Genomic DNA, 144,179 nt, shown 5'->3' on the forward strand with positions numbered 1-144,179 from the left:
TTATGCTGTCGGATCAATTATTTTGTTATTTCATTGATTTACGCTATTTTTGTGGTTTTATTGCAATTTTATCCATTCATTATTGTTCCTTATGTATCTTTAGTATAGTTTTGCTGTTTGGTGCTTTGGTATAGAAATATTTATTTTACTTAGTTTGATTTGCCAGAATATTTACTTTTCAAAAATATATAGTTTTCTGGGGGTCTTTTTACAGTTTTGGGGTCTTACGGCACATAACGCACAGTTGGGGCTCTCTTTTCTGCAGCTTAGTTGGCTAGCGTGAAAATTCATATGCATGTTTTTCATTTGGGGTCCGTACACGCCACATACTTTGGTAAGTTTATGCATATTGGGCATCAAACGATTCAGTAGACCTCTGATGTCCATATTTAGGGTGATTTTTCTTTATACATAAAACATTGTTTGCGATAAATGCAGCAAACTGCAACAATTTTAGGCGATTTTCAGAAATGTTGTAAAAACCTCTACGTTTAGAAAAGCTTTGCAGTTTGGTAGTTTGGTGTAGAAAGACGTCTTTATCTTTGTTGGATTCGTCAGAATGTGTACTTTCCAAAAATATATGGTTTTGGGGGGTCTTTGCTGTTAGGAGGGTCTTGAAGCACATAATATGAAGTCAAGGGTCTACGTTCACAGAAGGCGAATCGGCAGTGGAGAAAAATCATATGCACTATTTTTATTTGGGGTCCGCGCATGCCAGCTGCCTTTGTATATCAATGCATATTGGGCATCAAACGGTTCAGTAGACCCTTGGCATCGGTATTTATGGTGTTTTACAATTGAATGTAAGAAATTGGGTGAGATAAATGCGGCCAATTGCAATATTTTTAAGCAATTTTCAGAAATGTAAAAACTGTTGCTTTTATCGCCAAATTTAGGAAAGGCTTGCCACTTGGTACCTTGGAGTACAAAGACATGCATGCCCAATTTGGATTCACGGGAATGTGTACTTTCCGAAAATATATGGTTTTCTGAGGTGAACTTACTTTTTTCTACCTTTACTCCCCCAAAAACTATGTAAATGTGTTGATTTTGCAGTACCTGAAATGACAGACCATATGGGGGTCTTCCTTTTGGGGCCCCTATATGCCACATGCTTGGGTACACCTATACATATTGGGTATCAAACTGTTCAGAGGACCCTAGGCTTTCATATTTGGGGTGATATCTCTTGATACCTAGAAGTATGTGGGTAATACAACGCTGCAGGGTAGAAATTGAGGTGATTTTTGGAAATGTCACCAAAATCACCAAATTTAGGAATGGTGGGACTTCCGGGGGGCGGACCCAAAGATGGCCACATTGTAGCTGAGCTCCCGCATCGGGAAATAAAAATCCTGAGCCATTGCCTTTGACGAGCGCAAAGAGTAACAGAACTACTCTACTAGGCAAAGGGATAGTGAGGGGAAAGGAAGAAAACATCTCCTGGCTCTTCCCTCCATTGCAACCCCTGGGACAAGCTGCACGACACTGCAGCACAAGGCCAGGAGGGTAGGCCTATTGGCAGAGATACGCAGCCGGACAGTAAAACCTTACCCGACACAGCCCACAGTTGCTGCGGAGACGATCCGACAGCAGGGATTCGTACCTGCACGGGACCGACACACGCCGCAGCCATACGGCAAAGAAAGAAGTCCCGACTCTGCGCCACTCAAACATCACGTGTCGCCATCGACAACTCACCGCACTAGATCTGCCGTGGACCCGGATCGGAGCCTCCTGTCATCATTGCCGAACGATCGGTAAGTGGAACACCACCCGACATAGGCCTGACTACCCCAAGGGAGCTCCGGCCACGGGAGAACGGCGCATCACAGGGCCTAACAGCCACCCCCAGACCCAACCACAAAAAGGCCTGACAATATTGCCGACCATTCAGTAAGTGGAACACCACCTGACACAGGCCACACTACCCCAAAGGGGCTCCGGTCACGGGAGGACGGCGTGCATAGGGCCTAACAACCACCACCACGCCCTACTGCTCAAACCCCTAGGCCCAACCTCTACAAGGCCTACTATACAATACTATATTAACCAGTACCTGAACGACTGGTCATAACGTTTGAAACGGCCACTGCTACTCCCCATGGCCATCCATTATATCGGCTGACAGTGCTATCTGAGAACATTATAACTTCCAGACCTAAGCTTGGGCACTATAGGCCACAATACCTGGTATCCGGATTGGATACCCAGATAACCAAGTAAGGACTTTACCTAGACATCAATACACAAGGGTGTCTTACCAAACCAATGATGCTGTAACCTATGCGACCATAGCATACACCCCAAACTTACAGAGGCGACGCAAGACACATCTGTGCTGATGTAATCATATACTACGATCACCTCTCCTCTGCCTTATCACAGGAAACTAATAACCCAAGCAAAAGAAAGACAAACTACAGGTGACAAACCTACCTCAGCTAAAGACAATATCACAAACTATATAAAACAACTCTCCACGATTCTAGTAGTAAAACATGGATAAATATCTGGGTCACTCAGCATCCAAGTCACAACGTCAACTAAATGCTAAAGTCAAAGGGAAAAAAAGTACACAGGACTGTGATGCACAAGAATCGGAATCAGAATCTTCAAACCCACCTATGTCACCACAAATCCAAATACAAGATCTGACGCAACTGCTAGGACCCCTACGAGTCCAAAAACTAGCAGGTATCAAAGAATCTATCGCAGAGGTACTCCAACAGCTAACCAACCAGTCACAAAGACCAAACGAGGCTGAACAACGGATAAGTACCCTAGAAGATGAACTAGATAAAACACAGAAAACAGTAGATACACAGCAACAGGAAATCATTATTCTGGCTGAAAAAGTAGATGATCTAGAAAACAGGAGCAGACGAAATAATCTCAGGGTAATAGGTATCCCAGAATCGGTCAAGGGACCTGACCTCGAACTATTGCTGACCAAACAAATTCCAACTTTACTCAACATGAATGACTCCCAATCTAACTTCATAATAGAAGATTCCACCGAATTGGCCCTCCACCTACCACAGCCGAAGCCAGACCGAGACAAGTCATCTTCAAATTGCTCAATTACACTGATAAAGTCAACATACTGACAGTCTACAGGAAAACAAAATCTCTGCACTATGAAAACAATCACATACTACTTTTTCAAGACTTCTCAGCCTCAGTGACGTCGAAACGAAAGGAATTCTCACCAGTTTGTACGAATCTCTTCGCTTCAGGATTTCGTTTTTCTCGACTGTTTCCTGCACGGCTAAAGATCATGGATAAAGACACCGGCAAACCTACATTTTTCGACAACCCTAAACAAGCCATGGCATACTATAAAGAAAAGACATCAGGAACCTGAACATTCTTGACCCTATCTTGTTGCTATTTTACATAGCTTACCCTGCTCCTTGCATCCCTTCGTTCAATGATTCCTAACTGTTGGAAATTGAAGCAGATCTTGAACATTAGTTATTAGAGTTTCGACACTCTGCTTTCTACACTGCCTCAACTGAACTCACCCACTCAAGGCAGAGAGAGAAGTGACTTACATTTTCCTACATTTATTATTCTTTTTTCTTTCCTTCCTCCTACCCCACCACTTTTTCCCCAGAACACCGACTACCCTCCCCTTTAATTTTTCTTTTCTCACATATTTGTTTTATTCCATTTTCTTATTGTAATGTTGATATTTATGTTGTTGAATGCAGCTCTAATATTTAAGTATGTACCAAAACTGACTCAAATAAGACTAAGGCTCTCTAAACCCCATTTTCGGAAGTATTGGTCTGCTTGCTGGGACAGACTTAACTTCCACAACTTCCAACCCCTTACTGCAACCCACCCCAGACAGGGTGTAGGTTAATCAACCCAACTGCTCATATCATGACTAGTCCCTTAACAGATAAATTTAGTAACGATCTCCAGATACTCTCCTGGAATGTGGGTGGGCTAAACTCCCCAATAAAAAGGAGAAAAAGCCCAAATAATTCTCCTACAAGAAACCCACTGGCGTAGAAAAGACAACCAAACGTTAAGAGACAAATGGTTACAATTGGTAGTAGACGCCCCTTATAAAACTAAATCGAGAGGGGTGGCCATACTTATCAGTAAAAATCTCCAATGTGAAGTCTTGAAAACGTATAAAGACCGCAATGGCAGATATGTGATGATGAACCTTGACATCCACGGCACTGTCTACACTATCGTAAATAGTTACGCACCAGATGCTGATAACAAATGTTTTTTTACAGATTTGTTACTACGATTGAACTCCTGGGGGGCCTCGAACATTATACTAGGCGGTGATGCCAACGTGGTTTGGGATGATTCCATAGACAAATCAGGTAAACCTACTACACATTCACGAACCAGAGCAAAACCATTACATAATCTATGTGATGTTCTACAACTATATGATACATACAGCCACTTAAATCCAATAACAATAGACTTCACTTTTTACTCAGGTGTACACAATATACACTCAAGAATTGACTATATCTTCCTATAACAAACGTTGCTTCCAACTTTATCCAGTCAAAATAGGCAATATAGATATTTCTGACCACGCCCCCATCTCAGCAACAATCAAATTAAAGGTACCACAGGCCAAATCCTACAATTGGAGATTCCCGACCTATCTAGCAGCCAATGAGGACTTTCAATTATTCTTAAAAACTAGCTGGGCGAATTACATAGATGATAACATTGACCACTGGGATAATCCACAGTTATTATGGGCGGCGGCTAAACCAGTATTGAGGGGACAGATAATCTCATACTTAATCAAACAAAGGAAGAGTTATGATGTGAAATACAATACCCTACAAAAACAACTTACCAAACATTACACAGATTTTAAAAGGAACAATACACAGGAAGACAAAAATAAATACAAAGAGACAAAACAACTTTTTGACACTTTATTATCAGAAAAAGCATACAAAACTCTTAGCCATACGATGAACACCTTTTACATATATGGGAATAAATCAGGCAAACTCTTAGCACAATTAATCAAACGTCGTAATCGACACACGTTTATCCCAAAAATAAAGACATCAGATGGATGGACACATGATCCTAAACAAATTACGAACACACTAACAGAATATTTCAAGAACTTTTATGACAACACCACAGATGATCCACATGACGGTTTGCAATTCCTTAAGAGAAGCCAATTTGACTAAATTAACGGCTCAAGACAGAGAAATTCTGGACGAACCTATAACAGAAAAAAAAATATTAGACACAATTAAACAATTAAAAAATGGGAAGTCACCAGGACCGGATGGTCTAACCGCAGAATTTTATAAACAATTGTCCACTGATATAACACCAACTTTAATCACACTATACAATGATACATTGAAGGGTGAACCTCTGTGGCATGAAGCAAATGTAGCTAGAATAATATTAATCCCTAAAGAAAATAAAGACCTGACCGACCCAGCCTCATATAGGCCAATATCACTTTTAAATCAAGACATAAAAATCCTGACTAATATCATGGCAGATAGACTACAAAGAATATTACCCCATATACTTACCGAACATCAAGTAGGCTTCCTTAAAAACAGACATCCAGTTCAAGCACTTGAAAATTATAGCAGCTGTCTATTATAGTAACCTAGAAAAAAGAAACCAGTGCATGTTAATAAACTTAGATGCAGACAAAGCTTTTGATAGAATATCACATGCACACCTCCGACGTATATTGAAATTCCAACATTTTGGCTTAAATATATTTAACCTATATAAAAATCTATATTCTGCTCCTACAACATTCTGACTGTAAATAAACTAAACACTGATATATTCCTAATCAAAAGAGGAACGCGTCAAGGATGTCGCCTCTTTTCTTTAATATCGCCATCGACCCACTAATAAAACATATAATCCAAACCACAACATTAAAGGGTATACAAATAGGACAAACAAACTTGAAAGTCACAGCTTTCGCAGATGACATCTTTTTATTCCTCGGTCAACCAAAAACTGACATACCTAGTATTACATATCATACAGAGATTCGGGAAAATTGCAGGGTTCCAAATAAATTTAAACAAATCAGAAGCACTTCAACTTCACCACTCGGAACCTACAGACTGGCTTCCACACTTCCCCTTTAAAAAAAACACATAAAATACCTAGGAATCATAATTCCATCACACCATAAACATCTATATGCGCTAAACATAAGGAAAACAATAGACGAAATACAACGAGAAACACAACAATGGAAACACATAAACCTTACCTTTATGGGTAGAATACATTTAATTAAAATGATAATTTTCCCTAAGCTTTTGTACCCAATACAAATGCTACCATACTACATCAAACCTACTGATATCAAACAAATTAATCATATATTCCGAACTTTTATCTGGAACAGGAAACGCTCCAAGATCAGCTTATTCAAATTGGAACAACCTAAAGCTCAAGGGGGAGTTAACCTCCCCAACATTAAAGAATATAACACCGCAACACTTTTGTGATATGCAGGAAACTGGCTCCTCAATAAAATAAATAAGCAACACCGTCAATAGATCAATACTTAAGCAAAGATTACTCCCTTAATTACCTATTACACATGCCACTTACAGACACCCCACAAGACATACGTCACAACCCTCTATTCACAGACACTTGCAAAGCATGGCACACGACTAGGAAAAAACAGGGTTAGCCACCATACATATCTCCATATTTAACCTGGATAGGAAACAAACAATTCCCAATAGGCATACGAAACCCAATACTTTTACAATGGCGTAATAATGGACTTTACACCCTCAAAGATTTACTAGATGGTGACTAATCACTACTCACTCAAAAACAACTCACAGAAAAATACCCGTTTACCACTCCACACATATTTCTGAGGCTACAACTCATCCATTTTGCCACCCCCACTATAACCCAATTATCAGATAAAGACAAAGATGACCCACTACACAAACTATGGAAAAACGCTACTACCAAACAATAAACATCACAATTATACCAGACTATACGAACAGTAATAAATTCAGAAGATGAAGATCAAAAACATCCCCGGAGTAACAAAATCAGATATTTTAAAGCTCCACATAAAAATAATGAAACTACTCCCGGCAAGCAGATATCAAGAGATGGCTCTCCAAATACTACATAACTCTTACCTTACTCCAATTAGAAGACATAAAATGGGAAATCTCTCCTCTGATAGCTGCCTACGCTGCCACTCACCAAGAGCAGATTTAATACACAACCTTTGGTCATGTTCGATACTACAAACTTTTTTGGCAAGAAGTAGCCACATATGGCGAACAGATGGTCGGGAAACCTATCCAATCACAAATTGAATGGGCATTATTCAGCTGCACCACAAATTATACCCAACTATTAAAATTAGAGAAAACCGTGATAGGCAGACTTGCTGCAGCAGCTAGGAAAATGATATTACAACAATGGTTGAATCTGGACTCCCCATCCATATTGATGGTCAAACAAAAACGACACCACTTATTCCATATGGATTGGTTGGAAGCAATAACCAAAAAAGAACACAACAAAATTCTTTAATGCCTGGATACCGTATATAATGACACTCCCACAACATACCAGATGTCTCACGGTATACACGTTCAGACAAACAACATGGTATGACGAAGAAACACTTAGAGAACACCCACTTGTAGTGGAAGCATCCCAATACCTCGACAACTGGCAACGTGAACAACTACTGGTTTTCACAACCCCCAGGAGTCATCAGACTACTGGCAATCTATCCATTGAGTCCTACATAATACTATTTAATATATTATGAGCTGTATGTTTTGTAATGTACTTATATGTTATTGAAAACTCATTATTGAAAATTGTTGAACTTACGCCATGCTTACTCTTACTATTCATAGCACTGCAAACTGAAAACAATTTTTATAAACGTTATAAATAAATAAAAACACGTTTGAAAAAAAAAATTTGTAGTACAAAGACATGCATACCCAATTTAGATTCGTGGCAATGTCTACTTTCTGAAAATATATGGTTTTCTGGGGTGAACTTACTTTTTTCTACATTTGCCCCCCTCAAAACGATGTAAATGTGTTGATTTTGCAGTAACTGAAATGACAGACCATATGGGGGTTTTCCATTTGGGGCCCCTATATGACACGTGCTTGGGTACACCTATATATATATTGGGCATCAAACTGTTCACAGGACCCTAAGCTTTCATATTTAGGGTGATTTATCTTGATACCTAAAAGTATGTGGGAAATACAATGCTGCAGGGTAGACATTTTTAAGTGATTTTTGGAAATGTCACCAAAATCACCAAATCTAGGAATGGTTTGCGGCTTGGTTCTTTGGAGTACAAAGACATGCATACCCAATTTAGATTCGTGGGAATATGTACTTTCCGAAAATATATGGTTTTCTTGGGTGAACTTACTTTTTTCTACTTTTGCCCCCCCCCCCAAACGATGTAAATGTGTTGATTTTGCAGTACTTAAAATGACAGACCATATGGGGGTCTTTTATTGGGGCCCCTATATGCCACGTGCTTGGGTACACCTATACATATTGGGCATCAAACTGTTCAGTGAACCCCAGGCTTTCATATTTGGGGTGTTTTACATCGATACCTAATGATGTGTGGGAGATATGTTGCTGTAGAGTGGAAGCTTTGAGGTCATTTTTCAAAAAATTCACCAATTTCTATGAAACATTATAACTTTAGGAAACAATTGCAACTTGTTAGTTTGGAGTACAAATATATTTTTACCCATTTTTGATTCACCAGAATCTGTTCTTTCTAATAATGGGTAGTTTTCTAGGGTAAACCTACTGTTAGCGGAATGTTTGGCCTTGAAATCAAAAGTATGCCGTATGGGGAGCGGTGCTTTGGAAATTTGGTTGTGTACTGCTTGTAGATTTTGAGCTATACAAGTTAGAAATCTCCATAAAACTGTATATATTTGGTATTGCCGCGTTCAGGAGATATAGACCTATCTAAATTGGCTGTGTTCTTGTACATAAAATAAATGATGTTTCTGATATATGTGATTGTTCTTCGTGAAACATGATTTTTTTCATTTTATTAGACACTTAGAAGCCTATATTTCTTTTTACAGAAGTAGAATTACACCAAAATTCTTGCATATTGTGAAAGTTCAGGTTGTCCTGAAAAAAACAAAATATTGTTTTCCTGGGTAAACTAAAAGACCACCCCAGGAAAGGCCCTTAAAGTGAAAGAGTGCAAAATATCTAAAAACTGCTTGGCAGTAGATGTTCGCCTCTAGGACAAAACGGTTGGCAGGGAAAGGGTTAAAGGCATTAACTGAATCAGCCATGATAACATCACCCAGCAGTGCATTCCACAACCTCACTGTCCTGACTGTAAAGAACCCCCTACGTTGCGTCAAATGAAAGTTATTTTCTTCTAGTCTGAAGGGGTGGCCTCTGGTACTTTGATCCTCTTTATGGGTAAAAAGGTCCCCTGCTATTTGTCTATAATGTCCTCTAATGTAGTTGTAAAGTGTAATCATGTCCCCTCACAAGCGCCTTTTTTTCCAGAGAAAACAACCCCAACCTAGACAGTCTACCCTCATAATTTAGGTCTTCCACACCTTTTTTTTTCCACACCACACCACAAATTTAGGCAGAGCTTATTTGGATACTATGGATATACAGTCCCTACACTTCCATTCCACAACACGAGAGAATGACATATGTGGAAAAAGCCTTACTTGAGGCTAATACCTCACATTATATAGTTTACATTCCACTCCCCCCCCAGCATCAAGGGGCACAGTGAATCCACCCACCCAGCATCAAATGGACAGTAAATCCTATCCTCCCAGCATCAAGGAGCACAGTAGAGAACACATGCCAAGCATCAAGAGGCACAGTGGATCTCATCTACCAAGCATTAAAAGGCACATTGAAAGCCATCTACCAAGCATCAAGAGGCACAGTGGATCCCACCTGCCAAATACAGTGGCACAGCGTACCCGCCAAACATAAGTGACACAGTGAAACCCTCACCCCCAGCATCCCTGGCACAGTGTATACCCCCTCAGCATCAAGCAACACTGTGGATCCACCCCTAACATAGAATCAAGGGGTACAGTGAAACCCCCCCAGCACCAAGTGAAAATTCCAACCCAACTGGCATCCCTGTCAGAATCAGAAGGTACAGCAAATCCCTCCATCAAGTGGCACAGTGTATCCCCCACAGTGTTGCCACTTGGCAGCTATTTGACCGACCTAGCCAGTAGTTCACCAGCTAAGGCCGGCACTGGTATAACAAAATCACCGGCAATGTACGTTCTGGTAAACTGGAACTGCCCTGTAAATCCCTCCCTTCTCTTACCCCCCTCCACTGTCTATTTCCCCTTCTACTCACACTCTCCCATTTCCCCACCCAGTCTGTACATTTTTATTTTATGTTTTCCAGCCCCCTGCACCTTCCTTCCAGCCAGCCCACCTGTTTTCCTGTCCCATAGGCCACAGCCCCAACCCTGTGTAATGTCACAGATTGCCCCCAACTGAAGGCTGGTGTAAGTTAAAAAAAAGGTGGCAACACTAGCATCAAGGGCACAGCATTGTATGGCACAGTGAAAATCCCATACCTCCCAACTGTCCCTTTTTCAGAGGGACAGTCCCTCTTTTGACAGCTGAAACCGCAGTCCCTCATTTGTACTGGAAAGTCCCTCTTTTCTCTGCACTGAACAGCCAGAAAAAGAAACAAAGTTTCTCACTTAATTGGCTTTTAGCAGAGAGCCCAGAACAGCTAACAGGTGCAAATAAGATACTTTGTAACAATTTTGAGACACAAAAACACAGTTTAGATAAGGAGAAATATTTCAAACTTTCATAACCTGCCAAATTTTGTAAAACAAACATGGTAATTAGGGGGTGTGGCCACATAAAGGGGTGTGGTCAAAAAATTGCTGCGCTACGTGCGGAAAATTTTTTTTCGTCCCTCTTTTTACTTCCAAAATGTTGGGAGGTATGAAATCCCACCCCCACTATCAACTGGCATCCCAGTTAGCATCAAGTGGCACAGTAAATCCTCGCCAACATCAAGTGGCACAGTGGCTCTCTAACCAATATCAACTGGCATCAGCATCAAGTGGCACAGAGTAGGTCCTCCCAGCATCAAGTGGCACCGACACCACAGCCAAAACAGAATAAAAGGGGCATAGTGTCTTTTCTTATCATCAAACAGCATTTAGAATCCACCCCAAAAACAAATGGCACACTTGTCAGCATCATGTGGCACAGTAAATCCCTCCCCCCTAAATCAATTTTTCATAAAAAGATGAACAATCACAACTCCCCAGTATAAACAATCACAGTGTCCTTCGCAGCATCAAGTTGTACAGTAAATCCAAACAACCCATGACCATTCAAGGCGGGTCGCAGTAAATCCCACCCTCCCGCAGCAAGTGGCAGCGAATTGTCACAGTGCCCTCTGCATCTATTTCCCTGACTCGCAGACAAGATATCACATGCTAGGGTCAATGCACTACCGCTACCACCCAGAAATATTGGCTTTGTAGATCTGAGCGGTGGGGGGGAAGAAAATTGCGCGCCATCTTTACTCGTCACTTCCTTCTAGGGAAGCGGAAGTAGCGTTAAAGAGTGGCTTTATTCGTCAGTTCTTGTTCTAATACAGAAGTGATCTGTGGCAATTCGTGTTGTGGAGAGCTGGTTTGTTTGCCGTGCATTGACAGTTTCGCGTTTCTGCTGCTATTCCATACGTTACTGAAGCATTTTTCGTTTTCTTGTACTTTTTCAGCATCAGCATGTACGATGCAGAGGAAGGTAAGGGAGCTGCACGTTGTCTGACTCCGTAACCGTGAAAATGGTTTTCTTCAAACTACTAGTGTTTCCCCCCGGCGTGTGAATCAAATAATCGTATGCTAGATGTTACCATCCTTCCAGGCAAAGCATTTGGTACCGCTTCTTTACCAACCCAAAACCCAGGAATGCCATTGCTTGTGGTATTTTATATAAACATGTTTAAAGGAACAGTAACACCAAAAAAATAGTGTCCTAATGAAAATAAAGTGCCCTTCTGTGCTGCACTGTTAAAATTGTTGTGTTTGCTTCAGAAACAGAACTATAGTTTATATAAACACGATTCGATGCAGCAAAGGGGGCAGCCATTCAAAGTTGAAAAAGGAGAAAAGGCACAGGATACAAAGCAGATAACGGATACGTTTTTTCCATATATTTTCTGCTATCTATTATGTGTCCTGTGCTTGAATGACTGCCCCTATGGCTACACAGCAGCTTGTCTATATAAACTATAGTTGTTTTTCTGAAGCAAACACACCAGTTATGCCTGTGCAGATCAACTCTATAGTCTATTGTCTTTCCTTTAGAACACTTATTTTTTGGTGTTACTGTTCCTTTACGTTTTTCAGCACAGTTTAGACATTGTTGCTGAAGTTCTGGGTATAATGCAGGTGCCAGGCATCCTCTAGTCAACTCGACAAACCCAGCAGCAGTTACAGCAGCCCTGTTACAGTAATGAGAGCCATGCCTTAAAATTTGTCCACAGCAGTCAAATATCTTTAATATTGTTAGGACATCTTTTTATTGTCACTGACACTTCACATTCTAAATTGCATTTGCCACTGTTGAGAAGCAAAGTTTAGGGGATGTCGCAAGTCATTAAAACATCGGCATATAATTGGGTTATCTGTAATAGAAGCTGATGCTGCAGAGCTAATTATTAATACATTATGTATAGTTCCATGTAAAATGAATATGCATAAATCACTTAGCAGATTTATACATACACTGTATATTGTAAGAGCATAAATCCGGTCATTGCTCCACAAAAATAAATATCTTTATTTAGCAAACACCCTTTTGCAAATTATTTCAGTTTAGTATATGAACTCTGTTCCTTTAGACATTCACACAACTTGAATACAATTTGTCATCCCCTGCTAAAACACCCATAATATACCAACAGGGCATCCTCTCTTTTAATTTAAACCACTACAGCAATGTATCAACTTAATTAACATAAGTAATTTTGAAACTTAAATCTTAGAAAAAGAATATTACTGTTTGAAAACTTTGTTTTTGGCAGGGGACCCATCCGGTTAGGTGTTTTTAAAAGGGATGGTGTAAAAGTTGTATTTCAATATACCGTAAATGTATTTGTGTCTTTGCTAGATATGCAATATGATGAAGACGATGATGAAATCACTCCAGATTTGTGGCAGGAGGCATGCTGGATTGTTATTAGGTAAGACTATTTAGTTTGTATTTTGCTCTCCTTTTTTTTGTTAATCTGGTGCACCAAGCATTCTTATTTTACCCTGCACTGGAATATTACCCTGCGCTGGTAAATGGTTTGCAGAAATCCTACTACTTTATAGCCGAGAAGGCTGCATTAGGGAAAAAATGAACATGTTTAGACTGCAGATAACCATTAAACTCTATAGAATACAATAGTTGTAGTTTGTGGCAAAAATGCAATGTTTGTCTTGGCCTATTGTGAAAATATTTATTTTATCTACCTTTTCTAAATGAGCTGAATAGCAAGCAGCAAAATAACATTGATCCATTGTTGAGTCCATCAAATTATGGCCCTTCCTACTTAAAGTATAACTAACCCCCCCCCCCAAACAATGCAATTCTCTATAAAAAGATATTGCATTTTCAAAAATAAGGCCACTCTCTGGGATTGTTCAATTCGCTGTGCACACAAACATACCACACACAAACATACCACACTTGCTTCCACACTTCTTCCTGTTACAGTTAGAGCTGTAGTGCTGGTCAGGTGATCTCTGAGGCAGCACACAGACCATCACGAAATGGTTGCTCAAGGCAAGAGATGTAAAAGGGCAATATTTACTTAAATATATATTCCAGTTTGGTGACATTCTTTAATATGCCACTTCTTTTGCTTACATATTCATTTTGGGGTATAGTTTTCCTTTAAAGGGTATGTAAAGGAAAAAAATAAAATCCCATTTTTACTTTCTTTAATGAAAAATAAATCTATCTCCTATATACTAAATTGAAAAATGTGTACAATTTTTATGATAGACCTGACTGTATGCAGTGAAATTCCCCATCTTTTTACTTGCTCTGACAACTGCAGATAGAAAGCTGCTCCCTACCTGCTCTGCAGGGAAACTATCATACTTTCAAACGGCGGGGGGCCCTTCTCACTAATACTTTCTAAAAACCCCACCTTACTTCCCAGAACACGAGCAGCTTTGTTTGTTTCCCTGTAGAGCAGCCAGCGACTGTGTAGAGATTTGTATCCACAGACCCAGTGCATTCTGATTATTAATTAGTCTTGCTGTATCGGCTTCTGTGGCAGATATTATTTGACATGTGCTGTGTTGATCATTTATGATGATCCCTAAGCTTAACCTCCCAACTGAAGCCCAGACCACACTGAGCATGGTCTTGGTCTTGCAAAGATGTTTAACAAAGTTACAAGATGACAGCCCCCTGCGGCCAACTTTGAAAACATTAATCATTTGTTTAATTAGGCTTCTGGTGCAGTAAGTTTATGTTTAGTATACAAAATACAGCATTTCTAGCATTATTCTATTTTAGACTTTAGTTCCCCTTTAAGGATTTAAGAAATGAGGCTACGGGAGTGTCTCCTGCCACAAGCCAAGGCGAGAACCTTGCCTCAGAAAGCACTGTGCAGGGGCAGCAAAATCATCCCCTGATAATTCAAAGAGCCTTAATTCTCCAGTGTGAATGTGATTTTGCTCTTGGTAATGCAGCCTCTCCTTATTCCTGTTAGAGAGCAAAAAATTTAAGCATGGGGGGGTCATCAGGAAGATAGCTTCAGAGTCCTGCCATAGTTGCCTCTAAAAAATTGTTACATTAATATTGTCTTGGTAGTTGAGAGCACCTGTTGGCAAAAATGTTACCCCCAACCACACTCCAGTTGGGGGGGGTAGCAGTATTTTTTTTTTTTTGTCTTAAATTACCCCCAGCCAGTGCTAGGAGGGAGCTCCTGGTGCGAGAGGCCATTTCGTACATATCACATGCGCACAGTGCGCTCAGGACGTGGTGTGCATAATGAGCACCTCACGGCATTTGCTCCCCAACATGGCCGTTTATACCGGGAGCTCCCTCCTGGTGCGGGTGACCTAGCGCTAGTAGGGGAGGGGCAGGTTTTACCCCCCAACCAGATTGTGGGCTCTATAGCCCGCACCATTGGATGGGGATAATATTTTGTTAGGTACCCTTTAAAGGAGAAGGAAAGCTAAGGAGGCATGTTATTGCCAATAGATTAGCTGCAATAGTGCAAATAGAATGCTATATTTATTCTGTAGAATGTTTTACCATACCTAAGTAGAAAGCTCTCGAAGATCTCTCTGTTTGTTTAGGAAAGCAGCTGTCATATAAGCTTGGTGTGACATCACTTCTTGCCTGAGTCTCTCCCTGCTCACTTATAGCTCTGGGCTCAGATTACAACAGAGAAGGTAGGGGGTTAAGAGGCGCAAACTGAGCATGTTCACGCCCGGGGCAAGGAGGTTTAAGCTGAAGGCAGGAAGTCTGATACAGAAGCCCATGTGTACACAATAGAAGTAAAGACATGCAGTGTTTCTATTGACAGAGGACACAGAGCAGCACTAGTTTGATAGTTCACTGGTATATTTAGGTGGATCTTTCTGATAAGGCTTACTTAGTTTTAACCGTTCCGTCTGCACAGAATCTTTTTAAAATACTGATGGGATTAAATAGTAAACGGGTAGATTTTATAACACTGAAGATTAAGATACATTTTGATTGGACTGGTTGGGGTAAGTAAAAGAAAAAAACATTTTACACAGCTCTTCTCTTGAAAAGTTAAGCCTCAGGAAAAACCTGCTTACGTGTTGGGACTCATTGTGCAATCCAGTAAGAACAGTAGCCTTCACATCTTTTCTTGTACTGGAATATCAGCCAGTGTTCATCTGTAGGTTCATGCTAAATGTTGTTGCCTAATCGTACAAATGTTGTTTGTTTTCCATCATAAATTTGTAAGGTTGTTTTTTTTTTTGTTTCTTTTTTAAAGCTCTTATTTTGATGAAAAAGGTTTAGTACGACAACAGCTTGATTCCTTTGATGAGTTTATACAGATGTCCGTGCAGAGGATTGTGGAAGATGCCCCACCTATAGATCTTCAAGCTGAAGCTCAACATACGACAGGAGAAGTAGAAGAGCCTGTGAGTTCTTGCATGCATGTAAAATGCAGATTTCTTTAATTGTACAGTGGAATATATACATACATAGTTTCTATACGATTGAACAACCTACTTCTAAATATTTATCCCAAAGCTCCTGTTTTCTGACAGTTGTATATTCTATAAAAGGGAGTCTGTCCTCCAAGTCCATGTGTTGGTTTTACTTATGATGCAAACCAAACCCATTAAAGTTGGCTTACCAGGAGTTTATATTATCAATACTCCATCTTGCTTTTGCATGTGTCTCCATTTTGTAACCACTTCAACTCGAGCACCAGCAATGTGCAACAATAATTTTTCACAAAGTAAGAATGTATGTACTCAAACTGATGAAAAAATCTTCCTAATTTTAATCCCTCTCTCTAAACTTTTTTTACAGTCATGCCAATTTTGATTTTTCCAGCATATAGATACTTAATACATTTCAAAATTATGATATTTGACATGCTTGAGATCTTTGAGTTTTTGTAATTTGAATCTCAGTACCTTGTCCAAAAAAAAAAAAACATTAAATAAACCCAGTAGGATCATCCACCAATATGGATCTGCACAAATGCTCAAGTACAAGCTACTGTTTTATTATTAGAGAGAAACATTGAATATTGATATGATTTTAAATATTTTGAATTATCTGCTTAAAATGGAAACTATGGGGAAAGTCCTTCCTGTAATTTGGAGCTTTGTGATATGGTTTCCAGGTAAGGGATTATTCTTAAAGGGGTGGTTCACCTTTACAGAACAGTAACACGAAAAAAGTTTACAGAAACAAAAATATAATGTACTGTTGCATACACTGGTATGAATGATGTGTTTGCTTCAGAAACTACTATAGTTTATATAAACAAGCTTCGGTGTAGCCATGAGGTCAGCCATTCAAAGCTGAAAAATGAGAAAAGGCAGGATGCACAGAAGATCAGAGATGAGCTCTATAGCAGTGATCGCCAACCAGTGGCTCGTGAGCAACATGTTTCTCACAAACCCCTTGGATGTTCCCAGTGGCCTTAAAGGGGTTGTTCACCTTCAATGTACAAATCTTATGAAACCACTAACAATGCTCTCAATGTGTTAGAAAAACCATTTTCCATAACAAAAAGTAAAAATGCCATTGTAAAAGCTAATTTTTATACCTATTAACTCAGTCCTTCTCCTGTCTCTCTGACCAGTTTTCTGAAGTGATGGGAGTGGCCTATTTTGAACCTGACACACCAAGAACTTCCTATATGATGACATCATCATGCCCAGGCTTTGCCCTTACTTGTTTCCTATTGGATGTTGATACTGCCCTCCTCATAGTAATTTATTGGGTGCTTGTGAACTGTAACCGGTCACATAATTTGAATGGTCATTGGTTGATTACTCAATTGTAATGGCAGAGGTAAACAGACGCAGCATATAAACAAACCTGCCTTGGAACAAACAATCACACAGCCATGCAGACAAATACTTGTTCTCCCAATTCTGGCAAGACTAAAACTGAATGGCGTGCCAAAGGGGTGCACCTTTTCTGGGAATAAATACTGGCGTTTCTATATTTTTATCTTTTAATACCTTTGGCATTAAGCATAATGTCAGTTATTTACAAAATTGCAACAAAAACCAGCACTGACTTGCTTAGAAACGTATGTAACTTACACATCTAGCAGTGACAGTAGGGCTGCCACCTCACCCTTTTAAAACCAAACACATATGAAATCCACAGCCTGCATGGCTAATTATCAACTCATTTAGATGCTGCAGACTGAACTGATTTCTGTGCAGCCATGTATCATGCATCTAAATTAATTGCTAATTAGCCATGCAGGCTGTGGATTTCATATGTGTATGGTTTTAAAAGGGTGAGGTGGAAACCCGAAGTGATTTTGTGCGCTCTCCGGGGGGGGGCGGTAATTTACCTCGGAAAACGATACCTTTTTTAAGTGTTTAAGTGTTCCACTTCTGGAACAAGATTTAGAGCTCTAAATACCAAAAAATTAAAAAGTTATATTTTTCATGATATAGGGATCTATACCAGAAAAATATTTTACTTTATGCACAAAAATTCAACTCATTTGGAAAGCCTCAAGCTCATACAAATAGTCAGCTGCTGAATAATGATTTTTTATGAGGTAAATACACAAAATAATACATGCCCCCCCCCCCCAAATAATATATTTCTGGAAAGTACAAGTGTCATCTCCCATAGTATCCATTTTAAAAATGATTTCTTTTTTCTCTGTAATAATAAAATAGTCACTTGTACTTGAGCCCAACTAAGATATAATTAATCCTTATTGGAAGCAAAACCAGCCTATTGGGTTTATTTAATGTTTACATGATTTTCTAGTAGACTTAAGGTATGAAGATCCAAATTATGGAAAGATCCATTATCCGTAAAACTCCAGGTCCCAAGCACCTCGATCCCCCCCATCTGCACAGACTCCCCCTCCCTCTCACAAACTTGTAACAGTTTCTCTTCAGTACCTGAATGCTGCTCAAATTCCCCAGCACAGGAAGCAGTGGCAGATTGACAGCAGACATAGCCAATAGGAGTAAAGTTAGCTGCCAGTACAATGTGTGATGTCATATAAGGAAGAGGAAGTGAACACTGTAGTGGTTTTGGGGGTCAGTGACCCCCTCCCAGCACAGGGTCTGTGTGGAACTGAAGGATTAGTACAGGGACACTTCTGAGGTGAATATCTCTTGAACTGTACTTTTTCTGTTAACTATTTCTATTTTCTATGAAAAGTTTGTTCTATTAATGTGAACTGTTAGATTTGTCATTTTGTTACAAAGGTGAACAACCCCTTTAAAGCAGGTGCTTAATTTTGAAATCCTGTTTTGGAGGCATAAAAACCAGGAATACTGCCATAACAGAGTTTTTCATGCTTGCGTTGCTCCCAAACTCTTTCTACATCTGAATGTGGCTCCCTGGTTAACAAAATAAAGGTTGGGGGGGTGGTGCTCTGCTCTGTAGTATGCAATGGTATTCTTGAGAACGTATCTGTTATCTACTGTATATCCTGTGCTTGAATGAATGCCCCCATGGCTACACAGCAGCATGTTTACAGTATATAAACTATCATAGAGTATCTGAAGCAAGCACACCAGTTTTACCATTGCAGGGCAACAGTACGTTATATTGTCATCCCTTTAAAAAACATGAATTTTTTTGGTGTTACTTTAAGTAAACTTTTAGTATATTATAGAATGACTAACATTCTAAGAAACCTTTCAATTGGCCTTTGTTTATTTTTCTTTTTCACAGTTCAGTTCAAATCAATGCAAGGTTGCTAAGATAATTTGGATCCTAGCAATTTTGCTACTGCTGAGTAAAAAGCTAAATAACTTAAATACAAATAATAAATTAAACCAATTACAAATTCTCAGAATAACACTACATCATACTAAAAGTTAATATAAAGATGCACAACCCCTTTAAAGGGGACATTTCATATAACCTTCATATTCAGATATATTACTCATCCTTCCTCAAAACATGTAATGATGCAGAAAGAAAAACATTTTGAAAGCATTTTACCTCCTAGAACTGTCATTATATCAGAGCTGCAGAGAGAACCTCTCTGCTCGGTGTCTAGGCTGAAATGAAGAGTGGGAGTGTCTGTTCATTCTCTCACAGGAAGTGGTCACAGCACTGACTGACAGGCTGAACTCTGAAGCTGTAGCAGCCAATCCCCTCCCCTCCCACCCTCTGTCCTGTGTGTCCCAGCCTGCACATAACTGTCTTATGCTGCTGCCTGATCATTCACTTATAACTATATATCTTACATATTCAACATAAATCAAAACGTGAAGGTTAATACAAACTGTAATAGTAATATTTTCTTTTATTTAAAGTACAACAGTATTGTCCTGTGTTCCACAGCAAATAGACCAGTCACACATGTACCTGCCCAGCTGGACATAATCTATAGTCCATAATATATTGTTATACACTGTGCAACTCTCTGCCTCTATTACATTATACACTTATACAAACAGTGTACATTAGTATTTACTGCTATGATATTGCAGAACAGCAGCTGTAGGTTTGTTTCCCTTCATATTGATATATGATCAGGTGCAGGGAGTTGCAAGGGAGTAAATGCAGCTGTTCTGGAACAATTTGATCAGGTGCAGGGAGTTGCAAGGTAAAATGCAGCTTTTCCGGGACAATTTATAATCGTGTAGGGAGTTGCAAGGGGAAATGCAGCTGTTCTGGAACAATTTATGACCAGGCGCAGTGAGTTGCAAGGTAAAATGCAGCTGTTCTGGGACAATTTATAATCAGGTGCAGGGAGTTGCAAGGGGAAATGCAGCTGTTGTGGAACAATTTATAATCAGGTGCAGGGAGTTGCAGGGTAAAAGGCAGCTATTCTGAAACAATTTATAATCGGGTGCAGGGAGTTGCAAGGTAAAATGCAGCTATTCTGGAACAATTTATGACCAGGTGCAGGGAGTTGCAAGGGGATATGCAGCTGTTCTGGAACAATTTATGGCCAGGTGCAGGGAGTTGCAAGGTAAAATGCAGCTGTTCTGAAACAATTTATGACCAGGTGCAGGGAGTTGCAAGGGGAATGCAGCTGTTGTGGAACAGTTTATGACAGGTGCAGGGAGTTGCAAGGTAAAATGCAGCTGTTCTGAGAATTTATAATCAGGTACAGGGAGTTGCAAGGGGAAATGCAGCTGTTGTGGTACAACTTATAATCAGGTGCAGGGAGTTGCAAGGTAAAATGCAGCTGTTCTGAGAATTTATAATCAGGTACAGGGAGTTGCAAGGGGAAATGCAGCTGTTGTGGTACAATTTATAATCGGGTGCAGGGAGTTGCAGGGTAAAAAACAAACAGGGCAGAGAGGGGGTTAAATAAATAGGACAGAGAGGGAGAAAAAGGAGAAGTTCAGGGAAGGGAAAACCAGGAGTAAGGGTTAACAGAAGGCTGCAGGGAAGGACTGAGAGAGACTTCACAGACACACCCACTCCTCCCTCATTGGCTGCTGCTCTATAGCTTATACAGAAAGAGCCATAGGCTGCAGCTCAGGTACTGAAGAGTCTGAGACAGGAAGTTGCAAAGGGGAGGGCTGAGAACAGTTTTCAAGCAAATAGACGTTTTTTGATGCAAAAGGTATTAAAATAAAAACACTTTCTTCTATTTTACATTATTTAAAATGGTTTGATGCATTGTAAAAATTTATGCTATATGTCCCCTTTAATAGATAATGATCTAACAAATATGCACCATTTACGTGTTGTAGTCCATTGTGTGACGTAAAATTAACATAAATGTAGACTTTGTATGTGAAAAATTAAGTACAGACATACAAATATTACTAGCTTAGATTCTTAAAATTAATTAAAATTAATTAAAATTTCTAGTTTGAATGAGCTCTCTTGGACCTTTTGATGGAAATGTCGGAGTCTCGAAAGGCATTTAAAAACAAACATTCATTCCACTGCGCGCAAGATAACATACAAGTGGAAGGATTTCAATCAACTGCCAAAAATCCCAGGTCAAGGCCATTCCATTGGGTAAAGGCCAGGGGTCAGCAACCTTTACTATCAAAAGAGCCATTTTGTCCCCTCTTCCACTAAAGAAAAATAGTCTGGAGCCGCAAAACATAAAACAGATTATAAACTTTTAAAAGTTTTAACCTTTTTTTCAATTTTAACTGTTACAACAACAGAATACAACAAACAAAAGTGTGTATGTGTAGGCCTACTTTGAAATAAATTAGCCCTATTAAATGCTAGTGTTCTCATCTGTTTAATGTAAATTCTGTTTCTGAAGTTCAATGCTGATCTTCCCTCTATTGTCTTGAGTTTGTAACCGCGGTAAGGACCATGATGAATCATCTTGCTGCGGCTCGGGTTTGCCTGTCACTCCTGGGACGTCTATATAGCCCTTGCACCTGCTGGCGGCTTCCTGAGTGTGCGACTGCGGTAAGCTAACCATTAACTTATCCCGGTCACACACTCGAGCAGACGCCAGCAGGTGCGAGGGCTGTATAGCCGGCCGCAGGAAGCAGGATGAAGAGCAGCATGAGGCTCCGGAGCCTCAGGTTGCCTACCCCTGCTATAGGCTCTTTGCTAGAGAAGTGCTGATACTGAGTGATGGCAGTGCAGCTGTTCTGAGGAAGAGAATGGTTAGAATGTTGTAGAAGACATTAAAGGAATAATCTTATTATGATTTAATAGGTTTTAACCTATAGTTGTTAAACATTGCTTTCTAAACGAATGGCTGTTGGTCTTAGTAAAGTTGTTTGTACATGGATATGAAACTGGCTACAGGATGGGGTACAGAGGATGGTTGTTAATCGTACATTCTCTACTTGGAGTAAGGTTCTTACTGGGGACCCACAGTGTTCTGTATTGGGTCCACTTTTATTTAACTCTTGGTTTAGGGGTATTGTACATAATGTATCAGTGTTTGCAGATAATGCAGAATTATGCAGCCCAGTTAACTCTATCCAGGGTGTGGCATCAGAATCTTGACAAACTGGCAATATGCATGGCTGGCTGGGAATTAGAATTATGCAAGCAAATTACACCCTTAATGAGACTGCACTAGGAAAATCCATAATGGAAAAGGACCTTGGAGTCCTTGTAAATAATATAATTGGACGTAGCAAGCAATGCCAGTCAGCTGCATGGGCCAAGAAGATCTTGAGCTGTAATAAAAGGGGAAAGATTCAATGGAGTGGCTTATTCTTCCACTTTACAGAGCTGCATGGGCCAAGAAGATCTTGAGCTGTAATAAAAGGGGAAAGATTCAATGGAGTGGCTTATTCTTCCACTTTACAGAGCGTTGGTAAGATTCAGTCTAGAAAATGCCTTACAGTTTTAGGGGCATTTTTACTAACATTGGAGATAAATATCTGGAGATTTCTGGAGATGTGCCCATAGCAACCAATCAGATCTTTGATTTTGTTTTCTAACTTATAGATGGCTGTTTAAATCTAATTGCTGATTGGTTGCCATGAGCAACATCAACCTAAATCTCCAATGTAGTTATCTCCAATGTTAGTAAACGTGTGTTGGTCTCCAGTGCATAAATAAGAGATTGGAGAGGGTCCAGAGAAGTGCAACTAAGCTGGTAAAAGGTATGGAAAATCTCCGCTATAAGGAAAGACTGGCCACATTGGGGTTGTTTCCACACATGAAGCCTAATGTGTAATGCTTAGTAAGGTGGACAAAAATAGTTCACCATTCAAATGCTGATACTAGCTGCAGAATCTGCCCCTCTAGAATAAAACTAAGTTTGTGATCAGTTTACCCCCTTTCTATTTATTCCTATTGGATTTTAGGCATAGATCAATGGTCATAGTTAACCATTTAATAAATATGATTTTTAAAATCCCAAAGGAGTGAATATACAGTGGGTAGTTTTTCTGTAATCTCACATTTTGATAATTCTGCCCCTAAAGCTGGCATTACTCACTCATTTGGCAAGGTGGGTGATATCTGGCTGATCTGATCATGGGCCCTATTCATTCCTATTGTATTTTAGGCATAGATCAATGGTCAGAGTTAACCATTTAATAAATATGATTTTTAAAATCCCAAAGGAGTGAATAGACAGTGGGTAGTTTTTCTGTAATCTCACATTTTGATAATTCTTCCCCTAAAGCTGGCATTACTCATTCATTTGGCGAGGTGGGCGATATCTGGCTGATCTGATCATGGGCCCTAGGGTCCAATGATTGGATCTAAATTACAGGAAAACAGGAGGTAGTGAATGAGGACAGCATCAGCCAATTGATGCGGCCCTCTCCAATGGGATTATTAAACCTGTCCTATTGATATCTGTCTGATTTTTTGGGCACATATTGATCATAGAAGCCCATCGGAGGGCCCCTACATGGGCCAATAAGCTGTATAATGGGAAGATAACCAGATAACCGCTCCCTAACGCCTGCATACGCCTGCATAAGGTAGATATGAGAACAGCACTTAATAGTAAAAATGCGAGTCACCCAAGTTGTGACTCCTTCAGTTACATTGAGTAGGAGAAACAAAATTTTATCTGAGTAGCTCCATTGTGAAGTGCTGGCTCTTTCTGAAAGCACAGGATCAGGCACAATGACCTGAGATAGCTGTCTACACACTTGCATTACAGGTAAAAATAAATACACTTGTTGGCTCAGGACTTAAATTTTATATACAGAGACTACGCCATAAAAATATTGTTGGAAACTTCTGTTTTTTTTCCTTTGTGTATTGCAATGCCAATATTAATTTGCCAACCTGCAAAATGTTTTCTTGTAAATTGTGTGTATTGATTTCACAGATAATTGTTGCTTATTGATGTATTTATTTTGCAGCCTAGGTACCTGTTAAAATTTGAACAGATTTATTTATCTAAGCCTACACATTGGGAAAGAGATGGTGCACCCTCACCAATGATGCCAAATGAAGCAAGGTTAAGAAATCTAACGTAAGTTTTTTTTTTTTTTGTTTTTTTTTCAGACACACACCCATACACTTATATAACATAAGGACAATGCAAATGCAAAATGTATCCCTAAAACTATACCAATAAAATTTGTTGCTGTTAGTTTACAAGATACTTACAAAGTTTAATTTCAACAACCACAACTTCCCATATGAATAGTGTTCATAAGTTTAACAGCACAGTAGTGTTAAAAAAAAAAAGTAAATCATAAACTAATACACTAATATGCCATACATAGGATTAAGCATATCCCCAAATAAGCATATCCTTATCTTCAAATTAGTTAATTTATTCAAAATGTCCATCCCATGCAGAAATCTCTATAACCAAGATAAACCCATTATGTAGCTCAATAGTTAACAATTCTGGCTTTCAGAACACGGGTCCTAGGTTTGATTTAGCCAGGCAAGATTGCAAGCCTGACTCGGGCAGAGACGGATGTCCTTAAAGGACCAGTAACATAAATTTTTTTTTAAAAAAAAGTTTGTTAGTACACATCAAAACAAAAACACCAACACAAATTATAATTTAAAATCACAAAGCTTTTATTAAGAAAGCTAAATAACTTACAGAAACTGCACTTCCTGTCCTGTACAGAAACGGCAAAAAGGCGACCATCCATCCTGCTGTGCTCGATTTCTCCTCCTGGCTACTCTGCTGACAGCGTATGAATGAGCAACTATTCACTGACAGGCATCGCCTCTCCTCTCCTTCACTGTGCATGGCTTCCCTCCTCCTCGCTGCTCCCCCCAGCCAGATCCCCTGACCAGAATGATTGGCCCGCTTGTCACTTCACAGCCGCACAGTACCTTTATTGCTGCGTATTAACGGTGCGCAGGGGGAAGAGGAGATTGGGTTAACACACTGCCAAAGGGATTACAGAGAAAGCTGCTCAGTCCATTGCCCTCACATTTTTATCCTGACAGTCTATTACGTATAGAGATGGACTGCAGCTCACCGTTAATTGCTTGAATGGTTATCCTGCGGGGTATCCTGTGTCGATCCCCCAATAGAGTCAATCCATAGAAATCCAAGTGCAGGACAAATCCACAGCAGTTTTCTTTGACTGCAAAATCTTTTATTGGGAATGTACAAAACACAACATGTTTCGGGCTAGGCCCTTTATCAAGTGCTAGCCTAGCCCGAAACATGTTGTGTTTTGTACATTCCCAATAAAAGATTTTGCAGTCAAAGAAAACTGCTGTGGATTTGTCCTGCACTTGGATTTCTATGGATTTTTATCCTGACCCCTTGTGTTTCTGGCTTGTGGTGAGCTGAAGTTTAGGAAATACATCGCTACTTCCCTCCCGTCTGTAAACATGCGGCTTCCCAGAAATGGTTATAAAATGTTCTGCTCTGCTCGCAGCTCTGCGGGGGTCTGGCCATGAGAATTGAGAAGGCGAGGGCCCGCTCTCTCAGGCTCGGTGCATTGTAGCAGGGACGGAAAGGGTGGTTGAAGCACAATTAGGAAAAGAGGCTTTTCTATCTAATTCAGTGTGACAAAGTGTAGAGGCGCAGCAAATGTCACGTCAGGTATTGGCAATAGCGTGTGGGAACAAAGCCGCGTGTGGAAGCGTGAAGGTGCTTGAGCTTGTGCATTGGCTTGTGGGTGCACAAATCCCATGCTGCGCCGTGGGTGCCAGTGGTTTCCTCTGTCTTTTTGACAAGCAAAGGGGATGTGGCGCCTCAGGACTTTACTGTTATTGCTATTAACAGAGAGAGAGGCTGTGAAGTGACAAGCGGGCCGATCATCCGTCATTCTGGTCAGGGGATCTGGCTGGGGGGAGCAGCGAGGAGGAGGGAAGCCATGCACAGTGAGGGAGAGGAGAGGCGATGCCTGTCAGTGAATAGTTGCTCCTTCAAACGCTGTCAGCAGAGTAGCGAGGAGGAGAAATCGAGCCCAGCAGGATGGATGGTCGCCTTCTCACCGTTTCTGTACAGGACAGGAAGTGCAGTTTCTGTAAAGTTATTTCTTAATAAAAGCTTTGTGATTTTAAAGTATAATTTGTGTTGGTGTCTTTTGTTTTGATGTGTACTAATGAATTTTTTTTAAAAAAAATTTGTTACTGGTCCTTTAATGCTTAAAGTAACAGTAACACCAAAAAATGTAAGTGTTTTAAAGTAATGAAAATATGTAATGTTGCCCTGCACTGGTAAAACTGATGTTTGCTTCAGAAACACTACTATAGTTCATATAAACAAGCTGCTGTGGAGCAATGGTGGAAATTGAAAAACGACTATATGGCACAGGTTAACTAATGGATAACAGATAACACCATTAGACAGACAGCTTATTTGCTATCTGCTGTGTAACTTGCGCTTTTTCTCCTTTGAATGGCTGCCCCCATTGCTACACAGCAGCTTATTTATATAAACAATAGTAGTGTTTCTTAAGCAAACACCACAGTTTTACCAGTGCAGGGCAACACTGAATTATATTTTATTACTTTAAAACACTTTTATTTTTTGATGTTACTGTTCCTTTAACTACTTTTAATTGCTGGGGATCATGTTCTGCTTTATAAATTGAAGGAACCATCAATGCAACCTAAATATACACTCTCGTGCAAGCTAACAGAATCTGAGAGCATATACATGATCTGGTCCCTGGCTGTGACAGGTCAGCAAATACCCTGGCTTCATAGCGAAACCCCACTAATTTGCCCAATTTCACTAGTAAACTTTTTTTTTTGTGCACACATTTATGAAACAATGCAGACCAAACATCTTGGCCATGACAGGCTGTATATCTCCCTTGTACAATATAAGGGTTTATGTCATAATATGAAGAAAGTGTAGCCCAGTTGGGGTTGTTTACACTGGTTGAGATTGATAACTACAGTATGTATACATTATATAAGGGTACCATATAATACATTCTACTAATGCTTTATTTACAAGTAGGCCCTTACCTCAGACACCAGGGCATCCATTAAGATTAGAGGAGAGGAGGTTCCATCTTAATATTCAGAGTTTTTTACAGTAAGGGCAGTGAATTCTCTCCGACTGAAAAACAAGTTGATCTAGGGACTAGTCTGCCATCTTGGAAGCAGGAAGGATTATTTCCCTCTCTGAGGCAAATTAAAGATGCTTCTGTTGGTGTTTTTTGCCTTTTTCTTGACAAACTAGCAGTTAGGCAGATTTTACATAGACATAAAAGGTTGAAATTAAAGTGATACTGACGCTGAAAAACAACTTTTTAAAATATGAATGTACATTAAAAGTTACCTATAGGTCATGTTGATCGTTTTTTTTTTTGTTTTTTTTTGCTGAGAGGTTTGTTTTTGTACATAATTGTTAGTTGAAGTTTCTAAACCTGACTTGTTTTGCCAACCTGACTGTCCCGTCTCAGCCTGTCAGTTAGAGATTCTAATGCTAAGAGACTCCTGCTGCACAAATATGGCAGCCCCCTCATAGAGGAACATGGGGCATCAGACAGGTAATGTAAAAGCATTGTGCAAATACTTTATGGCAAAGTTATAATTAGCTTTCAAAGGCAATATTATGATAGATTTAATTTCTGTTGTCAGTGGGGCTCATTTATCAACACTGGGCAAATTTGCCCACGGGCAGTTACCTATAGCAACCAATCAGTGATTAGCTTTTTAAAGCCAGCTGTAAGTAGAACATTGAATGCAGCAATCTGATTGGTTGCCATGGGTTATTGCCCATGGGCAAATTTGCCCAGTGTTGATAAATGACCCCCAGTATCTCTTAAGGATGTCTTGTTTCACATTAAGTGTGATATCCATTACCCAGAATTTGATTCAACCAGCTTCAGTGCCATATTACTAAGTGACCCCACATCTCTAATCTAGTTTGTCCAGGTTCCTCTCATTGTCTCCAAACTAGAACAGGTATGGGATCTGTTATCTAGAAACCCATTATCCAGAAAGATGTGAATTATCGAAAGGCCACCCCCCATAGACTGTATTTTTTCCAAATCCAAATTTTTCAAAATTATTTCCCTTTCTCTGTAATAATGAAACAGTGCCTCTTAATTGAACCAAACTAAGATATAATTAATTCTTATTGGGAGCAAAACCAGCCTATTGGGTTTATAGTAGACTAGACTTAAGGTATGGATAGATCTGTTATCAGGAAAACCCCAGGTCCCAAGCGTTCTGGATAACAGGTTCATACCTGTACTGAGCATGGGTTGCCCTATAACCTTTACAGTAATGATAATAACTCCTTGGTGACTTATACTATCTTTATAAATTACAGTTGTTGTACCCAGTTTACATGTTCCGCATTCCTGTAATAGTAATGATCCAGGCATTCAAAGTTGTGCAGAGGAGCTTGCCATCTTGGATTTAAGGTGGCCATAGACATTAAGATTTTTTTTCTTCTCCCTGACTACCAGTTTTAGTGCGATCCAACAAATGTGTCAAATTATTGTGGTTCGTAGGCACCGAATGGCCACAGCCACCTTTAGTTTTAGACATTTTGTGAGTTCCAGTGACTCAGTGCATGCTCAGTTGTTGAGAAGCTAAGAGGACGTCCGAATCTTAATCTAAGCTGATGGGGATCTACGAAGTACTAAGATTCATAAATCTTTAGCTCTCATTCATGAATCTGATAAGGATCCAAAAATCTGAAAGATTCATAAACCTTCATGCTTGACCACATCTGTATGATCCTCTTATATTCCACCGAGTGCCTCCATTTGGTCTTAACACTTTAAAATTTAGCGACAAGTCTAATAAATGCATATTGAACGAATAAGTTAACCTTTTTTCCTATCCCTAAAATTACTCAAAACCGCTCACAGTAGAACATACCTTTCTCCCTGCATTCTCTCTCTCTCCTTCTCTCTCTCATGAAGATTTTGTATTACAAGCAGCCTTCTGTCTCATGGAAAACTCTACTGGTTAATACATATATTAAAATAAATTGTTCACTCCATTTAGCCATTGGCTAAATCCGCCTTTGGAGTAAAGGTACATGTGCTAAAGCTGCCTTGAAATGTATATGTGTTTAGCTTTATTTATACAGCACTATTTTGAATGCAATGTTGTACAGTATAAAGATAAACTACAGAGATTGCAATAAATCCAATAACAAAGATGAAGGAGATCCCTGCCATGTATAGTTTAAAATCTAAATAACCAGAGACTTAATGGGTAAAAATTTCTGTGTGTAAAATGTCTCAGAATTGATGAGCTATGTGTAAAAACACAGCTGTATGGGATAGATAACATTTGTCGTTTAAAAGAAATTATCTTTGATTTTTGCTATTTTTAATGTTGTCTGATGTTGAGCTATGCCTTTTTTTTAAGTCAAGAGAATTCTTTATGCTAATCAATCTGTATCATGGCCACGATGAAACTACTTCAAATAAGTTGCTTTACTGTTTATGTAGAGAACATAACTACTTTTTATTGTACATCTTGCTTTTAAGCATTTCCTGTAACCACCATGCTCACCTTTTTGCATTATTTATTATTATTTAGCAATAATTACTAATGTTTACTTGTTACTTTAGGTATTCTGCCCCTCTTTATGTGGACATAACTAAAACAGTGGTGAAAGAAGGAGAGGAGCAAATTCAAACGCAACATCAGAAAACGTTTATTGGCAAAATACCAATTATGTTACGTTCAACATACTGTTTGCTGAATGGGCTGACTGATCGAGATCTTTGTGAGTTAAATGAATGTCCACTTGATCCAGGAGGCTATTTCATTATAAATGGATCTGAAAAGGTATTTGAACATGTTTGGCTGCACTGATTCAAAAACAGGTTATGGCCTATTTATTTAAAGGGGCAGTATGCCTTCTTCATTCAACATGAGTTGAATGAATAGGGCTTGTGCTGAACATACTTTTTGCATATTGTTTATTTGTATTCTTTTTTTTTTATTGAGGAAAATTTAAGTTTTGGTTATATTGATACACTTGTATCAGATTCAAGTATACCATCAACTATATAATACAAAGAATGTAGATGTGTAAACGTGTAATTAGAATGCTAAGCTGGATACCAGATACCTACACAATCTAACAGCTGCCACAGAATATGTAACTCCAAAATTTTTCAAAAAACACAGATGGTCACACTTCAGTCCAATTTGACACCGTATTTAGATTTTCTTTTGCAGCTTTGTATTTTAGGCTGCAACTGCACCACTGTGATAACTGCCAAGTCTATAGAGTACTTCAATTTTATTTTTGTGTTCTTGCCAATGCTTGTCATCCTTGCAGCACTAGGCCTTTTGTTCTAAGGCTTTGTCAGTCTGCTTATTGAAAATACAAATATGATTACAATGTTCTTATAATTTTTTTCAAGGTTCTTATTGCTCAGGAAAAGATGGCTACAAACACGGTATATGTGTTTGCAAAGAAAGATTCAAAGTATGCTTACACTGCAGAGTGTAGGTCCTGTCTGGAAAATTCTTCAAGACCAACCAGCTCTATATGGGTTAGCATGCTTGCTAGAGGAGGTCAGGTATGTAATGCTGAGTGATTTGATGCATTGTCACTATTGGCGTTTCTCGTGCATATTTCAGTCTTTAAATATGAATAGCTTTCCTGCAGTTTTATGTGTTATGGTATTATCTACCAATGTCCCTTCAGTATTTTATATATTTTTCATGCCATGTATATATAAGGTAAAAATTGTATTTGCTGGAAAAAGGAACCAGAAATTTAGTTTTGCCAGACATCCTGGTGTGCAAAACTACTGGGCAAATAAAGACTGAAAACTTCCTTAACCTAACCATTTCCATATCTAGAACATCAAATTGCTGCAATTAAACAGTAGGACGGGCTTCAACAGAGCATTGTCCTGTGGTGATGGATGTAGTGACGAGGACATTAAGTGGTAGTGTTATAACTAAACTATAATGCTGATGGCAAAGCTGAAATGCTGAGCAGAAGTGGTCTACATGCAGTTGATTATAAGTGATTTATAAATGTTGTTCTGTTTGTCTTTGTTTTACAGGGTGCCAAAAAAAGTGCCATAGGTCAACGCATTGTTGCAACCTTACCTTATATTAAGCAGGAAGTTCCCATCATTATTGTCTTTCGTGCTTTAGGATTTGTGTCTGACAGGGATATACTAGAACATATTATTTATGATTTTGAAGATCCAGAGATGATGGAAATGGTAACTATATATTTAAAAAAATACAAGATATCTTTGCCTGTATTATGTATAGAAGGTAAAGTTGCTGTTCACCTTAAAATTAAGTATAGTGTGTACCAATATGTTAACATTTGCCTTGGTTCTAAAAAAATATTTATGACCGCAAGCTCACAGAAGCTGTGATCTTCAGGGTAGGCTTCCATAAATATATAGAAACCAAATAGTAATACTACTCATATCTTGCGCTAACTAGCATAGAGTCTACCCTATATAATAGAAAATCATAAAAAAATAATAAAAAACATGGACTTTTTTTAGAAATATAAGGATAAGCTTACCGCTTTCCATAAGGGTCCGGGTGCTCATGCTCCAAACCCTCAGCAGGGGGGAAATACATACAAAGACCTAGAAAAAAGAGCTGGCACCATTCAGTCACCCCAAAAATATTGAATTAAGTAGAATCCAGGAGTCTCAAAATATTGATAAAGAAGTACTAAAAGCTTTATTTGCATCTTGTATAAAAAAATAGCCTGACGCATTTCGTGTCCCCACAGGACACTTAATCATAGGTTAATCATAGAGTCTACCCCCATCTGGTATGGCAGCCCCACTGGTTTAGACTATATTCTATTAAAATCTGCAATCATACAAACTAAACCTATAGCTACTGCAACATTTGCTTGTAATAGCAATGCAATATGCTGAAAGAAAATGTAAAGGTGAAATTTCAAGGTTAATGCAGATACTGGTCTGATTCCCCTCTTGGTAGTCAGGAGGGCAGAAACCAGGTGCAATTTTTGTTTCACCTCTCTCTGAATCAACTAGCAGTTAGGCAGGTTTGGGGGGGGATATATATATTTACACAAATGTCATGAATATCTTATAAATTATATCCTTATAAACGGTGAGTTCTGATGTCATTTCTGTCGCATGACTCACTAAAACTTGTGTATTATAATAAAGTACCCCCAGTTTCAAAATATGAGGATATTAGAAGTTACCTCTGAGTTCCATGACCTGTATAAAAATATAAATGTGTGTGTATTGTTTCTGAAATCAGGTTTATATTCACTCTTCCTCTCTTGGTATCTGTTTCTCTTCATTCTGTCTTCATGCAGCAGTTGAATGTCTTCAGATGAATGATCCAATATATCTTATAGGTGGGCTCACTTTCCTAGCAGATGTATTAGAGCTCAATCAAATAACTTATTCCAGTATAAACAAAATAATTGCCTTTGGCACAAATTCTTCATGTAGAGAGACAGGATTTCTAGTGATTTTAATAGTGAGTTTGAATACATCTTCTAGGCAAAAGGAGCCCCCTATAAGATATATTGGATCATTCATCTGACACCCAACTCCTGAATGAATACAGAATGAGGAGAAACAGATGCTGAGAGAGAAAAAGTGAATATAAACTTGATTTCATAAATGGTACAGTATTTTTAATTGATTGTATTTAGGAAAGTTTTATTTCTGTATGCTGAAGCCAATATTCAATTTTCATTTTCACGATAGTTTCGCTTTAATTGTTTTCTACCTGCAGGAAGACACCCTAATTATGTTTCCTGTAAATGTAGCCTTACCCTTACACTAAGATTCCTTACATGGCTCGATATGGTCACTTTAGTAGAGGGGTGTCGGTCAGATGGTTGTACCTCCTGGCATGTATGGAATGACATCACCCCTGAGGGGAGAAGTTATGTAACCGTGCAAGGAAAAAATCTTGTCAACTCTTCAAGGCAGAATAATTTTCATTAAAGTTGTAATTTCAGCATTTAGTGTCATCATTGCTTGTTAATCACTGTTGCACCTTGGGTGCATACTTCTGTTACCATAGGTCAAACCATCGCTTGATGAAGCCTTTGTTATACAGGAACAAAATGTGGCTCTGAATTTTATTGGTTCTAGAGGTGCCAAGCCTGGTGTTACAAAAGAAAAAAGAATCAAATATGCAAAAGAAGTTCTGCAGAAGGAAATGCTTCCGCATGTTGGTGTCAGTGACTTTTGTGAAACAAAAAAAGCGTACTTTCTAGGGTAAGTTTTAGAGCACTTTTTTTTTTTTCCTGCAAAATATGCGTTTTGATGGCAGTTGCATAACTGTAGGGGGAGCTTTTTTTTAGTAGTGGGGTGTTGTTTTCTTTGTAGTGGAGAGCGTTCCTCTTTATAGGTAGTGGGGACTATTAATAAGCAAGTTCTTGGTTCAGGCACAAATTTTCGAATCCTTATGGCTGCAGATTCAGGTGTCTGTGTTACACCTTAAGGTACAATTTTCAGGAAATAGATGAATCAAACAGCTCCAGGCAGTATTTCCCAAATCACCCATGGCAAACAATTCACTAACATGGGTTAATCCCGCCTATCCAGTCACTGGACAGGAAAGTGTTAACGATAGGTTTAAATACTCTGCTCCTCCTAGCAATCCTCGTCATTTTTCCTGTATAGATCACTGCAGGCTGCTAGCTTACTATGCCAGAGTGGGTCTCTCTCTCTCCCTCCCCCTCCCTATGACTCCAAGTGCACCCTATAAGAGTTGTGGTGAGAAGAACCTGTTGGGCAGGGTTGAGTTCTGGAACTGCTGTGGAATTCGCTCCTAATGTGTAAAGAGGAGGGTGAGGCAGACCAGGAAATTAGCCGGTTCAGTTGGATACGGCGACATGTAAGTAGGTGGCATCGTTTGGTTCCACTTGGAGATACGTCCAAAGTGACGCGAGGAAAATGCGCACGAGCAAGACGCTTGCCCAAAATTTCGGACGCGTGTATTTCGGACACGCGGGAAAACGGTGCCCAAATGTGACGCAATAAGAAGGGGCTTGCAGTGTGAACAATACTGGCGATATAGGTGGATGTGACAGTACACCTTTCTGGAAGTTGGGAAGTATTGAACTACATTCTGCTACAGATTGTGAGTGCCTCTCCAAACAATTGTTTGGTGTGATGGTTAGAAGTCTAGCTCATGACATAATATATTACAGGTTGCTATGGATCAGCCTGGTTCTGTAAAAGGATCTCGGGCCAAAGGTCCTAGGTAAGCCTGCTATGGATATATGAATGTAATGAGAGCGAGTAGTTACAGTGGCTGACGGTTGTTTTTTCCGTTTCAGCCTGCATGTGTCAATTGAGTCGCAGAAGGGGGAGCCTACTCTTTCAAGGAAAACGGCTTCAGCTACGGATCCGGTAGTGCCTTCAGACCCTCAGCCTTCGGGAGTTCCACAATTGGAGGCTCTTGTTTAATTTTTCAAACTGTGGTGCAAGGCATGCAAGAGGCTACTGCTTCTACCTCTGGAGTACAGAGGAAAGCTAAAAGGGTTAGAGCGTTGCCATGAGTCTTTATCGGATGTGACAGATGAAATGTTGTATTCTCCTGGGGATATGCATTCAGAGTTCTCAGAGGAAGGAGAAGTAATGTCTGAAGAGGAAATTGCATTTGATCCTACTACAGTAGAGAATCTGGTAAAAGCAATGAGGAAGATGTTATGTCTTTCAGAAGAGCTGCCTAAGTCTATGTCTGCAGACAAGTTTTTTTTTTTCCCATCTGTCTGGAGAAGACAGGTGACTTTTCCAGTGCATGATTCAATTAAAGAGAGCATCAGTTCTGAATGGAAGAGAACAGAAAAGAAGTTTATTATTCAGGGAAAGTTTGCAAAAAAGTATCCAGTGGAAGAATCTTTCTCCAAATTATGGGATAACCCTCCTAGAGTCGATGCTGCAGTAGTAAGATTGGCGAGGAAAACAACTCTGCCGGTTGATGACGAGGCAGCTTTCCGTGATCCGATGGAGAAACGGATTGAAACTAATCTTAACATGGGCAACATGTAGGCCGGCGGTAGCTATGACCTCTACATCAAGGGCCATGAACGTTTGGTTAAATAACCTGGAGGAGGCCATTTTTTTCAAATGTTAACATTTCACGTAAGACTGATCTTTTGTCTGAATTGAAACTAGCGGTGGACTTCATGACAGATACCTTTCTAGATCTGGTACATCTGGCTTCCAGAACAATGGCACTTTCGGTGTTTTCAAGAAGTGCCTTGTGGTTAAAACCTTGGTTGGCAGACTGACATCTATGTCAGTTACCGTTCGAAGGGGATATGTTCTTCGGCGAGAAACTCTATTCCATCATTATGAAGGCTTCTGGAGGCAAGAGCGTATTTTTGCCGCATAAGAAGAGGTTCAGGCGTCAAGGGGGCAGGCCTAGTTCCCCCATGAATAGGTCCTTTTTAGGTTCAAGACAGCCTAGATATGGAAGGACTGCTGGCAGTCAAGCTGGAAGTCCACAAGGGATGAAAGTCGTCCACCCAATAGGAGAAGTTTTACTTTCGGCTCTGCCCATACAGAGAAAAAGCAATGAGATCAAGTCGACTCAGACCAGCAGAGTGGGGGCACGTCTAACATCCTTTTGATCTAGGCCTTGAATATCAGAGATCAATGGGTCCTGAAGTTCACAGAACACAATCTCGCAATGTCTTCAGCTCCTCAGATTCCGGGTTCAGACCAGGTGTTACAGGAGTATGTGGATCAACTCCTGAACTCAGGGGCAGTGGAATGGTTTCCGAAGTCCCAACAGGGCTTAGGATTCTACTCTAAGCTCTTTCTAGTTCGGAAAGCCTAGGGGCCATTCAGACCAGTGCTGGATTTACGTCCTCTGAACCAGTTTGTCAACTGCAGCCTTTTCAAGATGGAATCATTGACGTCCATCCTACAAGCAATTCTGCCACAGTCTCGTGGCTTATAAATCTGGATCTAAAGGATGCATGCTTCCATGTACCAGTTCACAAAGCGCACAGGAAGTTACTTTGCTTTGCCTTCAAATGTCAACATGTCCAGTTTACGTGTCTTCCCTTTGGTCCCCAAGATGGTTCTCGTCACAGTTGTAGCCTTTCTAAGAGTGGAGGGTATTCCTATATTTCATTACCTGGACGACATTCTGTTGGTGGCTGCGTCAAGAGAAGAGGCTCTGGAATTCAAGGACAGAACAATTTTGGTACTCCAACAGTTCAGTTGGGTGATAAATTGGGAGAAGAGCAACCTACTTCCATCATAAAGGATGGTCTTCTTGGGCGCACATTTGGATACTCAAGAAGGAATAGTATCACTTCCAAAGGAGAAAGTATACCATATGTTGAGACAAATAAGACCGTTCAAGGAACATTGAAGAGTCTCGGTAAGGTCATGCATGTCAATTATAGGTCTCATGGCATCCACAATCCAGATGGCAAATTGGGCCAGGTGGCACATGAGAGATCAGCAATTATTCCTGAGAGACAATGCTTCAAGGCAGTTCAAGCTAAATACTCCGCTAGAAGTTTCAGAAGATGCCAAAAACAGTTTAGACTGGTGGCTGGATATAGAAAATCTGGCTCTGGGAATGATTCTTGTAAACCCTCTGTTTGTGGTGATCACAACAAACGCTTCAGAGAGTGGGGTGCAGTATTAGAAGGCCATGGTGTTCAAGGTCATTGGAATCTGCAAGGCTTCTCGTCAAACGTCCTGGAATTACAGGCCATAAAAGAGGCTTTACTGGCTTTTTCAAGATAAATATTACACGGCTGGGTAAAGATTCAATCCAACAATGTCACAGCAGTGACTTATGTACAGAAGCAAGGCGGAGCCAGAAGCGCTTGACTTCTAAGAGAACTGGCTCCAATAATGTCTTGGGCAGAAGGAAACCTGGAGGGTTTGGCAGCCTTACAGGCAATCAGAACACAGAAGCAGGCTTCCTCAGTCGCAACATCTTGCAGCGAAGGTTTGGAAGGCTAGAAGTCTATCTTATGGCCACAAACAAAAATCACAAGTGCAGCAGGTTTTTCTCCAGGACACCATGTCCTCTAGCGGAAGCAGTGGACGCACTCCTCCAGGATTGGAGTAAAATCTTTGGATATGTCTTTCCTCCCTTTCCACTGATTTGGAGGGTGCTGAAAAAGGTGGATACCGAAGGAGCCCTGGTCATAGCCATAATTCCTTATTGGCCGAGACGCCCATGGTTTCCGCTCCATCAGCGTCTGTCGATAGAGCCACCTCTAAGACTGCCTCTTCAGCCGGATCTGTTGTCCCCGGGTCCAGTGTTTTAGGAGGGAGTGAATTCCCTGTCCCTGACGGCATGGAAATTGAGAGGCAGAGGTTTTCAGAATACGGTTTCCAAGGCGAACTTGTAAACTTCCTATTAAAGTCTCGGAAGGCTTCCACCTCTGCTCAATATTACAGAGTCTGGAAGTGTTTTGTGGAATTTGCAGGGGAACACCAATTTAATCCAAAAGTTCCCACAGTCCAACAGGTAGTTGAGTTCCTGTTTGCGGGTTCCAGAAGATACTTCGCATAAGTACACTTCGAGGTCAAGTCTCAGCATTGTCTGCATTGTGTGGCCATTCCTGGGCGGAGGAACCTCTTGTTGGTCGATTTTTTTTAATGCAGTGAAAAGTGTGTCCGTTGACAAAATCCAGGATTCCACCTTGGGATCTTACGATTGTTTTACGGGCTTTGATGTCTTCACCTTTTGAGCCATTAGAAAAAGCCTCGGACTGCCATGCAACATTGAAAGTTCTGTTCCTGGTCGCAGTTACTTCAGCTTGCAGGGTTGGTGAGATATCTGCACTTTCAGCAAGAGAACCGGATACAGTTATCTACCCGGATAAAGTAGTTATGAGACCATCTTTTGATTTCCTTCCAAAAGTAATTTCTCAATTTCATGCCGATTTGGAAGTATCGCTTCCTTCCTTCTGTCCTTCTCCTTAATCTGACAGGGAGCGAGAGTGGCATACTTTAGACTTGAACAGAAGGTTGGCGGAAATCAGATAAATTATTCCTGATCCTGAGAGGCCCTAGGAAGGGTATGGCTCCAGCTAATTCCACGATTGGTCGCTTGATTATCTCCTGCATTGTCCTAGCTTATCAGTTGACAGGCAATGAAATTCCTAAGGACCTCATTCTACTAGAGCCAAGAGGAGTCTGGGCTCCCAGGCTCACTTTATAGTTGCACTAATGGCTCAGCTCAATCTAGTCAGTGGCTGACTCAGGATATGATTCATAAAGCTTTAATAAAAATTAATGTAAACAAGGCTCCAGGGCCCGATGGCATACACCCCCGGGTTCTAAGAGAATTTAGTTCAGTTTTAGACCAGCGCCTATTTCTGATTTTCTCAGATTCACTTTCATCTGGTATGGTGCCTATGGATTGGAGAAAAGCTGATGTTATTCCAATATTTAAAAAGGGATTACGATCTCAGCCTGGCAATTATAGGCCAGTAAACTTGACATCTGTGGTGGGCAAATTATTTGAAGGCTTGTTAAGGGATTAATGATTTAGGGGAGGGTGTTGTAAGTAATGTATCCGTGTTTGCAGATGATACAAAACTATCCAGCCCAATTAATTCCATCCAGGATGTGGCATCCTTGCAACATGATCTTGACAAACTGGCAATCTGGGCAGCTAAGTGGCAAATGAGATTCAATGTTGATAAATGTAAAGTCATGCACCTGGGATGTAAGAATATCCAAGCCACTTATACCCTTAATGGTAATGCACTAGGCAAATCCATTATGGAAAAGGACCTTGGAGTCCTTTTAGATGATAAACTTGGCTGTAGCAAGCAATGCCAGTCAGCAGCATCAAGGTCTTGAGCTGTATTAAAAGGGGCATAGAGTCACGGGAGGAGGGGGTCATTCTTCTGCTGTATAGAGCATTTGTAAGCCCCATCTAGAATATTACGTACAGTTTTGGTCTCCATCACTCAAACAGGACATTATTGTATTAGAGAGGGTACAGAAAAGGGCAACTAAGCTGGTGAAAGGTATGGAAAATCTTAGCTTTGAGGAAAGTGGCCAAATTGGGGATGTTCACGCTGGAGAAGAGGCGCTTAAGGGGTGATGTGATAACTATGTATAAATATATAAGGGGATCATATGATCTCTCTAATGCCTTATTTACCAGTAGGTCTTTCCAGCTGACACAAGGTCACACATTCCGATTATAAGAAAAGTGGTTCCGCCTAAATATTCGGAAGGGGTTTTTTACAGTGAGAGCTGTGAAGATGTGGAATTCTCTCCCTGAATCAGTTGTACAGGCTGATACATTAGATAGCTTTAAGAAGGGGTTGGATGGCTTTTTAGCAAGTGATGGAATACAGGGTTATGGAAGATAGCTCATAGTACAAGTTGGTCGAGGGACTAGTCCGATTGCCATTTTGGAGTCAGGAAGGAATTTTTTCCCCCTCTGAGGCAAATTGGTGAGGCTTCCGATGGGTTTTTTGCCTTCCTCTGGATCAACTGTCAGGCAGAAATAATAGTAATAAAAAATAAAAAAAATGAGGTTGAACTTGATGGACGTGTCTTTTTTTCAACCTTACTTACTATGTTACTTCCTGGGTGGTGGAAGCCAGGGCCCCGCCAGACCTCATCTGCAAGGCTGCTACATGGGCATCTCCCTGTACCTTCGTTAGTCATTATAGACTAAATGTGATTTGGTCTCAAGATGCAAGATTTGGAAGAAAAATTTTGCAATCTGTTTATTCTAAATAAAAAGCTTTGATCAGCAATGGTCCCTCCCTTCTTAAGTTTGGGGAAATCCCGTGTTGGTGAATTGTCTGCCATGGGTGACTTGGGAAATATAGAAATTTTTTCATACTCGTCGTAATTTCTATTTCCAAGTCACTTCCATGGCAGCATTCACCAACTTCCCTCCCTTCTCCTGGAGCTTGTTACTAGACGAGGATTGCTGGGAGGAGCAGAGTATTTAAACCTATTGTTAACACTTTCCTGTCCAGTGACTTGATAGGCGGGATTAACCCATGTTGGTGAATGCTGCCATGGAAATGACTTGGAAATAGAAATTACCGTGAGTATGAAAAATTTCTATATTTTTAAACTGCAATGTGTTTTTAGTAGCAGTGTAGGCACACTACATGTTTCGGGCAAGGCCCTTTATAATGTGTCAGAAGGTAGTGGGGACTACAGGACACTCGCACAGAGGAGAGTGCCCAATAATATAATTTAGGTTACAGTCTTGGTTTCGGTAACATACCAAAAAGAGTTGTAGAAAATACTGCACAGAGGTGTCAAATATTCATAGTTCAATGCATGATCATTGACTTTATATATTGTTTATAATGTGTAAACTAGATTCAGGAGCCTAATATATTTTCTTTATATTTTATGTGGAACAATACTTGCAGTGAATACTGGTGCTTATTTGCAAACCTTGGTATAACCATATTCATTTTGCTCACACTTTTCAAACTTTATTCATTAAAGCATAAATTCATATTGCTCAATGTTATATAGTTGCAATATTTTATGTACAAGCATTTCTTTATAAAAGAACAAACACCTTACACAACTAAATAGCACTTTGGTGCTGGTGATCTGTAGACATTACTAACAATTCTAACATCTGTACTAGTTTTAGCTTGCACATAGTGAATATTTTTTATACCAAATCAGGCATTGACATAAAGAAAAACTGATTCTTAAAGGGGAACTCCACTCAAACATAACTTAAGCTTTTTGAAAAGTAAACATAATTTCAAGCAACTTTGCAATATACATCAATTAAAAAATATGCAGACTTTTCATGATTTGTAATGGTTTGGAATTGTTCCCTAAGCCTAGCCCCCTGCTCTCCTGCTGAGCTGGCTGACTTTGTATCAGCAGCCATCAGTCCTTAGCCTGCATCCTCCAAACCCCACAAAGGAACAGAACATCACAGTGCAGTGCATTGTGGGTTATGTAGTTCATGCATGCTGTCGAGAAGTTGTTACAATTTGTAACATCAATGTTTAGTCCCTCCTTCCCTGCCAGGATTTCAACTTATGCAGAAAGAGAATAACTGTTAAACAGCTGGATTTCAGCATAGAAAATGTCATTTTTTCTTATTCTTTGAAGAAATGGGTAACTGTTCTGGGTATTTTATCGGTTTCTGGGTTATGTGGGCCTCTTTATCAAATTTTGGTTTGGAAGCTGGAGTTCCCCTTTGAGTCGTATCTGTAATTGGTATGTTAAAGCTTCCAGACCGTAAAGATTTCATATTGAATTTACTAAAGCAATATTTTTGATTTTTTTTTTTATCCCATCTTTAAGTCCAGTTGTGAAGCTTTTAATTATTGTGTAAAATTCTGCATCTCAAGACTCCATTCTTGGAAGTGCCCTCTTGCAAGTAGTATAAACAAAATTCCGGTCCTATGATGGAATATAAAGCATGCAATCACTTATGCCCAATTCCACCTAAGAGGTCTAAAATTGATCACTGTGCTTCCATAATACTTGGTGGCCATATAATGGTCTCAAGAGTCACCTAATCCATTAAAGGTATAGATAAACTATTTTGTCATTTTAACACTATGAAGCTTTTTATTGTCTTCAAATTGCATATGTAAGATTTTCTATTTCTTTTAAGATACATGGTTCACAGATTACTTCTGGCAGCACTGGGAAGAAGGGAACTTGATGACAGAGATCACTATGGTAACAAAAGATTGGATCTGGCTGGGCCGTTACTCGCTTTTCTCTTTCGAGGGTAAGAGAATTTATGACCTGTAAATGACGTGAACAACATCAAACATCTATTTGAACATATGCAACCAATGCAGGATCTTGTTTGGGATTTGGCCAAATCCTCTAATTTACATGATTTGGCAGGACGTGGGGGGTATTGACCCCTGCTAGTGTCTTAAAGGCAAACTAAACCCTAAAAGAGTGGCTAAAAATGCCTTATTGTATATACTGAACTTAGTGAACCAGCCTGAAGTTTCAGCTTCTCAATTGCAGCAATGCTCCAGTACTTCAAACTTGTGACAGGGGGGGGTCACCATCTTGGAAAGTGTCTGCAACACTCACATGTTCAGTGGGCTATGAGCAGCTGTTGAGAAGCTAAGCTTACGGGTTGTCAAAAATTATCAAGAAGAAAATGGGGTTGGACTGTAATATAAACTGATGCTACAGGGCAGATTATTAAATTCTGAAGCTAGTTGCACTGCTGCCATGTAGTAATTATCTGTATTAATTACAAATCAGGCTTATATTGTGACATTAATATTCTGTGTACTGTATATTTTAAGTCGGTCCCTAAGCTTAGTAACTGACATCAGCACTGAGCCTGTGCAGTGAATCAGCAGGAAAGAAGATTGGCATCTTTGAAGGCATAGATCTTCCTTGCTAAAGGGTTGTGTTTACCTTGGGCTGGTAAAGAAGCTCAAAACATAATATACAACATTTCTAGCCTACTTCTTTAGTTAAAGAAAAATTATGCCCCCCAAACAATGTACGTCTCTATAAAAAGATATTCATGTGTAAAACCCGGCTTCATTTAAATAAGCCATTTCCATAATATACTTTTCTAGTTATATGTGCCATTGGGTAATCATAAATAGAAAATTGCCATTTTAAAAATTAAGTGCCAGCCTCTGGGATTGTACGATTCACTGTGCACACAAACGTGCCAACAAACAATACTTGTTATGTCACATGAGCCAATTAACACAGAATTCTGTCTTTTGCTTCAACACTTGTTCCTGTTAGTTAGAGCTGTAGTATTTCTGGTCAGCTGATCTGAGGTAGCACACGGACCATCACGAAATGGTGGCTCAAGGTAAGAGGTGTAAAAGGGCAAGATTTACTTTAATATATAGACCAGTTTGGTAAGATTCTTTAATATGCCACTTAATATGATGTAAACTATCTGTTGCTTAAGTGTTCATTTTGGGGGAATAGTTTTCCTTTAAAGGTATACTGTCATGGGAAAAAAACATTTTTCAAAATGAATCAGTTAATAGTGCTGCTCCAGCAGAATTCTTCACTGACATCCATTTCTCAAAAGAGCAAACACATTTTTTTTTATATTCAATTTTGAAATCTGAAATGGGGCTAGACATATTGTCAATTTCCCAGTTGTCCCAGTCATGTGACTTGTGCTCTGATAAACTTCAATCTTTCTTTACTGCTGTACTGCAAGTTGGAGTGATATCACCCCCTCCATTTTCCCCCCCAGCAGCCAAACAATGGGAAGTTATCCAGATAGCAGCTCCCTAACACAAGATAACAGCTGCCTGGTAGATCTAAGAACAGCACTCAATAGTAAAAACCCATGTCTCACTGAGACACATTCAGTTACATTGAGAAGGAAAAACCGCAGCCTGCCAGAAAGCATTTCTCTCCTAAAGTGCAGACACAAGTCACATGACTTGGGGCAGCTGGGAAATTGACAAAATGTCTAGCCCCATGTCAGATCTTAAAACTGAATATAAAAAATTCTGTTTGCTCTTTTGAGAAATGGATTTCAGTGCAGAATTCTGCTGAAGCAGCACCATTAACTGATTCATTTTGAAAAAAATTTTTTTTCCCATGGCAGTATCCCTTTAAGCTTTACTTCTTTAAGTAAAGTGAAGTCTATAGGTGGTGGCCTTCACGTAATTCAGAGCTTTCTGGGCAATGGGTTTCAGGATAATGGATCTTATACCTGTCCTACTATTATTTGTAGTTCATTAGTTTAATTACTGTGAGCCCTGTGGTTTGCGACTAACTTTGATCCATAAATCAGTCAAGGGGTCCTTCTGTCTCTTGGGCCTGATAGCTTTAAGTTTAGGATGTATTTTAATCTTGTAAATACCTGTGGATTTTTAATGTGTTCGGCTAGTGGCATACAGGGCCGTTAATTGGCTTTTCTCTGCCTGCATTTCTATGTTCTGTGTAAGTTTGCCGTCATTATCTACTGTATTTATTGTACCTGATGTGGGACAAATCTTTACAAAATTTGAAAGTGTCTGTCATTAGTGGCTTTAAGTCGTTGCTGTCTGTTGTCTAGCTAGCTGTCTATATGTTCTAAAACTCCAGTTGGAATCAACACTCCTTTTCAGGATAAAAATTAAAGGGGTTGTTCACCTATTGTTTGAGTTAAATTGTAGTGTGATGTAAGGAGTGATATTCTGAGGCAATCTGCAACACTGCCACTATTACATTTTAATACCATCTACCATAAGGACACTGACAAACACCATACTAAACAAACTTAAAGCAGAAGTAATGGTATTATCATTGTGGGGTTAGGTACCCCCAGTTATTTTTAATAGCCTACCTGAGCCCCAGGATCTTCTGTAGGATTTAATTTGTTGGCACCTTATTCTACTTTCTTTCTCTATTTGGCCCTGGTAAAGGTGAGCATGTGCAGTAGAGTGGAAAGCCAAACTAAGCAGAGACTTACTGGACTGTAAAGAGAGCACTCACCCCAACACAGGCAAAACTATTTCAATGTGCAGCCATATTACCAAGACTAGTGACTTGGGACAGATTCAACTCACGAATAAAGACTATACACAATCATTGGGTTTAATTTCTGTTTTCCATCCCATGCAATGTTTACAGAATAACAGAGGTATAAGTTGACTGAGAACAGGATATATATTAAAAAGTCATTTTACCTTTTAGAATGCATGGATAGATATGGAGTATAGCAGAATGCGTTTTGTGGCATCTCGCCACTTCCTCAGAAACAAGCTGTTGGTCCTGTGACTCACAACACAGGATACTTCTAAGATATTAGGAATGTTTCAATCAGTTTTAAGTTGAATCGATTTAAGGCCGATGTGGCTTATGATCATACATAACCATTGGGAACTTATCACTGGAATAGCCAATGCTGTGTTTTACTATTGAGTAGACGTTCTGCCATAACCAGTGCTGGGCATTAAACTCCTTTCAGTATGGCAGCACCCCTGATATGTGACCAGTGAAATGATTGTACATAATCTTATATGACCCACATCTCAGTAGTGCGTGGACTTGTTGGCTTTCCGCAAACTTATAGCATAGTGAAGTCAACTTGCTTCGACTATACTGCTAAAATTGTGATAAACTTTGATCACTCTCTAGAGAAGGATGCTTCAGCATGAATACCATGTGACTGTTTGCTGAATAACTATCACTGACTGTATATGGAGTAATGCTCCACCCCTGTGGATTACTAAATGTATATGGAGTCATTTTTTTCACCAGTTATTACAAAATGTTCCTTTCTCTTGGATTTTTAGACAACCTATTGATTATATTATGATATGAATGCATTTACATCTGGCCCCAAACCAAGATATGGCTACAAGGGACCATATAGTGAGACCGAGGACCATATTTGTGGTATAGCATTCTTTGTGGATAATTTTACTTGGGTTTGAACCATTGGATTAAACACACCGACAAATTCTGATAACATACTTTTGCTGCCATAGTGTGATTTAATGATGCATAATGAGTCTTTTTAGGTCATTGTATGTGTTTGGGTTTCACTTTGACTAAGGCTGGAGACCCAGTCAAAACATTACCCAAAAAAAGCTTAAATGAATTGTTCAGTATAAAAATAAAAACTGTGTAAATACATAGGTGGTGCAAAATTGAAAATGTTGTCAATATAGTTAGTCAAAAATATAATCTATAAAGGCTGGAGTGACCAGTTGTCGAACATAATAGTCCAAACCCAACTTCCTGCTTTGCTGCTCTCTTGGTTTCCATTGATTTGTTACCAGGCAATAACCAATCGGTGACTTGAGGGGGAGGCCACATGGGTCATAACTGTTTGCTTTTTAATCTGTCCCATGTGGCCGCCCTTAAGGTTGCTGATTAACTTGGGGGTTAGAGGGCGGAAAAGCAGGAAGTTGTGTTTTGTTCTGTTGGACATCCATTCATTCTAGCCTAGATTTAGGGGTAAGCAGAAGAGACAAAAATGCACACGGGGGTTTTGTGCCATACAGTTTTTTAATAAGGCAGCAAAAATAAGGCATATTGTATAGTACCCTGATTTGGGTGACTAATCTTTTTAGTCAATTCCTACGTTGATTGATTTTTTATTTTTTAAGGATGTTTAAAAATTTGCTGAAAGAAGTTCGGATTTATGCACAGAAATTTATTGATAGAGGAAAAGATTTTAATCTGGAACTAGCAATTAAGACCAGGATAATTTCTGATGGATTGAAGTACTCTTTAGCCACTGGAAACTGGGGTGACCAAAAGAAAGCACATCAAGCAAGAGCTGGTGTGTCACAGGTATGTTTTGTTTTAGTTTTTTTTGCATTTTTACCCTGCTGTGTTTAAAAGGAAATGGTTATAGTAAAGCAATTAACAGATTTTGCCAAAACATACAATGTTTATTTGTGCAAAGGGTCACGGGCAATAAATCCAGTTTTAGCTGTGAGACGAGATGAAAACCACGATTCAGGAAACAAAGATTTGAGGGGTTTTTTTGGTGTGTATTTACGAATCAAGAACAAATACGCTTGTTAAATAATCAATTCTGCTTCCAGGTGTTAAATCGCCTTACCTTTGCGTCCACTCTTTCTCATTTACGGAGATTAAACTCTCCTATCGGGAGAGATGGAAAACTTGCAAAACCACGTCAATTGCACAACACTCTGTGGGGAATGGTTTGTCCTGCTGAGACTCCAGAGGTATGAATGTATTAAAGCTACACTTTCATTTAAGAGATTTGTGATTTTATAATAGTTGATGGTCACTTAAGGAATCATAGCAGAACAGATTCAACTTTGTCCCTCTGACCACTATGCAGCCCCAGTAATATACACAATTTTTTTTTTTTTTTTTAAAAATGAGAATAGTGGTCATCCCTCATGTAGCATTCTACAGTACCAAGAATGTATTGATGCTTATTAGATGATGATAGCAGTTTCTGTCCAGCAAAATATATGAAGTAGTAACACACAAGTTTTGTTATGGTAAAACATAACTCAAACTGTAAAATCCAATTGTAGTTCTCAGTCCCAGGCATTTCTTGTTAAATTGTAAGAAAACTGTATTTTATCTTGCAGGGCCATGCTGTAGGACTTGTAAAGAATTTGGCGTTGATGGCCTACATTTCTGTTGGGTCTCAGCCATCACCTATTCTAGAGTTTTTAGAAGAATGGAGTATGGAAAACCTTGAAGAGATTTCTCCAGCAGCCATTGCAGAGTATGTCTAGACAAACTGCACTTGTGAAAAAGTTAATAATCTGTTGGTTATTCTCATGGGAGCATGCTCTGCTTTCTTTATGCATTTAAATGCTGTATAGAAACCGTGCTGAAATTTAAGTTTACATATGTGCAAATAGGTGTTTAAAAAAACATTTTTTTTTTTTTAAACCCACAAGCTATCTTCCATGTTCCCACAGCTTCCTAAGTTCTGCTTTGATTTGTATCTTCCTTGGCATCTCTGAAAATTAAAGGGATTCTGTGATGGAAAAACTTATTTTTTTTTTTTTAATAAACACATTTGATAGTGCTGAGCTGAAATACGTTTTTTCAAAAGAACAGATTTTAAAATGAAATCTAAAAAAAAATCTTAGTCCCATATATGTTTCCAAGGTGCCCTCGATAATGTAACTTCTGCTAAACTTCAGTCACTCTTTAATGTTGCACTGCAAGTTGGAGTGATATCGCACTCTCCCAGTAGCCAGTCAACTGAACAATGGGATGCTAACCAGAAAGCAGATCCATGAAGCCTGCATTGCTCACAAAAATGCTCTACTGGTAGAAATGAGAATAGCACTCCGTAGTAAAACTCCAAGTCTGACCACAACTACTTCAGTTACATTGAGTAGGAGAAACAATAGCTTATCTGCTGGCTTTCTTAAAGGGATACTGTCATGGGAAAAACTTTTTTGTTTTCAAAACTCATCAGTTAATAGTGCTGCTCCAGCAGGATTCTGCACCGAAATCCATTTCTCAATAGAGCAAACAGATATTTTTTTTAGATTTCATTTTGAAATCTGACATGGGGCTAGACATATTGTCAATTTCCCAGCTGCCCCCATCACGTGACTTGTGCTCTGATAAATTTCAGTCACTCTTTACTGCTGTACTGCAAGTTGGAGTGATATCACTCCCCAGCAGCCAAACAGAACAATGGGAAGGTAACCAGATAGCAGCTCCATTACATAAGATAACTGCCTGGCAGATCTAAGAACAGCACTCAATAGTAAAATTCAGGTCCCTCTGCGACGCATTCCGTTACATTGAGTAGGAGAAACAGCCTGCCAGCAGTTCCCTCCTAAAGTACTGGCTCTTTCTGAAAGCACATGACCAGGCAAAATGACCTGAGATGGCTGCCTACACACCAATATTACAACTAAAAAAAAAAAAAAAAAATACACTTGCTAGTTCAGTAATGAAATTTTATATTGTAGTGCACCAAACCCCTTATTCATAAAAACCACTACCCTGCATAGCCCCCCCCTTTGCTGGCCCCCAGCCTAGGTGTAAACTCCAGTAATTGCCACTAAGTCTTTACTTACCTCTCTTTGCAGATTCAGCAGAGCTCATGGGCCCCATCTTCAGCGTGTTGGTAATCTTAAGTAAGTAAGCAAGCGCCATATCGGTGCATGCACAGTTGTAGCAATATTCCAGCCCTGAACAACTGCGCATGCACTGAAAGTCACGGAAATAGCCGAAGGGAAGAAAGAATACCCAGAGATTACCGAAGCGCAGGAAGATGGCGCCCATGAGCTCCGTTGAGCTAAATCGGCATTGAGAGGTAAGTAAAGTCTTAGGGGCAATTACCGGAGTTTACACCTAGGCTAGGGGTCAGCAGGGGGGCTATGCAGGGTAGGGGGGTAGGGATTTATATGAATAAGGGGTTTGGTTCTTCTTTAAATGCACAGGATCAGGCCCAATGATCTGAGATGGCTGTCTAAACACCAGTATTACATCTAAAAACATACTTCGTTCACGAATAAAATTGTATACGATAGAGTGAACTATTTGTAATGTAAACAATGTAATTAAGAATAAAAAGTACCACTAAAAATCATGACAGAGCAGCTTTAAAGTGTACTAATCTCTCACCCATAGCAGCTGCTTATATGTAAACCTAGCCTATTATTTTCAGTCTGTATTTTGACAACAGTATAGCAAACAGATTACTCATTGTTCTTCTTGGCACCCCTTCTGGAGGATTCAGCTGGTATAGCGAGACTTATGGCACACAGAGTTTATTTCCAGGTATTTTGCCCATCACTTTTTTAACCAGCTTTCCACCATAGTCTTAAATGGCAATTGCTTGAATGTTTGCTTCCAGGTTGAGTAACAGATTCATTAAAGAAAAATAGAAGTATTTTACTAGGTGCTTAAACCTTTTGGTTCAAGTTTTTTAGAATTGTGCTACATAAAGCACCTTAAACAGCCCTTTGTGCCAATACCCTGTAATGCATGCAATTGATATTGGAACACAATCTAAATGAATACTGATCTACGTAAAAGAAACCATTCTGAAAATCATAAGCTATATGGGTATGGGATCTGTTATTTAGAATACTAGCTACCTGGGTTTTTTTCCGGATAACAGGTCTTTGTTACATATTTAAATTGGGTTGAAAAAAGACAAAGTCCATCAAGTTCAACCCCTCCAAATGAAAACCCAGCAAACATACACACACACCCCTCCCTACTTTTAATTGAATTCTATATACCCATACCTATACTAACTATAGAGCTTAGTATCACAATAGCCTTTGATATTATGTCTGTCCAAAAAATCATCCAAGCCATTCTTAAAGGCATTAACTGAATCAGCCATCACAACATCACCCGGCAGTGCATTCCACTACCTCACTGTCCTGACTGTGAAGAACCCCCTACGTTGCTTCAAATGAAAGTTCTTTTCTTCTAGTCTAAAGGGGTGGCCTCTGGTACGGTGATCCACTTTATGGGTAAAAAGCTCACCTGTTGTTTGTCTATAATGTCCTCTAATGTACTTGTATAGTGTAATCATGTCCCCTCGCAAGTGCCTTTTTTCCAGAGAAAACAACCCCAACCTTGACAGTCTACCCTCATAATAAGTCTTCCATCTTTCTAACCAATTTAGTTGCACGTCTCTGCACTCTCTCCAGCTCATTTATATCCCTCTTAAGGAGTGGCGTCCAAAACTGCACTGCATACTCCAGATGAGGCCTTACCAGGGACCTATAAAGAGGCATAATTATGTTTTCGTCCCTTGAGTTAATGCCCTTTTTTATGAAAGACAGAACTTTATTTGCTTTAGTAGCCACAGAATGACACTGCCCAGAATTAGACAACGTGTTATCTACAAAGACCCCAAGATCATTCTCATTTAAGAAAAACTCCCAACACAATGCCATTTAGTGTCACATGATGAGCTGTCTTTGATGAGTTGCATCATGTCTTGTGCCAATTCCCAATGAGTGCTGTGAGTGGAAGATTTTTTTTTAGAAATTAGCAGTGTATACAGATCAGGGGAGTGTTTGAGCATCTGTATCCCCACCTCCATTGGGAGGTAAAACATTTTTAAACTTACCTGAACATTCCATTGGCTGACATCGGTCATGATTATGCTAGCTTGATAAAAGATGACTATAGGTCTGAAATGCTGCTGTTGCCCAGGTCAGAACCCATGCTTTAATAAAGACTTTCAAGAAGAAATATTCATGTATGGGGCATAACTATGGCTCACTTAATCTTTTGTGATTTACTAAAAATATTTGTTAATTACGTTTGTATTATGTTTTTCTAGTGCCACCAAAATCTTTGTGAACGGTTGCTGGGTTGGAATTCACAAAGATCCAGAACAGCTGATGAACACACTTCGGAAGCTGCGCCGCCAAATGGATATTATTGTTTCTGAGGTAGGTTTATAACTTGCTTATAACTGAAATTTGGCAATGTCTTGTTCTTGGGTAAGTTAGCCCTTAAAGTGCCAGTAGAACTTTGAATTTCAAGTGCCAAATGGGGGTCTTTTTAGTTTACCTAGGAACACTAGAAATATTTTTTTTTTCTAGATTGCCTGAGATTTATTTATTTATTTGCCAGTTTGCAGCATCAAGTGCAAATACGGACTTGAGCCCTATTAAAAGGTGCTTAGATTCACGGGAGCAGGCGTTCATTCTTCCACTTTATAGAGCTTTAAGACCCCATCTAGAATATGCTGTACAGTTTTGGTCTCCAGTGCTCAAACAGGACATTATTGTATTAGAGAGGGTCCAGAGAAGGGCAACTAAGCTGGTAAAATGTATGGAAAATCTTCGCTATGAGAGAAAGACTGGCCAAATTGGGGATGTTCACGCTAGAGAAGATGTGCTTAAGGGGTGCTATGATAACTATGTATTTTTAAATCTGCTTGTGTTTTGGGGTAATTCCACTTCTTTGACAAGATATAGAGCTTGAAATACAGAAAGCTTTTAAAATAGTGATGTATATCAGAAACATTTTATTATCTGTGAAAACACAACTGATTTTAAAACCTCTATGTCTTAAACACCAAAAATAGTTTTGTGGAGACTTCTGATTTTCTTAGATCAGGACACAAACAGATTTAAAAAAAAAAAAAAAAAAAAAATTTGGGCATGAAAGAGAATTTATTTTCTCAAATCCATAAATCATCCTAAAATAAATCAACCAAGTCATATGCGCATCTGAGAATTACTCAGTGGTATATGTTGATTAGAATGTCATGTCGGTAAGCGACAAATTATGAAAATAATGTTAAAATGTTTTATATAAAAGACAAAATCTGAATGCTGTTTAATAGGCATGTTTACAAAATTTGGTCATAGCATTTAATAAATGGCAGGATGTCCAACACATGTGTCTCTAGTTTCATTTTGGATTCATAGCACCACTTTTGTGAATTCCCCTTGAAAGAAAAAGTTTTTTTCTGAATAATAGTATACCTGTAATATTTTTTAAATTATTATTTAAAATGTTTCTTGAAATGAACAAAAATATTTCAGGGTTCTAAGTTTTATGTTACAATTTTTGACCATGTTTTGCATATATTTGTTTATTAAAGGTGTCAATGATTCGAGACATCCGAGAAAGAGAAATTCGTATTTATACTGATGCTGGCCGAATCTGCAGGCCACTGTTAATTGTGGAAAAGCAAAAGCTGCTTCTAAAACGGAGACATATTGATCAGCTCAAAGAGAGAGAATACAATAATTACAGGTAAGGTACAGGTGCTTACTAATTAGGTTTGCTCAGTTATGTCAATATAAACCACAGGCAGTCATCTAACACACTTATACATAGTATTTGTTTAGCTCCATGCATGCCTCTCAATAAATTACCCGAATAAGTGGACAGTTGATTTCTTCATGCACTGCATAGCCCATTGCTCACCAGCAAATGACATCAAAAGGCCCTTCTAAGTACCCTGATTGTTAAAGGAGAACTAAAGCTTAACTAAAGAATCAGGCTACAGATGTTCATTATGTTTTGTGTTTCTGTACCAGCCCAAGGCAACCACAGCCCTTTAGCAGTAAATATCTGTGTCTCCAAAGATGCCCCAGTTACTCCCCATCTTCTGAATTCAGTTTGATGTGGTTTCTGAAAAGCAAGTTGAACTCTAGCTCATTTCAGCTACTTCCTGCTGTAGCATGTAGCCTCCCCCCCCCTTTTCTTTCCAACTATTAGAGTAGACAGAGAGGAGCCTGCTGCAGTGCACATGACATCAGACAAGCAGCAGCCAGTGTGCATGAGCAAATTTTTTTCAAAGCCTGTTCCTATCCTGCTGGTTTCTGTTTCGCTAATGCTCGGCAAACACTTGGAGGACACTCGGGAAGAGATCACTCTGTTATTGGTCTGTAATGTATTGGCCCCTTAATGAATTCTTAAAACAGTTTGATTTACAGAATACTTTTTTTTTTTTTTATGTATTTATTTTTTCCTGTTCATGATATCTGTTAATCATATTACACTCATAAAATAGCTGCTGTGTGTACTTCATTCTGCCTCCACTGTTACTGATCTAGCCAAGAAGCTCTCCGGGCAGCTCCCAGTAGTTTGGAATGTGCCTGGATTTGAACTTAAAGGAGCCTATCTATTAGTGCACATCATGACACAGATTGTGATTATAAATGTAACTGCACATGAAACAGCTGCGATAGTTAAAAATTCCTTACAGGACAACCATGGACACATTCCTAACTACTGCAACCGGTCTCCTTCAGTCTGTGCAGGCAAAAAAGGCACAAGTGATAACAGAGCAGCATGCGAGTCTCCTACATAGTGTGCTCGCATATTACAGTATATGCATGCACCCGGGAAGGGAATGGGGACAAGTGCCTTGCTTCCTCCACTAGACTATGACATAGAGGCAGGCTGCTGCTCTGGGGAATGATTTTAAGTGCAGACTATAAATAAACATATTAAGCTGTGGATTATTACAGTTTAACCCATTCTGTGTTGTACTATAGGGGTCTTTAATAATGTGGGTGAGCGAATATATTTATTTCAAGGTTTACATCTCCTTTAAAGGGATTGTTCAGTGTAAAAATAAAAACTGGGTAAATTGATAGGCTGTGCAAAATAAAAAAATGTTTCTAATATAGTTAGTTAGCCAAAAATGTAATGTATAAAAGGCTGGAGTTACTGGATGTGTAATATAACTAGAACACTACTTACTGCTTTTCAGCTCTCTTGGTTTACATTGACTGGTTACCAAGCAGTAACCAATCAGAGACTTGAGGGGGGGGGGGCACATGGGTCATATCTGTTGCTTTTGAATCTGAGCTGAATGCTGAGGATCAATTGCAAACTCACTGAACAGAAATGTACCATGTGGCCCCCGTTCAAGTCGCTGACTAACTCAGAGTTATAGAGTTGAAAAGCAGGAAGTTGGATTATGTCTGTTTTATTAGACATCTGTTCACTCCAGTCTTTATAGATTACATTTTTGGCTAACTAACTATATTAGAAACATTTTTTATTTTGCACAGCCTATCTATTTACACAGTTTTTATTTTCACTTGGAACTGTTCCTTTAAATTATGAGATCCCAACCTACCAAACGTGTAGTGGCACCTAGTGGTGTATGAACATGTTGAATTTTACCTTTTAGAAATTCTGTAATTCATAAATAAAATCAAATCCGATCCTTGAAGTGTCCATAACCAAAGTTTGTATAGGAGTGTATATACTTTCTGTAATTTTTTCTGTCTTACCTTTTATTGATCGTCGTCTTTACTGCAAAATACATATTTTTCAGAAAACGTGTAGTTAATTGCTTCATTGAAACCTTTAAGGGATAAAGTGTTGAACTTCCATATTCAGAAGGTTTCCCTTTGTAGCAATTTTTGTACCAAATTACCCAACAATGGAGACCTCCTCCAGCACCAACCAATGCAATTATGAGATAAAATGATTACATTCTGCTTAATGTTTTCTTATTGATGCTCATTTTGTTTTAGCATGCCATATTGCACTCATGTTCATTATTGGGCAGATTTATTATGCGTTGTAAATAATAGCGGAATAATGAGAAATATGATCTACCTCGTTTTTGGCTTTATGCAAAACACCGCCAGGCTTCGCTGTGTAAAAAGGCATTTTTTTTTTCCACTGGAACTTGCTTACAAAGGTCTGAAGCAGTATAAAATAAGGGTGCCGAATCTGGCATTCGCATGTCGTAAAATAAAACACTGCTTAATAATCGCCATTTATTTTATACCGTTCTATTGGCGGAGGATGATCTAATTATTAAGGTGAAATATGATCTACTTCTTTTTTGGCTTTGTGCAACAATTAGTCAGACTGGTTTTCTGTATAACCTAATCGACAATTGTATTGACTAGGTTATGCAGAAAATAGCATGTTGCAATTTGACTTCTTTCATCCACCGGGTACCACAGCTGGTTTACCCAAAAAAGCCAAATTATATACAAATGGATAACATTCTGTATCCATAGCTGTAACACTTGTTTATTAACCCTTTAACCGCCAAGCACATACGGCGTACGTGCTGGCGGTTCAGGGCTTAGAAAAGCCCTTCTCTCTGCATCTGCGGCTTTTGCTGCCTCTGCAGAGAGTCAGGAGGTATGACTGCCCCCTGGGCAACGAGGCTGGGGGTCTGTCTTGTCGGTCCTGCGACACGATCGTCGCAGGGCATACCTCCCAAGCAGCAGGTGCATGGCAGCATGACTTGACTTCCTCCTCTTCTGCACCACCCACACACTTCCTGCTGCGCAATCCTCTGAACACTGGACCCCCAGGACCTCGTGGACCCCATCCAAAGGCCCTCCTGCAACAAACGGCAAGTCCACGTTTTTTTTTTTTTTTTTTACACACTTATACACTTGCATACGTTTAATACACATTTTAGTAAAGATTGCCCTTTTTTTATTTTCTACACTTCTGCTCCCTTTTGCAGACTTATTCACATACATTTGGTATACACAGATGCCTTTTCGCTTCTTGAATTTGTCAGAGTGTGTACTTTCCAAAAATATATGGTTTTCTAGAGGTCTTTGTAAAGTTGAGGGGGGTCTTATGCTACATAATACGCACACAAACGTCTCCAATTCCAAAGCTGAATTGGCAGCGGGAAAATTCATAAGCACTTTTTTCATTTTGGGTCTGTACATACCACATACTTTGGTAAAACTATGCATATAGGGCATCAAACTGTTCAGTAGACCCTTGGTGTCAATATTTAATATTGGAGTCAATATATTTAATATTGCAATATTTTTTGGGCCATTTTCAGAAATGTCCTAAAAACCGCAGTATTTAGCTTACCTGTGCAGTATGGTAGTTTGGCGTAGAAAGACATAATTACCTATTTTGGATTCGTCAGGATGTTGTATATGGTTTTGTGGGGCTGTTTTTACTGTTAGTGGGTCTTGTGGCACATAATACGCAGACAGGGCTTTGTTCACAGAAGGCTAAAAGATGGCAGAGAAAATTCATATGCAATATTTTCATCAAAGTACATACCACATACTTTGGTAAATCTATGCATATTCGGCATCTAACTGTTCCGTAGACCCTTGACGTCAATATTTATGGTGTTTTCCAATTGTATGTAAGAAATATGGTGAGATGTGGCCAATTGCAATATTTTTAGGTGATTTTTCAGAAATGTCATAAACGCTGCCTTTAGCGTAGCTTTGCAGTTGGGTAGTTTGGAGTAGAAAGACGCAACCATTTTGGATTCATCAGAATGTTTACTTTCCAAAAATGTGGTTTTTAGGGGTCACCATAACTTTTTGTAGCTTTCATTCCACATAAAACTGGCAATGGTTATAAATTAGTGTAAATGTAAACCATCAAATAAGTATGCACAAGGTAGATTTTGGGGTCTTTACATGCCATGTACTTCGATAAACCTATGTACGTTGGGCATCAAACTGTTCAGCGGACCCCGGACATTCATATTTAGGGTGTTTTATCTTAATACCTAATAGTATGTGGGATATACTGTAAGATGTCGGAAGGTGGAAATTTTAGGTGATTTTATGTAAATGTCACCAAAATCAACAGATTTAGGAAAGGTTTGCACATTGGTGCTTTGGAGTAGAAAGACATGCATACCCAATTTGTATTCGGGCGAATGTGTACTTTCCGAAAATACTTTTTTGTACCTTTGCCCCCCCCCCCAAACTAGGTAAATGTGTTGATTTTGTAGTATCTGGAATTACACAACTTATGGCTCAAATGGGGTGTCTACATTTTTCAACCCCCTATATGACACATGCTTAGGTAAACCTGTACATATTGGGAATCAAACTGTTCAGTGGATGCCTGGCAATCATATTTAGGATGTTTTACATTGGTACCTAATGATGTGTGGGAGATATCGTGCTGTAGATTGGAAGCTTTGAAGTCATTTTTCAAAAAATTCACCAAATTATATAAAAAAAAAAATAACTTTAGGAAGGAATTGCAACTTGGTAGTTTGGTGTACATAGATCTAGTTACCCATTTTTGATTTGCCAGAATCTGTTCTTTCTAATAATGCATAGTTTTCTAGGGTAAACCTACTGTTAGTGGAATGTTTGGCCTTGAAATCAGAAGTGTGCAGTTTTGTGGAGTTGTTCTTTGGAAATTTGGTAGTGTACTACTTGGAGATTTTGATCTATACAAGTATTTGGTATTGGCACATTCAGGAGTCGTTAAACTTTCCAAATCAGCTGTGTTCTCACACATAAAATAAATTATATTTTTGATATGTGATTGTCTAATAAAATGAAAATAAAACATGTTTCACATAATACACTTAGAAGCCTATTGCTTTTAACAGAAGTGGAATTACACCAAAATTCTAGCATATTTTATTACCTTATACAATGCATAAATGAGTGCTGCAGTTATGGATACATATATTGCCAGAGGATACCCTCATATATTGATGCCTAAATACAAAAATAAGGTTGATCATATTTCTCATGAGACGTTAAGGGGTAGTAAAAACAAAAAGTCCTCCAGCAACAAAATCCCATTGGTACTAGATTTCAGTGGCATTGCAAAGAAATACTGTACATAGAGTGATCAGGAACTATTAGGCTATATTACTAAAATGCTCCTCTAAGGTGTTTAATGAACTTCCATAGCTTGCTTATCTTCGAGGCATGAACTTAGGCAATTATTTATTTTCCCAAAAAGATAGTTTTCCTGGTAAACCAGTACCGTATATACTCGAGTATAAGTGGAGTTTTTCAGCATCCAAAATGTGCTGAAAAAGTCTACCTCCGCTTATACTCGGGTCAGCGGGCAGTAGCTGAGATTGCACTTTTAATCATTCCTATACCAACAGTTCACTTGGGGAGAGACTGCAATATCCCACAATGCCCTCTGTTGGTTATATGAAAGAATAACAGTGCGCCCTCTGTTGGTTATATGAAAGAATAACAGTGACTGCAATATCACACAGCACCCTCTGTTGGTTATATGAAAGAATAACAGTGGGCCCTCTGTTGGTTATATGAAAGAATAACAGTGACTGCAATATCACACAGCACCCTCTGTTGGTTATATGAAAGAATAACAGTAACTGCAATATCACACAGCGCCCTCTGTTATATGAAGGATTAACAGTGATGGCAATATCACACAGCACCCTCTGTTGGTTATACAAAGATTAACAGTGATGGCAATATCACACAGCACCCTCTGCACATGGTAGTGGGACAATGCACACAGTAATCCGTTTGGCAATTCTCTGTCACCATCAACTTTGCAAAGAAGTCTGGTTGATCGCTGGGTGGGTCGCTTTGGCAGAATGTGCGCTGCTGGGAGACAGGGCTGTAGTTGTGTCTAGGCTTATACTAGAGTCAATAAGTTTTCCCAGTTTTCGTAGGTAAAATTAGGTACCTCGGCTTATACTCGGGTCGGTTTATACTCTAGTATATACGGTAATTGTTTTCTTTCCCTCTTTGATCTGTGTGCCCAATGTTGGATGTGAAATAGTGGCACCTTTAATAACTAACTATACATGAATGTCCACAAATGTAATGTACTTATTGAAATGTGCGTATGGACTTGCTTATGTTTGAGAAGCTAACTGAATCTGAGACTTAATGAACATAGGAGTGTAATGTAATCACTGTATCACACAATTGTTTGTTTCTGTTAAACCAGGTAATTTGGAACAAAAGCTGCTACAAAGAGAGACCTTCTGGATATGGAGGCTCAACACTATTCTTTAACTATGTTTTCTGTAAACAAACGCATGTCTTTTCATTTTACAATGAAGGAGAATATAGATGAATGAAGAATAGAAAATCTTCCTTCTATATGTCCATGAAGATTTTTATATTTTTTTTTTTTTTCATCCAGGTCATGGTATATCTATTATAAGTAATTCTAAAACAACTGGACTTGCTGAGTAATCATCAAAGTTTCACTACTCATCCAAGTAGCTTCTTCAGTTCGACTGACTGCTGTGGGAATCCTCAGCATAATAACTCTTCCACTAATATACTTTTTGTAAAAAAAAATTGTTATTGACACTTCAAGGACCTGTTGTAACTGATGTTTTGATTTTGTATATTTGTTCTGGATAAACTTGGATATTCTAAACGGGAATATACATCTGTTAATTTAGACTATTACATGGATTGCACTTTGGACTATGTGCATCTGATTGTGTTTGTTTATGAATTAGATGATGTCTAAAAGGTACCTCGCCACATGCAGATACAGGTGAAGTATCAGTTATCCGGAAACCCATTATCCAGAAAGCTCTGAATTATGCAAAGGTCGTCTGCCATAGACTAAATTTTATCCAAATAATCCACATTTTTAAAAATGATTTCCTTTTTCTCTGTATTAATAAAACAGTTCCTTGTACTTGTTCCAAAGTAAGATAAAATTAATCCTTATTGGAAGCAAACCCAACCTATTGGGTTTATTTAATGTTTAAATGATTTAGTTGTAGATTTAAGGTATGAACTTCCTAATTACGGAAAGATCCATTATCTGTTAAACCCCAGGTCCCGAGCATTCTGGATAACATTTCCCATACATGTACTTTAGTAGGTCTCTATACACTGTATGGTAATGAAGTATTTGGGATCTCTATGGTGGGTTATCACATGAGGAAGTGCATTCTACTGTCCCAACGTTTGTTCCTATCTTGTGTGTCCTGAGCACTGCGATAAAATTGGCAACACCCTGCTGCAACTTTACAGGCCTAAGATAGTGGAGTGTGCTGAGAAGGAAAACTACTTGTCATGCTCAGTAGACCCTAGTATACAGAAATTTGCATACAAAATGAATATTTCCATTTTGCTACTGTGCTGCCTATAACATTCTGCTTAGAAAGAGTCAGCCATGGTCCCTTGTACAAGGTATGGGACAGAAGGTAATTAGAGTTTTTAGAACACAATATACTTGCGGCAGAACTTTTGCTTCTCCGTGCCAGGCTTTATCGAGTTGTGTTTCGTAAGTAAACCAAGCAAAGTCAAGTCATGGAGGAGAAGACTAAATGTGGTTTTATTATGTATTTTTATTGTTTTATTCTATTTTTTAGTTTCGTTATTTCTTAACTGCGAATACATCATTTAACATGTGTCTACAATGACTGTACCTTGAGCGCTCCCCTCTGCGTAGGAGAGCATTAGAGTGCTATATGTCAAAAACCCAGAATTGACTGTTACATTTTATATTTCTGGATATAAATATATTGAAAATAAAAGAAAAGTTAGCCTTGGCATGTCTCCTGCACCTGCTTTAGTGTGGCTTGTGTTTTGCAAATAAACTTGTTTAGATTTCTAGCAAATAACTGTTTTTATTCAGTTGGCAGGATCTTGTAGCTAGTGGTGTTGTGGAATATATTGATACACTAGAGGAAGAGACTGTTATGCTTGCTATGACACCAGATGACTTGCAGGAAAAAGGAGTGGCTTATTGTTCAACATACACACACTGTGAAATTCATCCCTCAATGATCCTAGGTGTCTGTGCTTCTATTATTCCCTTCCCTGATCATAACCAGGTGAGTGCCTGTTCTTGTGCATCATATGACTAATCCTTTTCCATTTCTTTCTGTCAAGGTGTTCATTCATCTGGATCATGATATGCAGTAACTAGTAGCGAGTTGCCTTAAGGAATTTAAAGGGGTGGTTCACCTGGAACTGTTCAGCCCAGAGCTGACTAGTGCAGAAATGTCCAAGGAAAACCACAAATATCAGCAAAGTTCTGTACTCTGCAGGTATATGCCAAATGAATCAGAAAGTTTATTCAATCACATGCAAAATCCAACATTTTGTTTTGCAGCGTGATCTTTCTCGTGGACATTTGTATCCACAAGTTTTGTTTGTGGATACTCTGGTACTTGACACTGGTTGTGCTGCAGTGACCAAAATATTGGGCTTTGCATGTCATTAAATAAACTTTCTTATTCATTTGTCAGACCTGTAGAGTGCAGTAATGTGGGGTGAGTGTAAATATAAAATTAACTAATATAAAATACATTTGCCCCCATGTGAAGTACGTTTTGCAGTAAAATATTTTGCTTTCAAGTCTGGTTGCTATGGGTTACTGAACCTGAACATAACTTGTCTTGTACTTGTTTACCAGCTTGCTTTCTAAGGATCAGTTTGCTTTTAATATAGACCATTGCAATTTTCTTTGTTTCAGTCTCCGAGAAACACATATCAATCTGCCATGGGCAAGCAGGCAATGGGTGTCTATATTACAAATTTTCATGTTCGTATGGATACCTTGGCACACGTTTTGTATTACCCCCAAAAACCTCTGGTAACTACAAGGTCAATGGAGTACCTGAGATTCAGAGAGCTTCCAGCAGGTAAGTTTTATAAGCTCTTCCAAATATTGTATTTGAACAATGCTTGTTTAGGCTTGAAGAATAAGTAGTGTGGGAGCTGTGTTTGCTGGCATGTCCAGGAATGTACTCCACCAGTGGCTGCACGATGCCCCAAAGAACAGCAAACTGATAAGAGTATGGAATTTCCCATTAACTTCATTTTGAGGTTTCTGAATACACCATATTTTTGATATTCTGTGAATGTTATATGAGCATACAAAATGTTGTGTTTTGTTTTTTTATTAAGGAGCATGTTTGACCTACATTACTGTACAGGTATGGTTCAGTTATCCAGAAAACTCTGGTTTACAGGGTGGTCATCTCCCATAGACTCCATTTTAAAGTGGAATGCCACAAAAACATAACTCAAATGTTTTTGAAAAGTAAACATAACTTCAAGCAACTTTGCAGACTTTTCATGATTTTCAATGGTTTCTGACAGTTCCCTAAGCCTAGCCCCCAGGCGGACTACATTGCTGAGCTGGCTGACTACTGTTACTTTGTATCAACAGCCAGTTGTCCTTAGCCTGCATCCTCCAAACCCCACAATTCCCTGCACACGTGATTTCAATAAGGAAAGGAACATCACAGTGTGATGCATTGTGGGTTTTGTAGTTCCTACTTGCTGCTGTAAGCTGTGGAAAAGTTGTTACAATTTGTAACATCAGTGTTTTAGTTCTTCCTTTTCCTGACAGGATTTCAAATGATGCAGAAAGAGAAGACAACTGGATTTAAGTATAGCAAATGGCATTTATTCATACTTTTTGAAGACATAGATAAATGTGATGGGTATAGTAGGTGTTTCTGTGTTATGTTGGCCTCTTTATCAAATTTTGGTTTGGAAGCCGGAGTTCCCCTTTAAGCAAATAATTCTAAACTTTAAAAAGTATTTCCTTTTTCTCTGCAATATAAAACAGAAACTTGTACTTGATACTAACATATAATGAATCCTTATTGGGGTCAAAACAGTCCTATTAGCTTAATTTAATGGTGGTTTTTAGTAGATCGGAATTATGGAAAACCCCAGGTCCTGCATAATAGGTTCCATACCTGTAATTGCGACTTTTGTGTTGTGTAGGTTTTTGTTTAAAGCAAAAACAATTGCTGTATAATTTCCAGTTAATTGTGTTGTGTAGTGTTATGTCACCTTTTACAAAAACCACACTTTACAAATGTCAAAAGGTCACTTGGCAGTTAGCATGCAATTTCATATCAAATTGGCTTGAAGTGTCAAGGATAAAAATGATTCAATTCTGGCACTTCCACAGGTTCTATATGACCACACCCAGATTGTACTTAATAAACCCAGTGCTGATCGTCATATGCCCCAAATGTAAACACTCCCCCGCAAATTATATATACCAAGGGAGTATTTATTAACATTGCAACAAACCTCACCTGGTATGTTGCCCATAGCAACCAATCTGATATTTGCTTAATTTTTCTAACTGTAAAATCGAAGTGCTGATTGATTGGTTGTTATGGGCAACATCATCGGTGATGTTTATTTCCAATGTTCCAATAAATATGCCCCTTAGTGTGGAACTGCCCTTGCATACAACAGTTCTGAGCACAAGTAGCAGAGGTCAACAGTCAAACCCTGTCTCCTTTTTATCTGTTGGATCCCCTTATTTTTTCTCCTTAATCAAGTATCAGAAAAGGCTCCTACAAAAGTAGAACAAGCTCTTCTGGTATTCCTTTTTATTTTAGCCAAGTATCTTATATTGGAAGTCAGACCTACCCCTAAAATTTTATTGAAAAAACATGGTAAATTCTGATATCCCCATGTACAAGTTAAGATACCTGCAAAGAGTTTGCCCTCAAGAATTCAAAAAAATATGCCCCCTCGCCATGGCAGGATGGAAAAGCATGTTAGCTAATAAATACACACAATTATTATAAAAAAAACGTTTATTTAATAATTTTAAGGACACAGCTTTAAGCAGTACAGTGCATATTCTAAAAAAAACTCTCCATGTACCGTATATACTAGAGTATATAAGCAGAGGTACCTAATTTTACCTACAAAATCTAGGAAACCGTATTGACTCGAGTATAAGCCGAGGGTGAGAAATGCATTTTAGGACATCTTCAGCAGAACACACGCTCCTGATCCTGACTGTGTGCAGGTGCCAGTGAACTGCGCACAGTGGGGGCTGAAGCTGAAGGAGGACTGTAGAGAATGAGGTTGAACATAGTTGTGTGGCCAGAACAGATGTGACAGGAAAATTGCAGCAAGTTCTACTCCGCACGCACTCACCTCCACGGTCTGTCCCAGCTCCAGATCAAATCCCACACACACAGCGTGCAGCCAGGCGGCGAAGTGATCCCAGGGAAGTGCTAAGGGATTCCTTGTCACTTCTCATGTCCCATCCATCCCTGGAACTGACTCCTCTCCCTGCTCAGTCTCCCCCCACCCCGCTCAGTCTCAATAACCAGCCACAATAAACACGGACACCTCCCGCGTCACACGCACAAGCCAGGAGACATCCCCACTACCTGATGATGCAGTGAAGCCGTCAGAGAAGCGGACTTCCGCCAGGATATGGGTGAGAGAGCAGGAGCTCCTGAAGCGCAGCCTTTCGGTTTCACAGCCTTTCAGGTATTGACTCGCGTATATGCCGAGTGAGAGTTTTTCAGCACATTTTGGGTGCTGAAAAACTCTGCTTATACTCGCGTATATACGGTACTTCCACAGGCAATGAATACAACAAGCAAATGACTTATTGTACTCTAAATCACAGGCATCAGTATTAACAGATTTCCAGGTATGAGACAAATTACCATGTGGCTCATAATGCAATGTGCAACGAGGGGTCGAACATCGGCTGTGGTATAGGAGTCAAGCAAGGGACTCCTAAATGTATTTATTTATTTTTTTTTTTTTTTAAAAGCTGCCCTGGTGGGAGACCTAGCTTTGATCTGGGGCAGTAGGTTGTCCACCAAGCCCAGTAAGCTAATTTCAGGTGTGCACAAATAAGGAAAAGCCATGTGTTCCAAGTATCTAACCACTGCCCTCCAGGATTTCTGGACAGTCGGGTCCACCTTATATGTAGGATGGAAACATCTGTTAGATTTATCAAATAGATTTATTCTGAATGAATCAGATAGGAGATCCCCCATATAGCAAATTTGTGCATTCGTCACATTGGTCATCGACCAAACTTGGAAGCTGCTGATGACATCTGCTGTGGTAAATGGTGGGGAACCCAGGGTTAATTGTAATTGTAATTTTTTTGTGCTCTGAGTCTCAAAGGATCAGCTTCACTAAAGGGGTGATATAGTGTGGTGCCAGGGAGGAGAACTGGGCACTGAAGAATGGCGGAGCTGTAGCTACTTAAAAAACTGCAAATCAGCCTTGCTTAGTTTGACCTTTAGTTATTTAGTATGGGAATTTCAAGTCCTAGAGGACATTCCCGAAGCGCTAGAGACTCGGATTGGGCCAGTAAGAAAAATCCTGAATATCTTTAAGATGAGCTTAATTAGAGTTTCTCTTTAGTTTCTCTTTAGTGGAAGAAATTGAAAGGGTATAGGAGCAAGGTATAGGGGCTTGCATCCCACTATAACATATTTTAATTTAAATATGAAATTTAACATATATTTTATGCGTTTTAGTATATAGGTATGCAGGTTAATAGACAACTCTTTTACCGCTATGAATATATGTGTAGTTTGTGGGAGGGAAAATCCTGAAGTATATGGAATCTGCTTTATATTTCTAAATTTTTCTTTTTTTTAGGTATAAACTCCATTGTAGCTATTGCTTCTTATACTGGATATAATCAAGAAGATTCTGTTATTATGAATCGTTCTGCTGTTGACAGAGGATTTTTCAGGTATTTGCTTGTTTGAAAAAGCTTTGATCTGGAATCACTCGAGTTACAACCTAACAGATTTATTCCTTTATTTTAACATTTGCGTGTTTTATTTTCAACACAAGCACTCCACTTTTTAAACCAGTGTATGCATTTTGATTTAATTTATGTTTTATTATACTCTACTCTGCTCTTTGCACTCCAAAAATCTTTTGGTCACAGAAGCAGTCTTGTAAGGTAGGTAATACGCACTGGAAGTTAGAAGACCACACACCCATCTTCAAAATGAACTCTTTAAATAAGGCTTTTGCTAAAACAAATTTTTATCTTTTCTTTTAAAAGGCAAGTCAACCCCCAGAATAAAAAACATAATTCTAAGCAACATTCCAATATACACTTATTAAAAATTGTCAGTGCTTTTAAAGTAAAACCAATTGCTATTTAAAGCAGCATTTGCTCCTGGTTATTACTAAAACAATATTGCAAAAGTCTTTGCTCCCAGCTGACTTGTCTTACATTGTATCAACAGTCTCAGCCACCAGGGCAGAGAATAGAAGTGGACAGAGAAACACTGCTTTCAATAGCAATACATGCATGTATAACAATAATTCAAAAAACATAGACACATAGACAAGTTGCGTAGAATTAGTTTCTTTTATTACGCTTAAAGTTATTTTTTGGGTTGCCGTTCCCTTTTAATGAAGAAATATCTTCTTTTTTTTTTTTTCTGGCACTATAGTGGAAAATTAACCTCATTTTACTTTAGCACTTACCAATGCCACAGAGCACAAGAGGAGCTGCTAAAACGGATTACCTGTCCACTGAGCAACCCCTAATAATGAATGAAGTGTTGCTGCTTAGAGAGGGGTTTGTTTGTTCACAGGTAGACGGGGAGCTCTGAACAAATTGCCCTGTTCACTGAAATAACCCAACTTTCAGAGTAAAATAAAGATGGCTATCATCAGTCCAAATACACCCAACCACCATATTATAATAGGTTGGTTAGATTTGTAGCTAATCGTTAAAAACATCTTATGCTCCCAACAATTCTGCCTTAAAGGTGGTTGTATAACTCGGGTGCATGAATAAGTCGCAGCAGCTACTACATTGTATGGAAAGCTGAGAGACATAAATCTTCTTCTCACTACAATGACTCTCATCAGCTCTTGACACCCTTGCTCCTTCCACCACCCATCACAATCAACCAGCTAAACCCCAACCCTGGCACACTAGCTTAACGCTATAGTAGATCAGCTGAACGCCAGTAGAGACACAGTTTCCAAAGTCACAAGCTTACCCTGCCTTCATCCTTTTCAAGTTTACACTCTCCTGCTACAATCAAGCTCTCTCAATAGCTAAACAGCTACTGTATACTTCTCTTCTCTATCCTCTAAACTCTTTGCCACATATCTCCCTGCTGTGTCACCAGCCCTCCACCCATTACTGTAACTGCTGAAGACAGTGCTCATTTCATTAAGGACCACATTAATCTCATTATACTGAGCATACCACTTGATGATCTCAAATTAAATTGCAGTACAGTCACATCCACTTTACACTCTTTTACCCCTGCAGTGATAGATGGAGTTGGCAAATTTCTAGTCTGCTCAACCCCCATAACCTGCTCTTGACCCCATAACTTCTCACCTCTTTTACCCAATTTCTGATACTCATCCCTGCACTTACCCACATATTTAACCTTTCACTGCCTACTGGTACTTTTCCATACAAACAAGCACTAATCACTTCCATCCTCAAAAAGCCTTCCCATGATCCCAGCTCTCACACCAACTTTTTTCCAGTTTACTTTCTTCTGTTTACATAGAAATGCTGGAAAGACGTGTTTACAACTTCTTGCTCCAGCGTCTCATTTATAGCTCCCTTTTCAATCCACTGCAATCTGATTTCCGCCCACCACACTCAACAGGAACTGCACTGAACAAAGTAACCAATGATCTTCTCCTGGCACAATCTAAAGGTCTAGTTCATACTCCTTCTTATAGATCTTTCTGCAGCTTTTGAAAAAGTTGACCGTTTAATTAGACAGGATTGGGGTTAACAGCCTTGGGTCCTCTTGGAATAACTGCTCAGTGGCTGCTCTATATTAGAACTTGACATGCTCTCACTGTCCAAGGTTGCACTCCTCGCCTAGATGTTTTCTTAAAATAAGGTAACTGTGGAAGGTGTTCTCTTTCGTGAAAAGACGGCATACATTTTGGTTTAATGTGGTTTGCATTCCTCTATTGAAAAAAGTGCAAAGATTAATCCCTTACTCTAAACAGATCTGTGTTCTACCGGTCATACAAAGAGCAAGAGTCCAAAAAGGGATTTGACCAGGAAGAAGTTTTTGAGAAACCAACTCGTGAAACGTGCCAAGGTAAGAAATCTGCATTTGAATATTTTTTATCGTTTGTTAGACATTTCATAAAGTATTATAGCTTTTTGAAAAATCCAAATAACTGAACCCCATTGCAAAATCTGCGACACTTTTGCAGATACTCGTATCCTCATTACTTAAAACAATGTTTCAGGTGTGCATGTAGTCTTAAGAGTAGCACCACAACTCATCTCGCTCATCCCTGTGATCTCATAAACTGGGGACTCGCAACCCCTGCCTACACACATTCATGCCGCCAATAATAAAAAAAAAATTATTCCATGCTCTAAATACAATCACAGAGTTACCAGAAAAGAACACGTTTATTGAATAGAATGCATTGTTCACTCTACTTCTCTATGTTGGTTGTGTTGCCAAACAGTGCTTTCTTTTAGTGTTGCTTTTAGTGTTTCTTTTGAGTGCCTTCAGATAAGCCGTTAAAGAGTATATGGGACATTGTTCATCACCTGTCGTACCCCCAAGGGATTAAAGAGTTCTAAAGTCCTTTATTAAAGATGCATTAATTGCTAGCACTAAATTAACTACCTTTTGAAATGTATGTCTGCAGGTTTCTTCTATATTGTTTGCCGTCACCCTTTGAAATTCAGCAGCTGCTGGTTGTCCTGCTTGTAGGTAACTGTTGAGCTGCCACTCAGATGCTCAACTGTTGAACAAGACTCAAGGTTTGTCCAACTCTCACATATATAAATACGTTAAGAAAATGCTGCCCCCTGGCACTAGGGAGTAGGACAGCCAGTAGCTGCTGAACTTCGAGGGGGTTTGCGATCAAGACAGAGAAGAGAAAGAGGCAGAAATTATTGCATGTACCTCAAAGCAGGTACAAAATTTCCCTTTAACTGAATGTGCATTATGCTTGCACTTTATCTTGTGATTTTAAATCTGTACTGCTAACATAACTAATACAATAATGATTTCACTATCTTTAGTTATGAAATACAAAATTGGATCATTGAAATTGATCCTAAATTAATTTCATATCAGAATTTCACCTAAAATTCTCAAGATGTTTATTTCACAATTTTGGTGAATTCTTGCCCCAACAGGAATGAGGCATGCTATCTATGATAAACTAGATGATGATGGCTTGATAGCACCCGGTGTACGTGTGTCAGGGGATGATGTAATCATTGGCAAGACCGTAACTCTGCCTGAAAATGAAGATGAATTAGAAAGTACTAATCGCCGTTACACCAAGAGAGACTGTAGCACTTTCCTACGTACTAGCGAAACTGGAATTGTTGATCAGGTCATGGTGACCCTTAATCAAGATGGATACAAGTTCTGTAAAATAAGGGTAAGCTTCACACGAAATGTATATTTTGGAACATCTTAATGATTGCAGTCTCAGCATGATCCAGAGGCATCTTTAAAGTGGTCCTTAAACCAAACCCAGTTTTTGCATAATGAATGAAAATACAATTCATAGCAACTTTCCAATATACATAAATTAACAGTAAATATATTTCTAATGGGGTTATTGACATGAAATCATATGGCGCTGTCATGGCATACCTGGATTGACATGGTACCCAAAGTGAAGCACCATTGGTGGCAGTCAACCACATCATGCATTTGACAGACACAAAACATGGCCATATTTATTTATTTATGGAGTTCAAAATGGTAGGAATACCCACAATCCTAATTTCTCCTTGGTGCCCGAGACAAGCCTGCTTAGCGGATCTGGTTCATTTATTGACAGATCAGCTAGGGGCTCTACCCAAGACCAGGGTACTTCATAACTTTGCAAAGCTATTTCTGAAAAGGCAAGATCATATAATTCTAGATCTTGGAAAATGTTTCTAAAGAAGTCCAGGTAGCATAAAGTTATGATGTTTTTGCCTTTTCAGGAACTGCTTTTGGCAAAAAAGTGTTGCAGGCAGCAGTAGGACATAAATAGCCCTGCATAATCCATTGTTTTGGGCGTGGGAGAATACTAATTCTACCAGTCCACACCTTTTCAGGAGCCTTTGGGACATCCCCAGCCATCCTGCAGTTGAGGCCTTACTTAGAAAATTAGATTTTCTTATTTGAAAAATCTTTCTTGTTAGGCCTTTGTCAGTGCAGCATACCATCCATTTTAGAGGTTTTTTTTTTGTTTTGTTTTTTGCTTCTCATAACTTACTTAGGCTTATTCCAAAAGTGGAGGATGATGTAGAGACTCGAAGGAAGATTGAAAAAGTTCTTTCAGTCTTTGTCCTGCCTTCAAAGAGGAACAACCTTAACCCCAGTTGTGCTGCACTGACAGTATAGCCCTACTAGAAGAAGATTTTAACGTAAGAAAAAGTCTGATTGTATTAACTAATGAATAACTTTTTTTCTGCTCAATTTCAGGTACGTTCAGTTAGAATTCCTCAGATTGGAGATAAATTTGCCAGCCGACATGGACAGAAAGGTACCTGTGGTATTCAGTACAGGCAAGAGGTAATTTTTATTTTTCTTATGTATGCAGGGACTACAAAAGAAACATTGCTGTTAATGAACCTCAATAACAAAAGTGCTCAGCTACGCATATCTGACCGACCACTGATATTAAAATATGTAGTTCAGCTTGGGGTTTTTCTTGCAATAGTACCTGCTATCTCCAAAAAGCTTCATTACAGGAAGGCCATCTCCCATGACTCCATTTTAATGAAATAATCCTATAATCCTGTGTTTTTTTTTTTTTTTGTTTTTTTTTATTATATCCCTTTTCTGTAAAATAAAACCGTACATTGTGCCTGATTCCAACTAAGATATAATTCATCATTATTGGAGTAATAACGATGTTGCTGGGCTTATTTAACATTTTAATGTTTTTTTTAGTGGACTTAAAACCTAAAGATCCAAATTACGGAAATACCCCCCCCCCCCAGGTCCTAAGCATTCTGTATACCAGGTCCCAAGGTCCCAGCAGTCTTTATTAAAATCTGCATTAAAGTATTTTTATTTTATTTGTCACTCAAATACAGTAAAGAACAAGTGAGTTATCTACTGAAGGCTTTATCATTTTTATTTTAGGACATGCCTTTTACTTGTGAAGGCATTACACCTGATATTATCATCAATCCTCATGCAATTCCTTCTCGTATGACAGTTGGACACTTGATTGAATGTCTGCAAGGGAAGGTAATTTTGAAGTTGTTGCATTTTGTGTCCTAGGTAATGTTGAAATCTTGTCTATTTTTAACTTGAAGTTACAATTTATAAGCTTAGAAGGAGAATATGGTTTTGTTTTTTTATACTTTTTAGGTATCTGCAAACAAAGGAGAAATAGGTGATGCAACACCCTTCAATGATGCTGTAAATGTTCAAAAAATTTCGAATCTGTTATCTGATTATGGATATCATCTTAGAGGAAATGAGGTAAGACAGTTATGGATTATAACTCAATCTTATAATCAATCACAGGTTTTATCTTGCTGTGAGACTGCACAATTAAAATGTAGTTTTTTGCATTAAAGGAGGATGTTTTTCCCCATAAAAAGATGAGAGCATGTTGCTCTAAAATATATTTTTTAACCTAAATATTTTATAGCTCCTAACAGCATCTATAAGAGAGGAAGCCTTTTTAACTCAACAACTAACCTAGATTTCAACAAAAATACCATGAAATTGATATTGTACATAGCATAACCTCCCCAATATTTCATGAAAAATGTTAGTTTTTTTACTCTATTGCTTACATTATCTTGATTTAGTATAAATCATTAAATGTTTTTCAAAATGTTATTCTTAAAAAATAATTGGATCACCTCTTTTATTTTATTTTTGCGGTCAAATTTAGGTTCTGTACAATGGATTCACTGGACGAAAGATCACATCGCAGATCTTCATTGGGCCAACCTATTACCAGAGATTAAAGCACATGGTGGATGATAAAATTCATTCCCGTGCAAGAGGTCCTATTCAGATTTTGAATAGACAACCCATGGAAGGTAGATCCCGGTATGTGCTACTCTTTTCTCTGAAATGTTTTAATACACTTGCAGTACATTTACAAATCACTGTCCATTTGCTTGATCTGTTCAAAACGTTATCCCTGCAGTGATGGAGGTCTACGTTTTGGAGAAATGGAACGTGATTGTCAAATAGCCCACGGAGCAGCACAGTTCCTAAGAGAAAGGTTGTTTGAAGCTTCTGATCCTTATCAAGTTCATGTCTGCAATCTCTGTGGTTTGATGGCAATTGCCAATACCAGAACCCATACATATGAATGTAGGGGATGTCGGAACAAAACGCAGGTAATTGTGTAGAATCACTTAAAAATTTGCATAGCTGCATATTTCAGGGTAATGTATTTGCCTACTGTATTTTTTTTATATAAGGTTTGAATATGCAACTGTGGGAAGCATTTGAGTCAGCAAGGGACAGCATCCCTGTGGCTCTCCTGGATGTTTTGAGGTTAAAAGATGTGCAAGTACAAAAAAGGGGGGTTGTGGGTGCACTCCTAAGTCCATATAAAAACACATTTAAGTACAATAAACACGTCTAAATAATTTTTTGTTGAAAAGTTATGATGTGCAACAGAATATTAAAATATATTCACACACAATGAGGTAGGGTTGGTTTGAGCCAGTTCCATTAAACAAACATCAACTAAGTAAGCCCACATTCTGTGCCAGTGTGTTCCACCTGTAGTCCAGGGAACAAAGTAACTTGGGCATACTTCACAAACCTCTCTAATTAAATACCCTCTCAATTAAAAAAAATGGAGCCAAGAAATAACCCAATTAACCAATGTAAACAAACCAGGCACCACGATAAAACATCATACAATAAAAAAACAGGACAGCCCAACAAGCTAGAGCAGAAAAAAGATATACAGTAGTTAAAGGAGAAGGAAAGGTGTTGAAAGATAATACCTTCAATAGTATGGCCACTTGTGCCTCCTGAACCGCTATAATATAGCAGTTAATCCATATGGCATTCTTTATCCTGCTACAGTTCTTGAAAATAAGCACTGTATTCTTCAGAACGCCGTCGCCATATTCAAACCGGTTACGTCCCTTTGACCCCGTTGCGTCATAATTTCCTAAGTTGCCCAATACTTAAACTGTAATGCTGTTTGCAGTTGCTAAAACTCTCTTCCTGGATAGCTTTGCTCCTTCAGATGCACAGTGTTGTCCTAGAAACAATAGTGGAGCGATCCGATCGGACAATATGATCAAGTGGGCGGTGCCAACGGAGTCAAGAATTTGGCTAAATACGCAAATGCAGAAAAGTAAAGTCAGGAAGAGCTCTGCTGTGCAAGGCGTATGCCTTTGTCCCGGGAAATCTCTGTTAGGGGAGAAATGGAAGCAGTGCTGGATTGTTACTGGTACTGCGCTGCAAGACTCTACTTTGCCATTTCTTGGGCAAACAGGATGCTGAGCTGGGGCAAACTATACAAATGTTACAAACTATATATTAGCACCAAAAAATCGTGGCGAACAACTGGACACCAATAGTAATAAGTGACCGTTCATTCGCCACAAAGCAAGCCAATTCAGGAAGTGGTAACACTAGAAAAGTAGCAACATATAAATTAAAACGTAACTTTTACTGTTTTGCTGTTAAAAAACACGCTCTCTGAAGTACACACCCACTGGCCAACCAATCCGTCGGCAGTGCTGGACAATGTCCTTAAAATTGACATATAATTAAAAATATATTAAGCGCAAGGTGTATCGGTGGGGTCTCTAAGAGACATCACTGGTTGTTATAAATATATATTCTAACCCTCCCAGATACAGGGAGACCACAACCGCCCGCTCCCTCCCTTCCAAGCAGACTCCCCCGTGCAAAACCTGCCTATCTACGTCGGGACTGCGTGGGAGCTAAGCACTCCACCGTCCACCTATGCCCGCCCTATGCGTTTCGCCGATGCACTCGGCTTCGTCAGGGGCATAAGTGATGAGTGCGTTTCTCTGCCAAGTTTAAATAGCCAGTTTGAAAAGTCCGGGTACTCGAAGTCTCGCGATGATTCGGCCGTGACTTCCGGATTGGTCACGTGACATTGCGGTTGTCACAGCAACGATACACACGATCATCTCGCGTCTCTCATATTTTGTACGCTGAAAGTTCTGATCATCCACAGTTGGGAGCCATCATTTTATGCTGATATAAGTTTAATGCTGATATATATTGTTAATTTAAATAATTCTAACTAACTAAAGTCACGTAAATGGAAGAAATTTAATCGTGACAAAACTGATTTTGCAACAGGCAAAATATACAGCACTGACTTTGGCTCGCAGTCCAGTTTAGTTAATTCTAAAAGTCTCCCATCTTTCTCTGATTACACATCAGAAAGCGATGTCAGTGAAGGAGCAGCTGCCCTCACAAGACCAATTAACCACAGAAAAAAGTCCACCCATGAGCGGAGCAAGACAGCAAGCCCGCCATTGTTTTCCTCATCAGGTAGTTCCTCAACTCCGATGACTTTTTTAGAACAACGGCAATTGGGGGGAAAAAGGGAGGGGGAGATTGAGAGACAGAAAAAGTTGGGGTTATCGATTCAACAAGTAACCGGCACTGACACACTGCAAATTTTTAATTTATCCAAGTGCAACCTGACCAAACACCAATTGACAGCACTACAAAAGGGTCTGTCATTCTCCCCAACCAGTTCTTTCAATACCTTTAACTGGATAAAGGATTTGCATCTTTTTGGGAGAAAATTACTGCTACACAAACACTTTTTTTAAAGGAGAAAAAACAGGAAAGCTGGTCAGTTGAGGAATAAAAAGCGTTACAGGACTTGTGCTATCTCCTAGCTGACAATGAGCATTATAGAAATAATATAGAGGGTCCATTTACTAATTTAAGACCAAAAAGCACCTTTACCCCCCCTAATGCTTTGTGTCCCAAGGTAGAAATCTTCATTGAAAGCTGTGTCAAAGACTTGAGGGCACTGCAGTTATCTAGGAGCTCAATAGGACATTATCAAAGCAATCTATCATTCAAAGAACGACAGGGCCTAAAGGATTTAGCCAATAACTCTGACATAACGATCAAATCAAGTGATAAAGGGGGCAATATTGTCATCAATGACAGCACTTCCTATGTTAAGGAGTGTAAACGCCTACTACGTAAATGACACTAGCTGTTACATTCAACTCAGTAGTGATCCAACCAAAACTTTTCAGTTTAAATTAACTTTGATTCTAAAATCTGGCCGAGAGAGAAATCTCCGATTATTCCCACCTTTTACACGATTCCGAAAATTCATAAAAATGCCCAGTCACCACCAGGACGCCCTATAGTTTCGGGAATAGGCAGTCTCACTGAACCATCAAGCATGTACATTGATACTGTACTAAAACCCTTTGTTGTCAGCCTCCCCTCCTTCATCCAGGATACAATGGACGCATTGCGTTATTTAGATGGTGTCAATTTAGGGGACAATCAATGGCTTGCATGTTTGGACATAGAATCACTGTATACAAGCATTTTACATAAGGGTTGGCATTAAAGCAGTTGAGGAAACCCTGAAGCAGAGGGGTCGACAATACAACGACCACAATATTTTTGTGGTGGAACTATTAGACTACATATTAAAGCATAACTATTTCACCTTCAATAATAAATATTACCACCAACAGAGGGGCACAGCGATGGGCAGTAGCTGTGCCCCCACATATGCCAACTTATATTTGGGATGGTGGGAGCGAAATTTTGTATTCAGTGAGGAGTTGATAGAAAACACACAAAACATTTCCCTATGGTTGCGCTACATTGACGATGTAGTGGTAATCTGGTCAGGCACTCAAAAAAGCTTTAATGAATTTGTTGACAAACTCAATACTAACACAATTTGAGAGTAACCTCTGAGATAAACAAAAATACTATCAACTTCCTAGATATAAGGATTTATCGGGGTCCTGATAATGAACTCAAAACAACGGTTTACAGAAAACAGACCGCCACTAATAGCCTATTATATGCCAACAGTCAACATCCCCGAAGCACCATCAAAGGAATCCCTACTGGTCAATACTTACGAATAAGAAGGCTGTGTAACACCTTAGAAGATTTCAAATTGGAATCTAAAAAATTGTATGAAAGATTCAGGGAAAGAGGCTACAGCCACAATTCTCTGAAAAAAGCATATAAAATAGCACTGGCCAAGGATAGGAATTCACTCCTGGTGCCCCAAAAACAAATTTCTTCTAATAAACAAAAGGATAATAAACAAATCAGACTCCTAGGGGATTTCAGCAGAGAACACAAAGATATCACCCTAATATTGTCCAAACATTGGCATATCTTAGAACAAGACAGGGATCTAAAACAAATAATAGGGGACAGACCCTTGATAACTTTCAGGAGAAGCAGGAATATTGGAGATCAATTGACACATAGCCATTACCAAACCCCCATGAACACCACATGGTTAACAAACAAAACGAAGGGTTGTTATAAATGTGGTACCTGCATGGCATGCCCATTTATACAAAAGACTACCTGCGTCACAGGGAGGCTGGACATTGCCAATTTCAAAATATCACAGTTCATTAACTGTAAAACAGTGGGTGTTGTGTACATCATGAAGTGTGCTTGCGGAAAACATATGTGGGGAAAACCAGGAGGGAATTGAGAAGACGGATTCTCGAACATGTGGGAGATGTTAAAAATAATCGCAACACAACTGTTGCCACCCACATCAATGAAATCCATAATGGTGACACAGGTGTCATGAAATTCTTTGGTGTGGAACATTTTAAATCTACTTCCCGAGTGGGCGATGCAGATAGGAAACTATTGGAGTGTGAAGCCAAATGGATCTATTGGCTAAATAGCAAGGCTCCGAATGGTCTAAACGAAGGCTTTACCTTCAGTACTTTCATCGCACTACCGCGGATGCCCCTGAGTAATAATACATCTAATTATCTATACTAATGAGGTCCGCCACTGAACAGTAAAGAGTACCGCACTGTTCATCAATAGGTTTAAACACTCATACATTAAACAAAAATTTGCTCTTTGGATTCGTGATTAATCTTGTCAAATTTTCCCCAAAAATCATTTCTTTGCTGCGTTGAATCTCTTTAAAGAGTAGCTGCAATACTGGATAACACATGACAAAGAAACCTACTACAAACAAAAAAACGGCTTGAAAAGCAGCAAAGGTTTATTTAAATTAACAATATATATCAGCATTAAACTTATATCAGCATAAAATGATGGCTCCCAACTGTGGATGATCAGAACTTTCAGCGAACAAAATATGAGACGCGAGATGATCGTGTGTATCGTTGCTGTGACAACCGCGATGTCACATGACCAATCCGGAAGTCACGGCCGAATCATCGCGAGACTTCGAGTACCCGGACTTTTCAAACTGGCTATTTAAACTTGGCAGAGAAACGCGTTCATCACTTATGCCCCTGACGAAGCCGAGTGCATCGGCGAAACGCGTAGGGTGGGCATAGGTGGATGGTGGAGTGCTTAGCTCCCATGCAGTCCCGACGTAGATAGGCAGGTTTTGCACGGGGAAGTCTGCTTGGAAGGGAGGGAGCGGGCGGTTGTGGTCTCCCTGTATCTGGGAGGGTTAGAATATATTCTTATAACAACCAGTGATGTCTCTTAGAGACCCCACCGATCCACCTTGCGCTTAATATATTTTTAATTATACAGTATGTCAATTTTAAGCACATTGTCCAGCACTGCCGACGGATTGGTTGGCCAGTGGGTGTGTACTTAAGAGAGCGTGTTTTTTAACAGCAAAACGTAAAAGTTACGTTTTAATTTATATGTTGCTACTTTTCTAGTGTTACCACTTCCTGAACTGGCTTGCTTTGTGGCGAATGAACGGTCACTTATTACTATTGGTGTCCAGTTGTTCGCCACGATTTTTTGGTGTTGAATTCACAGTTGTGTTACAAGCTTGCAGTGTAGTGGAACACATGTACTGAATTAAGCTCAACTATTCCTCTTTTTTGATAAACTATATATTAGGGCTGAGCAAAAACAATGATACAGTACATTAGAAAATATTACTAAGATCATAGTGCAAGTGACTCTTAACTTCTGTCTTTCATCTCAAATGGCTTACGTATCTAATAACATATTGTTTCTATTTTAGATATCTTTGGTGCGAATGCCCTATGCCTGCAAGCTTCTGTTTCAAGAATTAATGTCAATGAGTATTGCTCCACGCATGATGACCTCATAATACATTTGTTTTTTTATGTTTATTGCATCAAAAATGTGATTTGAAGTTGTCTTTTACTGTAGAATATAAAAATTAATTTTGTACACAAATCCTTGTAGTTTGATTGAAGAATGCTTTTGAAATACTTTTACAAAGGGTGAATTAAATGTATTTGCTTAGGACATTTGCTCTGCCATCTTCCTTCTGGTTTTTGGAACAAAAGAACTTCAGTACCTAAAAGTTACAGAAGTTTCTTTGTTTCAAAAGCCTGTTCAGGTAAAATGGCTAAACTCTATGTAGGGTTATCTTAAAGATTACTCGTGCTGAAAGTAATGCTAGAAACACAAATAAGCTAGGGAGGGCCAACCTTGTCGTTGGTATGGCGGCTAAGCATTTTTTTTATCATACATTTGTCAAAAATAGGTTAACCACAAAATGTAAGTATTAATGGAGAAATACTGGTAAGGCCTGGAAAAGTGCATTGAACTAATCAGTCTTGTGTGTCTGGAACAACTTTGGCTAGAGCAGGATGCTATTTCACAGTACCTGTAATTTACTTTGGATGCTTACACAATACCTGTATATTAAAGGACTTGTGAAAATGTGAAGTGGGTGATGAAACCATCTTGTTTCTATGTTTAACCTTTGCACTTTTACAACCGTCCCTGAGATGAGTAGGATTTGGTTAGCTGGCAGTCCCTGTAAGGAAAAAAAGTGTGTGTTGGCTTTGCTAGCGTTGCTCTTTCATCTTTATCTAAACAGAATTTTTGATTGACGCATTAAAAGGGTTCTCTACCTATAACCTTGTTTTGCATTATGCAAAGAAATAAGAGTTAGTAACAACTCTGAAATATACTTTATTAAAGATGTAATGGTTATTTTCTGCACTTCTGGCTCTAACTTCTGAAACAAAAGCAGCTGATTAACAGACCCGGAGGAGAAACAACTTCTGATGCTTTGTTTAAGGAGTCCTAAAGTGAGTGTAAATGACAAATATTTCTAATATTATGGTTACAAATCACTTTAAAACAACCTACAGTTCTAATTAATTCAGATTCATTCTTCACCAAAATGGATTTCATAATTGACACTTTACTGAAAATTAGGTTACATCTGTCATAGAAACATGCTAATACTAGAATGAGCTTTTAAATGAGCTGCTAACTTGCTTGTCCTACCTTACAGATCTTCCTCTCCTTTAGGCGGGGTCCACGTAAGAATGGAAGGAGAATATACAAACTCTAGGTAGAGCTCTACCTGGAACTGAGCTTAGGGACCAAGTGTTGTACGTTTCTGCACCTAATCAATAGAACGTCTAGTTGTAATGTTCCAGCATTTTACTTTGAGAATGGGAGCAAGCTGGAAGATTCTCGGGATTCTTTTTTGCAACATACACAGCTGAGTGTAGTACAGCTGTCCTATACCATTATTAGGTCATAGAAAATATTTTAATGTAAATTTATCACACCTCGACAATGGAAACAGTCCTAATTCAAATATTCGCCACCTAAAACCTGCCAAGTTCATGTACAAGTCAATGGCATAGGTTCATTGAGCAATTTAAAGATGTTAATAGGCTTTCTGACATTCAAGTTTTTTTTTTCCGGGAGAAAAACTCGATTTGTACGAATTGAACACGATTCTAATTTTTCTAAACATCCCAGTCCAATTGTGAGTATATTCGAGTTAAAAAAAATTCACATGAATTCGAAATTCAACCTTTGATAAATGGGCCTTATAATATTGGCAGCATAAGGCATAAACATTATTGGGATCTGTGTAAGCAGTTCACTTCTGGAGGTTGCTTTCCATAGTGGAACACATGATGAAGGTAACAAGGAGACCTAAGACCAAAGCACATGAAGAATAATGTGGTCTATAGTGTCCAGTGTAGCGAAGAGTGCTTTGATCTATACATTGGGGAGACAAAAGAATGGAAGGGGTAACTCCTCAGGACAAAACTTAGCAGTCTATGTACATCTCAAGGAAAAAGGACACTCCTTTGAGGACAGCAAAGCGCACATTATGGATAGCGAGGACAGATGGTTGAATGAGATGTTGTCATATTAAGACATAAGCAGAGTCTGGCACAACCAGGGAGCATAGGGCGGGCAGAGTACGGCACACCCCGGGAGCATGGGGTAGGCAGAACAGAGCAGGAGACCCCTCCAGCAGTTTGTGTGAACAAGGTGGGCAGTTTCAGTATGGGTCTCAGGTGTAAACAGTACAAGGCTTTAGGGGGGGGAGCATGTGTGAACAATACAGGGGATTACAGTCTGAATTTGCGATGTAAATAATGCAGGGGGCAGTTAATGATACTTTTAAAGTACACATGGTAAGCAGACACAGTAGGCAGACTTTCATGTGTGGGGCCACACAAGGGACCTAGTTACTAGCCCACTGTTCAGCTTGGCCCCCTGGGAGGTGGACCTTGCCAACAACTAAAACGGGCCATCAATAAAAAAAAACATTGTGACAAAAATCCATGATCTGCACAGCCCCCCATCCACTCCCCACAAGTCATAACCCCATGAATTCTGCCTTGTTATGTCAGAAGTGTTGCCATAGGATTTGTAAATTAGTAGAAATGCAAAATTTGGTACCTACAGTGACTCCCTTAACACAAATAGTGTGCCTTAATTAAATAAAATAATTTGAATTTAAAGGTATACTCCTGCTATTCTGCCTCATACAGTGTGGCTTCTAGAATAGATTTGGCTTTACTTTCTAAACCCCTACTAGCAGATGTAGCAGACATTAATTATCTCCCGAGTGGAATTTCAGACCATGCCCCTCTGATGCTAAGTTTACATTCTCAAAGTGAAATAAGCTCTCCACAATGGAGGTTACACCGAGGTGGCTCCAAGTCCCCAAGGTCTGTGAGCAAATAATCAGATACAACCGAGTTTTGGGATATCAGTGAGGGCTCAGCACCCACACTGAGTGTGTGGGAAGCATGTAAGGCCTTCTTGAGAGGTTCCTGTGTGACATCTATAGCCAGTTATAGGAAACAACTTCATAAAAGAACTGAGGAGCTTGAGGAAGCAACTCATTTAACAGAAGAAGCATTCAATAGAACCCACTTATGGCAGCATGCCCTTCTAGTCTCGTAAGCACATAGACAGTATCACCTCCATCTGCTAGAAAAAACAAAGCTATCAATCACATCACACTCTTCGAGAAAGGCAACAAAGGGGGAACTACTAGCATAGCTACTTAGGGAAACTAATAATCTAGCTCCTATCATGCAGGTACGATCTCCTGCCCGGATACCTGCAGGGGAATTAATGACACATTTGCCCACTACTATCAGAAGCTATATAGGTCAACTCAGGTGGGGAACTCCCAAAGTCTGAGTGAATACCTAAGCAATATCCCCCTAGAGAAATTAAACAGGCAAGAGCAACAACAACTAGAAGTGATAAAGGGGAGATGAAATGTAAAGTTAAGTTGGCCGGTTGGTTTTCCTTTTGACTTCTCAGTGAGTACTGGTAATTCTGAAAAGCAAAAATATCATTGATATTGCTGCGTTAACTAGTATTTTTAAAAAATAATCATATGATGTTTGAGACTTGTTAACTTTCCATTAAGTTGACATTTTTGATTGCACTTAAAACATCTATAAAATATTTTAATTTGACTCCCATAAATGGAGGAGATTGTAATATAAATTTCCACCTCTTTGATCTTGTGATAATGTCATAAGAGTTTAAAGATTTACTTTTGCTGGAACCCAACAAAACAAAAGACAAGAATATCAGTGGCTTGTGTCATTTGAAAAATATATAAAATATATGCAGAACAAGTCTTTCCCTTCTTTTATACATTTATTCACATATTCACGTCACCTAATCATTTATTAAAATTATCAGCCTGTAAGTTTGTGTAAGGACTGATTGACAGGAGCCAATAGGCTGTATACCTTTAAGTTTTAATATGGAAAAAAGTGCACAAACCTTTGCAGAGAAATATAACTGCAGCAAAAAACAAGTCCCGGTTCAAGACAAAGTACAAGGGCAGGCAGCAGACAAACATATCAGGGACAGGCAGAGTACATGCAGGGCCGATAAACAAGCCAAGGTCAAAACCGGAAGATCAATATCAAAGGGTACAAACACCAGACAGAAACAGGACAGGAGTGGGACAGGAACAAGACAAGATTACCAAATCAGATTCAGGAACAGGAGTAGAAACAAGATTGTTTGTATGCCGATGACATTCAGATATATTTATACACTCCCTCACTAACTGCTGAAGTTCAAACCCAGATAGCAGACTGCTTAGTAGCTATCTCTTCCTGGATGAACCAACGCTACCTCAAGCTCAACTTGGCCAAGACTGAGCTCATGGTCTTTCCACTCAAACCGAGCCCTTCTCTTCCTTTCACCATTATTACTATTGATGGCATGACGGGACTTCCGGTGATGGCGCCTAAGAGAGCGGGAGGGCAGGAGTGAAGCTCTGCGCTTTACCACTTATATTTGCTATTTAAAGTCAGCTATGGACTTCAATTACTTACCCGGAAATTTTCTGGCATCTCCGTCTTCGTTGGTGAGTCTCCCATAACGATTTGGCGAACGTGGCGACGCTTATAAGGGAGAAAGTTGCAGTCTGCTTAGATCTCTGAAGTTATTCGCAACGGAGTCTCAGTCATGGAGACTTGAAACCTTGTTTAAGGAACGAATACTGGATTGTGACAAGGATTTAAGTAAATATACATTTTTTGTCAGTTTGATATGCTCTATACGGAATGGATTAAGCGGAGACGCAGTTTTATGTGAGACAAAATGGCGGACGGAGTTTGCAAGCAATTACCTCACGATAAACTTATGCAATAAATCTTAATATTTTATTGCTAGGAGTGCTGGAAAATACATGAGACTGTACATAACCGAAATCATAATAACGAATACTAAGTAACCTTTTGTTGAGCTAAATTCAACTGCTGTTAAGTTGTGGTTATTGGAACAGCGCTTGGAAAGTATTTCTGACAGAAAAAGTTAGCGATCTGTTTCCCCAAAGAACCTCACATACAACATTAGCTATAAGCTGTTTATAAGGAACGTTGGATTTCTCCCAGGATTAAAGTGACTGTATTCTTGTTTTTTTTTTTTTTTCTCTCTCTTTTTTTTTGTTGTTTTTGTTTTGTTTTTTGGTTGGTTGGCATTTTAATATATTTTTGATACATTGGATTTGATAATGGCGTAGCTGCTGGTGAATACAAGATGGCCGACAGAGTTTTCAAAGGAGTTTTCACCTCATGATATTCTTACTTCGCAAACCTTAACTGGTTTACCACATAAAGTGACGAAAATTATATATACTAATGCACTTATCCAAAGCTACAATAAAGTAGTCTACGAGTCAGCTTGAGGTGGTGAAAATAAATGATTCATAGCCATTATTATTGGATCAGCGTTTAAACATTCTGTTTAAAGGGAAAATATAACAAGATTCAAGCCGACCATATTTAATTCTTATGAGACATTTTAATTGTTGGACCCCTAGTTCATTATTAATATTCAGGCCTTAGAAAGTGAAAACAATTGATGCACAACGGTGACTTTTGGAAAAACGCTTAAATTTAATGGTTTAAAGAGAAAATATAAGTCTTGAAATATCATACAAGCCAACTGAATATTACTATTACGAGACTTTTCAACTTTTGGTCCACAAGTTTGCTTTTATCACTCTCTAGATTGAGAACTTTGTTTTGATTACCTGTTAATTTTTTTTTTTTTTTTTTTTTTTTTGAAAAAGTAGAAAAAGTAAAAAAGGGGGAAAAGAAAGGGAAGGAAGGAAAGGAAAAAAGAAAAAAAGAAGGAGAGAAAAAGGAAAAAAAAAAAGGAGGGAAAAAAAAGGGAAAGGAAAGAGAAAGAAAGGATAAGAAACAAGAAAAAAGGAAGGAAGGGAGAAGGGGGAAAAGGAAAAGAAAAAACAAAGAAAACAGAAAGAAACAGGAAAGGGAAAAGAAGGGAGAAAAAAGGAAAGGAGAAAAAAAAAAAAAAAAAGAGAAAAGGAAAAAATGGATACTTCACCTGCTCCCTCACTTTTTTCTACCAAAAGCAATGGAAAAACTTATGAGAGAAATAAACCGAAATACCCAAAAAATACTGAAAATGAAAATGGATCTAATAGGAATACACAACAAAAATCGAATGAACATTCTCTCCTGGCTGCGGAAGTGGCAAAACTACTTAACCCTACGATTGAAAAGGCTATTCAATCAGCTATTGGGAAAGCACTTGAACATTTACAAGGTACTATTAGTAGCTTATCTGATAATCTTACCTCACAAAATCGTCAGATGCAGGAATTACAAAATTTGGTTTCGGACATTCAAGACGACACGATCTCCACTTCAACAAGATTAGACGATCTAGAGAAAAAGACAAAAGATATGCAAGCAAAAATAGATGACCTCGAAAATAGGACAAGAAGAAATAATCTGAGGTTCATAGGAATTCCGGAATCTTATAAGATAAGTGATATTGTTTCATTTATTACTACAGTAATCCCAAAAAAACTAGGGATTGATCAAAATTTAACAAACATAAGGCTGGAAAGAGTTCATCGCATCGGTCCTTTACGAGACCAAGTGCCTCTCAAACCAAGGGCAGTTATTGCCAAGTTTTTGGACTATTCTGAAAAAACCTTGTTACTTCAAGCTTACAAAAAAAACCATACAATGGAATTTGATGGCTTTCGAGTTCTTATTTTCCAAGACTATTCTATCTTGTTATCTCAGAAACGGAAGGAGTTCAGTATAATTTGCCAATCTTTATTTAAGATGAACATCAAATTTGCACTTACATATCCGTCTATTTTGAAGATTTTTCTGGCAACGGAGACTCGTACTTTTGAGAATCCAAAAGATGCTTCAAACTTCATTCTTCAACTTCAGAAACAACATTCATCCTCCGCTGCAGTTCAAGAGAGAGGTTCAAGTCCTGGTATTTCGGCTAAAGATAGAAGACAAGAGATAAAAACTTTTTCACGTCACTCACAAAAGTTTCAGAATATGACTTCGTCAACTGTTCCGAGATCTAGATCCAGATCTCCTATTATACAGGAACACTCAAATCCGGATAATATGATGTCTTAAATTTGTTAGAAATAATAATTTGAAGGGATTATTCTTTATAAGTGAATAGTGGTGCAGACTTTGCCCTGTTACTTATCTTGGTAAGAGAGTTTACACTTTCTCTCTCTTTAGGAAAAAAGTGGAGTCACTGAATTTAATGTTTTTACTTTTGGTGCTCTATTTCATTATTTTTAGTTGGTGGCTAGATGTTGACACTAAGGCACTAAGTTCGAGAAGCTATCTAGCTTTCAGGTTGGATGATACTAACGTTAATATTATCTTTAATAAATATGTTACTCTTATAAGTATTATATTTACACTTTACTTCTGGTTTGCAAAATATTGTGTAAAATTAGTTTTATTTTATTGTTACAATTATTTACAGAACATGACCTGTTTAAGATGTTATTATCTGTCTAGGCCTAAAACTTCTAACATTCCTTGGCATTATGGAATCACTCTTTCATATCATTTTAGTATTTTGCAATGCTTAACATAATTACTTGGAACGTGAATGGACTTAATTCGTTCATAAAGAAAAAGAGGATTTTAGCAGAGCTAAAAAAACTGAAATCAGACATAGTTATGCTTCAGGAGACTCATCTTTCAGAAGTTGAATCTGAAAAATTAAAAAAAGGATGGGTTGGGAATGTAGTATATTCTCCTGCAGTAAAAAAGAAAGGGGGAGTGGCAATTTTGTTTAACAAAGCCTTAAATTTACAATTGATAAATTCAGAGAGTGATACCAATGGTAGATTTGTAATTGCTGAGGTTCTCCTACAAAATAAGGTGTGGTATATGGGCTCTTTATACGCTCCTAATTCAGGTAAAGAGGAATTTTACTACCAGATGATTCAAAAAATAGGGTCTTATCCGCAGAATAAAGTAATAATTGGAGGGGATTTTAATGAATCTTATTTATGGCCTTTGGACAAGAGTGGTCCAGTCCAAAAACAATCTTTTAGGAAATCTAAATTGTTGGCAGATTTTGAAAATCAAACAAAGTTGGTAGATCTTTGGAGAATGTTAAATCCGACAGATAGAGACTTTACTTTTTTCTCTCATCCCCATGGAGTAGGTACTCGTATTGATTACTTATTTTCATCGATTGATGTATTAAATAAAACCACATCAGCTAGCATTGGTAATATTAATTTGTCAGACCATGCCCCAGTCTTGATAGAAGTAGAACTAGGCTATATACCAAAGTCATATATCCCTTGGTCATACCCAATATTCCTAAAAGATAAGCCGGAATTCAATAATAAATTGAGAGAAAGATGGGCTTTATTTCTTAAGGAGAATCAGATACATCAAGAGGGAGACTGTAATTTACCTTTATTATGGGATACATGGAAGGCAATAATTCGTGGGGAAATTACTTCTTATAGAATTCACTTTATGAAAAAAATTAACAAGGAGTTTATTCTCCATACTAAAGCTCAGAAAAAGGCATATCTGAATTTTATTATGTATCCTACTAAGCAACATAGTGATAGATATAAAGAAACTTTAGATGAACTTAAACATTGGACTAATTTGAGAGATCAATCTTCCTTAGCTTACTATAAAGCTAAATTTAATAATTTACATAATAAGTCCAACAGATTTTTAGCTAATATGTTCAAAAATAGTAGAAATCCTCATAAACCAATGTTAATTAAAAATCACCTAGGTCAATTAACTAATCTTCCAAAAGATATAGTTACTATATTTAAGGGGTATTTTGAATCCATTTATTCTCCTTCACTAATGAATGAAAATGAAAGTTTAAAGTTTCTTTCGAAAGTTAATTTTCCAAAACTATCTGAAGAACAATTAACCTCACTTAACCAACCTATTACTATTGAAGAAGTACTCTCCACTATAAGCTCACTTAAGGACTTTAAAGCAGGAGGGCCTGATGGTTTAACCTCTCCATTCTATAAAACGTTGAAATTAGAACTAGCTCCCTTTTTGACTAATTTATATAATGAAATTTATTGCCATGGGAAAATTTTAGACTCTAGTTTGGTTTCCCATATAAAATTAATTCCGAAAGAAGGTAAAGACCTTTCTCAGCCAGCTTCTTATAGGCCTATCTCACTAATAAATCTTGATTTTAAGATATTAACAAAAATTATTGCGGATAGGTTATCCCTAATGTTGCCTAGTATCATCTCTTATCAACAAAATGGTTTCGTGAAAAATAGAACAGGGGTAAAAAATATTCGTACTTTATTAAATGTCATCTATAATGCTAAGAAATCTAAGATTCCATGCTCTATATTAAGTTTAGATGCCGAAAAGGCTTTTGACAATGTTTCTTGGAAATATCTTTCTGAGTGTTGTGATAGTTTTGGACTTAAGGGACAATTTATAACTCTACTTAATTCTATTTATTCGAAACCTAAAGCGAGAATTGCTGTAGTGGGAGAACTTTCAGAGACTTTTGGTCTTTATAGGGGAACTCGTCAAGGTTGTCCATTGTCTCCACTGCTGTTTAATATTTCGATGGAGCCTTTAATTCGATTTTTAGATTCCACAGACCTTTTCCAGGGATTGGTGATTGATGGTAAACATATAAAATCCCTAGCATATGCTGATGATCTTCTTTTAATTGTAAGTAATCCCACAATATCTATTAGGAATATATTTAATTTTTTTGATTATTATAAAACTTTTTCAGGGTATTTTATCAACTCTAGTAAAACAGATATTTTAAACATCTGTAATGCCATCCCAAGACAATTACTGGTAGACCTACATATTAAGCCTTCTTCTGGTAGAATAACATATTTGGGCATTCAGATTTCTTCTGATCTTTCTAAATTATATTCTTTTAACTTTACTCCTTTAATTCACAAAGTTAGTGCCCTTTGTATTAAATGGAAAGACAGTCCTTTAAATTTAATGGGAAGAATGGCTTTATTTAAGATGATTATTTTTCCAAAAATTGCATATCCTATTCTTAACCTCCCGTTATTGTTAAAGCACTCAGATGTACAAAAATTGGACCAAATTTTAAGCAACTTTATTTGGCATAGTAAAAAACCTAAAATATCTTTATCTAAACTTAGGAAATCCAAATTTTTAGGTGGTCTTAATGCTCCGGATTTTAGGAAATTTAATGTAGCTGCTAACACAAGATACATTGTTGAGTGGATATCTGGTAAAGAGAAATTTACTAATCTAGATCTTGAAGTATTTTTAACTTCTAAGGAACATATTATTTCCGCTTTACATAAAAATTGGTCTGAGCAGCATATTGATATTAAAAGAAACCCAATTTATAGGGACACAATTAGTACTTGGAAAATTTTATGCAAACAAAACCATCTAAACTTTAATATTTCACCGTTCCTTTCTCCATTCTATTTGGGAGGTTTCCCTAAGAAACAGAGGATTAAATTTTCTTATAAGTGGAGAAAATTTGGTATATATCAGGTCAGTCATATTATTGATCAAAATTCGGGAGATCCCTTCCCATGGAATGTAATAAAGGAAAAATATGGTCTTTCAGAAAAAGAGAGATTGAGTTATTTGCAGATCAGACATGGTTTTCAACTAATTGGTAATGAAACAAGGTCGCAACTAAAGCATCATCAGTTTTATGATTCAATATTACAATTGGTTGAAGATCCTCAGCTAAATTGTATTTCATGGATTTCATCTCATTTATTTTATCCATTGTCTAATGATTTTGATCCACTTGAGAATCCAAGTAAAAAATGGTCTTTATTCTTAGTGGTTAATATCTCGTCCAAGGATCTCCTAAATTCTTTTCTAAAGTTTAAAACTAATATAGTTTCTGAAAGTTGGAGAGATCAACAATTTCGATTTATTCATTTGGGGTATGGATTACTATTCCAGAGTATTATAGATTCTAAGAATGTTTCTTTCTGTCCAAAGTGTAAAGAACAGCATATTGATTTTTTCCACTATATTTGGGAGTGTCCTTTTATTAAAAATTTATGGGAAAAAATTATTGGGTTTATCAAAAAAACAATCCATTTGGATTTGAAATTAAACCCACAGTTTGCGTTGCTAGATATGAAAGGTTACTTTCAACAGTCCTATATTAGACCTTCGATAGTTGTCACTGATGAAATATTGTCTTTTTGTTGGTTAGTTATGGCAGCTACTAGAAAATCAATATTTTTTTGCTGGATTAGGGAGAATCCCCCAACTCTTAAAGATGTGCTTTCATATTTATTTAATTTATGCACTCAGGAGGTAATTAGGTTTAGAATGGAAAACCTACTTCAAAGGAATAAAATTAAAAGTAGATGGTCCCTTTATATTTCATCCTTGGATACTAATAAAAAGGAGTTTATTCTTAAACTCATGGAGTAAAATGAGGTTATGAATGAATAAGGTAACCTTGTATAGTCTAAGCCATTCACACATGTCATTGTTTTGGCCACATTGTATTTATTTTGAAATGAGAATAACAGGTCAATTTGTTTGTTTCTAATTTGTTTTGTTTGTTTTTTTTTTTTTTTTTTTTTTTTTCTTTTTTTTCTTTTTTATTGTTTTCATGAAGAAATCTTTGGAATTTCATCATATGTAATTTTTTTTTTTTTTTTTCTTCTCATTTGGAAACATATGTATTTTATCTTATTAAGTTACTGTATTTTATTGAAAACTTAATAAAAAGAATTTTAAAAGAAAAAGATGGCATGACTATTAACCCGGTTAACTCAGCACGCTGCTTAGGGGTCATCTTTGACCAGTCCTTCTCCTTTTCTAATCATATTAATAATACTGCTAAAACCTGTAATTTCTTCCTCCTTAATATTGCAAAGATATGCCTGTTTCTTTAACAAAACACAGCCAAAACACTAATCCATGCCCTTATCTTATCCCGTATCCTAACTGGTCTTCCTGACTCCCATCTCGCTCCCCTCCAATCAATCTTAAACTCTGCTACCAGGATCTTTATGCTCTCTCCTAAAAGGGAACCCGCTCAACCCCAACTAAAATCCTTAGCGTGACTGCTAAGGCGTGGCTGTTAAAGGATAACATATAAAACCATTCTACTAACATTCAAAGCCCTTCACTCCTCTGCTCCTCACTACATTTCCTCTCTTGTCTCGCTATATGTTCCTAGTCGTCTTCTCCGCTCTTCTCAGAGCCACCTTCTCTTCACACCATCCACATCCACTTAAACTCTTCTATCTTGCTGCTCCTTACCTCTGGAATTCCATCCCTGAATTCCTCCGTTAGGAATCCTCTCTCAATCTCTTCAAGAAAAAACAAAAAGCCTACCTTTTGGAGCACTAAAACTAATCCTAATCCTGTGCCTACTTCTTATGCATGACATTGTGCACTTTTTCATCTCCAATTTGTGCCTGTATGTTAGCCTCCCATCCACTTAGACTGTAAGCTCTATTGGACAGGGACCTCCATCCCAACACTTCTCCTACCACATAGCACTTAAGCTCCTTGTCCTGATATGATTATGTTTATATTTATTATGTGATTTGTTTTCCCTGTGTATACTTTTATATAGATTGTTCTTTTATGCACTGTACAGCGCTGCGGCTCCTTAACAGCGCTTTACAATTAAAGTTATACATACATACATACATACATACATACATACAAGAACAGGAACCAGACTATCACAAAACACGGCTTGGAGATGGCAGGAAGGCCAATAATTCAGCAACAGGGTGACTGGGAATCAGATTTAAATAGCCCTCAAACGAGCAATTGCCCTCAACTGGATAGAGGGTGTGTACTTGGTGTGAAGACTGACACGAAGGCAGCAAAAATAAAGGCTTTCTTTCAGAGCCAGGCTGCCGCCACATGAGGGGCAGAGCCGTGAACACAACAGGCCCTGGTTCGAAACCAGGGAGTTCCTGACAGTTTGATATCTGTAGTGGGCAAGTTATTTGAAGGTTTGTTAAAGGAGAACTAAAGCTTAATTAATGAAGTAGGGCAGAAATGTTATAGATTATGTTTTGGGGGCTCTGTACCAGCCCAAGACAACCACAGCCCTTTATCAGGGAAATCTGCAGCTCCAAAGATGCCCCAGTCGCTCCCCATCTTTTTTTTTCTGCTGATTCACTGCACATGCTCTGTGCTACTGTCGCTTACTGAACTTAGGAACCCACTCACAATATACAGTTCACATAGAATATAAATGTCACAATATAAGGCTGATTAGTAATTAATCAGCCTTGTAGCATCAGCTTATATTACAGGCCAACCTAATTTTCTGCTTGATAATTTGCGACACCCCTAAGCTTAGCTTCTCAACAGCTACCCGGAGCCCACTGAGCATGTGCGTTTCACAGACACTTTCCAAGATCATTGCTGCTATTGAGATACTGAAACTTTAGGCTGGTGCTGTGAGTTGTCCCAACAACTAGTGGCGAAGCACTGGGCAGAAGCAAAGCACAGCCCGGCGTCATTTAGATGCATGCCCATGGACCATATCCCAGTAAGAGCGCGGGGTGGCGATTATGATAAAGCCCTGTTGAGAAGAGAAGCATTTTGGATATATGAGCTAGACTGTGTTGCTCCAAAGGGCAGCTGGTACTAAATTGTTTCCTGTAAATAATAGCTTTCCGCAATAGTGAGACCAAAACCACAGGTTACAATGAGCTAAACAAGGTTACATTCTGTTTTACTGATACAATGTTTTTAATTGACCATACCTAATAATGATATGACACTATATAACAGTTTTTTTGACACTTAAAGGGATACTGTCATGGGGGAAAAAAAATGTCAAAATGAATCAGTTAATAGTGCTGCTCCAGCAGAATTCTGCACTGAAATCCATTTCTTAAAAGAGCAAACAGATTTTTTTATATTCAATTTTAATAATCTTACATGGGGTTAGACATATTGTCAATTTCCCAGCTGTCCCTAGTCATGTGACTTTTGCTCTGATAAACTTCAATCACTCTTTACTGCTGTACTGCAAGTTTGAGTGATATCACCCCCTCCCTTTCCCCCCAGCAGCCAAACAAAAGAACAATAGGAAGGTAACCAGATAGCAGCTCCCTAACACAAGATAACAGCTGCCTGGTAGATCTAAGAACAACACTCAATAGTAAAAACCCATGTCCCACTAAGACACATTCAGTTACATTGAGAAGGAAAAACAGCAGCCTGACAGAAAGCATTTCTCTCCTAAAGTGCAGGCACAAGTCACAAGACCAGGTGCAGCTGGGAAATTGACAAAATGTCTAGCCCCATGTCAGATTTCAGGAATGTATGACGTCATTCTTGGTGCCAAATTTGAACTGGGCTATATAAAGCACAGTTTGCTTGTACACAGTTATTTTATTATTATTATTATTATTATTAACATGTATTTATATAGCGCCGACATATTGCGTAGCACTGTAAAGTAAATGTGATTATACAACTAAATCACATGAATTATATACATAGAACATATGGAGTTACATACATCACAATCAATACAGGTACAAAAAGGTGAGGAAGGCCCTATGCATAGGCATACACTCTAAAGGGAAGGGAGGTATACACAAGGTGTGGGAGTGGGCAAGATCGAATTAAGTGGGTGAGAAATGTGGTACTGTATGTGGTGTTGTGTTTGGTAGTTAAGCAGAGTGAGGGTAGGCTTCTCGAAAGAAGTGTGTTTTAAGAGATTTCTTGAAAGCAGAAAGGTTGGGAGAAAGTCGGACAGTTATCCTTGAAAAAGGCCCCAATGGGGGCCGAAACGTCGGATTTATGTACACAATAAAAGAACTTTGAATTTTGCACATAATGGAGTGCGGATCTTTTCATTAAGATTATATATGATGTGTCAAGGGGAGCCTTTAGCACTGCCCAGATGCAGGATCCTACCTTAGTTAATGCCCGAGTGGTGGTGATAAATGGGGTTTCCGAAGAACCAGGTGCAGAGAAGTGTTGGCCGCACTTCGCTGTAAATGGCGATCTACTCCATAGAGTCACCAAGGTCCGTGAGGAGGTGGTGGAACAACTGTTAGTTCCAAAGCCATACAGGCGAATGGTACTTGACCTGGCGCATGATGATGGGTGGACACTTGGGGGTAGAGAAGACCAAAGCAAGAGTCATAGACCGGTTTTTCTGGCCAGGTTTAAAGTCCGAGGTAAAAACTTACTGTGCATCCTGTCATACCTGCCAGGCTTCTCATTTTCGTAGCCCCTTGCTGCCCTTACCCATTATCAAGGTACCATTCGAACGTATAGCAATGGACTTGGTAGGTCCCCTGGTAAAATCTGCCAGAGGGCATCAGTATATCTTTGTAATCCTTGATTACGCCACCCGATACCCGGAAGCCATTCCCTTAAGGAATGCCACATCAAAAGCCATTGCCCCGGAGCTGTTTCTGATGTTTTCAATGACAGGGTTTCCCAAGGAGATACTCACTGACCAGTATACCCCATTCATGTCAAAGGTTGTTAGGTGTGTGCAAATTGTTCCAGATAAAGCAATTACGTACGTCTGTCTACCATCCTCAGACAGAAGACTTAGTGGAACGGTTTAATAAGACCTTAAAAACCATGCTTAAGTGGGTGGTACAAAAAGTCAGTAAGGATTGGGATTGTCTATTACCTGCTCTTTTATTTGCAATTTGGGAGGTGCCTCAGGCATCCACAGGGTTCCCCCCCTTTGAGTTATTGTACGGGCGCAGGCCCAGGGGACTGCTTGATATTGTCAAGGAGGCTTGGGAGAGTGAAGCTACTCCCCACAAAAGTGTTTTGGAGCATATCTCTCAAATGAGGGAAAGGATCACAGGAGTGATGCCATTGGTTAAGGAATACTTGTGTAACCCTAATTTGGTTACTGTCCCTTTAAATAATAGCTTCCTTGGCAATTCAGGGGCCCTGAGTCCCTTTTGCAAGTCGAAAAGTACTGGGAACTGGGAATCACAGCGCAGTGCCTCCACCTAGGGAGCACTGAGGAACTTACCTCAGAGGAATCCCCTAGGAAATAATAAACACACACACTTTGCAGATAACAATATTTAACTTTATATAAACTGTAAAGTAGTAACTAATACAAAAGTCACGCCTGTATGGGAATATAAGGGACACTACCTAAATCCCTATTAGGTTTTAACGATCTGTTCAAACACAATTCGTATAGTATCACAGTCCTACTTGTCTGGAAGGGTTAAAAAGCACACAGTTCAAAATGCAATGTCCCTTTCCCCAGAGCTCTTATTCCCCCGGTAGCGCTACCTTTCCCCAGAGTACCTTTTCCCTTGGAAAATAGCAGCTTCCCACGTAGCAGGCAAAATTACACAAGGCCTGCCTTCCTGTTAGGCTCAGTACTGTATCTGTGGCAAATCCTCCTTTAAAGGGATTTACTCAGCGATTTCTCTCAGAGGCAGATCCCACTGGAATCACAAATAACTCTTCTCCAGAATCACTCTCACCAATGGCACTTTCCTCCTCTGAAGCTTTAGCAGCGTGGCAGGGGACAGGCAGCCTCTTTCTGCACTCCTGCAGACCTCACAGATCCAGCAGTTCTTGCAGGACTTTGCTCCCTTTTGATCCTTTCTCCACAACACGTGTTAGACCCAATCACACGGCCTACACACACACATCCAGCAGGGCCTACACATACAGCTTCACAGTCTGGCACAACCTCTCTTCCCAGGATGCACTGCAGTGTCCAGCCAATCAGGTCGCTCTCCAGCCTGTTACTTGGCTGGATGATGTCACAGACAGAAAAACAGGGGAAGGATTTCTCTTCTCCCCTGCACTTGCAAAGAGCCCAAGAGGCTCAGCGCCGGGTATACAACCAGTCCGCTAAGGTGTGGCAATTTCAAGTGGGAGATAGAGTGGCAGTGTTGATCCCCACTGTAGAAAGCAAATTAATTATTGGCCAGATGGCAGGGCCCATTTGAAATTGTAGAAAAAGTGGGCGAGGTGAACTATAAGGTTCACCAACCTGGTAAGAGAAAGCCCTACCAAATCTATCACATACATTTGTTAAAGCCTTGGAAGGATAGAGAACCAGTTTCGGCACTGGCTAGGGAAACTTGAGACTCAGGTTGGTGCTGACAGTGTCCTGATAGCTACAGCATTGTCAAAAGCCCAGACCCAGCAAGTAAGGGAGTTTCTGCAGAGAAACAAAGATATTTTTTCTGATTTGCCAGGGGTCACTAATGTCATAGAGCATGACGTAATTACAGAGCCGGGAGTAAAGGTGTGTTTCAAACCTTACTGCATTCCAGAAACTCATCGAAAGGCTGTCTCAGAGGAGGTAAAAAAATGCTGGAGTTAGGCGTTATTGAAGAGTCACAGAGTGAATGGTCAAGCCCCATTGTGTTGGTACCCAAGCCCAACGGTAATCGGTATTTCAGAAAACTCAAGGAAATGTCCAAATTTGATGGCTACCCCATGCCCCGGGTAGATGAACTTATAGAGAGGTTAGGTCCTGCCGTTATATTACCACTTTGTACCTCACCAAGGGGTACTGGCAAATACCCCTAACCCAGACGGCAAAAGAGAAAACAGCATTCTCCACTCCAGATGGCCATTTTCAATATAAGAGAATGCTCTTTGGTTTACATACAGCCCCAGCTACCTTTCAAAGGGCAATGGACAAACTTTTGAGGCCCCATCAGAGGTACAAATGCATTTACCTGGATGACATTTTAATCTTTAGTAGGGACTGGGCATCTCATTTGCCTAAAGTCCAGGCGATTCTTGACTCTCTGAGACATGTTGGGTTCACGGTGAATCCCGAAAAGTGTGCCATAGGGATGGAAGAGGCAAGATACCTTGGGTACATTGTAGGTAGAGGGATAGTAAAACCCCAGCTAAATAAGGTAGATGCTGTCCAGAACTGGCCCTGCCCTAAAACAAAGAAACAGGTACGAGTATTCCTGGGAATGATTGGGTACTACCGTAGGTTTGTCCCCAACTTTGCCACAGTAGCAACCCCATTGACTGATCTGACCAAAGGTCGGAAATCAGTCAAAGTTGAGTGGAACATGGATGCTGAAAAGGCATTCCTCAAACTCAAGTCCGCTCTTTGTCACCTTGTCCGCTCTTTGTCACCTCATCTTGGTGGCACCAGATTTCTCAAAGGAATTTATTGTTCAGACGGATGCTTGAGACGTAGGTCTGGGAGCTGTCCTATCACAGGTCATTAACGGGGAAGAGCATCCCGTAGTGTTTGAAGTGGATGAAGCAGAAAAATGGGGCAAACGCCAGGGTAACCTGATGTTCCTGGCACTCCAGGAGTTCAAATAAACTGTAGAGCACAGACCCGGGAAACAGCATATGAATGCGGATGCTCTGTTCCAAGTCCATTGTCTAGGCTCTACTAGTGCCTCCACCTCCCCTGGGTTGAGGCAGAGGGGGGGGATACATATCTGCCATCCACTATAAATCCCGTCAGTGCTTTCTGAATGAGCCCATGATTTTATACCCCTTAAAGAAAATAGCCATAGAGCAGGTGGCAAGTGCAGGGCTGGTAGGAATCAATACTGACATACAGGGTCGGACTGGGGGGCCCAGTGCCCTCTGGGGCTGCTGTCCCAGGGCCCCTTTGGTCTCCTTTACTGAGACAGCGCACCGGTGTTCCGCCGGCCCAGTCTGACCCTGTTGACAGATAGCACTCTGTAGCTGTTAATGTATGGATTTCAGTGGAATCAAGGTAGGAATTGGTTGGTGTCCCTTAATCTGTGTCTTGTTTCAAGTATGTGATCTTTCAATTGCCATTCCAGGAAGCATCCTCTTGTCACAGATGCAAGTGGCTTTTTACCCTTGCTAGTTTTAGGGGGAATCCAAAGGGGGATTTGTTGTTCATTCAGGAAGCACTGTCCACTGGTCAGTTTCTATGAGGAGAGGTGAAGATGGGATAGTTGACCAAAAATGGAGTTTTGTTAGTTAAAAGTGTTACTATGGGAGGGCCGGGTGGTTGGTCAACAGCTAGTTCAGCCAGCACATTTGCCATGTTAAGAGAAGATATTGGGAAGTACAGCTCAGAGCTGCCATTTATAAATTAAGATTCTCAGAATGCTGTTGAGCCATTCATTCTAGTACAGAGTTGATTGCGGTATGAGGAAGAGAAGATAAGTTATGGCAATAAAGGATTCTGTAACTAGAAAGGCAGTCAGGGTAATGATTCAGACCTCAAACAGTGTATTGTTTGATAGTGATTGTTTGCTAAGGTTTGCCATGTGGTAGTGTGAAAGAACAGATTATTGAGAAGGTTTGGGGAAGACTTAGGGGAATTAAGCTGGCCATAGATGTAAAGACCTTTAATGATCTTTTCTTTATCGTGAGACCACGATTATTTTGAAACGCTCGTTTAAATGTACGATGTATCCATCAACTAAAAAAAACATTTCAGGCAATATTGCCAGCAAAACTGAAGGGTAGCTGCCTGCTTGGCCCTGCAAACAAAGATAGATTGCACTGGGATTGATAAATTTTTTTTAACCTGGCCGATCAATTTTCTGACAGATATCAGACGAAAAATCGTGCGATCGTTCGATCCCACTAACTTCACAATAATTTGAAGGATTGGTCAGATTTCGCTAAAATAGGTCGTTCGACAAAGAAAAATCGTTGCGACAATGGGGACCTTTAGTCTAATATACTTCTGAAAACTTGTGGATTCCCATATACCTCCACCACCACACCTATCCTAAACACGTGTGTCCCTGGGATCATCCGTCAGACCCCACTGCAGCACAACTGGTACTGATACCTCGTCAGAGGGGAACCACTGGAGTTGCTTCCCTATGATAGTTACCAAGAAAGAGCTCCCTGTACCACAGCGTAACCCGCAATGCGTTGCACGGACAGTACTGACTCCGAGTGATTGTGACTGAGGCTTCCTTTCTGATCTTTTTTATATTTTTGGATCAACATCCCCACTACCTCCACCCCAATTCGAACATTAGTGAGAAACAGTCCCTCAAGCTTAGCCTTAATGAGACCCTTAAATCAGCAAAAATGTATAGGACACTCTCCCAAGGTGAAGAGCAAATTCTGTCAAATACTAATAGCAACTGAGGAAATATTCAATTTTGCAGATGCCTCCTGTTCTGTGCCGCACCCCTCTTAATACTAAGCTTATAAGAAAGTCTTTGGTGACATCCAACTAACCTTGCTTAAAGGGGAACTCCGGCTTCCAAACCAAAATTTGATAAAGAGGCCCACATAACACAGAAACCACTAATATACCTAACACAGTTATCGTTTTCTTCAAAAAGTAAATGCCATTTTCTATGCTGAAATTCAGCTGTTTAACAGTTCTTCTCTTTCTGCATCATTTAAAATCCTGGCAGGGAAGGAGGGACTAAACACTAATGTTACAAATTGTAACAACTTCACAGCTTACAGACAATATATTGCACTGTGAAGGCAGTTCCTTATTGAAATCATATGTGCAGGGAATTGTGAGGTTTGAAGGATGCAGGCTAAGGGCAGATGGCTGGATACAAATTAACAGCAGTCAGCCAGCTCAGCAAGGTAGTCAGACAGATCAGCAGGGGAGCAGGGGGCTAGGCTTAGGGAATTGTTCCAAACCATTAAAAATCATGAAAAGTCTGCATATTTTTTAATTGATGTATATTGCAAAGTTGTTTGAAATTATGTTTTCTTTTCAAAAAGCTTAAGTTATGTTTTTGTGGAGTTCCCCTTTAAACAAAAAGGACATGGCCAATACCAACTTCTATAAAGCTGATACTGACCTGCCATGGATAAGACAAGACATCAACACAAAGGAACAAAGCCATAAGCATGAAACAAACCATACCATGCTTTCCAAATACTGCAATGTGTGGCCCATGATCACAGGGCCAAAGCAACGGTCAATACCCACTCTAGGACAGACCAGCCCCCAGAGATAACCAGAACAGGATGACAAACTTCTATTACCCCAGGCACCACCTCCTGAAACTGTTCCCACTGTCAGCGAGAATCCACTATAATATGGCGTGTCCAGGGTCCGACTAGAGCCTTGGGGGCCCACCGGGGCTGCAAACGAAGGGCCCTCCTGGCAGTCCCCTGGGGCCCCCTCTAGACCTCAGATAGTCTGGCCCGCTGCAGGCTTACTGAATGCATATGCGCGAACATGGCACGCTGAACGTGCCAGCGCCAACAAGAAGCACAGGTTTATTTCTATATGGGGGAGCAGGTCTGGGCCGGAGGAGGCTTAATTGTGATGGGGGCCAATGGGTTTTTTATACACTGGGCGTGTTCTAAACCAAACATTAGGCTGAAGGCTGCAAAGAACCATCATCCTAAGGAGACCAACAACAGATGGAGAATTTGTGAAATAGTTGTTAAAGGACAAGGAAAGTCTAAAATAGAAAAAGGCTAGAAATGCTGTATTTCGTATACTAAACATAAGCATGAACTTACTGCACCACAAAGCCTAGTTAAACAAATGATTTATGCTTTCAAAGCTGGCCACAGGGGGCTGTCATCTTGTAACTTTGTTAAACATCTTGGCCTGACCCTGACCCTGCACATGCTCAGTGTGGTTGGGGCTGCTTAGGGATCGTCATAAACAAAGCTGCTTGAATTCTGCATGGCTGGTAAGTAAGGTGGGGGCTCCCCCTGCTGTTCATAGGTATGATTGTTTCCCTGCAGAGCAGTTAGGGACCGTCTGACAATTCCTATCCACAGCAGTAAATAAAGGGAGAATTTCACTGCATACAGTCAGGTTTCTTATAAAAACAATACACATTTAAATAAATTGGAGGTTTCTTTTTCATTAAAGAAAGTAAAAATGGGATTTTATTTTTTTGCCTTTCCTTGTCCTTTAATGGCATGGATCACCAGAGTGAAAGAGGACTGTCAGATCTGGCACAGATCTAGTGAGAAGGTCTATGTGGGGTAGGGGGTAGGGTTTTTTTTAATAAGGGGTTTGTTTCTCCTTTAAGGGGATAGGAATCCTTTAACAGTCAGTCAGTGCGGGTTCCAAAAATGCCAACATTGCATTCCCAATCTGCTCATAATAAAGCTTATTATTACTGTATATGTTTACTAATCAATGTCTGCTTCATACTGGAACTGGTCAAGTTGGAAAATCCATTTGGTCAGTGGTGGCATTGGCCATATACTGAATGCATGATATGGGTTATTGCTTTTATTGTGTCAGCCTGGCTCAAGATTGGACTATTCCTCTGTTGGACTGGATGACTGTATCTGTTTGTAGGTGTCCAGCATTATAAAAACATGATTGTAACAGCCACTTCGCTATAGTTGCATTATGTTTGCTACGTTGCATTGTGACAGTAGAGATATTGCTGTGAGATTATGTATGTGAGTAAAATTAATAATTCTTTATTTTTCTTTATTTAATTACTCATCAGATGTTGAGCAACAAAGAATTGCTGTAGAAACCAATTCTAATGCTATTTCCAGTTTGAGACTGGCCCACCGGGATACCAGGAAAGAGTCCTCTTTTGTTCTGTCCATATAGTCAATTCGATTGAAGAAATGTCCAAACAATCACAGAAATTTCAAAACTACAAAATTGTTACTGGAAACCAGTTATGTACAAATTAGGAACTGCCCATTTCTAGGCCTACCACAAAACAATCTTGATAACATGTTCTATTATATGGAAGGAAGAAAAATGGCCAGTACTCTTACCAATAGCCGTACATATAATGTAACTGTAAGACGCGCCGTGAGATTTACTCCAGTCCTTACCTCCTGGCGTGTCTCTGCTCGTTTGAAGGGGCACTGGCGGCTGGCACTGACGTCACCTAGGAATAATGGACTCCAGTGTCACATCGCTGGCGTCTGACGCCAGGCATCACGACTCCCACGTTTTGACGCCAGGCGTCATGAAGTCAGTTTTGGGCACCAGTTTCAAACTTTGGTGCCAAATCTTCTTTAAGAAGCCCAAACGCCATTTTTAAAGTGCCCAAGCTAGGCTTCAGTTTATCTGTTCCTGCTCAGCGTTATTATATATATATATATATATATTGACTTCCTGGTTTTGACTTTTTGCCTGATATTTCGACTACGACTTCTGCCGCCTGCCTTGAACTCTCCGCCTGACTCCGACTACATTTTCTCTTGTTCCCTACCGGTACCTCGTTTTGTCTTTTGGCCAAGCAACTCCTTGTTGGCTTCGGCTGCAGAAAGCCCGGGCCCACAGGGTTCCCCTGTGCATCAAAAGGTACTGTTCACCTCACAAGGTACCTATTAACAAGATTGTTACAGTAACTATCTTGGGCTCAGAAATCACATTGCTTGTGTCACATGTAGCAAAATGTTTTAACTTGACTGGAGTACCATTTGCAGGGTGTCGCAAGGTTTCTCCTTTGATAATAGAAACAGCAATTACAATTTAGGCAAGCATATGTTACCACCTTTGGTTGGCCTAAGAATCTCTGGGCTCCTTTTATTTGGGGGGGATTGACTGGTAATATATGAAACTATAGAAATCATAATCATAACTAGTCTCAGTTAAGATGGGCTATCCTAGAAGTGATTAGTCCCTTGTAGAGAGGCAGGAACCCAAAAAAAGAATACTAAAGCAAGAAGCATACTGGATCAAGAAGTTAGATACACTTCATCCAAAAGGCATGAATGATAGTTGGCGTGTGAAATGCTTTCTATAAAAATGTGACAATGTTGCTTCTTACATACACACTATGTGTAAAAACACAATTTTTTTTTTACTGTTTCTGATGCCTTATTTGTTTCTTTTCAGATTTCTGAGCCCAAGATAGTTACATTACATGTATGGCTATTGGTAAGAGTGTGCATTTTTCTTTCTTCCATATAACAGAACATGTTATCAAGATTGTTTTGTGGCAGGCCTAGGAATGGGCAGTTCCTAATTTGTGCTTAACTGGTTTCCAGTAACAATTTCGTAGTTTTGAAATTTCTGTGATTGTTTGGAATTTTTTCAATCAAATTGACACTATGGACAGAACAAAAGATGACTTTTTGCGATTTCTGTTATTTAAATTATGAGCACCTGCAAAATGACACCCTTTGTCTACACCTATATACTATTGATTGACACCTGTCTTATACCTTATAAGCTTGTATCGCCAAACAACCTGTACATTTGATAAAGGGCATCCAGCCCAAAACCTGTTGTGTGCAATAAAGAACACTTAGCAGCAAGTTCTGCCTTAATTGCTTTCTCTCAGCCTCCTAAATAGTTGGTCAAGTTTCCATACCTGAAGTGGGGGTGTTTCACTGAGATTGAGAGCACAGCTACCATTCCCCAGTCATTTTCACATTTATACAGGATCTGAGGTATCCAGAACCTCACAATCTGGAGCCTTAAGAGGAAGTTTTATGCCATCTTCACTTTCCTCTACACTCACACCATGTGGCTTACCATCATTGGCCACCATGTTATTTTCCACAATACACTCAGTTTGGTTGCCATTCAACACACAACATTCACTGCACAACATTTGCTTAACACAACCCTCTGTCTCAAAGGGTTCACTAATGGTTGTCTGGGAATCCCCACCTGTATCACTTTTCTCACACAACACCACATTTTTACTTTTAAAGTTCAGGTCAAATGCCTCCCTTAGCTTCACCCTTGCAGCATCACACTTTTTAAAGGGGCAATTATCAGCTTTGTGACCTGGGCCAAAACAATGTGTGCACTCTGTTTTGCACACACTCTCATACATGGGGCAGGGTTTAAGGTTTACTTCATCTTTAAGATACCCCCCAACTGAATTACCAACATATTTTCCACTCACATTACCCTGTTGCAGACACTCTCTCTCTGCATCCAGGTATTCCCCATCTTGAATTACGTCATTCATCTGGTCTTGGGACACACTTAAACTAGGGGTCACCCCTACACATTTTACTATAGGTGTTACTTCACACCCCACAGTCACACTTTCAGAATTCACATCTGAACATTTTCCATCAAAATTCAACGTCACATTTTGCATAGGATAAACATTACCCAACTGTTTTGACTGCCCCACATGCAATACATTATCACTTTTTGAGTCCCAAAATAAGGCGAAAGTCTGTTCCCAAACAATGTCTCTAAGGACCTTGTCTGTAAATAAAGAGTCCCAGTCTTTCACCCCACCACTGTTTCCTTTCCACCACCCCTTTAAAAACAGTCTCGCCATTCCTGTAGGGCATTCTGTGTGGAACTGCTGGGGATGAACTCTGGCCAAATATGCCAGACTGGACTAGCATAGCCTTTCTTCTTGGTATGCTGCACTGGTGCTAACCACTGGGTCTCCCACCTCCTCCTTGGAATTCTTTTCTTTGCTTGAATCCAGAAAATTTAGACTCTGTCGGCACTTGTGAAGCCTCTCTCACTTCTAGCCGCTTTACCACACATGCTGTGCAGACTTGGAACTGCTGTGGAACTGCTTCACCAGTCATCCTTGCGCTGCTCCTGTCTCTTCAATACAGCTTCTATAGCCTCCTGCTGAATAGCTATAGCACCCATGTTTGAAGCAGTAACACATGCCATTTTTTCACAGTCTCTTAAAGGCATACTCACAGTCTCTTGACAGCTCCTTCAAACCTCTGTGCCTACTACTTTCTGAGCTTCCGGTAGCGAAACCCAAGGCCCCGGCACAGATTTCAGCACAAAAAACTGAGACTGACCAAACAAAACACAAATATTCAGCCCACTGGCTTCACATGAGGAAGTCACATAAGCTTCACATAAACAGTCCCACATCAAACACCCTCACTGGTGTTTTGGCTGAAGATGCTGGGGAGGAAAACTCTGAACTGGCATGTATGGAGCAGAATGACTCTCAGAGCACCCTGGGTTCTAATATGGGTGGTGGGGGGTGTGCAAGGAAGTAAAGGCAGGTTTTAGTTATAGGGGATTCAATTATTAGAACGGTGGAATCGGGTAATCTGTCATAAGGCCCCTACATGCTGAACAGTCTGCTGCTTGCCTGGTGCTAGGGTTCGGCATGTGGTGGAATGAGTGGACAGATTATTGGGAGGGACTGGGGAAGACCCAGAAGTCTTGATACATATAGGTACCAATGACAAAGTTAGAGGAGGTGGTGAAGTCCTCAAGAACGATTTTAAAAAACTAGGTGTAAAGTTGAGGGCGAGGACTTCCAAGGTAATTTTCTCATGGATATTACCTGTGCCACAAGCAATGCTAAGAAGAGAGCGGAAGCATAGGGAGATTAATGCGTGGCTGAGAGATTGGTGTAGGGAGGAGTGTTTTGGGTTTTTGGAGAACTGGGCTGATTTCTCAGTCAGCTACAGGCTCTTTGCTAGGGATGGGCTGCAACTCAATGATGATGGTGCAGCTGTTTTGAGAGAGAAGATGGCTAGACGGTTGGAGGAGATTTTAAACTAGGCGTGGGGGGGAGGGTTCAGTAAAAGATTGAGTGGAAAATAGGTAACATGCAAAGGGAAAATTGGGGAGGAGATTTGGGTGAGGGTACTGTTAAAGGAGAAGGAAAGCTACGGAGGCATTGTATTGCCAATAGATTAGCTGCAATAGTGCAAGCTAGAATGCTATATTTATTCTGTAGAATGTTTTACTATACCTGTGTAAAAAGCTCTAGAAACTCTCTGTTTGTTTAGGATAGGAGCTGCAGTTTTAACGTGGTGTGGCATCACTTCCTGCCTGAGTCTCTCCCTGCTCTGGGCTCAGATTACAGTAGAGAAGGGAGGGGGGAGGGGGCGGGGGAAGAGGAGCAAACTGAGCATGCTTTTGCCCAGGGCAATGAGGTTTAAGCTGAAGGCAGCAAGTCTGATACAGAAGCCCATGTTTACACAATAGAAGGAAAGAAATGCAGTGTTTCTTTTGACAGGGGACTCAGAGCAACATTACTTTGGGGGTTTACTGGTATATTTAGATGGACCTTTCTGATAAGGCTTACTTAGTTTTAACCTTTCCTTCTCCTTTAAGGATAGGGAGGACCACATGTCATATGTTCAATATGGTACCAGTATTAAATGTATGTTTGCAAATGCAAGGAGTCTGACTGGTAAAATGGGAGAGCTGGAGGTGCTGGAGGGAAAATATGATGTGATTGGTGTGGCCGAAACATGGCATGACTGGGCAGTTAATATCAGTGGCTACACTTTGTTTCGGAGGGACAGAGGCAATAGAAAAGGAGGAGGGGTATGTCTGTTTGTTAGGCAGGATTTAAAAGCTTATATAAAGGAGGAGGTTATGTTAGAAAATGAGGGGGCAGAAGTCTTATGTGTGTAGTTCTTCACCAGTTATAAATTGAGTCCAGCAAATTAATTGTAGGCGTATGCTATCGACCCACTAATGTAAATGAGGAGGAGGAGGCTAATCTCCTCATGCAAATAGAAAAGGCTGCTAGTTTGGGAAAACTGAAAGTGATAATGGGGGATTTTAATTACCCAGATATTGACTGGAGCAACAGTACTGCCAGATCAGTTAATGGGAAAAAGTTTATAAACTTGTTGCATGACAATTTTATGGCACAGGTTGTTGAGGAGCCTACCAGAAAAATGCTATTCTAGTCTAGTGATCTCAAATGACCCAGAACTTATAGCAAATGTGCAAGTCATTGAACCCCTGGGTATTAGTAACTTATTGTCTAGTGTAAAAAACAAATATATACTGGGGCAACAAAAACCATGAATTTTGGAAAAGCTAATTTAGTGCCTTGAGGGCTGCCCTACAGAGTATTAATTGGGGCATTAAGATTTCAGCTAAAGACACAGAACAAAATAGTGGTAATTTAAAATGATATTAAATCATTACTGTTCTCCCTTAAAGTAAATGTAGAAGCTCTAAGAATCATCCTATGTGGCGTAATACAGAAGTAAAGAAGTTAATGGGAAAGAAGAGAAAGGCATTTAAAAACTACAAATCTGTTGGGACAGAAGCTGCATTTAATGAATATAAACACTGTAATAAATGTTGTAAATTAGCAATCCAGAAGCCAAAGAGGAAATGAAGAGTTAATTGCGGTGGAGGTGAAAACTAATTTCAAAAATGGATTTCCATGGCTCGTTTTTTGTGAAATGATAAAAGCTTCTTTATTTATTGTTATATTAATTGCATGTCAGCTTTGACACAGTGCACATTGTCATTACTACTGACCGGTTTCGTACCTCATGGTACTTCCTCAGAGTATACATTTTTTCACACAATACACAACTTTATAGCTTACCTTGATTACAGACAAATATCACACTCATTATCTTAAAGGGATATACCCTAGTTCTTATATCAATTTATTGTCACACTTCTCTATTTTAATTTTAATAAAAACATTTAAAAACAGATGAATGCTATAAAAATCGTAGATCCATGTATGCTGTTCTGGGTGATGTTTGAATAACAGGGATGCTTTACATACACTCTTATATAGTACCTCTCACTATTACAACTTACAAGTTATCCCATTTAAATTTACCTTTTTTTCTCTCTTATTCAATATAGAATTTGATTTTGCAATCTTTATTGAGACCCAAAGGCTTTTCTGTTTCTAAAGTAAACATCCACCATGCTTCTCTCTTATTCATTAACTTTTCTAGATCTAGTGGTATCTGGCACAGAGTGCTCGTTTAATCTGATGGGAATCTTGACAAGGAAATATAAAAAAGAACAAAATAGATTAAATATAGAGATTGAAGAAATTAAAGGTCAACTAAATGCCTACCAAAGTATGCCAGAATACAAAGAAAGAGAAAAAAGGATGAAAGAAGAATTGGAAACTATGGAGAAAAAAATAATGGATAATAAACAACAGAAATTCTTAAGAGATAAAGTGGACTATGAGAATGAAAGAGTTTACTCCTGGGGGATGGAATTGAATAAAGAAAGAGGCAGATGGGAATGAATTAGACCAATTTTGAAACAGAATAAGTGGGGGAGACAATCCAAAAGAAGTTCCACACCTGTTAGAGATATGGATGAAACCCAAGGAGTGACTTTTTTAGTGACTACAGACTATAGAAACCAGTCGAGAGGTGCAAGAAGGTGGAAATGAAAAAGGCAAAGTGAAGAAAGTAAAGAAGGTACAGGAAAGACAAGAAGAAATAGAACAAGAAAGCAAGGAAGAAGACACAAGGAAAGAGAAAAGAGAGAAACAGAAAAGAGGAATGAGGAAATTAGAAATACAGAAGAAGAAACGATAAATTTATGTAACAAGACTGGAGAAGATGAAGATTTGGTTATAAATCTGTCTTCTTATACACTGAATGAGCATGAAAGAACTGTATTGAATAAGGGACTAACGTTCTGTCCATCAAGTCATTTTTCCCTCTTCTCAACAATAGTTGATTTAAATAGATTTATACGCTCTCTATCCTTAAAACGTTATTTTCAAAATAGTGGACTTAAAAAGAAAGATCAGAGTGGGATAGATGAAGGTCAGGAAGTTTTGAATACAAATGGAGAGGGGAATTTTGAAAATTTTGAGAGTTTGGGAAACTTTGCAACACAGGATGTAATGAGAGCTTTAGCGGATATAGATGATTTGGGTAACATTAATAATAAAGGGGACAGCAATATAGTACATACAGATTTGAAACCCAAATCTACTTTTTATCCCATGGGACAAAATGGTCCATTTTTGGATCGCTTCTATACACTGGTATGTAATGATCTAAAATCTTTATCTAAAAAAATTAAAGAAAGTGAAAAAATAGAAGAGGAAAAAGAGAAAAGAACAATTATAGAAAAATTGTAAAAAAAGGTTACACACAATAATTTTTCAAAGCATGTGTTTTTATTGATTTTCGAAAGGGGAAGGGGGGGGTACAAAATAAAAAGGTTAGGGATGGGTACAAGGAAAAGAAAACAATTAAATCACATTAAACATATACATTTCTGTCTGTTGCATAAATCAGCATCATGTATCATATCGCAATTACACTACAAGTAACCATTAAGAACATTCAAGTGTTTAAGAGAAACAGCTATCTCTCCTTTTTAAGGATCCTGTTCTGGGTGTGAGTCTAACCAGGGGGACCATATTTTCTCAAATTTAGAAGGACATCCTCTCGCTTCATATGTCAATTTGATGTTTAACAGTGACTTTCCTACTAGTGAGAGCCATTGCTGTATTGTGGGAAATTGGGGGGCCATCCATTTCAATACCAGAACCTTTTTAGCATGGAATAGCACAGTTTTGATAAGTATTCTGGACCTGATTAGGGGGAGTAGGTCTTCCACAACCCCTAGTAGGCAAATTTCAGGTGTACAGGGTCCGGGAAAGTCCAAGTGCTCATGCAAGTGATTCATTACATCAGTCCAATACTTAGGGGTAAATTCACTAATTTTCGTAGTTGCGCCAGGCCTAACTTCGCCACGCAAATCCACTAAAATCCGAAGTTGCGCTCAGGGGTAGCATAAGGTTGCGAAGTTGCGCTAGCGTTGATTCGCTAAGCGAAGCGAAGTTACGCTAGCGATGGTTAATTTGCATACAGCGCCAAATTCAAATTTCAATGGAGGAATACGTACAATCACTACAAATGCCTGGGAAACCTTCAAAACAGCTGACTGTTGGGTTAGAGAGTCTCGGCCGTCGCCAAATCGTGGTCTACGGAGTACTCCCTCCATCTGGATTATTGGGGGGGTGCTCCGTCCGCCTCTGCCATCCAGCCATTTATCTGCCTCAGCTGAGGTAGTAAAGAAATGTGTGGAGTCGTCTGCCACAATGCGTAACTTCGCAGGGTACAACATGGAGTACGCTAGCCCTGCTGTTCGGAAACGCCTCTTTACCCCCAGGAAAGACGCCCCTTTACCCCCAGGAAAGACGCCCGTTGTCTTTGCACCGCAATGGAGTAGTCAGGGTACAGCGATAGTGTGTCACCATCATAGGTAATTTGCCCCTTTTTCCTGGAAGCAAGCAGTGCTGCGTCACGATCTCTGTAGTTTAAGAAGTGCATTATAAGTGGTCTGGGTGGGACCCCTGGGGGTAGCAGTCGTGTGGGTATTCGGTGGGCTATTTCAATGGTTAGTAGCTGGGAGAAGGAGTCTAGGCCAAAGGTGGATTTAAGCCAGCCTTCTATGAAGGTTTCGGGGGATTTCCCTTCTACTCCCTCTGGCAGCCCAACTAACCTCACATTGTTGCGGCGTAGATGGTTCTCCAAGTCGTCCGTCTTGTTTGCCATTTCGTTGAGCTGAGTTTTGATGCGGGCTAAGTCAGGAGGCAGGGGCGCTGTGATGTCTTCCAGCCGGGAAACACACTGTTCAACTTCTGTAGTGCGTTTGCGTAGTTTTTGGAGATCTTGGCGAATAAGGGAGACATCAATTGTAATAGTGTCTAGTTGCGACGTGGTATTCGCGTGTGCTAACCTTATCGCTTCCAGTATCTCCTTGTTGGATGGTTCCGTGTCCGCATCTTGGTCTTTGGCGGGGGCTTGGGACAGGGCGGTTGCGGCCTGCTCGGGTTCCGTACTGGAGTCTTTTGCCTGCTGCGATGGTTGTAGGTAACGATCGAGCTTTGTGCTCGGTTGCCTGTTTCCATACTTGCCCATTATCGAGGTCCCGACATGTCAGCTTTAAAATGCAGACGAAAAGATCTCGTTGCCTGTTTCACAATGCGCAGGATAGGTAAAGGATGGGACGTGTAGCAGGGTGCTCCTCAGTATGCGTGCTTTCAGGTCGCCATCTTGGCTCCGCCTCCTACACACAATAATTTAACGAAAAAGGAATATGATGCATTGAAATCCCTTAAGGATAATGAAAAGATAGTAATAAGAAAATCAGATAAAGGTGGATCAATTGTAGTGCTTGACAGAGAATATTTTGAGAATGATACATTGATACAGCTTAGAGATTCAAACAGTACCAGTTTCTAGAAAATGACCATACTAAGACATTTTAATTGAAATTGAATATGGGAAAGCTTTAGGAGTTCTGACTGCAAAAGAATTTGAATATATATGGTGTGAAAATCCTAGGATTTCAATTTTCCACACACTCCCCAAGGTCCATAAAGGACTTGAAAATCCCAAAGGTAGACCAATAATTGCTGGTAATGGATCCCTTAATGAGAAATTAGGGGAGTATGTGAATAAATTACTCCAACCAATAGTTGTGAATTTGGACTCCTATATAAAAGATAGTGGAGATGTTATTAACAAATTGCAGGATGTGATATGGAAAGATGACATTATATGGGTGACTTTAGATGTTACGGCTCTGTACTCGTCCATTGAGCACCATTTAGGTTTACAGGCCAGTTACTTTTGGTTGGAATATTCAAACCTATACTCTAGAGAGCAAAATGAATTTATTATGGAGTCAGTACAATACCTTTTGAGCCATAACTATTTCATGTATGATGGGCGGTTCTATCTTCAGAGGTGTGGCACTGCAATGAGGGCACGGTTTGCACCCTCATTTGCAAATTTATTCATGGGATGGATTGAAAAGTGCCACATCTTTGGCAATGGATCTGTTTGGAGTGGACATATAGTACAATACCATAGATTCATCGATGACCTGATTGTTATCTGGAAAGGTAACATAGAACAAGTACATGATTTTGTAGCATTTTGCAATAATAATGATTGTGGTATACAGTTCACATACAAAGTGAATGATAAATGTATAGAATTTTTGGATGTTTTGTTCTCACAAGAGGATGGTAAAGTTAGGACAAATGTCTATAGGAAACCCATAAGTAGAAATTCTCTTTTACTACGAAGTAGTTGTCATCCAGAACCTCTCCTCGAGGGCATCCCGATTGGACAATTCCTCACATTTGTTCCACTTGGGATGCCTTCCAGAGTGCGGCGATGGATTTATGGGATTGATTAGCTGATCGAGGATACAGTATAGAAACTCTGAAAAAAGCATATGAGCGTGCAGTACTTAGTGATCGAAAATCTCTGCTCAATGAGGCTAAAAAGATAGACAACAACGGAAAAGACAAAATGTTACAAATAGTAATAACAGTAAGAATGAAGTTTATTTTGTGACAGACTACAGTACAGAAGCAATAGATATAAAAAAAGATACTACTGAAACACTGGCATATAATAAGCTTAGATTCATCATTAAAAATAGATAGACCCTGGTTCACCTATAGGAAAACTAGATCTGTTGCAAGTTATGTATCCCCAAGTATGCTCCCTGAGAAGCGTGAACATAAAAAATCCACTTGGTTAAACTATGTCGGAACATACAAATGTGGAGCAAGAATTTGTAAGGCATGTAATTATATTAATGTATCAAAAAAAAATTAGTAGTACTGCTACAGGAAAAGAATATGAGTGTAGAACATACATTAACTGTAAAACTACAAATGTTATATATTTAGCCACATGTAGTTGTGGATGCCAGTATGTTGGAAGAACTATGAGGAAAATGAAAGATAGAATTTTAGAACATTTGGCCTGTGTAGGGAGAAAGGATGTATCATCCTCTATAGCTGATCATATTCTGAATGTACATAATGGAAATGACAGCTGCATATCCTTTCAAGGCATAGAGCATGTCAGATTAGATAAGAGGAAAGGTGATCTAGAAAAGTTAATGAATAAGAGAGAAGCATGGTGGATGTTTACTTTAGAAACAGAAAAGCCTTTGGGTCTCAATAAAGATTGCAAAATCAAATTCTATATTGAATAAGAGAAAAATAGGTAAATTTAAATGGGATAACTTGTAAGTTGTAATAGTGAGAGGTACTATATAAGAGTGTATGTAAAGCATCCCTGTAATTCAAACATTACCCAGAACAGCATACATGGATCTACGATGTTTATAGCATTCATCTGTTTTTAAATGTTTTTATTAAAATTAAAATAGTGTGACAATAAATTGATATAAGAACTAGGGTATATCCTTTTAAGATAATGAGTGTGATATTTGTCTGTAATCAAGGTTAGCTATAAAGTTGTGTATTGTGTGAAAAAATGTATACTCTGAGGAAGTACCATGAGGTACGAAACCGGTCAGTAGTAATGACAATGTGCACTGTGTCAAAGCTGACATGCAATTAATATAACAATAAATAAAGAAGCTTTTATTATTTCACGAAAAACATGGAAATCCATTTTTGAAATTTGTGAGGACATTCTGTTGCCAGGGAGCTGGATCTTGGACACGTGATGGTCGGGAGCCAATTGGGGAGCTTCACACTGGTGAGAGAAGGGAGGTGAAAACTAAGCCTAAAAAGTTCTTTAAATATATTAATAGTAAAAGATGCAGGTTGAGAGTGTTGCTCAGGCTCACTTTATAGTTGCACTAATGGCTCAGCTCAATCTAGTCAGTGGCTGACTCAGGATATGATTCATAAAGCTTTAATAAAAATTAATGTAAACAAGGCTCCAGGGCCTGATGGCATACACCCCCGGGTTCTAAGAGAGCTTAGTTCAGTTTTAGACCAGCCCATATTTCTGATTTTCCCAGATTCACTTTCATCTGGTGTAGTGCCTATGGATTAGAGAAAAGCTGATGTTATTCCAATATTTAAAAAGGGATTACAATCTAAGCCTGGCAATTATAGGACAGTAAATTTGACATCTGTGGTGGGCAAATTATTTGAAGGCTTGATAAGGGATCACATTCAAAATGTTGTCCTCATTATGAGCAGCAATCAGCATGGCTTTATGAAGGATAGGTCATGTCAGAAGAAATGCTTTTATGATGAGGTAAGTAAGATGCTGGACATTGGGGGGTCAGTAGATGTGATCTATTTGGATTTTGCCAAAGCGAATGAAGGTTCTTAGTGGAGTCCCTCATGGCTTGGTATTGGGTCCACTTTTATTTATTTTTTTTATAAATTCTTTATTTACGTGTTTTGCAAAATACAAAAAGTACAATGGCATGAGATTCCTGCAATAAAGAATTCAAGTAGAAGATGCATTGTTTGAGCATACAGTATCGCAAAATAAAGAGTATAACAAGATACCAGCAGGTTACATATCACATAGTCGTACTTTGTGTGTAAGAAACCATTGAACAAGAAAAAAAAAAAAACAAACTATGTTGGGCACATCTACAGTCCTGTATATAGTAGCAAGACGGTGTGTGGAGGGGTACGCACAGAGAGGGTACGGTGATAAGCATCATGTATTAACTGAGTGTCGTGATCTTATATCAATGAGGTAGCAATTGAAGATCAATTGAATATCAATTGAATATCAATTGAATATCAGGGGTCTCTTGTAAGCAATGGACCAATAGTGGCCGTTTCAGGAAGTAAGGGTCCTGTCAGGCTTACCAGGGTTTTCAGATGATGGATCTTGTCAAGCTGTAGAAGGACTCACAAGCGGCTCGCACAACACTGAACCCACCTGAGGATGTTACAGGGGGAACCGTGAGTGGAGAGAAGCCAGTGAGGCTACACAGGATCGAGGTACCAGAGGGTCGAGAAGAGAGGCGTAGTCAGGCAGATCCGAGGTCAGAGGCAGGCAGCAAACAACAGGAACGATAAACAGGTCGAGGTCTGGGTATTCAGCAAAGGATCAGAGTCGAGGGCAATCAGAGGTCATACACAGGAGTCAATAAGAAAAGTATAGCTAGGTCTCACAGGAATAAACCACGATAACCAGGCATAGAAGGAATAAAAAAGTAGGTTTAAATACCTTAAGTCTTGGCGCCGCTTTTTCGCCAGCGTCGGCACGCCTGCGTAAAGACGCAGGCGTCACTACGTTCTGTGCCATCCATGCGCGCACACGCGCCTGCGCTTCGACGCTCGTGACGTCAGAGCCGCCGAGAGCCGCCGCGCTGGAACCCTTCGGTAAGTAACCTTACATTGCCCCCTACCGAGATGCGGCCTCTGGACGCAGATGCTAGAAGGCTTGTCTGGATGAGTCTTGTGGAACTGAGCCACAAGTCTAGGGGCATGTAGATTTGAAGAGGGCTCCCAGGAATTTTCTTCCGGTCCATAGCCTTTCCATTTGACCAAATACTGTAGTCTTTTCCCTCTCCTTCGTGAATCCAAAACCTGTTCAACCACAAATTCTTCTTGGTCATCAACTATAACTGGAGGAGGCGGAAGAAGAGTTCTTCCTGGAAATTGATTCTGTACCACAGGTTTAAGCAACGCCGTATGGAACACCGGATGAATGCGGTAAGACTTGGGTAACTTCAATTGAAACGAAACGGGATTAATTTGACGAGTGATAGAAAAAGGACCCAAAAATCTTTGCCCTAACTTCTTACTTGGACAGGATAATTTGAGATTGACTGAAGATAACCAAACTTGGTCTCCGACCTTGAACTCAGGATCCATTCTTCGTTTACGGTCAGCAAAGCTCTTGAAATCTTGTTGTGCTTTAGTCATTGTTTGTTGTAGTAATTTTAAGTTATGTTTCAGAAAGACAAGCCGATCCTGAACTGCGGGGAGCGAGATCTCAGGAAGCGATGAAGCTGGGAAAATTGCAGGATTCAATCCATAATTAGCAAAAAATGGAGACTGTTTGGTCGAGGAATGGCATGAATTATTATAAGCAAATTCTGCTAAAGGAAGTAAATATACCCAGTCGTCCTGGAGATAAGAAGAATAACATCTTAAGTATTGTTCTAGAGTTTGGTTTGTCCTCTCTGTTTGACCATTAGTTTGGGGGTGGAATGCTGAAGAGAGAGATACCTTAATTTGTAGTGCCCCACATAGAGTCTTCCAAAATTGCGAGGTGAATTGTGGACCCCGGTCAGAAACTACTTCATCTGGTATCCCATGAAGTCTAACCACCTCCCGAATGAATACTTCAGCAGATACAGGAGCAGAAGGTAGTTTGGGTAAAGAAACAAAGTGAGCCATTTTGGTGAGACGGTCAACGAACACCATAATAGCAGTGTGTCCTTGTGATGGAGGAAGTTCTGAAATAAAATCCATAGACACAGATCCCCACGGACGGGATGGCACAGGAAGAGGTTGTAAAAGACCTAGTGGTTTGCTATGAGAGGTCTTAGATCGAGCACAAGTTTCACAAGAAACAACGTATTTAGTACAGTCCTTGTTCAATCCAGGCCACCAAAATAATCTTCTTGCCAACAAAGAGGTCTTTTTAATCCCTGGGTGCCCGGCTAATTTAGCATCATGGACAATTCTGAGTGCCTCTAAACGAAGGTTTTCTGGAACAAAAAGTTTATTCTTAAAAAAGAAAAACCCGTCTTTATAACTTGTTTCCTGAGGAAGTGAAGAATGAGAAATAACTCCAGAATCTCTTTTAACTTGATCAAGGAAGGAGGTCTGAAGGAGAAGAAAATGGTTAGGTCCCAAGATGGTTTCGGAAGATTCATGTGAATCTGGTTGTGGAGAAAACATCCGAGATAAAGCGTCAGCTTTTGTGTTCTTAGTGCCAGGGCGATAAGTAAGGTGGAAATTAAAACGCATAAAAAATAGTGCCCATCTGGCTTGCCTGGGCCTAAGTCTTTTAGCTGACCGTAGATATTCCAGATTACGGTGATCTGTAAAGATAAGGATAGGATGTTTGGCGCCTTCAAGGAGATACCTCCACTCCTCTAAAGCGAGCTTAATCGCCAATAGTTCCCTGTCAGCGACGTCATAATTACACTCAGATCTTGACATCTTATGAGAAAAAAAAGCGACTGGGTGAAGTTCCTCTTTAATACCTGATCTTTGGGAAAGAATGGCTCCAACAGCATTTTCCGAAGCATCCACCTCTAATATGAAAGGAAGCGAAGGATCAGGGTGATGAAGGACAGGAGCAGAAATAAAAAGATCTTTTAAACTTTGAAAAGCTCTTTGAGCTTCTGAGGTCCACATAAACTTTACATTGGCTCGTGTGAGACTGGTGATAGGTGAAATGATTTGAGAGAAATTTTTAACAAATTTTCTATAAAAATTAGCGAAGCCAATAAATCGCTGGACGGCTTTTCTAGACGTGGGAGCAGGCCAATCCAAGATTGCTGAAACTTTTCGGGAATCCATTTGAATTCCTTGGGGAGTGATAAAGAAACCTAAAAATTCCACAGAATCTTGTTCGAAAATGCATTTTTCCAGCTTAGCATAGAGCTGATGAGTGCGTAAGCGTGAAAGAACCTTCTTCATATGTACTCTGTGGTCTTCGAGAGAATTGGAGAAAACAAGGATGTCATCTAAGTAAATTATGACAAAGACATCCAAGAAATCACGGAACACGTCATTCACAAAGTGTTGGAACGTTGCTGGGGCGTTACATAGGCCGAACGGCATAACAAGGTACTCAAAGTGCCCGTATCTTGTGCGAAAAGCAGTCTTCCACTCATCTCCTTCGCGGATCCTGACCAGATTATAGGCCCCTCTAAGATCCAATTTCGAAAAGACTTTAGCTTCACGAAGCCGTTGGAATAACTCTGGGATGAGTGGAAGTGGGTATCTATTCTTAATAGTTATTTTATTTAGTTCGCGGTAATCAATGCAGGGTCTTAGTGAACGATCCTTCTTTTCTACAAAGAAAATTCCAGCGCCAGCAGGAGAAGTGGAATGACGAATAAAACCTTTGGCTAAGTTCTCATCAAGATAGTTGCGAAGTTCCAATAACTCAGGCTCAGATAGAGGGTATATACGACCAAAAGGTATTTGTGCACCAGGTAGCAGGTCGATAGGACAGTCATAAATGCGATGTGGGGGCAAAATGTCTGTACCCTTCTTATTAAAGACATCCTTAAAATCTTGATAAGCCACTGGAAGATTGTCAGGAACTCCTTGCGAAGATGCTAGCGAGCAAAGTTCAATAGGCCTGCAGGATCTTATTGGTTGACATCTTGAGAGACAGAAGTCAGAAGAAAAAACTATTTCTCCAGAAGCCCAATTGATAGACGGATTATGCTTGCGAAGCCACGGCATCCCTAAAATAACAGGAAATAAGGGTGACGCCACAATGTCAAAGTTCAGAGTTTCAGAATGAACTTTATTAAGGGACATAGAGAGGGGAAAAGTCTCTTGAATGACTGGACCAGATAATATGGGTGAACCATCAGCAACTCGAAGAAACGTGGGATTCTTTTTCTCGTGCAAGGGAAAACAGTGAGCCTTAGCCGTCGCAGAATCCAGGAAACACCCACTGGCCCCAGAATCAATTATTGCTTGCAGTTTCACCGACTTGTCTTCCCACTGTAAAGAAAGTGGAATGGTAAGTAATGGAGTAAAAGGAGACGTAAATACTGGAGATTGGTTAGAAACTGCTTTACCCTTCAAGGAGGGCCGAGTGGGGCAATCACGAAGCAGATGACCAGCAAGTCCACAATAGAGACACAAATTGAGCCTCCGACGTCTTAAACGTTCCTCAGGAGTTAATGCTGATCTAATAGCTCCGATCTGCATGGGTTCAGGGTCCGCAACCGAAGAGGAGACAGCAGGCAACCGAATTGGTGGGGAAGCATGAGGAAGTACCCACATTGGGGAACCTTGACCTGACCTCTCAGCTCTGCGCTCACGGAGTCTGCGATCAAGTTGTATGGTGAGCAAAATGAGATCGTCTAAAGTCTCTGGGATTCCCGTACGTGCCAATTCATCCTTTAGGCCTTCTGACAACCCCAGACGATACTGGTGTTTGAGTGCAGACTGATTCCAGTCAACATCTGCTGCAAACTTGCGGAACTGAACTGTATAATCTTCGGCTGGCCCACGCCCCTGACTCAGAGAACGAAGTGACGCTTCAGCCGCCGAAGTCCTGTGCGGATCATCATATAATATGGCCATGGCTTTAAAGAAAGACTCCACTGTAGCCAATTCTGGGCTCTGCAGATCCATTAACCGAAAAGCCCAAGCCTGGGGATCTCCGGACAACAAGGAGATAACAGTACCCACCCGAGCCTGTTCAGTAGGATAGGTACGAGATTTCAGAGTAAATAAAAGTTTACAGTTATTTTTAAACAGACGAAAAGTCTTCCGATCACCGGAGAACCGTTCCGGGAGATGAATCTTGGGCTCAGGAAGGTCAGAAGGAAGTACTTGGCTCTCAGAGGCAGATTGATCAGCCGCTGATACGGATGCTGAACCACCGAGAGGCGACTGCAGGGTCCGCATCTGATCTTGCATCTGGGCGTAACCTCCCTGAAGTTCACGGACCGCTTGAGTAAGCGAGGATAACTGTTGGGTAAGGACTGAGAATGGCGATGGCCCTTCCGCTTGATCCATTTGGCCTGGTTATACTGTCAGGCTTACCAGGGTTTTCAGATGATGGATCTTGTCAAGCTGTAGAAGGACTCACAAGCGGCTCGCACAACACTGAACCCACCTGAGGATGTTACAGGGGGAACCGTGAGTGGAGAGAAGCCAGTGAGGCTACACAGGATCGAGGTACCAGAGGGTCGAGAAGAGAGGCGTAGTCAGGCAGATCCGAGGTCAGAGGCAGGCAGCAAACAACAGGAACGATAAACAGGTCGAGGTCTGGGTATTCAGCAAAGGATCAGAGTCGAGGGCAATCAGAGGTCATACACAGGAGTCAATAAGAAAAGTATAGCTAGGTCTCACAGGAATAAACCACGATAACCAGGCATAGAAGGAATAAAAAAGTAGGTTTAAATACCTTAAGTCTTGGCGCCGCTTTTTCGCCAGCGTCGGCACGCCTGCGTAAAGACGCAGGCGTCACTACGTTCTGTGCCGTCCATGCGCGCACACGCGCCTGCGCTTCGACGCTCGTGACGTCAGAGCCGCCGAGAGCCGCCGCGCTGGAACCCTTCGGTAAGTAACCTTACAGGTCCGGTATTCCTGCGATTCGGTGAACTGGAGCCAGTAGAACCATTTCTGTGTCAAGTTTTCCAGGCATTGCGGATTACTCGTCTCTGTCTTGTAGTGTTCAAATTGGTAAATTTCGTTTACTTTAAGCGCCCAGTCCTTAAGCGTAGGGATTGTTTTAGATTTCCAAAATAAAGGTATCAAGGATTTAGCTACTGTAATTAAAGTTGAGATGAGCGATTTGCGATAACGTGCGGGAGACATTTCGTTGCAATGCAACAAGAAAAATGACGCCGAATCCGGTATTGCCATATCAGTGAATTTGGGCAGTAACTGTTTTATTTGAGTCCAGTACGGTTGTAAGTTGGGGCAATGCCACATAATATGGCTAAGAGTTCCATTGGATTGACCGCATCTCCAACAGGTGTCAGGAACAGTTGGAAATATTTTAGATAGTATGCTTGGCACCCTATACCATTGCAAAAGCAATTTATAGTTGTTTTCGGGTCCACTTTTATTTAACTTGTTCATTAATGACTTAGGGGAGGGTGTTGTAAGTATTGTATCAGTGTTTGCAGATGACACAAAACTATCCAGCCCAATTAATTCCATCCAGGATGTGGCATCCTTGCAACACAATCTTGACAAACTGGCAATCTGGGCAGCTAAGTGGCAAATGAGATTCACTGTTAATAAATGTAAAGTCATGCTCCTGGGATGTAGAAATATCCAAGCCACTTATACCCTTAATAGGACTGCACTAGGCAAATCCATTATGGAAAAGGAACTTGGAGTCCTTGTAAATGATAAACGTGGCTGTAGCAAGCAATGCCAGTCATCAGCATCAAGGGCAAATAAGGTCTTGAGCTGTATTAAAAGGGGCATAGAGTCACGGGAGAAGGGGATCATTCTTCCACTGTATAGAACACTTGTAAGGCCCCATCTAGAATATGCCGTACAGTTTTGGTCTCCATCACTCAAACAGGACATTATTGTATTAGAGAGGGAAAAAAGAAGGGCAACTAAGCTGGTAAAAGGTATGGAAAATCTTAGCTATGAGGAAAGAATGGCCAAATTGGGGATGTTCACGCTGGAGAAGAGGCACTTAAGGGGAGATATGATAACTATGTATAAATATATAAGGGGATCATATAATAATCTCTCTTTATCTCGCTTTATTTACCAGTAGGTCTTTCCAGCTGACACAAGGTCATCCATTCCGATTAGAAGAAAAGAGGTTCTGCCTAAATATTCGGAAGGGGGTTTTTACAGTGAGAGCTGTGAAGATGTGGAACTCTCTCCCTGAATCAGTTGTACAGGCTGATACATTAGATAGCTTTAAGAAGGGGTTGGATTGCTTTTTAGCAAGTGAGGGAATACAGGGTTATGGGAGATAGCTCATAGTACAAGTTGATCCAGGGACTAGTCCGATTGCCATTTTGGAGTCAGGAAGGAATGTTTTCCCCTTCTACGGCAAATTGGAGAGGCTTCAGATGTTTTTTTTTGCCTTCATCTCGATCAACTAGAAGTTAGGCAGATTTAGGCAGATTAAAAAAAACAACTAAAAGGTTGAACTTGATGGACGTGTGTCTTTTTTCAACCTTACTTACTATGTTACTATGTGAGGGTAGCCCTCACTGGCTTTCAGCGGACCACAAATCCCAGAATCCTCTCTGGGAACACTTGAGACACTCTTGTCTCCTGGGAGTGGTTTCTCTGGTCCTCTCCCAGACCTTTGGAGCTCTCTCCAACTCAGGGGAATCACATTTTTTGTTCCCAGGTGCTCACAAGCACTCCTTTCCATGGCCACTCATCCTCCTTCATACAAGGAGGTCTCTATGGGGCGAAAGCAGCCCTGAGGTGTTGCTCCACACCTCCTTTTAATTACCACATACCTGTAGTTAAAGGGATCCTGTCATCTGAAAACATGTTTTTTCAAAACACATCAGTTAATAGTGCTACTCCAGCAGAATTCTGCACTGAAATCCATTTCTCAAAGAGCAAACAGATTTTTTTATATTCAATTTTGAAATCTAACATGGGGCTAAACATTATGTCAATTTCCCAGCTGCCCCTGTTCATGTTACTTGTGCCTGCACTTTAGGAGAGAAATTCTTTCTGGCTGCTGTTTTTCCTTCTCAATGTAACTGAAGGAGTCTCAGTGGGACATAGGTTTTTACTATTGAGTGTTGTTCTTAGATCTACCAGGCAGCTGTTATCTTGTGTTAGGGAGCTGCTATCTGGTTACCTTCCCATTGTTCTTTTGTTTGGCTGCTGGGGGGGGGAAAGGGAGGGGGTGATATCACTCCAACTTGCAGTACAGCAGTAAAGAGTGATTGAAGTTTATCAGAGCACAAGTTACATGACTTGGGACAGCTGGGAAAATGTCAATAAGTCTAGCCCCATGTCAGATTTCAAAATTGAATATAAAAAAATCTGTTTGCTCTTTTGAGAAATGGATTTCAGTGCAGAATTCTGCTGGAGCAGCACTATTAACTGATTTATTTTGAAAAATGTTTTTTCCCCATGACAGTATCCCTTTAATTACCTCTAACTGCCTTTAGCTTGGCAGCTGCAAACCCCTTATATGGAGCAAGGGATGGAAGCCCACTCTTCTCTCTTCCATCCACTCCAGGGACCCATAATCCATCTTTTACTAAACTGGTTCACCACTTAAACAGTTTTACTAGTTGCAGCAATACACATTTCCCTGGAGTTTCTTATTTCACCAGCCTAATGCTGCTGAAATACACATGATATTGTACACTTCTGACACACATATCTTACAGTACATAAACTAGTAATGTTTTTTTAATAATAATTCCATAGTCAATGGGGAAGGTCCCAGTGTCTGCTCTGCTGTCAGTACCAATATCCAATGATTATGGGATTTTGGGACAAAAACTCAGAAAACTCATGGTTTTTGTGGAAAAGTCCGAAAACTTCAGGCTTTTCGGACAAAGGTCCAAAGTTTGCACAGACCTATTTTTTTGAATGATAAATAAGGTCCATTCAGGAATTTGGAGTTGCTCCGATTTTTATCTTAGAAATACTGAGATAAATTCGGAGCTTGATAAATAACTACCTAAGTAGTTGCAATATGGTAATGATGGACTGCAGATGCAACAAAACTCACACAGCACTTGCACCCAGGAAATAGAAAATGACAATTAAAATTGACTCCTGATAAAACTGGCCATAATGTGATTGGGATTTTCAGATCATCTGGGGACTGGGGCAGGGATTTAATGTATAATCTCTGTAAACTATATAATAATATGCTAGTTCTATTTAAATAAAGCTTAATAATAATAATACATTTACAATTTACATGGGACAGAAGCATTATTTAGGACTTATAACATTTTACAAAGCTCCACATAAACTCTTCTCTAAAGCAACTGTAGTTGACAATAACTGAAAGGAGTTTGTTTGCAACTCTTGGTAGTTGTATTAGTTTGTCTGCTCAATACTATATATTATACAACTTTCTACAAAATACAGTATAACACCTCTAGCTACTAACTGCAGAAACCATTGTTATATCTGTGTGGTTTTGGCTTGCTGATGACAACCCCTCAGTGTGTGTCATTGGGTTTCTACACAGGAACATCTGTTTCAATAAACCTCCTGACAACATTGCCTATTTTTTTTATGCATTTTGATATCCACTCTGTAACTAAAAAGTCCACTTTGTCCCAAAATCTGTTTTCTTCAAACTCTTTACATCTGTTTTCTATAAACTCAAACCTGACTGCCCTTTAGAATAACTATGCTAGTGAGCCTACTCTTGAATCGATACTGGTGCCACTTAAACATATACCTGTACCTGTAGTGCATGGAGTTCAACTGTCCCAAACTCTCTATGTTTTTACAGCCTGCCCTCTGCCACATCTACTGCTATATTGCTTTTTGACTTTGAATCGTGGCTCTTCTTTTATGGGCAATGTCAGGCTTTTTTTGATGGTGTAGCCACGCTGGGGAGAAATCGCAGATCTGCATCATCAATGTGCACTGCTAGGCAGGGCAAATCCTCTCCTTTTGAGTTAATCTAGCAAAATTCTCTTGCTCATAGAGAACCTTCTCTCCTCCCCTGTTAAAATCTTTATCTCTGTCATGATCGCCGCCCGGACCAGGTCCAGGAGCTCCGGGCGGCGCGTCCTTCCCTGCCGGCGTCGCTCCCAAAATGGCGGCGCCCATGGCCGCCACGTGGGTAGCGGCGCCGGCGCGATGAGGTCAGCGCGTCGACGTCGGCGCAAGGACGCCGATGACATCAGAATGGCGCCAAATTCAAATATAAAAGCCTTACCAAGACGCCACAATGGCGCCCAAGTATAGGATTCATTCCTGTGAAGTTTCCTGGGTTTCCTGTCTGCTTTGCTGAAGACTTATCTTGTTCCTGTTTGTTGCTGACCTCTTGCCTGGACTTTTGGACTTTGCTGATATTCTGCCTGCCTTTGAACCCTTGCCTGGACTTTGGTTATTCTCCTGATTTACCCCTTGTTGGACACCGCGACCTTGACTCCCTTGTGGGCTTCCTCCTTGATCCTGACAACCTCCCTGGTGGGAGCTTCCCGGCTCCCTGACAATCTCCTTGGTATGCAAAGCATAACCTCCAAAATTCCAAACCAATCCATTCACTACATCTCTGTGTCTCCATGTTTTTGATCTTTGTTCCTTTCAAAAATGTAAAATGTCTTTAAGGTATACCTGAAATCTATCCATGTAGCTAAACAACCAAAATGAAACTAAAATGAAGGCTGCCTCTGTTTATAGTTATTAATTCAAGCCTGGTAAGAATTCTGATTACTAATAAGAGGAGTCATTGGTGCAGGTCTTCAGCTAACTTTATTTTTACATATGGCTTTAATCTTATAAATATAATGCGATGTGGTAATAATATAATGGTATTATTGTTTATTTCTTGTGGTCTTTGATTTATATCTTAAAATCACAGGTAGTTCCCCATTCTTGCTGAAATGTTGGGGTAATTCTCTCATTCAGAGTATTTGCTTTCATACTTGTATGCCATTTATTGGTGGGTGTTATGTATCTTTATGGCCATGATGAAATTATGTATTGACATATATATATATATATATATATATATATATATATATATATATTTATGTTTGTTACACACATGTGTAACAAAGATTAATATATGTGCTGGTTTTACTTTTGGGTGTAAAGAAAATGGACCCTTTACTGGAGCTCCCTATAGATGTTCACTGGTCCTTGTCTGTGTTTCAAATGAGGGGTGGGCATGTCCTAACATAGGGGCAAGAAGCACAGTAGAAGGGGATAGCCAATCACAACCCTGCAGGCACACAAGCAAAGACAGGCTTCAGTTCCGCCTAGCTGCTGATTGGTTCCAATCCTACAATGCAATGTGCTGAGTGCTGCCGGCTGCCATGCACAGACAGACAATTCAGCAGGCAGGATGTGGAACAGGTGGGTGGGAGTAGTAGGGTTTTTGTAGAAATTTTCAATAAAGTTATCAGAAACAAAACATTTTAAAGCACATTCCTTCTATATCTAAAAGAGTTTAATGCACTGGCACATTCTTGTTTTTACATAATATGTCTCCTTTAAAAACTGGAGTGAATTGATGTCTATAGCCTGAACACTACTTCCTCCTATATAGATCTAGTACTATTGGCAGGTACTATGTCATCTATCAGTCCCAATAGGCATATTTCAGGAGCTTTCAGAGGAGGCAGTGACAGGGTATCGCCTATATATGTGGTGACTTTTTCCCAGTACCTGGATATGATAGGACATGTCCATGCCATATGCCAAAATGAACCATCTCTATCTCCACATCTCTTACATGTTGGGAGTGGTATTTTCCCCATTTTATGGAGCCTGTTGGGGATGAGATAAATTCTCATCAAGAATTTGTACTGAATAAGTCTGTCTCGTGAGCTTATTAAAAATTGGTTGCTTCCTCCCACTGGTCATCTGTCACGGCCGGCACCCAAAACCAGAACAAATGCCAAGGACCCTGGTCTCGGCTCGGCTTCACCAGTAGTGTGACCACCTTTGGGCTTCGGGAGGAGCCCTCAGCTTAATTGGGTGCCACCTGGACTTAACGAGGGGTACAAGGCGAGGAGTTCTGGCTGGCAAAGGGGCACGACCGGATAGCAAGAGTCTTTGGGCAGAAGGTCAAGGACAAGGCGTCTGGTGGAAACGGAACAGAGCGGATCAGGACAGGCAGATAACAGACAGACTGGATAAGGCAGAAGGATGGTCAGACAGGCTGGGTCGAGGCAGGCGGATATCAGAATCGTCAAACAGGCAAAGGGTCAAACCGGGTGATCAAGCAAGGGGTTAAGCAGGAAGAGTTGTCGTAGGCAGGCAAGGGTCAGGATACAGAATGCAGAGTAGTCAGGAACAGGCTGGGTCAAACACGGATAATCAGTCAGGATAGCAAATTCAGAAACAGGTAGCAAAAGCTCAGGAAACCACAGGATATGATCCTATAACGGGCACTGGCTACAGGTCTGAATGGGCCTTAAATTTCGCGCCGTTGCGCGCTGGCGCAATCACGCCAGCGCGACTGCACCTTTAAGAGGCGCGCAGGCGCGCCACACGCACCCTAGTAACCAAGATGGCGCCGGCAAGGGCAGGATAGGAGCGGCGCAGCGTGCGCCGTGGACCCCGCTGCCCACTAGACCACCAGGGTAAGTTTCTTACATTACCCCCCCCTCTAAGAGGGGCCACTGGACCCTCAACCGTACCAGGAGACCAGGGATGGGACTGTCTCTTAAGATGGTTACCCTTGACATCTGATTTGGCAAGAGGCTATTTGCCGAAACGTTGGGGCTATTCTCATTTTGGCAGGTGTATCCGCTACTTGTAGTTTCTTTTCTGCCTTTTCTGTACCTAAGGGTGGTATGTATATTATTATCATGTGAAATGTTTTTTGTCTTTGTAAACATCATGCTTCTGTTTGGTTGTTCTTTTTAACTAGTAAAACATGTTTCAATTTTACCACCTGAGTCAAAAGATTTGTGTTTGAGTGTGCAGACCTGATTTTTTGTATATGTTATATTTGGTTTCTCTGTAGGGGCGACTCATAGGTTATTTTGCACCTCTCGCTGCATGTTTGCTCTTCTATAGTTTGAATTAGGTGTGCCCTCCATTTACCTGTATTTTCATTGGCCAGAGTCTTAGCCAATACTGGGGAAGGGCAGGATTGCTGTATGGCTGGTTTCAAAACAGAAATATGAAATAAATTAGATAACAAAAATAAATCAGGCAATTCAAGACGGACAGAGGTTGGGTCTACAATCTCCACTATGGGGTATGGACCAATAAACCTGGGCCCCCCGCTTAAAAGATATTTTAAGCTTGATATTCCCCGTGGAAACCCAAACCAAATCCCCAACCCGATATTTAGGTACCTCCCCATGGGACTTAACAGCTGTCTTTTTCAGAGCGACAGGGTTAGTCAAAAGGGAACTATGTACCCCTGAACAGGATTTGGAGCAAAATTCAGCAGAAGGGAGTTTTGTGAGGGAAGCAGCTGCCACCCCAAGTGTGGAAACAAAACAGGAATCTTTACACCCAGAACCCCACTGAATAACCTCCCCAGTTACCCAATCAATGTGGGGGTTGTGTGCCTGCAGCCATGGTAACCCTAAAATCAGAGGAGAAGATAGAGAACCCTCGATAGCATGGAAGGATATCTCCTCTGAGTGCAAGTTGTCAATGCACATAGTCAAAGCCACAGACTTCCGGGTTACCAGCCCAGACTTCAAAGGGTTTTTATCAATGGCCAGAGTCCTTACGGGAGGAATGAGAGGTGTTAAGGGAATATTAAACTTCTTTGCAAAGTTAGCATTTAAGAAATTCCCCGTCGCCCCCAAAATCTACCAAAGCGGAAACCCTTACAGAACCAGCAGGCCAACAGGAACCACAATCCTGGAGGAAATTTGGGGAGAGGAAACTTCTTGACCCAAATGGAGCTCCCTACCTTCATCTAGGTTTTTGAAGCTTCCTGGCCTCTTAGGACACAGGTTAAGGAAATGACCCATCTCCCCACAATAGATACACAGACCCAGAGACCGTCTGCGAGCCTTTTCCTCAGGAGTTAAATGAATAGTACCCAATTGCATGGGTTCCTCCTGAGGCAGAGACACAGAGGGGTAAGGAGTTTTTACACTAATATCCTCGGGAAGAGAATAAGTGCCCTTTTCCCTCCTATTCTCCCTTTGTCTTCTATCAACTTGGATGGCTAAAGTCATTAGATCATCCAAGTTAGCTGATAGGGGGTAATTTACCAGGCTGTCTCTTACAGACACAGAAAGCCCTAAACGGAATTGGCTGCGAAGAGCCGCATCGTTCCAACCGGTCTCCACTGACTACCGGCGAAACTCTGTACAATACTCTTCTACAACCCTCTTTCCCTGGCGAAGTTTACGAATTGCGGCATCGGCAGAGGAGGCACGATCCGGGTCATCGTAAAGGATTGCCATAGAATTAAAGAAAGCTTCAAGGGAAAGGCGGGCAGGGTCAGAGGGGGATAACCTTAGCGCCCATATTTGTGGGTCACCCTGTAATAAGGTCATAATAAACCTCACTTTATCCTCTCCAGAAGAAAAGGAGTGTGGGAAAAAACTTAAATACAATTTACATGCCTCCTGAAAGACATAAAATTTGGTCCTATCCCTACTGAATTTGTCGGGGAAGGAGATCTTAGGCTCATGGATTTTACCCGACACTGCAGAAGGACCCACTAGCAACTGTTCAGTGGCATCCACTCTATTCGACAGGTCACGGAAGCCTTGCAACAGGTGTTCTTGTCTTTGCGCCTGACTCTCCAAACGCTGCAACAGAGTAGAGAGAAGCAGTTCAGTGGTGGAGGGAACCTCGGCAGCAGCGACTTGACCTTCTTCATCCATCAGGGCCCGTTATAATGTCACGGCCGGCACCCAAAACCAGAACAAATGCCAAGGACCCTGGTCTCGGCTCGGCTTCACCAGTAGTGTGACCACCTTTGGGCTTCGGGAGGAGCCCTCAGCTTAATTGGGTGACACCTGGACTTAACGAGGGGTACAAGGCGAGGAGTTCTGGCTGGCAAAGGGGCACGACCGGATAGCAAGAGTCTTTGGGCAGAAGGTCAAGGACAAGGCGTCTGGTGGAAACGGAACAGACCGGATCAGGACAGGCAGATAACAGACAGACTGGATAAGGCAGAAGGATGGTCAGACAGGCTGGGTCGAGGCAGGCGGATATCAGAATCGTCAAACTGGCAAAGGGTCAAACCGGGTGATCAAGCAAGGGGTTAAGCAGGAAGAGTTGTCGTAGGCAGGCAAGGGTCAGGATACAGAATGCAGAGTAGTCAGGAACAGGCTGGGTCAAACACGGATAATCAGTCAGGATAGCAAATTTAGAAACAGGTAGCAAAAGCTCAGGAAACCACAGGATATGATCCTATAACGGGCACTGGCTACAGGTCTGAATGGGCTTTAAATAGGGAACCAATTGGCGCCAAAACGTGCGCAATTTCGTGCCGTTGCGCGCTGGCGCAATCACGCCAGCGCGACTGCGCCTTTAAGAGGTTTGCTGATATGATGAGCTTGTTCAATAAGAAACATTTGTGACAGCTGGTCTGCGCCAAGATGGGTCTTGATAAGATTTTCCAGTTATAATTCTGGAGTGGAGCCCTCTTGCCTTTCTGGAATCCGGACAATATTCACATTGTGCCTCTGCCTCCCCTCCAGGTCGTCAGCTCGTGATTTACATTTTTAGCTGGTGTTGGAGTTCTATAATAGTCTGCGGCACCTCTCTTGTAATGTCCTCTAGATCCGATATTCTGTGCTCTGTCTCCGCGGGTCTCTCCCGCAGGTTCTGCAGGTCTTGCCAAAGTAGTGCCAGGTCAATTTTCACCTCCTCCACTCTCGTATCAATTTTAACCTCCACAGCTATTCTTGTGTCCCGAATTGCCTGTAGGACCTCCTGTAACATTGGTTCTGGCATTGGAGGAGAGGCTGGTGCACCAGGATCAGGAGGTTGTGGAGGTGGCGAGTCCTGCCTGGTTAAGCGGGCGCCATCTTGATTCGGATTCCGCACGTATCTGTCCAGCTTATTAGTCGTTGCCTCCGCGCCTTTCTTGTAGCAGTGGGTTACACAACTCAAAAAAAATCCAATTGTGATGAATAAAGCACTGGATGCTCTCCACATAATGCCATTTGCCTATTGTTACAAATACTGCTATAAATAGTGACCCAAAAGATTCTGGTTATTCAATAGAGATTTCTGCCTTCATGTAGCTTTTTTTGATCCCTGGACAAAGTAGGCAAGGATGTGTATTTTTGCAGTCCTATCTATTAGTATTTGCAAGCATTTACAACCACAAGTGTAGCTGCATGAAAAAATAACCTTACATTCCCATACATTCAGTGCTGCTTCCTCATTCCCTTTTTCTTAGTTTCAGGGATCCCAAAGTAACATACAGTACTTCAATCGAGCAGCACTGAAATTAAATTGGAATCATGGGCAAAAATGCTAACTGGTCTTGTGGTAGCTTCAGAAAGCAAGAAAGCTTGTTTCTTTTATTCAGGTATTTTAATGTAAATATGAGCTGAAGACAGAAAACCTGAAGTGAGCAGGGATAACCTCACTGGTGTCTGATGTTGCTTAAATGGCTTAAATCAGTAGCTGTCAAACATTTATCGTTTTATCAGGGTCCCCTTTAGCTCATGAAATATGTACAGATAAAGGAAAATATGGGTGTATCCAGGGCTGGAACTAGGGGTAAACAAAAGAGACATCTGACTTAGGCTGTGCTGTGCAGCTTCAATTTTGCACTGCACTATGGAAAACCTGCTAAATAGAGGCAGTGCTAGGCATGCTGGTAACAGTATATATATATACACCCTTGCCTAAAGAGCTCACAATCAGTGACAAAGAAAACTAAGTAATAGCTGAGACAGCTTTGCAAAAACAGATTACTTGTAAAACTATGGCAACACAGGCAAAGTGGAGACTAGAGAAAAAAAATTATATAAACAAATCTGGCAAAGAAAAAGAACTCTTAAACTCTTGAACACTTACAATCAATACTAAATAAACATATCAACCAACAATGTCAATCTAAACCCAACTGATCAGTCATTATAAAGTGTAATTTGCTTTGTGAATATGTAGTAACACTATACAATGTGGGCACAAACAAGAAATAAAAAGAAATCAACAGCAATAGCGAAATGAATATGCAATAAAAGCACTGAAACCACTAATTAATGTCAAACAACAAATGATCAGGTAGATCATTGTCCTCTGCAATCAACCCATTATCAATATATTTAAGACATTTTGTGCATACAGCTACTAAAAGTGCCTTACCTTTTAAACAAAACAGGGATTGTTTGTACATATATTGCAATATATTTAAGTTGGCCAACTACGTCAAAGTCATCCCATATCTGGCCAGTCCCACGCTCAATTTTTAACTGAAGAATTCTATTGCTTCAGTATACATTCTACACAGGGTATTCTGCCTCCAGTAAGTTGTGGTAAGAAATGGATTGAACATTTGACAGTAGCTTACTCACAAGAACACAGCCTTAGATGAGCTTTAATTCCTTGACCTTTATTGATGAAGGGATGCAAGAAATTGTAATCCAAAGATGAATCCTTGAGGTAAAAACAGAATCTTCACACCCTAAGCTGAACAAGGTATACAATGGATGCCACTCTGAAGAGAAGTAACGGCTGCCCACACTGTGATCACACTTGAATCAGTGACACGAGTAGGGTGAAGCTAGCAATCTTAAACTACATGGCTCTGAATGAAATAAACTAAGCTAAACAGAATATATGTAATTGGGCTATCAATAGTATATATATATATATATATATATATATATATATATATATATATATATATTTTATATATATATATATATATGAGCTATATAAGCCCAATGGACGGCACACTCCCCGCCTGGTATGTGTAGACACCACTATTATTTAACAATTATATATCTAATTAATATAAACAATAATAGTTCAATTCTGCATCTTCCACAGGAGCCTGAAAGAAAAAAAAGAAAGAACATGCAACATAACATTGTGTAGTCCATTCAGGAATACTTGAAAAAATATCAGGTCTGTGGTCTGATGAAAGTCTTTGCCATGTTTTTTTTCTCATGGATTGAAGTGTGCCTGCAGAGAGTGGACTCTTCAGTGAAGATGCGCTGGCATCTGTTCCACATGAATGGCTTTCCTCCAGTGTGGATGTGATGGTGTTTGCGTTACACGTTCAGTTGGGTGAAATGCTTCCCACACTGATCACAGCAATACAGCCAATACAGTGTGGATCTGGTTGCTTTAAATAATCTTTGGAGACAAAACTCTTCCAGCAGGTTTCATACATGAAAGGCTTTTCTTCTGTGTGGCACCTTTTGTGGTAGACAAGCATGTGGTTCTGTCTGGATCTGGCATCACAGTCATTACAAACAAAAGGTTTCTCTCCAGTGTGGGTTCTTAAATTAGTTTTGAGGGCAGATAACTGAGAGAATTTGGCTTGACAATGTGGGCAGCTGAAAGGCTTGTCACCTGTGTGTGCATCCTCTCATGGTGTCATGACACCCAATGGCGTGGCTCTCTCCAGCACAGCTCTTCCCTTCAGCGTTGGATCCAAAATGGCGGCGCCCATGAGCTCCACGCGGGTAGTGAGGGCACAGAGACGATGGCACAATGACCTCACTGGCACCAAATTCAAAATAAAAGGACACCCAAGGTGCCGGTTTAATGCCCGTTCGTAAGAATTTTTTGGTGCATTCCTGGATGCTTTGTAATTCAGTTTTGACTATTTCTGGACTATTGACCCTGCCTGAATCTTGTCCTTGCTATTATTCTGACTGCCATCTGAACATTTGCCTGGATTTGGACTACGACTTCGCCTGACCCCTACCACGAACTTGGACTTTGACCACTGGGCTTCCTCCTTGGTCCTGACTACTCCTGCTGACATTACGAACGGGCCATGGACCCCACTGAGGAAGCTGCGCCTGATGTTGGACAAGCTCTCTGTGGTCTGGTTTCCCGGATGGAGGAGTATGAAGCTCAGCAGATCCGTATTGGGCAAGTACTGTACTCTTCTTTCCCCCCTGGTAGGGTCGCCAATGCCTCTTCTTGGCTTCTACAGCTTCGGCAAGGCAACCGCAGCGTCAGTGAGTATGCCATTGACTTTAGAACCTTGATGGCTGAAACTGCCTGAAACAATGAGGCATATGTAGCTGTATTCTATCAAGGCTTGTCTTCTAGACTCAAAGATGACTTGGTCTCCAGGGAATGGCCTGCAATTCTGGAAGACTTAAAATGGACCTGTCACCCAGACACAAAAATCTGTATAATAAAAGTCCTTTTCAAATTAAACATGAAATCCAATTTCTATTTTTTATTAAAGCATTCGTAGCAGTTATAAGCGTATTTAAAAATCTCAGCTGTCAATCAAATATTGTCTGCCACTACTCTATGCCATGGGCATAGAGGCGGGCAGACAATTACTTTCACTTTCCATTCAGCACTTCCTAGATGTCACTGCTCTCCACTTATTCCCAAGATTCTGAGATGATGCAAGGCTTGCCTTAATAACAGTGTGCACAAAATGGCTGCTGCCTGCTTGCTATAATTTTGAAATCCCAGACTGAAGGAAGTAAGATTCAAATAATTTATATAGTGTAATTAAAGTTCATTTTGCTTGACTAATGTGATAAAATAGGATTTTGAATATTTTTTTTGGGTGACGGATCCCCTTTAATTGCCCTCGCCATCAAGGTGGATACTCGGCTCAGGGAACATCAATCTGACAGGGAGCGTGGCAAGAGACTTCAGCTAACTTTGGCCCCACGCTTCCAAAGACCCCTGTTGCCTCCATCACCCCAGCAGCCATCTGTTGTTCCTCCGGAGGAAGCCATGAAAGTCAGAAGGACACGTCTCTCAGAGCAGGAGAAACTTCGGAGGCGTTTGGCAGGACTATGTCTGTACTGCGGCGGCCAAACTCATTTTGGCAATTCCTGGCCTGTGAAGCCAAAGGGTTCTCTTCTTCAAGGTAAACCTGGGATGACACATGTGGGTGGAATTACTCCTAAACCCCAAGAGAACTCTCACAGGTTTCTTCTGCCTTTACAGATTTGTTTGGCCACAAAGACAATCGTCGGCTCTGCCTTCCTAGATTCCGGGGCTGCTGGAAACTTAATGGATGCTCTTTTTGCCAAGTATATGGATGTTCCCTTGTATCCATTGTCTATTTCCCTACAGTTACAGCTATTGACGATAGGCCACTAACATATGAGATAATCTCCTTTTCAACAGAGGAATTGCTTGTGCAGGTTGGGACTTTACATAAAGAGAAGTTATCATTCCTTATTATTTCCTGTCCCTCTGTTCCAGTCATTTTAGGATTGCCCTGGCTTCGCCTACACAATCCCCCCATTGATTGGTCCTCTGGTCAGATCTCTCGTTGGAGTCCTTATTGTTGAGAGCATTGTTTGCCTTCTACTCCTCTCCACCGTGTGACCATCTCCCCCACTGATCTTCAGTCCCTGCCGACTGTTTACAGAAAATTCACTGATGTCCTGTAAAAAGTATGCGGCATTCCTCCCTCCTCATCGGCACTATGATTGCCCTGTCAATCCTCTTCCTGGAACCATGCCACCTAGAGGACGCACTTATCCTCTGTCTCCAGCAGAAACATCCGCCATGAAGCATTATATCCAGGACAACCTCCAGCAGGGTTTTATTAGTCCCTCTACCACTCTGGCAGGGGCAGGCTTCTTTTTTGTGGAAAAGAAGGCCAGTGGTTTACATCCCTGCATAGACTACTGAGGACTCAACAAGATTAAGGTTAAGAACCGATATCCCTTGCCTCTTATCACTGAACTGTTTGACCAACTGAAAGGGGCTAAGATTTTCATCAAGTTGGATCTATGCGGGGCATACAATCGCATCCACATACGTGAAGGAGATGAATGGAAGACGGCATTCAACACCCGGGATGGGCATTACAAATACCTGGTAATGCCCTTCGGTCTCTGCAATGCCCCCGCCGTCTTCCAGGAATTTGTGAATGACATCTTCCGGGATCTCTTGGGGAAATCCGTGGTCGTGTACCTAGATGACATCTTAATCTTCTCTAAAGACTTGGAGAGTCATCGCTCCCAGGTGATGGAGGTACTCCAAATTCACCCATCACTAGCCCCTTCTATTGAGCACCAAGGCCATACAGAGATTCCTCGGGTTTGCAAACTACTACTGACAGTTCATCAAGGGGTTCTCCTCTCACATTGCCCCCATTCTTGCTCTTATCCAAAAAGGGGGTAAACCTAATTCCTGGCCTCCTCCTGCCATAGAAGCATTCCAATTCCTATAGGATGCTTTCACTTCTGCTTCAATTCTCCGACATCCTGATCCTCGGTTACCCTTCTTCATTGAGGTGGACGCTTCCAATGTTGGGGCTGATGCTATTCTTTCCCATAAACACTCTGCGGTTGGGAAATTACATCCATGTGCATACTTTTCCAAGAAATTCTCCCCTGCGGAGAAGAACTATGATGTTGGGAACCGTGAACTCTTTGCAGTAAAACGCGCCCTCAAAGAGTGGCACCACCTTTTAGAGGGGGCCTCCAATCCAGTCACTATCTATACTGACCATAAAAACCTAGAATTTATACAATCTTTCAAGAGACTGAAACCCCGACAGGCAAGGTGGGCTCTCTTCTTTTCCTGCTTTAACTTTGTCTTGACCTATCGCCCTAGCAAATCCTGGCTGGTCAGTCTTCCGCTCCTACTGATACCCCCATTGGGATGGCGTTTGTACCCTCTGAGCTTCGCCTGCCCATCTTACAACAGACCCATTGTTCTAAGCACGCTGGACATCCTGGTCCTGAGACTCTTGAGCTGTTACGAGGCCTAATCTGGTGGCCGACTATCCGCAAAAACATAAAAGTCTTTGTCGCTGTCTGTACTATTTGTGCCACTTCCAAGGCTAGCCATACTCATCCCATCGGTCTATTACAACCTCTACCCACCCCCTCTCGTCCTTGGACTCATTTAGCAATGGACGTTATTGTGGAACTACCACCCTCTAGAGGGAACACAGTTATCTGGGTAGTTATAGACTTCAGTAAGATGGCACACTTTATTCCTCTGCAAGAACTTCCCTCTTCGGTGGAACTGTCCCAGTTATTCATCCAATTTAACTTTCAGCTGCATGGCTTCCCAGCGGAGATAGAGTCTCCGACAGAGGATCTCAATTCACAGCTAAGTTCTGGAGATCCTTATGTAAAGATTTGGGTATCACTCTTCAGTTCTCTTTGGCCTACCAACCCCAAACCAACAGGGCAGCAGAACGGGTGAATCAAGCGTTAGAACAATTCCTGAGGAATCATATTTCTCTCTGTCACGATGATTGGTCCGATCTCCTCCTGTGGGTGGAATTCGTTCATAACAATGCATGCCACACATCCACTGGGAAGTCCCCTTTTATGACTGTTTACGGACAACATCCCCAAGCCTTCCCTCAAGACTTCTTCTTGTCGGATGTTCCCGCCGCAGATGATCATGCAGCCCATATGTCTGCTATTTGGGCTGCGACCAAATCAAGTTTGGAAAAGAGTGCTCTTGTCCATAAGACTTTTGCAGATTGAAGACACAGATCCTCTCCCCCATACAAAGTTGGTGACAAGGTGTGGTTGTCCACTAGGAACATTCTCTTAAGAGTACCTTCTCCTAAATTAGGTCTGTCCTTTTCCCATTTCAGAGATTATTAATCCTGTGGCAGTCCGACTATCACTTCCTCCTGAGATGCGAATTCTCAATGTGTTTCATGTTTCTCTGGTGAAACAATCTATCTCCAATCGCTTCTCTTCGGATCACTCTCCTCCTTCACCTATCTCCGTGGACTGACAACAGGAATACAAGAAGATCTTGGATTCCAGACTCTCCAGGGGTTCCCTCCAGTTCCTCATTAAGTGTAAGGGCTTTGGTCCTGAAGGCTTTGGGAGAAACACTCCAATGTACATGCTCCTCGAATGGTAAGGGAATTCTACAATCAATTTCCCCAGAAACCAAGGTCTGGTGGTCCAGTGGCCCCCCGTGGGGGAGGGGTACTGTTATGAGCGCCCGATGACGTGGCTCTCTCTGGTGCAGCTCTTCCCTTCAGCGTCAGATCCAAAATGGCAGCTCCCATTAGCTCCACATGGGTAGCAAGGGTGCAGAGATGCCAGCGCAATGACGTCACTGGTGCCCGTTCATAGGAATTGTTTGGTGCATTCCTGGGTGCTTTGTAATTCGAGTTTTGACTATTTCTGGACTATTGACCCTGGCTGAATCTTGACCTTGCTATTATTCTGACTGCCATCTGAACATTTGCCTGGATTTGGACTACGACTTTGCCTGACCACTAATTGTACCACGAACTTGGACTTTCACCCCTGGGCTTCCTCCTTAGTCCCGACTACTCCTGCTGGGAGTCGATAGGCCCCCTGACACATGTAGATTCAACAACATCTTTGATCTTAAACCATTTTCACAGAGCTTGTGTCTCTCCCGCTTGCCCTAGTTGACTTGGATTAAGTGGTGCTTAATAATATCTTTTTTCCTTTTAAACTTTTTGCCTTCAAAAGATGGATCTGGTTTGTTGTTGTCCATTGTGTTTTGAAATATTAAGCTTTCAAGATGGTCATCAAAATAAGTTGACTGTTCCTGTGGATGACTGTAAGGCCGTATAAGGACGTCTCTTACTAATGCGCAAATTTCCAAATATCACCCATATCGACCATTGCAATACTGACGTACTTTGTGAACTCGTAAGATGTCTCTGCCAAGCAGAAGCAGTATGTTTGCATCCTTGTCTATTGCTGTTATCTGGTCAGCTATGTGCATCAAGTGGGGATGAAGACTTGCAGCTTCACCTGCTGGAATCTCATCTCTGTTGTTTGGTAATTTATTACACTAAATTAAAGTTGGCAGTGGTAACTTCTAAGTGCTGTGAAGCGATGCTACCATGAAGCCATTTTCTCTTTTTCCCATTGTCTCTGTAACGCCAGCACATGTTCCAATTGTGTAGGGTTTGTGTAGGGTTTGTGTAGGGTTGAGCAGCCCTGGTGAAACTACGCCTGGCAAAGTGTGGCGAAGTTGGGCGAAGCAGTCACTAGAACATTTTCGCGTCATAGTGAATTTGCCCCTTTATGTTTATCTACCACTGATTAGCCTTAAACAGAGAAAGTTGGGTGTGATGAAAATTACTATCACCTTACAGGCAAAGAGAGTCCAGAATAAGATTGTAACCTTATCATTAAACCAAGACTTAGAGCAGGACTACATGGCCGATTCAGCCACGATCCGACGCGCTGCGCAAAATCGCAGGCGTCACGTCGGATGTGACGGAAACAAGCAAGGTAAGTAATGGCAGTGTCGGATCGTGTCGCTTTGTTGATGCGACCCGACACTACTGTCGGATGCAGATGCAGCGTGCAGCGTCTGCATCCGACAGTCGTGTTGCGTCGCAACAATGCTGTGACACAATCCAACAATTGAATAACCCTATTTCCGTCGCATCCGACGTGATGACTGCGATTTTGCGCAGCGCGTCGGATCGCGGCCCTTAAGCTTTCGATTCAAGACAATTTCAACTTTTTTAGATAGATGAAATCCACAAATTTATGACAGGTATAGTATTTATATTAGTCTGTAGATATTATAGGGATGCAAAAATACAGTAAACCACAGTTCAGTTTAGCACAAGTTTGAATAGCAGGCTAACAACAGCTGTCAACAGACATGAGCATTATATTTTTAGCAGTCCCACATTAGCAAAACATAAGCAGGCAGGCAATGCTTGATTCAATCCTGTGAGCAGGCTTGCTGTACAAAAAGAAACAAGTCTCAATCTTGCAATCTTTAATAGCACAGGGTGCAAGGCTCTGTTTCTACTCGCACAGGGTGATAGGTTCTGTTTTTGCTGGCACAGGGTGCAAGGCTCTGTTTATACTATTCTGCCTCCAGTAAGTCGTGGTAAGAAATGGATTGAACTTACATTTGACAGTAGCTTACTCACAAGAGCACAGCCGTAGATGAGCTTTAATTCCTTGACTTTTATTGATGAAGGGATGCAAGAAATTGTAATCCAAAAATGAATCCTTGTAAAGGTAAAAAAAGAATACCTTCACACCATAAGCTGAACAAGGTATACAATGGCTGCCACTCTGAAGAGAAGTAATGGCTGCCCACACTGTGATCACATGAATCACTTGAATTAGTGACATGAGTAGGGTGACGCTAGCAATCTTAAACTACATGGCTCTGAATGAAATAAACTAAGATAAACAGAATATATGTAACTGGGCTATCAATAGTATATATATAAGAGCTATATAAGCCCAATGGGCAGCACACAGGGACTAAGTTTTACCTGCAAATTACTTGCTGCTTTCAAGGTTAAAACTCCCAAACATGGTTACCCTTTTATTGGCCACCACTGGGATCCCCTGACTATAGCTGGAAAGGGTGGGAGCTACAACACGGAGCTGGCCACTGCTCCTGTATAAACTATAAGAAACAAGGGAAAGTTGTACTCACCACTAATTTTAAAACCACTAAAGGTGGCCATAGATGCAAAGATACGCCAAACGAGCAGATCTTTCCCCGATATTCCATTAACGAGTATGGCCAAACGATCAGATTACGATGCAGGATCGGTCAGGTCAAAATCAAACCTGTCCGAACGACCACAATAGGATCTGTGCGTCTATGGCCAGTTTAAGCGGGGGTGCATAGCCTCATTGCACCCTCTGCTTAATGGTTAAAAATTAGCGGTGAACACAACTTTCCCTTGTTTGTTACAAACAACAATTGATCAGGCCCAGTGATTAGTGGTCCAAATACCTCATCACTAATTACACTATGACAGGGCTGTCCCCCCCTTATATGGCCCTCCACATCAAAGTCTGCCTTCTGTGTCTGTTTACCATATGTAAGATTTAAAAGGTATCACTAGAGAGGTTTACTGGCCCCTGAATTGTTTAAACCTTAAATTCACACTGTAATCCCCTGTATTGTTCACACTTGTGACACCTCTATTGTTCACACCCCTAAAACCCTGTACTTTTCACACCCAGAGACCCAGACTGAAACTGCCCACATTGTTCACTTGTTCACACCTCATACAAAATGCTAATAGGGCACCAGTTATTTGTCACTGTAGAACAGGGGTGTCCAAACTTTTTTCACCAAGGGCCATATGCGGTAAAATACACAAACAACCGGGCCACTCACTCGAGGTGAAGTACGTATTGCCTCACCTGGGTCTAGGGTCCTAGAGTTAAAGTACATAGTTACATAGTTAGTTACATAGTTAAATTGGGTTGAAAAAAGACAAAGTCCATCAAGTTCAACCCCTCCAAATGAAAACCCAGCATCCCTACACACACCCCTCCCTACTTTTAATTAAAATTCTATATACCCATACCTATATTAACTATAGAGTTTAGTATCACAATAGCCTTTAATATTATGTCTGTCCAAAAAATCATCCAAGCCATTCTTAAAGGCATTAACTGAATCAGCCATCACAACATCACCCGGCAGTGCATTCCACAACCTCACTGTCCTGACTGTGAAGAACCCTCTACGTTGCTTCAAATGAAAGTTCTTTTCTTCTAGTCTAAAGGGGTGGCCTCTGGTACGGTGATCCACTTTATGGGTAAAAAGGTCCCCTGCCATTTGTCTATAATGTCCTCTAATGTACTTGTAAAGTGTAATCATGTCCCCTCGCAAGCGCCTTTTTTCCAGAGAAAACAACCCCAACCTTGACAGTCTACCCTCATAATTTAAGTCTTCCGTCCCTCTAACCAATTTAGTTGCACGTCTCTGCACTCTCTCCAGCTCATTTATATCCCTCTTAAGGACTGGAGTCCAAAACTGAACTGCATACTCCAGATGAGGCCTTACCAGGGACCTATAAAGAGGCATAATTATGTTTTCATCCCTTGAGTTAATGCCCTTTTTTATGCAAGACAGAACTTTATTTGCTTTAGTAGCCACAGAATGACACTGCCCAGAATTAGACAACGTGTTATCTACAAAGACCCTAGATCCTTTTCATTTAAGGAAACTCCCAACACATTGCCATTTAGTGTATAACTTGCATTTATATTATTTTTGCCAAAGTGCATAACCTTGCATTTATCAACATTGAACCTCATTTTCCAGTTTGCTGCCCAGTTTTCCAGTTTAGACAGATCACTTTGCAAAGTGGCAGCATCCTGCATGGAACCTATAGTTCTGCACAATTTAGTATCATCTGCAAAAATAGAAACAGTACTTTCAATGCCCACCTCCAGGTCATTAATAAACAAGTTGAAAAGCAAGGGACCTAGTACAGAGCCCTGCGGTACTCCACTAACAACACTGGTCCAATTAGAAAATGTTCCATTTACCACCACTCTTTGTAGTCTATCTTTTAGCCAGTTCGCTATCCAGGTACAAATACTATGTTCCAGGCCAACATTCCTTAATTTAACCAGTAACCTTTTGTGTGGCACTGTATCAAATGCTTTAGCAAAGTCTAAGTAAATCACATCCACTGCCATCCCAGAATCGAGGTCTCTACTTACATTCTCGTAAAAAGAAATTAAGTTAGTCTGGCAAGATCTATTACGCATAAAACCATGCTGGCACAAACTCATAGTATTATGATTTGCTATGAAGTCCAGTATCTTATCCTTTATTAACCCTTCGAAAAGCTTTCCTAATACTGACGTCAGACTAACTGGCCTATAGTTTTGAGGCTGAGAACGGGATCCTTTTTTGAATAGAGGCACCACATTAGCAATTCGCCAGTCTCTTGGCACAATACCAGATCTCAATGAATCCTGAAAAATTAAGTAAAGAGGTTTGGCAATCACAGAGCTAAGCTCGCTAATTACCCTGGGATGAATACCATCTGGCCCTGGACCTTTGTTAATCTTAACCTGTTCAAGTCTCTTTTGAATTTCTTCTTGTGTGAACCATGCATCATTAGTTGTATTACTAGAATTGGGAGTGTTAAGAAGGAAACCTTCACTTACTGGTTCTTCATTTGTGTAAAGCATTATTTTGGTCTTAGTATGCCTGCGTAGAGCGCCTTACCTCCAGTACCCTGCACCACCACTTCATTCCTGCCTGTATTGAGTCTTTCACCCAGCGACCATTTTCCCTGCATTACTGGCACTGGCTTTCTTCCTGCTCTAAAGGCGCATGTGCGCATAGCCCCTCCCACCTGACATCTCCATTCATGTGGTGGCTGCTACTTTCATTGAACACAGATTCCTCTCTACTCAGCATGCGCTGATCATGTGCGGGCCATATTCTGGTATATTTTCGGAATTTGCAGCGGACATGGGCGTCCACAGAAAATTTTTCAAGGGGAGGCAAGTAAGCCAGTATCAAAAAGGGTAGCATCCCGCCCGCAACAGACAAATATATATATATGTGTGTGTCTGTATGTAAAAGAATACAATAGCCACAGTTCATACAAGAAGCTATTAACAAATTTGCCCAAGATCACAGATGTCTACAGTTCTTTTTTCGTGCTAATTTTCATTTTCTCTATGAACATATTTTTCATTCTCTTTCTGTTCTCTCTGTCTTCTTCCTCCACCCACAACTTTACTTTTCTGTTAGTCTATTTTATCTTCCTTTCTTGATGTTTTCTTTTATACCTCATTTTTTTTCTCCCCTTTCCTTGCACTGTGGGAGCTCCAAACCTAACAGCAGCTCCCCTTTTACTTCCCATCCCTGCTGGGCCTACTGGCAGTGTTTTAATGGACACAGTGACAGGGCAGAGCAGAGCCAGCCTGAGCCATCTCAGAGTCAGAGCCCATCACAATTCACCCCAGCCCCAACTATCAATAAAACGATGCACCCTGTGCCAGAGGTGGATCAGCTACTGACCGAGGGAGTAGGGACACACATGGAGCAGAAGTGTTTCCGCACAGTTCTCCCCGACCGCCACGCTAGGGCTGCTGGAGGAGACCGTGGCGCTGCCATCTGACTCTCCTCGGATGCATTACCCTCTCCTTTGCTCTTGCGAAGAACTCCAGGGGGCGGGTTGCTTTCCGCATCTCAAAGGCAACCCCGCCCCCAAACCAGGGGATCCAAACATCATCCAGCCTCGGATGCAGGGAGGGTGTAGGGGCGCCTTGTGGGAGCATCAGGCAGAAAGTATCGCACCGGCAGCACAATGCGTTCCATAAGCACAGCAGTCAGAGTCAGACAGCAGCGCCATGGCCGCGGGCCAATTAAAAATGGATCGCGGGCCGCAATTGGCCCGCGGGCCGTAGTTTGGACACCCCTGCTGTAGAACATCCTGGTCCTGATTCCTGTCTCCTGCTCTGTTCTGCCTTCCATATGCTCCCTGTGTGTGTCATACTTTGGTATTTGTTCTGGGGGTTTGTTAGCAATTGAAAATTATTGTTAGTGGCACCTAAGGTGTTTAATCATATGCTGGGGTACTGTATTATACACAGGGGAGGAGGAGGCATATGGATTTATGGGTATGTCTTAATATGACTTAGCTTATATGTCACATATGAGTGACATCCTTGCCAGGACAGGCACAAGGTAGTTTGGCACCCCAGGCAAGAGCTTCAATCAGCGCCCCCTGTCCTGCATTACCATTTCCCTCCTTACCATGATGGTTTTTAAATAAAGAGAGCAAGAAAGTGTACAACATTTTTTCATTTATATTACTGCCCCCTGTACCTGTACCAGCAAGCCCAGCAGCCATCCATAATATAGCCTGCCTGTACCTGTGCAAGCAAACTCAGCAGCCAATTATTATACAGCCCTCCTGCTGCCATCATATTGCCCCCAATCTTTACCTGTGCCAGCAGCAGCCAAAAATAAATCTGATCACATCATATTGCCCCCAAGTATTTATGTACCTGTGCCAGCGCCCAGCAGCAACAGCAAACATATGGGCCCTAAATCTGTACCTGGCTGTGCCAGCAGGAAGCTTCACACTTTACAGAAATAGAAAGAATGTCAGCAAGAGTGACCCACACCAAGCAGGCTGCCAGCTCTCTGCCTCTCTCTCTGTCACCCAACACATCAGTGACTTCATTGACACGTGTTTACGCACATCGCGCTGCGCCGCACAGAAGGAGCTATTACTTGCCAGTAGGAGGGAGAAGGTGAAGGAGGGGGATTCCACCCAACTGGGTGACCATGATTACTGAAACAAATTATTAAATAAACGCTTGAAAAAAACAAAAGAATTAAAAAAAAAAAAACCCTTAAAAGTGCACCCCTCAATGATGGTGCCCTAGACAGCCACCTACTCTGCCTGCCCCTAGTTCCAGCCCTGATCCCTACAGTGAGCACCAACAATTTGGTTTTTTGGTGTGCTATTAATATGGACATGGTCTTGTGGTAACATGGTGTGGTTTAAAGTGGGTGTGGTCTAAAAACAGGGAGTGGCTAACACTGGCTTCCGTTATCGGCCCTTCACTATATATATTAGAAAAATTCCGTCCCTCTGTACCATAGAAGTTGGACAGCACTGCACTGTTTTACAAGCAATGAACAGATAAGAATAGGTTTCTAGGGGTGCTTTGGAGCAACTGAATTGGTAGACCTCTACCTCTCACAGTTAATCCTGGGACAGGTGACATGATTTTTCTATAGAGGCTCCTGACCACTAGGTTTTCTCTCATCATTGTCAGAACAGGGTTCCCGGGGTCCACAGGGGCCCCTCACCCTCTTGTAAACTCCTCCATTTTCCACCAGCCCAAGCCCTATGTGTGTCATATTGTATAACATTCCTCTTACTTATGGAAAAGTTCCTGTTTTTGCATGTTATATAAATTGTGTAAGCGTAGGGGCCCATTAACTAGTCATTAGTGTAGCGAAAATGGGTATCTCAACCACACGTAACTATTCAGTTTAGCTATAAAGGGTTACACTCAGTCTTTCAATCACCTTACACACAAGTTAGACTCACATCAGACACCCAAAACATACTAACACCCAGAAAATTCCTTCACTGTCACCATGTATCATTAACGGGCGATAGAAACCTAATGTGACTATTCCCATGCCCTCTATAACAGTTAATAACCCACAATACAACAATGCAACACTCTCTCCTATGGTAGTTAGTCAGGGTTAGGTCCTACTAGTTCAACAAGCACTCCAGCAGCCAAAGGGTTAATTTACATTCAAATACACTCTCCTGCTAGCCATACTAGTTTGTAAACATATAAATAGATATGTTCCCTTTCCACACATACAAAGAGTTAATACAATTAAACACAAGCTTTCATATGGGCTATGAGTTCTTTAGAGCACAAGGACAAAATGTATTAGGGCAGAGACACACGGGCAGATTCGGGGAGTTGCCCGGCGACAAATCTCCTCTTCTTCAGCGCAACTAATTTCCCCGAACTGCCTTCCCTGCCTTTCCGCTGACTAGAACGAAAATCGCCGGTGGGATGGCACTTGGAGCACTTTGTTTTCC

The 144,179-nt window shown here is 40.3% G+C and overlaps 1 protein-coding gene across 1 annotated transcript; it reads left to right on the plus strand.

The window, feature by feature from the left end:
- Positions 1-11,597: 11,597 nt before the first annotated feature.
- On the plus strand, positions 11,598-78,711 carry LOC108712074 (DNA-directed RNA polymerase II subunit RPB2). Its single transcript, XM_018253944.2, has 25 exons — positions 11,598-11,835; positions 13,204-13,276; positions 16,067-16,217; positions 24,531-24,643; positions 30,150-30,369; positions 30,954-31,112; positions 31,608-31,772; positions 33,592-33,788; positions 42,139-42,258; positions 46,583-46,769; positions 47,027-47,170; positions 47,549-47,688; positions 51,244-51,355; positions 52,519-52,673; positions 60,744-60,942; positions 61,587-61,755; positions 65,513-65,609; positions 67,871-67,965; positions 69,030-69,280; positions 70,321-70,410; positions 70,987-71,094; positions 71,218-71,331; positions 71,753-71,913; positions 72,014-72,209; positions 78,035-78,711. Exons 1-25 carry the CDS (start codon positions 11,817-11,819, stop codon positions 78,122-78,124), a joined length of 3,525 nt encoding a protein of 1,174 aa, XP_018109433.1. The 5' UTR covers positions 11,598-11,816; the 3' UTR covers positions 78,125-78,711.
- The last annotated feature ends 65,468 nt before the right edge of the window (positions 78,712-144,179 follow it).

The sequence above is a fragment of the Xenopus laevis genome, chromosome 1L, assembly GCF_017654675.1.
Source record: "Xenopus laevis strain J_2021 chromosome 1L, Xenopus_laevis_v10.1, whole genome shotgun sequence".
Classification (NCBI taxonomy): Eukaryota; Metazoa; Chordata; class Amphibia; order Anura; family Pipidae; genus Xenopus; species Xenopus laevis.

Bases quoted from the DNA above. Each gene is read 5' to 3' on its own strand.
- LOC108712074 (XM_018253944.2), top strand. The intron at 31,773-33,591 runs GTAACTATATAT...CTGTTACCATAG, and splicing joins ATCCAGAGATGATGGAAATG to GTCAAACCATCGCTTGATGA. The intron at 70,411-70,986 runs GTAATTTTTATT...TTTTTATTTTAG, and splicing joins GTATTCAGTACAGGCAAGAG to GACATGCCTTTTACTTGTGA.